The sequence below is a fragment of the Limanda limanda genome, chromosome 2 (genome assembly GCF_963576545.1).
Source record: "Limanda limanda chromosome 2, fLimLim1.1, whole genome shotgun sequence".
In the NCBI taxonomy this organism is placed as follows: domain Eukaryota; kingdom Metazoa; phylum Chordata; class Actinopteri; order Pleuronectiformes; family Pleuronectidae; genus Limanda; species Limanda limanda.
In genome coordinates this window covers 18,807,184-18,951,362 of record NC_083637.1, presented here as the reverse complement: position 1 = coordinate 18,951,362, position 144,179 = coordinate 18,807,184, and the positions used below count along the sequence as shown (strand labels likewise).

The following is a 144,179-nucleotide window of genomic DNA, read 5'->3' as shown; positions in this document are numbered from 1 at the left end:
TTGACTTGCCTTCCCACTAATCATTAACGTTCTGCACAAAGGGAGAAGTCTGAAGGAGAAAATACACAGAACAGCACTGTTGTTGAGGAGAGAGGAGGAGAGTGGGAGCACCAGAGAAGAGCTGGAGAGAGGCATCGATTCCCCCGAGGTCAGTTCCACTCAAGTATAACAGAGTTTTAAGACTCAACACACATTAATCAGCCTGTTCAGACCAGTGTTTCAACCTGTTCATGATCACTTCTGATGGGATTGTTCTCCCTGGTGCAGTGAAATGCCAACGAGGTGACAATGGAGTTCACAGCACTACACATACTTTGGCTGTTGCCAGTATTCACTTTGACAACTCAAGGTATGTGACACCATTTCAAACTATTTCAAACTGAATGGGGGTGTAAGATAAGAATAATAGGGTGGAATATTTTTATAGATGTAACAGTGTCATTACTAATATGTCTGACATAAATCAAAATGAATGCAGAACTAAAAGCTCTTAATTTAATAGATTTAAACAGTTATTTGTCGGCCTTTAGTGCCCATTTTTTCAAGTGTATTTAGTTTGACTTCTTTGTCGCATTGTTTTGTTAATCAAAGTTTTCTTTTTATATATATCTTTAAAAACAAGGAATAATGATGAGAAAGATCAAATATGAAAACAATAATCTTTTAAACACTCAATAAAATGATTTAAAGCTATTATTACCACTTCTTTTAGTGTCTCACATATAAAAAATGTTATGAGCATATTAAATCCCTGCAAGATAACAAAGGCCAAAGTCCATGGTGAAAGTAGTCCTTATGTTTACAGCAGATAAATGACAGTGAGAACAAACAGAGACAATGGTAATTTTTATATTCAAATAATATCATAAATAAATTCAAGGTACGCAACTTTTTGTTAAACAACAAGGGTCATATTTTACGCAAGATTTTTGTTTTTGTATTGAATTGATATTTGTCTCTTTCTCTACAGAGCTGGTGGGACTAAGTGTGAGTCCCCAGGTTACTACAGACTGTGACCAACAGGTTACTCTAGAGTGCAAAGTGTCCCCGTCTCCTGCTGGACTGTCAATCAAATATATGGAGTGGTCCCACAGCAAGACATCCTTATGTTCCGTGAACAGTGAAGGAAACGTTTTATACAACAGTAGCACAGAAAGGGACTTCTACTGCGAGTTTGAAGAAGGACAGCTGTCCCTCATCTTTTACAAAGTGCAGCCACAGCCAGAGAGCGGGAACCTGCAGCGCTACAGGTGCAAACTTCACTCCAACAAGGGAGCTCTGCACAAATACACAACTGTGGAGCTAGAGGGTGAGAGTCCACATTTATTCTTATTTAATCACACAGTGTTGTATCTTAACAACATCTATAAAACAGCTGGAGTCAATGTATAATAAGACTGGTTTCCTCAATTGCTGTGGAATTATTCAGTTTCTTTGAAGGTGCCCTGTGGAGTTTACTTTAAACAAAAATTAGGTTTACAACAAGTGTTTCTTAAATCACGGAGTGCCTCTAAGTAAAATGTAATAAAAATAGCTCAGTAGTGTCGCTCTGATAGTAAAAAAAATCCCATTATATTCCAGAATAGAGATTTATATTATCAGCCATAATATTTTAGCCATCCAAGGCAGACTCGCCTCATGCTACGTGATTGTGTGACGGTGTTATGTGCTCCTGTAGAAGCCAGAAGTCTGTATGAGTTCAACTGTGTTTTCAGAAAAACACATTTCATTTGGGATGTCAATAATTACGGCACTACCCACGATCCTCAGGTGTAGCGGCAATGCCTCTGATTGGTTGAGCTTGGTGTTACCATGGAAATGTTTAGCACATCCATGAAAATCATGTTGGCTACAATGGGATCATTCAGCATTGCTACAGGTTATGACACCAAATGAAACACTATACAAGACACAAACTACATTTATTGCAACACAATATTAACAACAATTTTAAATTCAACATGAACTGTGCTGGAAGTCGTTGGAAAGGATAATTTGTGATGGACTATGGGATGCATAGTTCCTTCCCTGTTAAAACATTTATATACACTTGTACCCTGGCCTTTTTTCTGTTTTCCAATATTTCTTTGCCCCGAATTAAAGTGTAAATGTTCACAATACATCCTAAAGCTGGTCAGTCTCTTGCCAGACTTAAAACTCGTTTTAAAAGGATGTTCTGAAACATGAATTGAGAAAAATATTGGGAAATGTTCTTCCAGAACAAGAGCTGTTCTAAAGTTGTATTAAAAATAATCAATCAGAAGACAAATTTCTCTTTGCATTTAAAGCTTGGCTCATGTAAAAAGATACCTATTTTCATAAAGCAAAATGTGCCTAAATATGTAAAGTAAAATCTGCCACATTTTGTATTAGATTAATATTACTGATGCACTGTAGCTGAGAACCATTTGTCACCACTCTCTATAAGTACAGAAGTGTAAGGTGTATATAATATATAATTTACATAGTATGTTAATGACATTAGTTTTGTATTTAGCTAGTTATATCATCAGAAAGACAACTTCTTCAACTGCACACACATTCATTATTTATAACTGAACACTAATGGCTTATTAGAAAAATGACACAAGATGAGCATTAAGGAAAATTAATTTGTCATGGCTAATGTATAAAGCATCAATACAATTTATTGTCCATTGATGAAGCCATTTGTTACAACTAGCAAATCATTATAAATGGCTAGATTTACTTATTAAAATGTAGTTTAATGTAACAGCTGATTGAGTAGGTATGAACTTTAAATAAGGTTGGCGAGTGTAATGTATTTAAGCCTGCTTCATATTTTAAACAAAGCTCATCGTGCACTCAGTGTGTAAAATCTTAAAATATAAATTAACCATAATGGTCTAATAATGGAAGTAGAGTGAACAGCAGAATATTTATCTGAAATAAAGTGCAGACTAAGTGTAAAGCAGTAAAAGATGGATGTACAGTTAAGCACAGTAAAGGAATGAATGCACTTTCCATTACTGCTCCCCTGGGATTTGTTAAGGTTTGATAAATCTGTGCGATGTGGTGTAATTAATGGTTTCCCATGCCTAAATAAAAATATCAAGTTTCCCTAACCTTCTGTATATCAAATGCATTTTAAAAACTCTTCTCTGGTTCTCCCCTCAGATTGTGCTCGGATGGTGCAGGGAGCTGTAACAAGCGACAGCCCCTCTTGCACCTTCGACAGCGTCCACCCAGACGGAGACGTGCACTGGTTTCAGGGCTCCCACAATCTCTCAGCCGGCTCCATAAAGCAGAACACGACTAAACGTGTAGAGAAAGGGGGTTGGCTGACTATCCACAGTGACCTGGAGAGGAATGGTTCAGATGAGCCCTACAACTGCTCCTTGATGAGCAGCAAATCTGGGAGATACATGGCCAGTGCTTTAATAGAACAGAAGAGCACCCGAATCCTGAGGATGGATACCACAAGAGCACATTCACTATCACCCCTCAATGGAGTCGGATCACTGGGACAAGTGAGGATACCTCTGTGGATTTCACTCTTACTCGCTGTAGCTCTGAAATAACGGAACTAAATCCATATCATGGACGGTGATGAAATATCAGGGTGAGGTGGTGATTAAGATTTGTTAAAGCAACACTATGTAACATTTACTGAGAAACAGCGCCACCTGTGGTGATAAATTCGGTTGGCTTCCATTTCCAAACAGTTAAGTGCTTACAGTCCAAAGATATAAAGATTGGAGTTAGTTAGAGACTCTAAACTGTCTGATTGGTTGTTTGTCTCTGTATGTTGGCCCTGTGATAGGCTGGCGACCTGTTCAGGGCAGACCCCGCCTCTCAACCAATGTCTTCTGAGATTGGCTGCAGCTCCCTCCGCCACCCTCAATAAGATAAGCGGTATAGATAATTGATTTATCGATATCTTAAAAGTTTCCTCACAAACTATAAACAGAGACAAACACAGTTTTTTCATTAATTTCAAGTCTTTTAAACGTATCTACAGTCACGTATTACTTCTGAACTTCCTGGTCCTTATACGGACTATTTAGATTGCCACCATCAGTCAGTTACTTCTCCCAGGAAAATCAAGTAACGCAAGTTAGACAGAGCAAGAATTAACATTCAAGGTGAGGAGCGGGAACAAGGTTTGAACCATTGTCTCTATTCAATATCAGTGAACCATCAAACTAATTTTGAAGCTTCTGTTTTTAGGTTAAAAGTTCCATGGTGTTGCTTTAAAGACAACAAGTAACAATGAGGTACTTTTTCTTTCAATACCCTTGGCGAAGCAGTAACGTGAGTCATCTCACAAGGTCCAAAGGTGAATTATTCTTCCAGTAAACTCTTGGCTGAAGTGACCGTGGAGATTAGTGTTGAGAGGCGATAACAAGGGAGCTGATAATACTTACACTGTATAAAACACACACACACAAACAAACACACACACACACACACACATTGATCTGCAAACAGGAGGAGGTATTTTTGGCTACTCTTTCAGTTTAGTCCAGCGCTATTAATCATCTTGCCACAGGTTTTACAGGAGGTATACTTATTTCTGAAAGGCTGACATGAACACGTCAGACGACAGGCGTGTCCACAGACGTCTGTGTGTGACTATGAAAAATCAAATCTGTCAAACAGAATGCAGACGTCAAAAGTTGGGCTCTGCTGTAAATTCCCTTTAACACCACTACACAATTGTGTGTGAAATATCAAACAGCTGAACTCTAAGGTTCGTGGGTGGATGCTGCCCCCTGGTGAACATAGTTGTGATCAGTGATCTGTGGCTGCTGCTGTACAACTAAATGGAATGAAGTGAAGAAATGACACTAAAAATACGTAGTAGTAGTTCCGATAAAACCTGTTTTTATGTGATGTGAAATCTGATCAGCAGCCAGTACACTGGTTACAGCAGAAATGGTTAAGAGGACAAACACATGTCATGTCTCCCGTGTCCTCTGTCTCTCACTGCCTTGCAGTGGTGTAGCTTGAAGCTGTAGAGGACAAACTTACAACAGAGACTAAAACTCTGCCAGTTTAACGGCTCAGTGGTCCCTCTTCAGACGGGACGACTGGGAGCTTTTTCAAGTCAGAACAACTCTCAGCTAATGGTGCCACTAAATGGCTCCTACACAGAGGCAGGTGGAGCTTTTAGCAAGACATGGCTGAGACCGAAAGCCCACTGGGTAAATCAACACGAGGTCACCTTGACTGCAGTGCACACAGATGCATCCAGGCATGGGCCTAACACACACACACACACACACACACACACACACAGACACACATACACACAAAAAAACTCTATTATGTAATATCTTGTGAGATTTTAATATAATCAAAGCAATTTTGATAAATGGTCACACAAAGCAATGCTTCACACACTGAGTGATCGACAGAATTATTTTAAATGGCTGTATATATATATTTTTTTTAAATTATCTTATCAATGTAGCCTCAAAAGAATCTCTTTGCTTTATAGGCAGCTGTTTGTTTATCTCCTACATTTTGACATGTTAAGATAGTTTGATCTTTTATTTCATTAAAGCATGATAGTTTTTGTGGCTTTACTTAATATTACTAATCTTTGTAAGGTTCAACAGTTTTTTATTTGAGATTTAATTTGATCTGAAAGGGATGTTTACAAAAGAAATGCTTTGCCATAATTGCTGGAAGTTTAAAGACTTTAAAGAGGAATAAATAACTTGTGTCAATAAAATTATTTTTAGGTATATTGTGGTTTTCTCTCTTAAATCATTATGTGATGAGGCTTCCACTGTGGATTGGACCGCGACTGATGTCAATTTAGATAACAGCTTCTGACAAATGAATAAATGTTAATTACAGTGTATTAAGTGAGTACTAAAACTTCCACATTTAAAATTTCAAAATAAAAGACAAAAATTGGAGTAATGTTTGTGCAATATTCCCTAATTTCTATAATGTCTGAGTCAAAAAAGCAAAGAGCTTCATCAACAACATTATCGAAAGATTCATCTTAGAAGGAAAAGTAAAATGCGAAATCACAGACCAAATGTGGATCTGGGATGGGTTTAAGCTTTTTAGATTGGGCAGAAACAGAAATGTATTGATTTATCCAAATCCAAAATGATTAATCCATATAGACTTGCTTGAAGATTGATGCAACATGTAATTTAAGAGATTTTAACTTTTACTGAAAAGTTAAAAAAAAACTGCACTTATGTTGAGCTCGATTTCAAAGAACAGTTCAGTTGAGTTCAGTTTGGTAGCCATTGTTTAGATTTTGACATTTTTTCCCCAATTTAAAGATAATTGAAGCTGTTTTTCTGAGGACTTGATCCATGTCGGATTCCCATTTAAGACACAATGGAGAGCAAGTGTCATAAATTCTCAAAAGCAATTTGGAATATTCAGATCTGCAACTCCATGACAACAGCTCAACCTTCGTCTGCTGATAGATCATATATGATCACAAGCTACATGAAGGGATGAGACTGGTCAGCTTCCTCATTGTGCCGCTACAGACCTGTAGCATCCACCTCCAACCACAAGAGGGACCAAGTTCCACACTTAACACTCTCAGAAAAAGTGATTCCTGACTTTCTTGTTACAGTTGCAGGGTTCAAACAGGCCAAAGCATTCAGGCCTGAAAAGAAAAGCAAAAATCACATTGTTATTTATACGTTTGTCTTTGTCATGTTAAGACTTTAAATTGTGTTGTTAGTTTCAGAGGAAATATAGTTGTTAGCTGATCAAAACAGACCAGCAGGATTCTCTCCGTTTCCTCAGGAGACTTGTTTCTGTAAGTGGTCCTGCTGCTCTGTTACATCATCTCTCCATGTTTGAAGTTTGCTTCTCATACAATCTGGCCAAAGTACACTGTTGGGGGGGTCTCGCTCTATTCACTGTTTACCTGTGTGTGTGTGTCTGTGTGTGTTTGTGTGTGTGTGTGTGTTTGTGTGTGTGTGTGTGTATAGCGGCCTTGGGTCAAGTTCCCATGGTAACTGAGAGGTGTCTTACTGTGGCACCCCTGGCTTCATCTGTGTGTGCGCGTGTGTGTGTGTGTGTGCGTGTGTGTCTGGCCAATTATTCCAGAGGGCTGTTATCTCCTCTTTACATTGTCACCCTAACAGTCTCGTGGTCAATGGTCAGGTGAGCAGCCCCATCTGGTTATATCATACACAAGAGCGAGAGGTTGTGGGGTGAGCGGGTGAGGGGGCAAAGGGGTGTACGGATCAACAGAGGCAAGATAACAAACTGACTGACCGACAAACAGAGATACGGGACGGATGGATGGGTTAGAGAGGGACAGAGAGGACAGGGGGGATGGAGGGATGAATGGAGGAGATAAAAGCCAGATTCTGTCAACAAACCGCAGAGATTTATGTAAAGCACTGAGAGGCTGTTACCTAATGTTACGGTAAATGGAAGTAGGCTCGGGATTAATTGTCCCATGCTAAAGCTTGTGTGCACAGTGATCAGTGTTGTTGGTGACAGATGTTGCACAAGGTCCGACAAGGTTTTTAATTTTGTTTAATTCTCTAATCAAATAACATTATTCAAATATACATTTTAATTTAATACAAATATATATGTTACGAGATCAAATTCTCTTTGAGAATCTCAAGTAAGCACTTATATTCCTGGATGGATCATGTTTGTTCTACCTGCGTTTTTACTGTCTAAAGGATCGTGATGTATGAATATGTATCTCCATGAATTACAATATGAAAAGGATGTGATCCCGAGGAAGGGGGTCACTCACAGGCATCTTTTCTCTAGCTCCCTTCAGGTTCACAGAACTATGCATCCTTTCGGCCACACATCGTTAGGGGTGGGTAGAGACCGGATCCAGAGCGAAAAGAATCTGAATATTGGACGCGTTCATCAGGTTGCCAGGGGACACAACTTACAATGAAGGGCAATGTTACTGCTGGATGAGTAAATAAGGCCATTTTTAATTGATGCATCAACATGTGGGCAAAACTTTAATAGTGACATTGAGTAGGAACTTATTTATTCTTTATGTACATTTTAACTCTTTAGCAATGTATCATACTTTAAACAGCCTGGAACTAAATGTACAGCAATAAATAGAATATATACATGAAATGTGCAGCAGAGTAAATATAGCATTCAAGTAAAAAGTACATTTTTAGGAGAGAGTTATTCTCAGTTGATGGCAGCAGGCTTTCCTAAACCGACTTCAATAAACTGCTCCAGCTTACATAGTACGTGTTAGTAGGTCACAGTAGCACCTACAGCAACGGTAGCTCAAACACTAAATGTTCTATATGTTTGTGTATATTTGGTAAACATGTCTCCTGCGACACCCGCAGGCGGCTTAATTAAACACTTCATCCCTCCCACATGCCATGAACACCATCCAACAGATCAGAGAGCAGCACTGACTCAAGCACTTCCAAGGTTGTCAGAGGACAAACTAATCCATTTTGATCCAGACTCCTGAAAGGCTGTTTTATATAACAAGATATCTAGAGAGCAATACATGAAGAATCCACCGGGAACATGGAGCTGTGGCCCAGCTGAGTTCAAACACTGAGAGGACGCAGTGTCGTGAAATGTAAGAAGCTACAGCAGGAGAAGGCGTTTGAAAACGGATGAATAAAAAAATATCAACGTAACATCAAGCTGTGTGAAAATCCTTGTTGTTGTACGTGTGTGAAAGATGGAGCTACTCCTCAGAAGACACCAAAAAGAGACGTCAATTCTTGAAGACACAGTGTTTAAGTCTTTCTCCCAGGTGTGACAGCTTAGATGAAAAATGCGTTGTCACGTTTCCCACTTTTCCGACAGTCAGTATCTTTACTCCAGCGTAGATACAACACATGTCAGTGCACCATATGGCACCCCAGTCATTTCACACCTAAGGTAGAGGTAGCTCTACAGTGTGACAGTGAAAACCTGCAAATGACTGAAAGCTCAAATAAAAGGGTCTGCTGTTCAGACCGATTCCATGATGCTACAGGTAAGTGACTGCTGAGGTCTGTGTGTTTATGTAACCTTGAGGCTTTGTTCTCACGAGAGCATTTCACACATTCATACAGAACACAGACAGCAGCCAGGCGATGTATGTTATGTTACCTCCGTTGTCCTGGGAGACGACACAGTATAATCCTCACATGCCAAATCAAAGTCTCATTAACATAAAGCTTTTACATGAAATCCAGGTTTAGTTGTATGAAACTGAATACTTCAGACATCTAGAATAAATATTGTTACATAGCAGAAGTAGCTTGAAGTGCATATCTTAGGCTGTGTGTGGCTCCTGGGGTGGAGATCTGATTGCTAACTATTGGGAAAGTATGTAGCTCGATACCTGGCTCCTGCAGATCCAATATTAACAGCTGTATGAAAAAATAGGTGCTGAAATTAAATGCTAGAGTGTATGACTGCTGTTTACCATATGTTCACAAGATTTAATACATTCAAGTTATAGGCTATAACTCTAAAATTAGAAATTAGCCCAAGGGCATTATTGATCATTGTGGTGAAATGTAATTCCAATTAGAAGACAGGCTTTAATGTATATGGTGGCGGAGGGGCAAAGTTGCAAGCAGTTTACGCTGATATACCTGCAGAGAGAGAAACGAATGTAAGTTGTTTTTAAAGACACATTTGATGCATTTTCTGAACATTAGAGCGTGTGAATATTTTCAGGCAATAACCCAAATTAATATGTTGGATATATGTCTTCTTTAATTTCAGCCTCAGCTAAGATAATGATTGGATGATATAATCTGACGAAATCATTGGATAACAGTGGAGAGGTGGAGGAGCAGAGTGATGAGGACAGAAAGCTGACAGTGTTCCTGCTTGAATTTGTGTACATGAGTCGTATGTCACGTATGAATCAAATGGGGACATCGATGTCACTGATGGTTCCCTACATACTGTTCTGGGTTCTCTCTGGTTCATGCGGTGCACTCTCCTTTAGTGTGGAAACAAATTCCCAACACATTTATACCCACGACGAATTATGTTTTTGCTTCCTCTGATGAAACAGACAAACCTTCAATGTGCGAAACAGTAAAACCGAAGATCTATGCATTAATAATTATACGATTAATCAATCTGAATTATACGACTTAATGGCTTTCGCTTTCAAAATCTGCGACAAGTTCATATTACATTTTGTCATAATGCTACACACTTGGCCACAAATCCCCATTTTCATATCCAACACAGTGGATCAAATAAGCCTGAGGCACAAAAACCATTGAGTTAGATACAAGGAAAACACTTTTTTAAAAATTATAATTAAAACAAGTGAGCATATGTAATGAACCATTAGATCTCACGGGTAATATTAAACTAATGTTGTTTTTCGTAACAGTGCTAGAGTCAAAGTGAGTGTTCTGTTCAATTAAGGCCTATAGTCAGAAACACTAACCAGTGTACCTCTAATCTGAGGGTACGATTGACATTTTGTTCAGGAGGTATCGATTGTTGCTAAATATACAGCAACTGTCTCCTGAAAGAAAAGCTGGAGAATATAAGGGTAGCCATTTTCCGAGCAGGGAGTGTGAGGACTGGGGATAAGGGGTAAAGAAAATAATAAGATAAAAAAAATCCCTTTTCATTTCTGGGCTTTACCTATTGTTGCTTAAAATCTCCAGGTTCACAATATACAACTGACTCTGGAGCTGTGTATATATCCTCTGTAAAGCAAGGGAATAAAGGGTATAGAAAAAAAACAACTTCTTATTTCCAGCCTTTATCTGTTGTTTCTTAAAAGCTCCAGGTTCACAGCGTCAAATTGAGCTGTAGCAGTGAGTTCTGCTTTCATCCGTTTGCATGAGCTCAGTTATTGTCGCTCTCACTCACATCATCAAAAGAAAACCAGTCAATTTTTCAGATCAAAGCTTTGATTGTGTGTCCTGAGCTCTACCCTCACATGGAGCGGCTCGCTGTAGATCCAGGATATGAATCCTGAACAATTATTGATCCTTTCTGAGTAATACGCAATCAATACTCCGACGTCTGTTTGTGTAATTGCTTATAAATGTATGAAACCAAACTAATAAATGGCCCAGTGGTGCGAGGATGTAAAGTGTGAGAGAGCAGACGGAGTCAGACTTAAATCAGAACTGTGTATAGATCGATAAAGCCTCTACTGCCGTACGTGTTACATAACACAGCCTCTCTGGACGACTGTAATCCTCCACCAAGTGTCACATCGATGGGTCGTTTGTTATCTCTCTTCAAAAAGTAATTTCCTGGTCTATGTCCTTCATCCCACTCCCCAGGTCGGAGGAGAAAGGGAAGAATTTCTGGTAATTTGGGTTTTTCATGTCAATCTTTAGCTCTCGCCGCCTTCCCTCCATTCTCTAGCATGACTGGTGATGGTCAATGCATCAACCTGGCGGCTGATAGACGTGGTTCATTGTGCTTGGAAAATTACGCCCAGATGGTCCTCATTACTCGAACACCCCGACAGCTTTGCTTTATGTTCGGCTGCCACTGTCAGGAGGAGTTATGTAACCTGGGTGTTTTGTAACTCCTGGCAACTCCCTGACAACCAAACTGGAAAACCCCACTCTGCATCCTCACTTATCCTTGTAATTACCTGAAAGCCAGAGGAGCCTGCCCCTGGTTTTTCTGTTTAAATAGGGAGTTCGAGGTATCCATTAGATCTGAGTGCACACGCCAACTTGTGTTTTCCAAGTGCAGCAGGGGACTTTGAAGCGACAGAGGCAGCGGGAGGACAGAAAGGTGGAGATGTTTGGTGGCTGGGGCTAAAGTGGTTTCTAATCATTGGAAAAAGGCACGCCTGGTGGGTCCCCCTTTGAAGAGTAGGAAACCCTAAATGGAGCTGTCTTACTCTTCAAAGTGGATCATCCAGCTTAGATGTCAGAGGCAGTTCAAAAGCCATTTTGAAATGCTGGCATATTTTACAATATATTCAATAAAGAAATCCTTGAGACTCACTGAGATCAAACTTTGCTTTTACTTCCTATCTGCTGCTAGATGACTCCTCCTTTGTCTTCAGATGGGAAAGGTAATCACAAAAGAAGAAGAAGCAGAGAGAGTGACTTTTTCCATCTCATCTTTGTTTGCATTTTTCAATATTAGTTATTAATTATTTATAATCTTTCAAAACATAGAAGGAGTTGATTTAAGAATAATTTTCATTTCATTTCAACAATGCATCTCAGAAGTCACACTACAGAACGAGCACACACACACACAAACAGACACACACACACACACACACACACACACACACACACACACACACACACACACACACACACACACACACACACACACACACCTGGTGTTCTGGACATGTCAACATGTCAGTGGGGAGAGAGAGACGACCGTGCAGCACAGAAAACGTTCTTAGCAAGCGCTTACACAAGACAACCACGTGCAGCTCTTTTGCACAGCACGTGAGAGGATACAAAATTGATACACATTGAAGTATATGTGCAAACAAGGAAAAAAAACAACACACACACACCTTCAGTAGACATCAGGTTTCTGTTGTCACTGATTTAGCAGGAGAAACGTCAAATAAGCAAAGAGTCTGATTTCCTAATGATTTCTGATCGTTGCACACAAACAAAAGACCTCGTAGTGGTTTCATTTACCCGTAGATACGACACACAGACACAGAATGCAAATGCATCTCCATAAGCATTGATTTGTGGCAATCAGCTGTTTTATGGACAAATGTGCCGCAGCAGAACTGTGCACAACATCATCCGGACAGCAAAGTGCTCAGATGAGACCGGACGTGACTCAAAAATAAATCCACTAAATCTCCACATGTAAGTAAAAATAGGTCATTGAGCAGAATAATCACATTGAGTGGTTCAGCTTCACATCCTGTGACAGCTCGTGAGTCACAGCCTGAAGAGACACATTTATCTTCACACTGAAGCAGAAACTACGTATTTCTCTGTTTTCTTGAGATTTTTGGCCGTAGCATATATTTTTCAGCAATGTTTGGAAATGTGAGTCTGACACAGAAACGGGATCGAATGGAAAGGTTTCACACAAGTGAACAGCAGCCTCCTGTGTGAAACTCCTGCTTTTTTATTTGTCTACCCCATCCCTGCTCCGGATATGGACTCTTACATTCTATTCCATGTTATTCAACAATTCCTCCTTTCAGCCTTGTCACAGTTACGGTTGCTGCTAAAGGTCAAGAAACACAAATATGGGTCATGAATAAGAGGCTGCAAAGATTTTACATGAAGACAGTCAGTCTCAACGCATCAGTAAAATGTTGAAATTCTGCTGAAAGTTCTGGTTCAATAGAGAAAAAATCTCATTGACTGTAGCCATATAGCCATATTTAATGAATCTAGATGCAAAGTCCAGCCCCTGGTGTGTCAGTCATGTGATTTATATCCCAAACTCGACCCCTACCACCTTTTGATGACTCTGCTGTTGTTAATATTTGCTTCATTCAGTAAAAAAACAATGCAATGTTTTTGCAGAAACTGTTTAGTAAAACATGAACAGAATTTCTAGGACACAGGTTGATGTTACTCAGTGTGAAGTTAGTGAACCTGAAGAAAAACAGCATAGTGTTTCAACAGCTAAACTCACATTTTGACATTTGCAGGTACGCATCTTAAACTGAGACAGCTGAGCAGCTAACTAGTCTGATAACTAATGTCAACACATGCACTTTTTTCCCAATTAACCATTTATTGACAGCTCACTGATCAAATACTAGTCAAGAAACTGTCAATATTACCACAGAGCCAATGTTTGCTGCAGTTCAGACTCTTCAGTCAGTGTCACATCAATGAGAGACAATTACTGGGTTCTACAAATACAGTTCAAAGTAGGAACACATTTATTATTTACAGAATATAACCTTTATTGCACAGACAGGGGGTCAGGTGTTCTGTGTTTTCTGGTGCACACAAAAGAATAGGCAGATATGAAGTGTGGAATTTAACTAACCGAAAAACTGACGTACGGTTCAGTGGGCAGGTGGAAGGGAAGTCGAGAATCCAAACTCGACAACTCAACAAACAAAAGGCCAAACAGGAAGCAGAACTGAAACCCAAAGGAAGTCAAAAAGGGAATCGAACCAACCAGCTAAAAGTCAGCACGAGGGAAATGCAGGGACATTTACAGATGAACTGATAAAAGAGAGTGAGGGGCACAGACTGGAGACACTAGGGTTGCAGTGACACTCTAACTTAGGTGGGACACATTCTGGCAGGTGAGGGCAAACCAGACAAAGACAGACAGTAAAGTATGAGATAGACACACAAGGAAAAAGGCTTTGAAATAAAACCAGAACTTAAAAAGAAATCTAAAATTTAAATCCAAGAATAAATGACCAAAGTATAAACTGAAGAAGATATGAGACCAAACCGAATATCAAAATCCCACCAATGCAAAGTTTCAAACAACATGAAGTTTTCCCAATTAAATGACACAGCAATGAGACCCCTAACCTCTATGAGATGAGACAGTGCATGTAAATTTCAGATGTGATCCATGCATAAAATATGTCTTAAAGGTCAGTCTTTAAATATGTCTTTAAAAGACAGTGGGAGAGCTGGGTGTTTGTCAGCTTGTTTTGTTCGTCTGCCGCCCAGAGGCCATGAATCCTTTACTGTAGCTTTAAGTTAAGGTGAAAGGTGGTTACGACTGATCTCATGTCATCTCATACAGAACATGGTTGCTTGTAGTATTCGCCTTCTACGATATTGTGTTTGAACAATGAAATTAATTTAATCTTTGTTAAACAAAATGACTTCCTCTTGCTGAATTTACAACACGGCGATGTTGTACACATACCCGTCGACAAACCAATCAATGTCATTGTCACACCGCGGTGAGATCATGTCTTGTTTTGTGTTTTTTGTCACGTCATTTCCGGTTTTATTTTGAAAAGTAACTCTCCTCTCGTTTCAGGTCACTTGCCCTTCCTCATGTGTCACCGGTCTGATCGTCTCCCCTGATTCCTGATTGTGTCCACCTGTTCCCTTTTCCCCCATGTGTTCATATAGTCTGCGTCTCCCTTTGTCTTGTGCCAGTGTGTCGTCGTTAGTCGTCATTCCAGCCCGTGCCAGAGTCATAGTCGTCGTTTTTGCTTAGCCTCGTGCTTATAGATTTACCTCATTGAGTGATTATTCTTTGTAGCTTTTTTTTCAGTGTTTAGTCTTAGTTAGGTTATAGAATGAAGCTTTGATTTTCCTCCTTTTGGAGCGCTTTTGTTTCATTGCTATTTTTGTATTTTCAGTATTAAGAAAGCGTTTTCCTCTTTTTGGAGCGACTTTATTTTTGTACTTTAGTTTCCTCTGTGTGGAGGTGTGAATAAAACATTCTCCGAACACATCCGCTCTGCGTCTGAGTCCTGCCTTTCGCCCGGCCTGACAGTACACACTGGCCAGTATGGACTCAGCAGAGGAACACCCGGTGGCGGCGATCCTGCAAGCCCAGGAATCACGGATTTCTCGTCAGGAAGAGTTCCAGGCAGCCATGGCAGCAAGCCTTAACTTCCTATCGGACCAAGTGCAGCGTCTCGTCGATCTTTCCGTTCCACCGCCAGATCCACCCACCGTGCCTGTGGTCCCAGCAGCCCCCACTCCAGCTCCGGCGGTGCCCGGCTTCGGACCAGTAATGAGACTGGCATCCCCAGAACGTTTTTCAGGAGAACCGGGTCAGTGTAAACCGTTTTTGATTGACTGCTCAATCCATTATGAACACACGCCACATGCCTTTCCCACAGACAGATCTAAGATTGCCTTCATGATCTCCCACCTGACGGGGAGAGCTCGGGCATGGGCCACAGCCGAGTGGGCGCGTGATTCTCCCCTCTGCAGCTCACTGGCAGAGTTTAAGGCAGCTCTCCAGAGAACTTTTGACCCGGTCTCATCCGCCCGTGAAAAAGCCCGGGAGCTGAGTGGAGTGAAGCAAGGCAACAACACGGTATGTGACTATGCCATCCATTTTCGCACCCTGGCGGCGGAGAGCGGATGGAACTCCACCGCACTTTTTGACATTTTTTTGAAAGGATTAGCTGTTCCCATCCGAGAGCTGTTGGTTCCCCTGGATCTTCCCTCCGACCTGGATTCGCTGATCGCGCTCGCCATCACAACCGGCTACGTGAGCTTCACCCTTCGGCACGGAGCAGACCGGGGGGCACGGGGAGGTTTCCCACAGCCTCCGCCTCGGAGATCCCGTTACCACCGGGATTACGTTCACACTCCCCCACGCCCAGAGGAGAGGAGCCCATGCAACTGGGGCGCGCACGACTCTCAGGGGAGGAACGAAAGCGGCGACAGCAGGAAGGTCGCTGTTTTTACTGTGGGGAGACGGGACATCTTGTTGTTGTCTGCCCAGCCAGACGGTCTACCAGGGTGAGTAACTCCAAGACCTCACGTCCCGCTCCCCGGAGCCTCACGAACGTTAAAATAATACACCACGCTGTCACTACAGAAATTAGAGTGCTCATAGACTCTGGGGCTGACGAGAGCTTTATGGACTGGGGGTTAGCCAAGAGACTCGGGCTGAAAACTGAACTTTTAGAGAGACCCATCAAAGCCAAGGATCTTAATGAAAATGACTTGTTTACCATCACTCATGCCACAGAGCCAGTAGAACTTCACCTTCACAACCATCAGGAATCCATGACATTTTTTTTGTTTAATTCATCTAGTCATGCTTTAATTTTGGGATTTCCATGGCTGCTTCGCCACAATCCTCACATTGATTGGAGATCTGGGGAAATTATGGGCTGGGGAAAAGACTGTGAGAGCCGATGTATTGATGCCAGGGAGGTAACCATGCTTAACATTGTCTCTGCTGATTCCCCTGCAGACCCTGAATATCCCGATTTAAGCTCCGTCCCTTCATGCTATCTTCACCTTAAAGAGGTATTCAACAAGTCCAAGGCGCAGTCACTCCCTCCACACCGTTCCTACGACTGCGTCATTGACCTCATTCCCGGCTCCACCATCCCCAGGGGACGCATATATTCAATCTCAGGACCAGAAAAAGAGGCCATGAGAGATTACATAGACTCGTCACTGAAGGCAGGGCTAATACGTCCTTCCTCGTCTCCAGCAGGTGCCGGTTTCTTTTTTGTGGGAAAGAAAGATGGTTCATTACGGCCATGCATAGACTACAGCCCATTAAATGACATTACAATTAAAAACCGTTACCCTCTACCCCTCATGTCATCTGTTTTTGATCAAATACAGCAGGCCAAGATTTTCACAAAGCTTGATTTACGCAATGCTTATTATTTAGTCAGAATAAAGGAGGGAGATGAATGGAAAACAGGGTTTAATACACCCAGCGGACACTACGAGTATTTGGTTATGCCCTTCGGACTCACTAACGCACCCGCGGTTTTTCAGGCCATGATCAATGACGTCCTTCGGGACTTTTTAGACCAGTTCGTTTACGTCTACATAGATGATATATTGATTTACTCCTCTGATTTGGAATCTCACCAGGCTCACGTGACCCAGGTTCTCCAAAGGCTCCTAGAGCATAAGCTTTTTGTCAAGGCTGAAAAAAGCGAATTTCACGCCGGCACCATCTCGTTCCTGGGCTTTATTGTGGCCCCTGGGAAAGTACAGATGGACCCGGCTAAGATAAGTGCTGTCGCTGATTGGCCCACACCCGATGGCCGCAAGAAGCTTCAGCAATTCCTCGGATTTGCTAACTTCTATAGGCGGTTCATCAGGGGCTTCAGCGCTATAGCTGCTCCGCTACATGCATTAACCTCTTCCAAGGTGCGTTTTCTGTGGTCTCCAGAGGCGCAGGCGGCTTTTCAGGAGCTTAAACGCCGCTTCACCACCGCTCCGATCCTCACCATGCCGGACCCGCAGCGGCAGTTTGTGGTGGAGGTAGACGCCTCCAACGAGGGGATCGGGGCCATCCTCTCTCAAAGATCGCAGCAGGACGGTAAGATGCACCCATGTGCTTATTTGTCCCGGCGGCTGTCAAAGGCGGAACGAAACTATGATGTCGGAAACAGGGAACTGCTCGCAGTCAAGGTGGCGTTAGAAGAGTGGCGTCATTGGTTAGAGGGGGCCAGCCAGCCGTTTCTAGTGTGGACGGATCACAAGAACTTGGAGTACATACGTCAAGCTAAGCGACTTAATTCTCGCCAGGCCAGGTGGGCGCTGTTTTTTAACCGCTTTTCTTTTTCCCTCTCTTACAGGCCGGGGTCCCGGAACGTCAAGCCGGATATTCTGTCTCGACTCTTTGACCTCGAGCCTGTTGCCAAGGTGCCTGAACCCCTCCTCCCACTGTCCTGTGTGGTTGGAGCTGTAACTTGGCAAATAGAAAAGGTGGTGAAGCTGGCCAACGGTGTAGCCCTGCCACCTAGTGGGTGCCCTGAAAATAAGTTGTATGTTCCGGCCGATCTGCGCTCACAGGTGATCCACTGGGCTCACACCTCGCCGCTTTTCTGTCATCCGGGAGTCAGGCGGACTATGTTCGCCATCTCCCGGAGGTTCTGGTGGCCATCTATGGAGCCGGAGGTCCGGGAGTACGTCGAGGCTTGCTCGGTCTGCGCCCGCAATAAATCCTCCACCGGATCTCGTATGGGACTGCTCCATCCACTTCCCATCCCCTCTCGGCCTTGGTCAGACATCTCCCTGGATTTCGTCACGGGGCTCCCAACCTCTCAAGGTAACACCACGGTCCTGACCGTGGTGGACCGTTTTTCCAAGATGGTTAGATTTATTGCCTTACCTAAACTCCCATCAGCCAGTGAAACAGCAGAAATCATGCTCAACCACATATTTAAAATCCATGGTTTTCCAAGAGACATTGTTTCCGACCGAGGGCCCCAGTTTGCCTCCAGATTCTGGAAGGAGTTCTGTAAGCTCATCGGAGCCAAAGTAAGCCTGACGTCGGGATACCATCCGGAGGCTAACGGCCAGACCGAGCGGCTCAACCAGCAGCTGGAGACCGGCCTCCGGTGTCTTGTGTCACAGAACCCCGCTACATGGAGCAAACACCTGGTCTGGGTGGAGTATGCACACAACACACTCCCCACATCTGCCACAGGATTCACCCCTTTTAAATGTGTGTTTGGCTACGAGCCCCCTCTCTTCGCAGACAATGAGCCGGAGGTTTCAGTTCCCTCTGCCCATGCCTTATTCCGCCGCTGCCGCCGCATCTGGGCAGCCGCAAGGCAGGTGCTCATCAGACAAGGAGATCGGATGAAAAGAGCGGCCGACCGCAGAAGGAGACCGGCGCCGGACTACCAGCCCGGCCAGAGAGTGTGGCTCTCTGCCAAAGACCTGAACCTCAAAGTGCCATCGAAGAAGCTAGCACCTCGGTTTGTGGGCCCTTTCCCCATCTCACAAATCATCAGTCCTGCTGCTGTACGCCTTCGCCTGCCCCGATCCCTGCGCGTCCACCCCACCTTCCACGTCAGCCAGGTCAAGCCCGTGAAAGACAGCCCCCTCGTTCCAGCAGTCAAACCCCCTCCGCCTCCTGAAATGGTGGACGGTGGTCCGGTCTATAAAGTCAAGCAGCTGCTGGCTGTACGGAGCCGGGGCCGGGGAAAGCAGTTTTTGGTAGACTGGGAGGGTTATGGTCCTGAAGAGAGACTGTGGGTTCCATCCCGACACATAGTGGACCAAACCCTCATTGAGGACTTCTACCGCGATCACCCGGAGCAACCTGGACCGTCAGGATGTCGGTCCTAGAGGGGGGGGCTCTGTCACACCGCGGTGAGATCATGTCTTGTTTTGTGTTTTTTGTCACGTCATTTCCGGTTTTATTTTGAAAAGTAACTCTCCTCTCGTTTCAGGTCACTTGCCCTTCCTCATGTGTCACCGGTCTGATCGTCTCCACTGATTCCTGATTGTGTCCACCTGTTCCCTTTTCCCCCATGTGTTCATATAGTCTGCGTCTCCCTTTGTCTTGTGCCAGTGTGTCGTCGTTAGTCGTCATTCCAGCCCGTGCCAGAGTCATAGTCGTCGTTTTTGCTTAGCCTCGTGCTTATAGATTTACCTCATTGAGTGATTATTCTTTGTAGCTTTTTTTTCAGTGTTTAGTCTTAGTTAGGTTATAGAATGAAGCTTTGATTTTCCTCCTTTTGGAGCGCTTTTGTTTCATTGCTATTTTTGTATTTTCAGTATTAAGAAAGCGTTTTCCTCTTTTTGGAGCGACTTTATTTTTGTACTTTAGTTTCCTCTGTGTGGAGGTGTGAATAAAACATTCTCCGAACACATCCGCTCTGCGTCTGAGTCCTGCCTTTCGCCCGGCCTGACAGTCATGTTTTAGTAGACACAACCCGTATGGTAGTGAGACTAAATTCTTCAGTGCACTCCCTATATTACAACGAGAAACCAAAACTAACTGGATCACATGTTTTCAATGTAACAAAGACGTAGATGTAAAGCAACATTTCCCACTGTAACAGTAGTATAAGACCCACATATTTCCTAATTCTTCAAGTGTCAAGTAAACAAATATTATCGTTTGTGCTTTCGGTTCAGATGCAGATTCTTTGTTCTGTGAATTCTCGATTAGGTCAAGGCTAAATGTCATGGCTGCATAAACATGGCAGCAGGAAAAAAGCCCAATGTCAGGATGATCCTTCTGAACAACACAAACACAACAAACCTGAGAATAAAGCCCAGCTGGAGACTGTGTGACTGCAGACTGAAGAGGACTAAAGAGGACTGAAGAGGACTGAAGAGGACTGAAGAGGACTGAAGAGGACTGAGGAGGACTGAAGAGGACTTAAGAGGACTGAAGAGGACTAAAGAGGATAATTGCATGATCTTTCATGACACTGGATGGAGCGAGAACAGGCGTGTGAACAGTGTGTGTTGTACTTTCTCTCCCTCTGAAGGAGATAAAACACGCAGCTCAGTTGGACGCCTGTCAGAGAAAAGCCCCCTGCTTCGTTCGCTCCGACATAACTCGGAATCCATCGATGTCCCTTTCATGTCAAACTCACAAGTGCCACGACCGATACGTCGGCAACAAATTGTGGAAGCGACTTGTCACGAGTGGTAACATCACACATTGTACGCAGCGAGTTATTGTCACTGACAGGCCAGTTTTTCTATAAAGCAAAACAAGGAGCGTGGACGGTCATTGCTAACACTTTTGTACTGGTGGCAACATATAATCGCCTCAAGGGCCCCATGGGAACCAAATACTCGAGAAGACACAGAAAGCAAGAGGTTTCAGGTATATGGAGTTATTGTATCATTATGCTTATTCATCAGTGAAATCATGTTTTGTTTATAATGGTTATTCTTTATCTAGATCTCCATTAGCTGCCACTAACGCAGCAGTGACTCCTCCTGGGGTCCACACATAACAGAACATCACATTCAAAACAAGACATATCTCATGACACATATAACATCTGCAAAAAAAATACCTCAATAAAACATTTTCAAACTAGTAAAAACTAAACTTAAGAACATATACATTTCATCCCTTCATGATAGTTAATGCATTTTTTTGTTTAAAACCTGCTTTGCTTGAGCATGAATACGCCTTTAATGATTTAAGTTGTTTAACAATTGATTAACACTTGAACATTGCTGTTAATCCTACACAGACCACATGATGTTATGAGATGTACAATTTGCCAAAATTCAAGCTTCTAGTTTTGTTTGATAAATTCATGAAGAAAGCGTATGAACTCAGGAATCAGCATCCAGAGGGAAAATAATCAAAATGAGGCCGCGACAACACAGAAGCTGAACTGAGCAACTGATCAATAAGTGAAATTGCTGCAATAACCCGAGCACACTGCTGTCAGCTCTGTCTCTGGGCAGCTGGGCCGTTTTCCTTCTCTATCCCGTTTGTCAATTAAAAAGACTGGCACAGTGTTTCCATGGTGACAGAGGACTAGCACAGGTATCATCCAAAGTGGTGGAGACTGAGAGAGAGGAGAAACAAAGAAGCAGGGTAGCACTGATTGCTGCCCAGAGCTTAAATATGCAGAACAAACACATTTCTGCACACGTCATTAACACACAAATGTGACTGAAATACACACAACTCGGCTCTTATGCTTTTCCCAAAAGTCTCCAGCCAGTGATAGATCAATGTTTCTTTAAATATTTAGCTGCAGTTCACTTTTTTTCTCATTAGAAAAGCGTGTTCACTGTCAACAGCAGACAGCTTCATGGTGATGGTGTGAACATTTTGTTTTTCCTCCAGAGTATCTGTCTCCCTTTGCAGCAGCAGGTGGAGCACTCACAAATGTCAGGGCTTACAGACAGTTTCATCACACTCTAAAGACATCGCTGGGGAAACCTGCGTGATCGGATTGTCTTCTCCGTGAGCTGCAGAAAATATTAACAGGATTTGAATATACTCGCCCGGGGCTTGTTATTTACCTCAAGTCTTCTTATTAGGGGACAGCAGATTTTTGCAGTAGTGATGGAGTTTTTTCCCCTTCTCTCTTTATTGGAGAGTGTGGTCTTTTAGTTTGAGAGCAATACTTATTTCATGTTCAGATGTTGTAGTGCTCTCGCCCAAAACCCTGGGCTTGCTCTCAGATATCTTCTATTTGTGCTGAGGTTTGCTCTGCTTGTGCACAAACTGTCTGGTCGCATTCAGATATTTTCTTACACATTTCCTGTGCTCCAGCTTCTTTTCCTTTCCTCGCGATCATGCTGCTTCTGTGCACACACGAAAAATCTGCTCTTGGATTTGTCCTTTGTGCTTGGATTTTTTGGCACAAAACGTCCCTCAAAATTCCCCAAACCAATAGCATATAGAGACAGGAAAAACGCAACCAATCCACAGAGTTTAATATAAAAAGCTGTGAACTACATGTATGGTATTTGATTATAAGTAGTGTGTATGCAGATGCAGACTGTAAACACGCTGTAAAGCGTCAATTCTACATGATCATGCAAATAATTGTTCCAGCCTGTGATGAGCTGCTTGTCCAAGGATTTCCCCTTTTGTAGGAAATCAGTGGTTCCCATCTTGGAGGAGAATATGGTTAAAAGGGACATTAGCATTATAATAGGGTCGTGCCGTACTCATCTCGTGTTCTTTGCGACACACGTCTGCCCCTCTCATAATATCCCTGCTGCATGTTGATTTGAATCACTAGGTAAAGAAAACTACCTATTTCTTGACAGTTTCTTGGGATAGACCTGAATGTAATTTGTCTGCAGCCCCTGTGGGAGGCACAAATGAAAATGCTGTTCGGGTATGTTTACGCAGCAGCGAGATACTGATCTACATGCATTTGCATTCTGAGCTCAGTGGGTGAGTTTGAAAGCAGCCTCCAATTTCTGTTTCACTGTTATTTACAATGAGGCTCAGATATATTAACCCCTGTGTCTGTCGCAATGACTCCAGCTAAATCAGAAGAGTGTACCTAGAGTGAGCGTTTAGACTTATTGTTTCAGTTACTCAAAAAAAAACGTAGCTGTGTAGCAGTAAAATTGTAATGTAATGTACTTCAATAATAAATGATACGGCACCAGTGACTTCAGACCAGGTTTTTGTTGGTGAGTTGCACAATCACTCTCTGCTTCCTCAAGATAGCAACACACCAACAATGCACCTGACCACACTTCATTTTAAGTCCAACACGTGCACATAGATGTGTGTGTTTCCTATTTAAGACAGCGTGGTCTGAAACTAGCAAAGACACTCAGGCTCTAAGTATCCAGCCATTACTAGTTTATTCCGCATACTGTGCACGAAGCAGGGAAATACTGTGGCATTTTTGGAGGGTTGCAGAGAGGGCTGCAGCCAGTCACAGCTCTAATGGATAGATAGATTGATGGAGAGATGGATGGATAGATGGATGGAGAGATGGATGGATTAGACATTGAAAGATTTCGTATTAAATTCAGACATTTGATGCTTTAATAATTAATTTTAAACTTTTAGTGTAAAATCAGACCGAACTCCAAACATAGTTGCACAACAATATTTTTTAAATCATATTACTATTCTTCCATGTAAAGTAAGTTTTGGCATTGTTATAAAGTTGAATTGACAACACACATAACTAATGGTAATTTATTAATTGAGAATATTACTTTGTAATTCTCACGCATAGAATGCTCTACATGGAAGAATATTCAAGTGCATGCGAAATGATGTCTGCGTGTGAATGAGTGACAAAGCCTGAGGAAATGCCATGGAAACCGACGGCGGCTCAGCGGGGCTCATTATCTCTCCTCTAAGTGAGGAGACGGAGAAGCAGGTGGGGGGTTGGTGGGAATAATAGGTAGGAGACAAGACGAAGAGGAGCCACAGATGAGTGAATGAGAAAAGGGCTAGGGAAGAATGGGAAGAGATGTAAAAGTTAAGACTAAGAGAAGTGAGAGGGAGCAAGGGAATGTATGTAATCGATATTCCCTCGGCGTTGTTCATCTTAAGGATCCAAGAAATGATCGGACACTGTGCACTATCACCTTTTGTGGCTTTAACGGGTTTCTACCAGTAGACTACCTGTGTATAGAATCGAGGGGTTGAGCAGTGACAAGAGAAACAGCCTTATCATTTATGAGGAGAGATTTATCCATGGGGAAGCTGCTAAAGTATTGATTTAGGAAACTACAGTGTACAGTGTACTCTGGGCTGTACTTTGAACTAACATAGCCATATATTGTAATGATACTCAATCTTTTCCCACTATAAATCTGCTTTCCATTTCACCAGAGTTCTTTCAGAGATACATCCACTAGCATGGACCACGCCACAACGATGTATTGTTCAATCTTTTGATGAAAATTCAGGCTGTATTGGATATTGCGGACGGATGACTGGATGTGAGGGGCGAGGATGAAGATGGATGAAGAATGTCTCTGTTGGGCTGGTTTGGGAGGATATGCTGTGGACTGAGTGGATGGAGACTGTCAGATCCGGACCTCTGGCTTAAGAAACAACCTCAACCAGAGGGGGAGGAACGAGCCAAAGGTTTAAAGAGAAAGAACAGCTTCCTGTCTGTGTGCATATTATACAAACCAACCTTTGTCTTTGGTACCATGCTCTGAGCAAGAGTGACAATATTGTAAGAGATGTGTGTCTCGTTCCTCATGGTCAGAGTGGGATTGCAAAGAAATGTTGACGACTTTATTATATATAACATATTTATGGAAATTAAAATGTTAATAATATGATATATATGAATATTATTGTTTAAATCACTCATATATTTAATTACACAAAATAACTATATAACATGAGTATAATGTCATGTTGGATACATGTAGATAGTTAACTGTTGTCTTTAGACCCCTTTCAAATGAATGGTGGTGTCCCAGACTAAAAATGACTATTATGAGAGAAATGTGGGAATCTTTGAGTGTCAATCAAAAGTTGTGCTCTTAGATTGGACTGTGAGAGTAGTTTAGTAGAGTTTTGGACATCGAGTAACATGTGATGCGTGAAAATATTGACACAGTCACATATCGAGAGCCATAAGTGTGACAGCTGCAATGACAAAATCTGAAATGCCCTAAAAACTAGGAAACAGTATGATTTGTAACCGAAACCTCTATTAGACCCATCTTACGTGGTGTGACTTGCAATGAGCTTGAAATACGATGGTTACATAGGCTCCTTTTGATGGCAGCTAAACACCAATTTCACACATCCAAGTCTGTGTCAGGTTTTGACATTTGAGAAAAGTTATACAAAGGTGGTGACTCTGGAGGAAGCTGCGTGGAGTCTGATAAAACTGCCTCAGGGGAAGTCACTAGGGTCAGTCTGAAAACGTGTGAAAATGAATATCAGCAGGGGCTGTAGAAAGGACTGAGCTGAACCTGACCTGTAAAGTTGGTGTAATACCCCTTTAAAAGATAGGGAGGAAGTAGAAGACATGATGGATCAATTATTTCTAGCTGCCAGTATCCTAGATAATAAAATAAGATAAGATAAGATAGGACTTTAATAAAACAGAAGGATATTCGTTTGCAGCATTAGAGTATCACAATAAATAATAGAATACAGTGAATAAAACAATGGAGTATTAAGTCTAACACATAAAAGAAATAATATATATATGTAAGTATATATATATAAATATGAGTAATGCAATACCAGTGCCTCATAGAAATAACAATAGAGAATAAAATAAGTAAGTTACTTGGTACATTAAACTGGCAGTAAACAGCAGTGATAATAGGAGTTAGTAATATGGAATATTTCACATGATATTGAGGATATCGAAGAAAAAATACATACATAGTATATAAAATCCGTTAAAAATATGAGTTCCTGACAGTATAACCACATACTAAATTAGTTAGATTTCCATTATTTAGCCTGAATTAAAATTTCTCATTTCCAGATGAGATCTCTGGAAACCTACATACATTTAATTAACATTGCAGGTTTAGTTAGTTCCTATACCCTCACAAGCATGACCTCAATTCCCAACAGGAGACCCCTATTTCCATTCGACACAGGTGGAACGTCGTCCACATCCTATCAATAGTCTCTTGATTGCTTTTTTTTGCCTTTGGGGCCAATTGAGGGACTTGTAATCTGCTGTGGCTTTTTACCAAAATCTCGAGGACGCTTTTCATCACACCCTGAGTTCAAGTGACAGAGGCGAGAGAGCCTGGTGTGATTCAGCTCTGTGTGTCGACACCAACCTGTGTTTTGTTTTGTGTGGGAGCCCTCGTAGCCAACCCCCCCCCCCCCCCCCCTCTCGTCGCCCCCGTCAGCGACTGAGTACTCGCAGAGTGCGCTTGATAATTTCGGAGATGGAGCACATGAGGACAGGATGGAGCTGTCAACTGGTTAGCTCAGCTACCTTCCACCCCATCTTTGGGAAGTGTTCAGGATATTACACATTAGACATGGATCAAGCCTCAATGTGCACAAGGAGGGAGAAGACAGAGAGAAAGTGTTAACAGAGGAAGGAATGAGAGGACGAGGAGAGGGCAGAGTGAAGGAGAGAGCAGTAAACAGGATTAAGGTCGACGACTATGTTTGTGTGTGTTTATGTGTGTATTTGTGTGTGTGTGTGTGTGTGTGTGTGTGTGTGTGTGTGTGTGTGTGTGTGTGTGTGTGTGTGTGTGTCTGTGTGTGTGTGTGTGTGTGTGTGTGTGTGTGTGTGTGTGTGTGTGTGTGTGTGTGTGTGTGTGTGTGTGTGTGTGTGTGTGTGTGTGTGAGCACATATCAAGACTCCCCCCAGATATTTTCCGTCTCGTGTGCAGAAAACCTGCTGTTCGGTTAATGAGGGTTTTCAGAATATCAGTAAGAATCCACGATCTCTAAGATAAGTGAAGAGTAAAGAGGCCCTGCGTGGCAGCTTGTTGTCAGGGACAACAACAAGCTCTGCCATCAAACCTGATGAGGAGCTTAGTGAGGTAAAGCGTTTGAAACTGCACAAAGCAACTTTGGGGATTTATGTCCCATCTGATGTGATTCAATGCAACATCTTGTTATATGCGTCTCCTGCTGCATTTTAAGTGCAGCTCTGCATGCAAACACGTATGGTGGAATTTAACATTTCACTTTGATCTTCACAGGTTTCACTGCATCTAAAATCCAGAGGCTGGATAGGAGGAGTTTAGGAAACATTTTGTAATCATCTGTCTTATTCATAGATCGCTGAGATAACTGTCGCAATTGTTACCGTTTTTCTAAGAGGACAATTAATATAAATATCAAATAATTTATATCATATTACATCAGAACTATAAGATAAGATACAATATAAGAGCTCACAGATACAAATCTTAATTAAAAACAATAAACAACAATAATAGGCAACATAAACATATCAACACACAAAATTCAAGTATATTGCAGCAGAATGCTCAACCCTCATTTGTTGGATGAAGAAATTTACTTAGTTTACAAGTTAGTTGAGATGATTGTGGGACTACAGGACGTTCATTAAATATCTTTTTAATATCATAAACACAAACAGACAATACAACACAACAGCTCAGCCTGGTTTGCTCCAACAAACAGGGGAAACAGGAACATAGAGGTAGAGCCCAAAGCATCTACCCTCACCCACAAAAGGATGTGCACAAGAAATGGTAATAATGCTAAGACAAAACACTTATAACAGTAAAACGGATTTGTTTTTTTTGTGGAAGCAGGAAACAGAAAAGACTGATACAATTCCATTTCACTGCAAAAACAGAAAAGATTATATCTTGTTTTGATTTAGTCCCAAAGCAATGTCAGTCATTTGTGGAAGCGCTCAAAAGTGCGTGTCAGCACCGAGGTTCTCATTAGCATTCATCACTGAGATTAGGCTCCTTAGCCGCTGCACTTCCAAAAGGTCCCATCTGGCTCACTTTGAATCTTCTCAAATCTGTGTGCACCAGCTGCTCATGCATAAACTGATAAGGCTGGAGTCACTGGCACACTTCTCCACGGTGTGTGACATCCATCTTATCTGTCTGCTGGGTCGACACGACGGTGAGAAACTACATCTGATTAGTATGGGCTGACTCCTTTCAAAAAAAGAAAACACCCGATTTGTCCCTGTTGAATACGGTGTTATCATGAGACATTTACGCACACCTTTGCACCAGGGGCGTTGCAATAACACTACACAACTGGTTGTCTTGTAATTGCAGTCGTTGTGATTTCACACTACATGACTTAAAGGCGATGGGTGGTTAGGGAAATACACGCACTGAATCCTGGTGATCGACCTGGGCCGACCCAACCTGCTCCAGGTAACACATCCCGCTGGATGAGCGGTGAAACGATGTTCTAAAGATCAGAGAATTTCTCAGGCCACAATTTTCTGTCCGAATGGGACGAGAGCTCGAGAGGGAACTATGCCAGCCTGTTGAAGTTAATATAAGTTCCTCTGAGTTTTGATACCCTGCACAATTATTGCTTGATTTCTCTGATTTCCTTGATTACAGACATTTGCAGTGTAAAAAACAAATCAAGGGCACACCTCACCACATGTACACCACGTGTACCTTCACCACCTTCACTGTCTCATGCACATATTTGCTGAAACTGGCTGGAGATGTCATCAACTCAGACTAGACTTGACTCAGAAGGTTGGAAATCAGATCTGAGTCAAGGACGAGTTGGTGACATGGTGAGATTCTCTAATCGCGTCATTGAAGAGATCCCACATAGCAAATGGAAACTACCTACAATGGCTTTGATATGTTCAGGAGACAAAAACAAATAATGAGGACATATTCAACGCTTTAAAATTGTTTAGGTTTAGTTGAGGACAAGATCAGGTATCATACTGTATGTTTATGGGGATGGGGGGTGTTAGGGACCCCTGCTCCCTGTTGATCTGGTCTCCTAAGTGACAATCGAGTTTGGGCAGACTTTTATTGCCCGATAGTCGAGATCATCCAACATGTTTTCTGGACCTTAAACATCTATAAGAAGTATCACTGCTTGTTTTTTGTTTGGAGAAAGTTTGACTCGTGTGATAAAAGAAAAACTTGTCGGATTGTAAACTGTTTCCAGTGAAGGGAAGACAGAGTCTTAGTCAAGATTGCCACAGTCTACACGTCCCGCAATATTAGCTGTTGCCTCAAGCGGCTAATTCAATTTAGATTATTGTCAGTGAAATGTAAAACAGTTAATCATCGGATGTGATATTATTCAGTTCATTTGAAACATTACGAAAATCAAGAATATTTTTGCCGTCGTGCTCGGCCTGTGATCGTCCTCCGGCTGCATGCAGCTGTAAGACAGATGTGGAGAGAGACTTCATCTTAAACTTTAAATATCTGTGTTACACAACCACATGTGACTTGTTACCAGATGAATGCCCAGCAGGCTGTTTCCCTCTGCTGCCTCCGACAGCCTACCTGTCAGTAACACTGTGCTATGTAAAGGGACTAATACAAGCTGAAGAAAGAGAAGCCGCGCTCATATAAAGTCTGTGAACAAACAGATACACACACACACACACAGCATTGCCAGGTTTGTCCTTTGAGATGGAGAAGGAGGCAGTCAGATTTTGATGAGTTTGATGAGTGTTGACAGGACAAAGCGCCGCTCCTGTCGTCGGCCCAGTGACCCAGTTCTGCCGCTGCGTGGGAACACCTGAGCAGCTGAAGACGAGCCGGAGAGGCACCAGTTTAACCATAACAGAGCCGCTTAGCGACAGGTTTTTTTTTTCTTCCACGACAGTTTTGCACAGAAGAAAAAAACTCTGCTCCCCCAAATTTTCCCTCAAGAAATTTATATTTTAGAATCAAGGAACAACCATTCGCTTTAAGTGACTATGCAGTGTATTACAAAGTTTATTTTTACAGCCTTAAAGTGCCACGATGTTAAGATTGATTTTTGCTACAAAATCAAACAATAAATCAAATCATCAATCTCTTGATTCACCCTGGATTCACTGAAGGGCGTCACTCGGTGGAGCACATACCTCCGCCAAGGCCCAACTGTCCCCTTATGAAACTAGATTTAAATTCCCTAGGTCCAGATGTATTTGGATCTGCACCAAATTGCACACAGTCATAAATATCAGTCCCCTGATAAGAGTGTAAAAAAATAAAACAAAGAAAAAGCACCCTCACAATGTTAAAGAAAGATACAAAAAAAATCCTGGATCCACTGACTGATCTGGATCCACATCCGAATTTACTGGCTTCTTTTTAACCCATACATACCACACCCTTTCACCAAGTTTCGTGGAAATACACCAAGTTCTTTCTGCTCTTATGGTAAAATTATTGTTAGATTGTTGTAAATGTAGGATTTAAGATGGTGAAACCTCTACAAAATACACAGCACATAAAATGTAAGAGATTGTTTCCACTGCAGAGTAAAATCCACCTGGGATGTAGACGCACCAGCATCATAAAGATTTACTACATCTTCCAGTAAACAAAACCATCTCCCCTCTAACTGGAAACTGCCTTTTGATTTGTCATTGTGTAATTAGGGTCAACAGTCTGTGTAGTTAGATACATTCATTTGTTTTTATATATGTTCATAATGATATTGTTGTTTTTGTGGCTATTTTATTGTCCTCCATATATGCAGGTTATAACAAACACTCAACAGTCCATTACGACTGATGTTGCTTTCCAACAGAGGCCTTTCGATTGAATACAACTGGAGATAAAGGTGAATTACGATTTGTGGAAAGTGTTCTTCCAGAAAGGCCGACACAATATGGCATTGTGACCATTTAGAGGAATACACAGTGTACCTGGTTAGTGATTACTTCTCTCACCTCATTGCTCCACACAGCCATTAGTGTTCAGTGGATCAGTGGTTTACGGCTCTGACCGGGTCAACATATGCTCTCACTACACAGATCTGTGTTCAAACACCTGCAGACCGGCACAGACACAAGTGTGTGAACCGGAGCACAGCTTTATATTGATCACATGATGGGATGAGAGGAAGCATGAGGAGAGAAGTTGGGGAAGCTCCATCTTAATGTTGATTAAACGGACCTATACGTATTAATAATAACAATGATAATAACTATAATGATTTGGTATTATTTTCAACATATAATGAGTATCTCAGACAAGCATGCTGATGAATCTCCTTCATTGTAGAGCTTTGCTGCGTCTGGGTCACGAGCACATGGGGGGTTACAGGGCTAAATGAAGGACAGTGAGACAAACAGAGGAAAAGAAAACCCTCCGAATCGTGCAGTGAGCATGAAACACAAGCCTGCGAGCAACAAGACGATGTGCTTTTGGAGGTAGTTGTCATCTGCAGTGTTCTGACTTCCACTGAGGTGGATGAGAGGAGCTGACGTCTCACACACAAATAACAAGAGGAGCTCTTGTTAAAGTCCTGTAGTTTCAGAGTCATTCATCAACAATAACCCAGTTCCTTCTAGACTATATGATGAAATGCAGTATTACTTGTGATCAAAATAACAAAGAAAGAATATTTAAAACCAGACAATGTGATGGAAATAACTTTTTTCCAAAAGATTGAAACAGGAGAATTTTGTGAAAATATATAAATGTTTGATCATGCATGTTTCACCTTCATAACGACCATTCATATATATTAAATATCTTGTTTTCAGTTCTCTGGGGACCATGAATGTCTGTACACAACTATTAGGCAGGTTATGGGGGCATTCCAGTCTAGACCATATAGATGTATCATGTATATAAAGATGGACGACATAACTGCTCCCCAAAACTGAAGCCAAAGCTTCTTAATTGCCCACTGGATTCATGGCGGGCTGCAGTTAGGTCCTACACACTGCCTCCTCCATGTTGGTGAATGGAACATGGACCAAAGGTTGTTTCACTTTAGTTTGTTCAAGTATTCATTTTTCCTGTAACTTTGGTTTTAATTGAAACATCATGATTGACAGCTGAGACTGACTGTATCCACAGGACCTCACTTCTGTCTCCATCTCTGAGCGTTACTGAGTAAACTCTTGCTCAAAATGTCTCAAATGGTAGCGTTCATACAGAGGATATTTTAGTGTCATTTCCAGATAGTGGGAGGAAGTGAAGACGTAGCATCCATTTTTTTAGAGACAGCCTGTGGTCTAAAACAGCACAGGGTTATATACGTTGAATTAGTTTGATTATTAACTTTTTTTTCTGCATGAATAAAATGACAGCATCTCAGAAGAAAAGTCATTGCATCATATAGAAAAACGTAGATTATAATTGGCTACATCAGCTGTCGTGATTCATTACAGATTCAGTTATGAATCATTACGTGGGCTCACTGCTCTTTCATTGCTGAACTTATTATTAAACTAGACGTCTGTGCTGCAATTAGCTAAAACATAACTGACAGTATGTGGTTACACAGGATAAGCTGTGACTCATCTCATCTGTTGCACATACAATTCTACACAATGTTTCAGTCAATTTCTGTACCTTTTATTACACAGGAAAACTAGAATTTTGCTACATAGTTTTTGCTTCATCCTGCCAACAAACAAACAAGCAAATGCAGAAAGGAAACATAGGTAAAGGTTGATAGGTTAAAAAAAGTCAGGTTTTCTTTAAAGGATTTAACTTCTAAACTACCCCTAGTCGACACTTAAATCACGTGAATCATAAAATAAATAACTAGGACTCCAGCAAAGCTCTATAAGCAACAGCTGGCCGGTGCCTCTTGCAGAAGATATGTTGAATAACAGTTAATATACCAGTAATATGAATTAGAAAGACACCCATACTCATACAATCACAACATGGAGTCTATTGTTGTGTTAGACAGGCGTTTAACACAGGCAGTCACCGGGGTCATGTCGAGTGGATGTGAGTCAGCCAACAAGTGGATCAATGCTCATCCACTGCAAATCCTGCTTTGGAGTCATCGGTTGAATGAGGGTTTGAAAAGAGTGTAAACAACAAGTTCACACATTGGGAAAAAAAATAGTAGGCTACACAGAAATAGGACAAATGGTCGCACTTGGCACGAGGCGATACCGAGTTGAGTCACTGTGTGTCGGCCTTGATAAACAGCAGAACGCTATGACTAACAGGGATGGAGTGAAACACAGAGAGAGAGAAAGACTCTGATGTTGATCCGGGGAGGATTCAGACTGATGGACAGGAGATATGTGAGCAGATGAGAGTTTAGTCTAAACTGCTGTGTACAGGTGTGTGTGTGTGTGTGTGTGTGTGTGTGTGTGTGTGTGTGTGTGTGTGTGTGTGTGTGTGTGTGTGTGTGTGTGTGTGTGTGTGTGTGTGTGTGTGTGTGTGTGTGTGTGTGTGTGTGTGTGTGTGTGTGTGTGTGTGTGTGTGTGTGTGTGTGTGTGTGTGTCTGGACAATCAAACCTCCATAATAGGCTCTGACAAATGAAACTGTAATATAAGGGGAGAAAATTGAGCTTGATAAGGGCTCTGCATGACATCTGCATTCATAACTCTCTAGGTCACAGCGACAAATTGACTTATCATCCAGGCCTACGTCAGACAAGTAATGTGGGTCACTGTTAAGTGTTTGCACACGCATCTTCATTCTAATATAATCTGAAAACCAAATTAAGAGGTGGGTGGAGAGCCCTACACAGAAAATGTGTTCACAATGACTTTTCAAAAAATAATGAAGTATATTCGTATGTCTTGGACATGGTACAATATATCACAAAACTCTCTACTGTAGCTGCTCTTCAAATGATGGTTAGCATGCCCATAAATACATTTACATAGAGATGTAAAGTAGAATAACTTCTCTGTGCAGCTACACCCTGAGACAAACCAAGACTGGGGGCCCATTTCTCTATTTAAAAGATCATCTAGATTCTGTTTTGTGCGGCTCATTAGCTGAACGCCGGTGGCCAATGAGTGGCCCACGATAATGAATAAAAAACCTGTATTGAGGAGCAGCCACTGTGCTGATTAAACGATCAGTGCTACAATAGACAAAAGAGTGTGATAGGAGTCATGTAATTATGACTATTTCAAGGATCCACACAGTTTTAGGCTCAAATCTGAAAAGAGGGAAGATGGGTATCCAAGTGTAAGAGGAATAAAATGTATGGCAACAATCTGAGGCAGGTTACACAACAAATTCTGCTCAGTGGCAGTGGATCAGTATCCCCGGTAACGTGGACGATTCAAAAAGCCAAACAGGAAAAACACTGTTGACATGAAGACCTCCACACACACACATACACACAACTGTACAGCAAATAGGCAGCAGGTGGAGAAAGGCTCTCTGTGACTGGAAGAGACCAACTGACTCTGACATGTCTGAGGCATGAAACTCACAGTGAAGTCAGATTTTGTTGGTTTGATCAGAAACACTGTTGCTGCGCCTCTTGACCTTCAAGTCTTAGTCAAACAATAGTTCTTACCTCATGCATTTATTTAGCTGCTTCCCTCGGTTATGCCCTAAGTTTTAAGATCCTAAAGCTTACAGTAATGTGCTTCAAGAGTTCTTGAAATAGAGTTATAATAAAAAGTAATCATTTTAGGCTTTGCATCATTTTACAAGGGGAACATATCTGTCTTTTGTCTGTGTTAAAATGAGGAATGTGGAGCATCTTGTCCAGTTTTTATATTTATTATAGGTCAAATATCAAAATACTCACCAGCACAACATCCTCATAATTAATAGGACTATTATTCCACTGAGCTGCTCCATCCACAGTCAGACACTCAGACAGTCAGACAGTCAGACAAACAGACAAACAGTCATAATGGCCAAGAGGAAGGATTTTTTTTGTGTCCTTTTTGGGATTTCATGTCCTTTGACAAACATGTCAGCCACAATCTAATCTGAATTTGACTTGACTGTTGTCTTTCCTGTTGAACTCTGAGCCCGGAGCCAATTGTGCACACACCTGAAAAATCTGTATCCACCTAAAGGTAAAGATAAGATTGTTCTCGTCTGTCTACATCTCAGCTCCATGTGACTCTGCCTTGTCTTCCTGTATGTGTCACATAAGCCTGATGGGTGGATTTGGCACAGGCTGCCTTCCCTCCGTCAAACCACAAATGCGTGACATCCTCTCAGATTAAAAGACACATTTAATCAGCATTAAAGGAGCTGAAACTAAGTATGCACCTATATATGGGGGAAACAAAAAAATGCAGGACAGCAAATGCATATAGATATATATGCAAATGTAGGAATCTTTCAAAATGCGTCTTTCTTTTTCCATATTTTCTTTCCCAGCTTGTGGAGCCGAGCATCTTGGAAGCTGCCTCTGTGATGAACCCAACAGGATGTGGCATGACTGATCATCCAACTGTCACAGTGCTGAGCCCAATGCACACTGACAAGCCATCTGACTGCTGCTGACTCACACGTGCAGACAAGCGCCTAGACCGTCACACGGAAAGTGATAAAACACTACAATCTACTGCACTGCAGGAAATCTTCAGCCATTTCTTTTTGAGACGCAACAGGAAATTATTTAGGTCAGAGATTTTAAACCTGTAGATTTGATAGTGAAATGAATACTCCTTTGTCAGAGGTAAAAAAGTTTGGGTTAAAAAAATCTAGTCACGACATGGTGACAGTGACTCTGTGCTGATATGTTTCCTAAAACAAAACAAGCAGACACCCTCAGGATTTACCCTTGTGTGTGTGTGTGATCCAGGTATTACTCATGTTGTGTTGACTTGAATCTGTTTACACAGTCACATTGTGAAGACTTTTCTTCCTCATGGGGAAAAACAGCAAGTCCTCACAACAGAAATCATGACATTTTAAGTTGAAGAAACGTTTTTAGGTTTTCAGGTTATAGGGTTATAGGGTTAGGCAAGTAACTACGGTTACGGTTAGAATAAATCTCCGGAAATCGATGTATGTCAAAATAGTGTGTGAGTGTGTGAGTGTGTGTGTGTGTCGGTGTGTGTGTGTGTTTGACTAACAGACTGATTATAGTTAAGGAAACATTAGCCCAAACGTTTAGAAGTGAGTCACAGGGTTGAACTGGTTTCTCTTAACTTCCTGATGACTCTCCATCCACTGTGTCCACACTATGAATGAACACTGAGAGATAACGTGAGCTTCAACGTTTTGATTGCAGTCCACTATTTGAGCTATTTTTTGATTTGAACCAAGACATGCCATGTGGTTCCAAGGATAATGTGTGTGTCATATCACTGAGGTTCAGACCAGCTTCACAGGAGGCTCATGGGAATAATATGAATGTAATGATAAAGGTGAAAAAATAATTGATATATTAAATCGAGCTGCACCAAATTGCAAACCGATAAAAATCTGCTCTCTAAATATACCAGATTTTCTTTCCCTTCAAAACCCATGAATAATTTGCTGAGGAATTATTCTAGATACGCATCAAAATGGAACAAGCTCTTCCTTCGGTCATTCGCCACCCCTCCATAAAATGTCATGGAAATTGGTCAAGTAGTTTTTGTGTGATGCTACTAAAAAACAAACAAACACAGATGAAAATATAACAACAAGTTCAGAAAGGTTGTCAGAAGGAATTTAAATTGTGTATGAAGGTGGTGATATTGTTTTAATTCATCTTCTCTACTTTTCTGGGAAAATAAGCCAAAAAAATCATTACATTTTTATTTGAACTTTTTCAATTTATCAGTGAGAATATGATTAGAGGAGTACTTCATCAGAGAAGCACTATAATCCTATTTCAGCCTTGCGTGGGGTGTAAAGTGCTCAGTCAAACATTTATTCAGACGCCCCCCTTTTGATTTCTGTAATTTGCCCTGTTTAGTCTCAAAATGATTCCTTCAATAAGGAAAGTGTTTCTCATCAGTTACTCCTTAATCAGCAGTTTCCCACTCGTCTAATGAGTCGTTTTTTTAATTCACTTATTATTATATTAACACCCAGCGACCCGGATAGTGTCACTCAAAACTCATTTCAAGGGCTTTGAATCAACACTTCTCAGATTAGCAAGATTATTGAACAGAAATATAATATTTCCACCACTGTTTCCGACAATCCCTGCAGTGCTTCTCTTTTCCTACATTGATTTATCACCCGAGCACGTTTCACTGAATCAGTATTCGACCGTTGTAGCTGTAGAAAACCAAATATTACCATAATGCATATGAGTCGTACTTCCAGGCATGGCGGCTCACATACCAGAACCCCACATCCACACAATACGAGTATGAATAATTCAGGCCATTCATTTTTGAATTTTCTCATAGATTGAAAGGATGCTGTTAAAGCACTATGGATTCTAGCGTGGTTATTATACCCAAGAGATGCATGTAATACGCTCAGGCAGCTTATTGCACTGTACTGGCCGGGCAGAGGGATGTTTGTTCAATAAAACTCCCTGGTGATCTTCTGTCAGCCTCTTTAATCTTTCTGCTGAGGTGCTGATCAAGAATGGGCCAGATAATTACTCTGCGAGACTCGTGCAGGTTTGTGAGGGAGATGCACCATCAGAGTTTTTAAAACGCACCGAGAGGAACTGCTTTTGGAGCTTTTGGTTTGGGATTTCATGATACATATTTTAAACTGTTTTGGTTTTCACCTTCACCTTTAATAAGCATTTAAACACTGCTAACCATGTTTTTATCCACAAAAAACCTAATTGTCTGTCACACTTTCATTTCCTCTCGGAAAATAGCAATTCTGTCTTCACCTGCCTGAGACAACGTAAATTACAGCTCGTCCAAAGCACAGTAGCCAGACTCCTCAGCATATCTGTTAAAAGAGAGAATATGATTTGTTTTCTTTTCACTGGCTTCCAGCAGATTAAATTGATTTTAAAATGTGCTTGTTGACTTTAAAGGATGTTCTGGACTTGTCACAGTCTGCTCATCTCCTGTCTGCTGGTATTTTTCCACTCCTCTGTCTCTGCTCCACTCTACCTGTTAGCCACGCCCCCTCATCAGGCCAACTCTCCACACCTGTGACAGCCCTGGCTGCATATAAGCCTGCTCCTGTCTCTGCTTCAGTGCCAGATTGTCTTGCGTAAATGCCTGACCTCCAGCATTTCTCTCTCCGGCCTGCTACCTGTTATCTGCCTGCTACCTGCCTGCTACCTGCTCCGGCCTGCTACCTGTTATCTGCCTGCTACCTGCCTGCTACCTGCTCCGGCCTGCTACCTGCTATCTGCCTGCTATCTGCCTGCTACCTGCTTGCTACCTGCTTGCTACCTGCTCCGGCCTGCTACACAGCTCACCACTGAACCTGTCTGCATCTAGGTAATCCTCCTGCTGTGGACCTTGCCTCCACTCAGCAACACCAGACTCACTCCTTGCCAGATCTCGCTGAAGATCACTGGGAACAAAGACTTTTCACCCTGCCACTGTTAAGAACTGTTTAAGACTGCAGTGAAAAATAAAGTTCATTACCAATTAAGATCTCGTCTGCCTGTGCTGCATTTGGGTCCTCACCATACCCGTGACAGTACAATCTGGCCAGACATGGACCCAGCGCACACGCCGATGGATCGCCTGGAGAAGGTAGAGGCGATGCTCCAGCACCACGAGGCGCTGCTGCTTTCGAACTCAGCAGATGTTCAACTGGCGGTGACTAAGCAGGAGCAGGCGGTTACCTTGCTAGCCTCGCAGGTCCAACAACTCGCCGCAGCTTTTGCTCAAGCTGTCCCTCTGCCTCCAGAACCAGTCCAGCCTCTACCAGTCCCGGCTGCCTCTGCTTCCGCCTCGGAGCCTCGTGTGGGGGTTCCTGAACGCTACGCCGGGGACGCGGAGGGCTGCCGCCCGTTCCTCACAAACTGTTCCATCCTGTTTGCCCTCCAGCCCCACACCTTCGCTTCGGAAGACGCCAGGGTGGCGTTCACCGTGAATCATCTGACGGGGCGCGCTCGGCTGTGGGGAACAGCCGAGTGGGAGTGTCGCACTCCAGCGTGCTCCACTTTCCAAGCCTTCGCCGCTGAGCTCCGCAAAGTGTTCGGAGAAGCTTCCCGAGGTCCGGACGCTTCTGGAGGGCTTCTAGGTCTGAAGCAAGGGTCTCGTTCAGTGGCCGATTACTCCATCCACTTCCGCACCCAGGCTAGCTCCAGTGAGTGGAACCAGGCTGCCCAGTGCGACGCATTCCTGATGGGGCTCGCTGACTACATTAAAGACGAACTGATTTCGTACGACCTTCCCACCACTGTCGACGGCATCATCGAGCTGGCGTCCCGCATTGACCGTCGCATTCAAGCGAGACAGCGGGAGAAACATCAGGGGCTCGCAGGACGACGCCAGCCCTCCCCTTCACCAGCGGCTTCCGACGTATCGATGCTTTCTGGCTGCCGGTATTCAGGGGAGCCTGAACCCATGCAGGTGGGTCGGGCCAGTCTAACTCCAGAAGAGAGGAGGAGACGCCGCGAGGGGAGCCTCTGCCTGTATTGTGGCCAAGCGGGACACTTTATTTCCAGGTGCCCGCTAAAAGGTCGGGCTCATCAGGAAGAAAGGAGTTCCTGGTGAGTCATACATCTAGCTCCTCCTCCAGCCCACGATCCCTGTGCCAGGTCCGCCTGCTACTGCCTGAGGGATCCCAGACCCTCGCCACCCTCATTGACTCTGGCTCTGATGCCAACATTATGGACTCTAACCTAGCTCTGCAGCTGGGTGTCGGTCAGATTCCCCTGCCAGCTCCAGTTTCCACCAACGCTCTGGATGGCCGACTTCTGGGAACTGTGACCCACCTGACAGTGCCTATACGGATGTTAATTTCCGGGAACCACCATGAAACACTCCAGTTTCACATCCTGCACTCTCCTCGTCATCCTCTCCTTCTGGGGTTCCCATGGCTCCGACGTCACAATCCACACCTTGATTGGACCACAGGGGCGATCCTGGGGTGGAGTTCATCGTGTCATCAGGTCTGCCTCAAGCAAGCCGCCACACCACGACCTTCTGCCACGACCAGTTCTTCTACCGATGTGCTGGGGGTCCCGGCTGAGTATCTGGACTTCAGGGAGGTCTTCAGTAAGGCCAAGGCAACCTCCCTGCCCCCACATCGGCCCTATGACTGCGCCATCAACCTCCAGCCCGGTGCCACGCCCCCCAGAGGACGCCTGTATTCCCTGTCCGTTCCTGAGAGGGGGGCGATGGAGACATATATCAATGACGGTCTAGCGGCAGGCATCATCCGCCCTTCCTCGTCTCCGGCTGGAGCAGGTTTCTTCTTCGTGGAGAAGAAAGACAAGACACTCCGCCCCTGCATTGATTATCGTGGATTGAATGACATTACCATCAAGAACCGGTACCCCCTGCCTCTCATCTCCTCAGCTTTCGAGCTCCTAGAGGGGGCCACCATATTCACCAAGCTTGACCTGCGCAACGCCTACCACCTGGTCCGGATCCGCGAGGGGGACGAGTGGAAGACGGCGTTCAATACCCCCACTGGTCACTACGAGTACCTGGTGATGCCCTTCGGCCTCACCAACGCTCCTGCTGTCTTCCAGGCTCTGGTCAACGACGTGCTCAGGGACATGCTCAACAGGGTCGTCTTCGTGTACCTTGATGACATTCTGATCTTCTCCCGCTCCAGAGAGGAACATGTACATCACGTCCAGAAGGTCCTCCAACGTCTGCTGGAAAACTCCCTGTTCATCAAGGCCGAGAAGTGTGAGTTTCACGTCTCGTCTGTCTCCTTCCTGGGGTACGTCGTAGGGAGAGGGACCGTGGAGATGGACTCAGCCAAGGTTTCTGCCGTCACCACTTGGCCCTCCCCTGATTCCCGCAAGCAGCTGCAACGTTTCCTGGGCTTCGCCAACTTCTACCGGAAGTTCATCAGGGGCTACAGTTCGGTGGCGGCCCCCCTCACAGCTCTTACCTCCTCCAAGGTTCCGTTTCTCTGGTCCACGGCCGCCAATGACTCTTTTCTGGCCCTGAAGACACGATTCACCTCGGCCCCCATCCTCCAAATACCGGACCCTGAACGGCAGTTCGTGGTCGAGGTGGACGCTTCCGACTCGGGAGTGGGGGCTGTCTTGTCCCAGAGAGCAGCCTCCGACCAGAGGTTGCACCCCTGCGCATTCTATTCCCGACGTTTGACCCCGGCAGAGAGGAATTATGACATTGGAAACCGAGAGCTCCTCGCCGTCAAGTTGGCTTTAGAAGAGTGGCGACACTGGCTCGAGGGGACTAAACTGCCGTTTCTGGTATGGACTGACCATAAAAACCTTGAGTACCTCCAGTCCGCCAAAAGACTGAACTCCCGCCAGGCTCGATGGGCACTCTTCCTGACCCGCTTCAACTTTTCCCTCTCCTATCGACCGGGGTCCCGCAACGTCAAGCCCGATGCCCTGTCCCGTCAGTTCTCGGAAAAGGAGGGGGACAGGACCGACCCAGACACTATCCTGCCTTCTTCCCGTCTGGTGGCCACACTCACCTGGGAGATAGAGGAGAAGGTCAGGGTCGCCGCCCAAGACCAGCCCGGACCTAGTGCTTGCCCTCCCAACTGTCTGTTCGTCCCACCTGACCTCCGGTCTGAGGTTCTACAATGGGCCCACAGCACTCAACTTACCTGTCATCCAGGGATCCAACGGACCAAGGACGTGGTGCGGCGCCGGTTCTGGTGGACGTCACTGGATGAGGACATTCGGGGGTTCGTCAATGCCTGTCCCACCTGCAACCAGCACAAGCTGGCTCATCATGCCCCTGCCGGTCTTCTACATCCTCTGCCTGTGCCTCATCGTCCCTGGTCGCACATTTCTTTGGACTTTGTAACCGGTCTACCACCATCCAGCGGCAACACTACTATCCTGACGGTGGTAGATAGGTTCAGCAAGATGGCACATTTCGTGCCCCTGCCCAAACTCCCATCTGCCAAAGAGACGGCTAAACTACTCCTCCTCCACGTCGTCCGTCTCCATGGCATCCCAGTGGACGTGGTCTCTGATCGGGGTCCCCAGTTCGCCTCAGTATTCTGGAGGGAGTTCTGCTCGCTCCTGGGAGCCACCGTCAGCCTGTCCTCGGGGTACCACCCCCAGTCCAACGGCCAGACCGAACGCAAGAATCAGGAGATGGAAACGGCACTACGTTGCATGACGTCTCAAGACCCTACTTCTTGGTCCGAACAGCTCCTATGGGTAGAATACGCCCACAACACCTTGACCAGCTCCGCCACCGGTCTCTCCCCCTTTGAGTGCACCTATGGGTTCCAACCACCGCTTTTTCCGGCACTTGAGAAAGAAACATCCTGCCCCTCTGTCCAGGACTTCATCCGCCGTTGTCGCAGGACTTGGACCCGAGCCAGGGCGGCTCTACTCCGGGCCGCTGACCGCTACACCGCGGCCGCCAATCGCCACCGCTCCAAGGCCCCAGACTACCAGCCGGGTCAGAAAGTTTGGCTTTCCACCCGTGATCTTCCCCTCCGGGTGGAATCCAAGAAACTGGCTCCTCGCTTCATCGGCCCGTTCGAGATCCAGGAGATCGTCAACCCAGTGGCAGTGAGGCTCAAACTCCCTAGATCCATGCGGGTTCATCCCACGTTTCATGTCTCCAAGGTTAAACCGGTCCAAGAGAGCGCCCTGGTTCCTGCCACACCACCTCCACCGCCTCCTCGCCTCATCGATGGAGGTCCCGCCTACACTGTCCGTCGTATCCTGCAGTCTCGCCGGCGTGGGAGGGGATTCCAGTACTTGGTGGACTGGGAGGGTTACGGCCCTGAAGAAAGGTTCTGGGTTCCTGGGAGGAACATCTTGGACCGCACCATCATCAGGGATTTCCATCGACGCAACCCCACCCAGACGTCCAGAACCAGGCCACCTCCCAGACCACATCCTCCGTCGGAGTCCCCAAACGACAGCGACGACAGTCTCCCCGGGACCAGGGTCTTGGAGATGGACGCTGGGCTCTCGGACGAGTATTAGCCCTCCTCCAGGCCCCCGCCTCCCACCCGGTTTGGTCCATTCGTCTTGGGACGTCGAGAGCCGTCCCTTGAGGGGGGGGTTCTGTCACAGTCTGCTCATCTCCTGTCTGCTGGTATTTTTCCACTCCTCTGTCTCTGCTCCACTCTACCTGTTAGCCACGCCCCCTCATCAGGCCAACTCTCCACACCTGTGACAGCCCTGGCTGCATATAAGCCTGCTCCTGTCTCTGCTTCAGTGCCAGATTGTCTTGCGTAAATGCCTGACCTCCAGCATTTCTCTCTCCGGCCTGCTACCTGTTATCTGCCTGCTACCTGCCTGCTACCTGCTCCGGCCTGCTACCTGTTATCTACCTGCTACCTGCCTGCTACCTGCTCCGGCCTGCTACCTGCTATCTGCCTGCTACCTGCCTGCTACCTGCTCCGGCCTGCTACCTGTTATCTACCTGCTACCTGCCTGCTACCTGCTCCGGCCTGCTACCTGCTATCTGCCTGCTACCTGCTCCGGCCTGCTACCTGTTATCTGCCTGCTACCTGCATGCTACCTGCTCCGGCCTGCCCTGCTATCTGCCTGCTATCTGCCTGCTACCTGCTTGCTACCTGCTTGCTACCTGCTCCGGCCTGCTACACAGCTCACCACTGAACCTGTCTGCATCTAGGTAATCCTCCTGCTGTGGACCTTGCCTCCACTCAGCAACACCAGACTCACTCCTTGGCAGATCTCGCTGAAGATCACTGGGAACAAAGACTTTTCACCCTGCCACTGTTAAGAACTGTTTAAGACTGCAGTGAAAAATAAAGTTCATTACCAATTAAGATCTCGTCTGCCTGTGCTGCATTTGGGTCCTCACCATACCCGTGACAGGACTTGCACATTTAGGATCTTTGACCAGGCTCCCATTCTGTGGACAGTCAACAAACTCTTTTAGGAGATCTGTTAGGCAGACTCCCTCTCCTCTTTTAAATCTCTCTTAGAGACACATTTGTTTGTCCTAGTTCTGATCATACCATCCATTTTATTTTATGATGTTTTATTATATCTTGATTTTACTCTTTTCTCATCTGTATCATTTTTTATGCTATATTTATTTTTTATTTTCACTTCAAATGACTATAACGATTTTAATGGTTTCTCATTGTTTGCTTTTGAACTGTTAACTCCTATTATTTGCACCTTGCGGTCCTTGTAACAGTGTTTTAAAAGGTGTAAATAACGTTTATTATTACAATTATCATCATCAGAGGTACAAACATAACTTAGATATTGAACGTGTAATTTATCAAAGTAGGGACTGTTGAGGTTCAGTGCCACAAACTATTCCGACAAAAGTACGCTGGAGAGAAAAGCAATTTCACTACTTTCAATGCTTGAACCTCTAAAACATATAACAGAGCATCTGAGGCTGAAGGAGTGTGCTCAGCCTCAGGAAACAGCCCTTATCTCTTCAAATAAGAATGACTTGGGAGGGAAAAAGGGAGAGCAATGGTCAGAGAGCACTGAGAATCACTTCAGAGGTGATATCAAGCTTCAGCGCCCTGAATCCCTAAGCAGTTAATACTCAGGACAAATGGAGCCCTATAAATAGAAAGATAGCCTCAGTGTGACCTGTAGGACACATGAGGAACGAGAATGGGAGAAGGCTTTTTTTCGCTTTGAATTATCTCCATATGTTTCAGTGTCACGTGAAGGGAAGCACAGAGGGCAAACATGTGCCACACTGAAAATGCTTCATATATGAACTAGCATAACTATTACACCAACGTGAATCCATAAATCACCATAAAGTTTGACATTGGTTGACGTTGGCTAACAAGAACTGCGAACATAATCAAATGTTAATATAATTTCAATAATTGAATAAATTGAAAGACACAGTAAAAAAAATGTAGTAATGTTAGAGATGTTAACCAGGGAAACTTTCTGTTAAAGACCAGCAACAATCCATAATTTATATATATAATAATTTATACTAAACTCATTTTAACTCTTTTACCTGAATTTTAGACTTTTTGGGGGGACTTTCCATTCACATGTAAATAAAGGAATTTCATGATCGCTAAACAACCTACAACAAAACCTCTGGAGTCCTCCTTCGCCCCAGCAGACGTACGCAGAGGACAGTACAGTCACACTGAAGGTTGATTCACATACTGGGCAACATCTATGTTTGGCATCTGTCAAATTTCCACACCATCATCTTGTGGCACCATCTTGACAGGATGACAGTGCAGAACATTATTTCCCACAGGAGTGTAGACACAGACCTTTCGGGCCGAGGGGCTAAGACACAGGCCACTTTCTATCTTTAGAGCCATAGCACACAAGGGGCTCACAGCCGACAGCACATCGCCTATCAAATAAACACACAACAAACTAATAATAATCAACTTTATCTGTTCAAAAGACAGATCTCAGGCTTGTACATACAAAGGCTAAAGCATCAGCAAAAAAAACACAGTCACAGTGGTATTTTACCAGTGAAGATGCAGATAAAATAGTTTTTGCGTAAGTGTGGTAAGGGACACACACACACACGGAAAACTGCACAGTGCAACACAGCATATAGGAACTGAACAGTTGGACTAACTTATTAAAGTTATAACCAGAAATAAACACAACCTGTAAAATAAAGATATATCTACCTAGAGGGTGTGCATTTGAATTTAAGGCCAATGAGGTGCAGCAGTGTTTCTTCTTAACACAACGCAGAGCTTAACATTTATTTTCAGTCCAACAGGCGAAGCCATCTGGTCATTATTATCGCCACAGGGGCATCATGACCTTAAATAGAAATACAACAGACTGCTGTGGGGATATGAGACATAAAAGGAACGGTCTGGATTAGGGTATTTTGGGTGTGCGAGTTCAGGTTTTTTACTCTATTATATTTTTTTTTTTCGAGTTCTCACCCTTACAAGAGATGCACTTGCAAAACAACAGACCTTTTTCACAGCTAACCTGTCACAGTAGGAAATACAGAGAATCACAAGTGTGACAGTGAGCCTGAAACGGAGGCAGCCCAAGGGAAGTGAGCCAACAAGTGTCATATTATTGTTGCCTGTAAACCTCTCCTGTCTGTTCAACTACATCAGTTGGTCATCTCCTACAGTCAAAACAATCTCGTGGAGAATCACTGTTTTACGTTCCACAGAGACAGAGACTGGAATATGGGAAGCCCACATCTAACATTCCTACAGTCATTCTCTCTGTTCTACTGCCCATCAAGTACAGCCGGCCCCTAGGGACACAGTGTGTGAGTGAATATTAAAAGTGTGCGTTGGTCAGACAGCGGGGTCGGGGGGGGAGACACAGTGTTCCCTGGGGCTTATCATAGTTCCACGCTGTTGCCTAACCTAACAAGGCAGGGAGAGTCACGGTCTGCAAGGTGTTGTCAGTCTCAGGAGAAATTTAGGAGGATCACGAGTCAGGCTCAGAATAAACTCTGGGGGGGGGGGGGAATAACTGGAAGATGGCAGGAGTCGATCCCAGACGCCTACAGGCAAAGCATCATATCTAATTGGACACCAAGGACGGCTGAAGGTGATTCACACAAGTCATGCCTTGCCATCTGAGACTGAACCGATCTATGAGCAGCTCTCGAAGTGTGATTTTTCTCTCAACACAGAACTAACCCCACAGGAAGATGATCACAGTTTGAAATCAGGCTTTTTGAATGTGCGTGACTTTCCTCTCCCTAATCGAGCATTCATACAACTAGAGGAGATTGTTGAGAGCCACTGGTGAAACTGCCCTGGGTTTGCCCCCCCCCCCCCTGTCAATGTCACTTTCTGTGGTCTAAAACCTATGCAAACAAATCTTAACCGTAAACCCAAATTAACAAACGTTAGTCCTAAAGCTTCGTACAATATGCACAGTAAATACAGTAATATAAACGGAACTAGAGGGGCGCTCACACTCATTTATCTGGATTGGCTCCAACATGTAATGAATCTTTCTTGGGTCGTACCCCACCCCCACTAACAATTTCATGGAAAATCCGTACAATCGTTTTTTCGAGAAACATAACCTCCTTGGAGAAGATCATTACAGAAATGTATGGTGTTTTCAAGAATGATAAACCACTGTGTTCATGCGACAATTATGTAAATGTTAAATATCCGTACTTTTATATATATGTAGTTATACACATTCAATATGAGAAACATCCAGTAAGTAAATAATGAATCACTTACCTGTTGTGCTACTTTACATTCCTGTCAGCATCAGGTATGTGTTGATATGAACATGTGTCAAAGCTGAAGTCATCAGGATTCATGACACATCCTTTAGTTTGATAACGGTTTGTTTATTATGATGGTCCAATAGAGGAGGTGAATCTAACATTAAAAGCACAGTGGAAGTACTGAACTCTTTATTGCAATGACAGAAAAAAACTGATAAAATGTTTTTTCTGATTCTCCATGTCTGCATGTTTCATTGCACGGTCACAAAAGAGGCATACAGACATTGGGCAGATGGGGCTTATGCTTTCAGAATATTTTCCACACTCTGTCTTCTTTTTATTCTCCTTAGATATCACAACCTCTCTCCCACTGAATTGTACCCTGTGTACTGATTTACATGCACGGCCATGATTGGCCGCCACTTCCAACAGGCTGCCCTCTGCTGATTGGCTGCAGCTGCAGGAGGGCATGGAGGCTCTCTCACCAAAACAAGCATAAAAGGCTGCTCGTGAGCTCGGAGACACAGAGGAGGAACCAATAAAGCATCTTCGAGGAGCTTTGACATTGAGCTGCCGCCAGATCGAAGAAGACAAACTGACAGGTGACAAAAAGGAAAGTAAAGATGCTCAAAAAGAGGACACAGGAGAAAGTGCTGAAGGGGACAGTTTAAAGGAGAACTGCTTAGAGAGGAAGAAGTCAGTGACAGATTGTTGACATTTGTCATTTGTTGTAAGCACTCCGAGGAAGTGAGTAAACAGCCTGTTTTGGGGACATTTCTTGATTTTGGCCCAAAAAAAACAAAGCCAGCATGTCCTTGGAGGTGAAGGAGAAGACCCAGGTGCGTATCGTGTTTCTGGGGGCAGCAGGAGTGGGTAAGACAGCCCTGATCCAACGCTTCCTCCAAGACACGTTCGAGCCCAAACACCGGCGCACCGTGGAGGAGATGCACAGCAAGGAGTACGACATCGGCGGGGTCAAGATCAAAGTGGAGATCCTGGACACCAGTGGCAGCTACTCATTCCCTGCCATGCGCAAGCTCTCCATCCAAAACAGCGACGCCTTTGCACTGGTGTACGCCGTGGATGACCCCGAGTCACTGGAGGCTGTCAAGAGCCTTCGAGACGAGATCCTGGAGATCAAGGAGGACAAGCACACGCCCATCGTGGTGGTGGGGAACAAGGCGGACCGGGGAAAGGAGCGCCAGGTGTCCAGCGATGACGTGCTGTCGACCGTGGAGATGGACTGGAACAACAGTTACCTGGAGGCTTCGGCAAAGGAGAACTCCAACGTGGTGGAAGTGTTCAAGGAGCTCCTGCAGCAGGCGAACCTCCCCAGCCGCCTCAGCCCGGCGTTGCGAAGACGCAGGGAGACCTTCCCCAAGGACACCAACTTCCGGCCACCGATGAACAAGACCAACAGTTGCATTCTGTCATAATGGGAGGCAGAGAAGGAGATGTGGGTTGTTTCTTAATGAGGGGATGAAGACAAGATGAAGAGATGGACGGTGCGCTGTGAGACAGACAGCTGCTGGACGTCTCTCAGTGTTGGCGTGAAGTGACGAGATCCTGATTGCGATAAGCGATCTGGACACACTTCCTCTGAGAGCTGAGAGGAGAAGAAGCTGAGGAGCAGAACGGTGTTAAGACTGAGCTGGAACCGAAGGGAGACACGTTCATTTCCCAGTTGTTTACTTGATGTAACGTTGTTGCTGCTTATTGGGTGACATGCTGCTGGTGTTTAGATCAATGTAGAGCTTTTGAATTGATGAAACTCAACTCTGAGGATCTTGGACTGTTGCTGACCAAACTGTTTACTGAGACAAAGAGATCTCTGTTGTGGTTCGTGCCAAATTTGTGTTTCTCTTGTTAACTGTTTTTAACTTACCAATTCACCTGCAGCATAACATACTGTTTACAACCGTTTGTATTCAATCTCAATTTGCCATTTAAAGCATGTCATTACTCTTATGTTTAACCAAATGTGTGAAATGCAAACGTGTAGCAACCAATGCACTTTTTCAAGTTTGTTTTTTTTATAAATTAAAATATTTTGTATCATTTCATATTATCACAAATATTATTTGGCTGTTTATATGACAAATATAAGTGGAATGTGAATCTAAATGTGGAATAAAAGACAAAAAATGACATTTGTTGTGTAAAATGTGTAACTTTATGTATAAAGAGCTGAGAAACAGGTTCAACATTTTATACATAATTATCTGAAGGTGAGTTCATCTAAATAATAAATTGATAATTATTCACTGTCAGTGACGCAGGGTAATATATATACAACTGAATGAAAGAACACGACATGGGACATCTTGCAAAAATCCTGCTGTCATTTGATTTAAAAAATGTATTATGAAGCTCCAATTGTACATATCCTTGTGATATGACCTAAATCAGAATTGTCAATATTTCTAAAACATTCAACAGCTGCCTTCTTAAAAAAGACAAAAGGAGAACACTAAAATCTGTCCCTTTTAAAGTCAGACGAGAAAGACGTATCCAGGTTCATTCAGGTAGAAATCATGATCTAACTATAAGAGTTGTAGATATTACTATCTAATTACTATTAGAAGTGAAAGCTCTGACTGTGAAATATGTCAGTAAGAGTATTGTTAGTAGGCATGATTAGCAGAAGCATGAAAACTTATAATTATATTATGATCCCACCAATGTTCACTGTGTCCATCAGATAACACATCTTGTTTTGGCTGGTATCTATTTCACTGCAATAAGTGAGTCAAACAATAAGTAAACATTTAAAGTGGACAGAAAATGAAAAAGTGCGAAAAAAGGCAAGAGGTTGAGCTCCGTTTTTCTTCTCCATCTGCATCCAATAGTTTTAAGACCTCTGTCGCCATCTGTTGGTGCAAAACGCACACAGCTCAGTGTGTAGCCCTCAAGTCCACTGAGGCGCCTCCGAGGACGTTTCAACCTTAGACTTCATTCTCAGTGAGAGATGCAGAATGTTTGACTCATGTTCACATTTGAGGTTTTTAGTAAAGTGCTTTTGTGTACATTTTAAATTCAGATAAGCCGACAGCCCTAATTTTATTTGGTTCCTATTCTCAGGTTTCATTGAGTTCTAAAGCCAAAGTGTGATGTTATTGCTCATCAGATCAGTCAGGAGCCGCTGGACTTACTTAATGTGTCTGATGTATTTAAGATGCCTCTTCTGAACCGTTTTTCAACCAGAATGACTCAGCAGAGTTCACACGAGGCCCAACAGCCCCTTGCATTCGATCAAGCAGCACCAAAGGACACACTCATAGATATTAATTCCATAAAGGAGTTTTTATCCATCAAGATCCATGAATTATTCCCTGGGAAAATCATTAAACATTTCCAAAAATGCAAAGAGAGTGATTTCCTGGATCTGCCCTCTGCCCTGACCATACCCTTCCACCAAGTTGTGGAAATATGTTCAGTTGTTTTTGTGACATCTTGCTTTCAAACAAACATACAAACATACAAAGAGAGAAACAAGTGGGAAAACATAACCTCTGTGCCAGAGGTAAAAGAAACTAATAAATTTCACTCTGGAAAATGATTCCAACTTAATAGACAAGCAGGTGAGACATAGACATTAAAGAGGCAGTGTAAACACTACAAACAGACTCCAAGCCTGAGGGGGAAAGTGTCAAAGTAAAGCACAAAAAAACCTAATTTCAATATTACGACATTTTACTTGGTCGCTCAAACACGACTCCTGTCAAACAGGTTGACTAAACGGATCTTTGTGAAGTTCCTGAAATCGCTGTGCACGCTTCCTCTAAACTCTACAAGCCGAGCGGCGACCACTGTGGAGCTCAGGTAGAGCTACCCCCCCCCCCCCCCCAACCTCCCCCAATCCATCAGATTAGACTGAAGTTTCCTGTTTTAATTTGAGGAAGTGGCAGAGTAAACGTTTGCGGGCAGTTCCTCTTTCAGGCCACATTTAAACATTCTTCCGCACTTGGCTCTCGTTCATCTGCACGAAGACGGAGGCGTAGCAGTTTCACAGTCATGCAGGTGTGTGTGTATTTGACGTCTCGTTACACTGAGCTCTACTTTACATGAGTTGTGAGGGGGATGGAGGAGGACTTCACAGCAGCTATTTAACACAGACTAGCTTCACTGCAGCAGCATGTTGATGAAGGACTCGGATTTTGTTTTTGACTCTAGTTTCTCAGATGTCGTCGTCCCTGGACTTGGTCAAAGCTCCTCAGCAGATTTAAGCAACTCTGAGGCGTTTAGAACAAGTTCAGGGTCCTGGACAGAAAACAGCAGAATTATTACGTTAAAGCAACGGTTAGCAGTCTGTGTGTTGCCTGCATGTAAGTTGAATTGTATTCAAGTCTCCGCTATGCTGTTTTTTTCTGCCTATGTAGAAGTAGCAAAGTAAAAATAACTGTATTATGTGTCACTTGTCTAAATGTACACTTTATAGGGCATGTGTCAATGTGTGAGACAGTTAGTCACCTTTAAAATCATGAATCAAAAATAGGGAGTTAATGCTTTTACACTTTTTCACCTAATTTTAATTCAGTCTTGTTACATTAGAAAGCCTCAGATCTGCAGTGCATAGGAAAATCACTACTTACAACTGTTGGTCCAACAAACGTATCGACAGGTTATCTAACTTAATATTTGTGTCAAATAAATCATTAACACACAGCAGGATGGAATAAAAAAACACTGTTGCCAAAATGAAATCCCTGCATCCTGCTGACATTAAATCTTTAACCGTGCTGTGTTTCCTGATAGATGATATAATATATTGCAACTATTTAGTGACAAAACACATCATGCTATGCAGAGTTCTTTGACACAGGCTGCCACAGCTTAATGAGCATTTTCTTCTAGCTGCAGCTAAATAATGTGAAAAGAGTTTTCTTGCTCTGACATGCTTCATGAAGCAGGCGGCCTCGGCTGTGACTGAAACTGCTACTGAAAGTTTTGGCTCCAGTGTAAAACCGTTAAATATCTGACTTACTTCCATTGCTCGTTCATGAGAACACCAGCTGTGCTGCTGTTACCCACTCAACTCTAACCGAGAGTTTGCCATTTAAAACCAACAGGGTGAAAACAAACGAGAGAAGCTTTCTCACCCAAGAAGAGTTTTATTTGCCATGATACATTATGTGCCTGCAGATGGTTGGAAGCATATACTAGTGAAGTGAAACAGTGTGTTTTGTTGGTACAATTCCACTATGTGACACAGAGGAAACAGTGTTTCAGTTGCTTCATATGTAACATGCAGTAAATACAGACAAATCCTGTCTGCATGTTTATCACCAAAACAAGCACAACAGTTTAAAACAGAGCGGGAATACTTGGTCCTTGTGTGTGCGCGTGTGTGTGCTTGGTAATGTGTTTTTTTTTGTGAGTACAGGAATGTAAATGTGTGTGTGTTGCCTCAGTCGTCCACAGCGATGTTGCGGAACAGATAAGCCATGGACTCTCCGTTGTGGATGCGGCGGATGGCCTCGGCCAGGATCATACTGACATCCACGGTTTTGATTTTTGGACACTGCAGCTTCTGAACCTCATGAGGAACAGTGTTGGTCACCACCACCTGGAGGCGCAACACAACAGTGCTAGATTCAGTTTCAGGTCTCAAGATGAAATAGGCAGATTTTTTAAACCAGCTAAGGATCTTCGTTTGTACTCCAGGTTCGGAAAATGTATATATCTTTAACTCATGAGCATTTGATTGGTGGAGCTGTGTGAGCTGAAACACAGGAACATGAGAATAGGTGCAGCATGCACTCTGTATAAAATGTTATCAAATAAATAAATATATACCTCAAACTAAGAACCGTAAAGATATAACAGTTTTCATACTGCATCTTACCACTTACATGGAATGACAGAAAATGTGTTATTCTTGCTATTCATAATAAAAGATTGACAAAGGCCAATGCATATGTAAACAGGATGTCACACAGTTCAGGTGTCATCAGGAGAAAAAACACTTGATTGTGTCATGTGCAGTGTTTTTTTAGGTCATGGATCCAAGCTCTCTCAAGCTCTGTACCTCCCTGAAGCATAGATCTATGCTTGAAGATAATCTATAAAACAAGTGCTTGTTTAAAATAAATTCAGAAGTATACATCACAAAACGACTGGCACTATTCTATGTTTCAGAAATGATAGAAATACAAACCAAGTCGAAGGTGTAAGGTAAAATGCTTTCATGTGCTGTGTTGAGAAGAAATTGCATTATAGTTTCTTCTACTGTTGTTTTCAGCCTCTTATTTTCAGGTATATATTTTTTTAATTAACCGATAAGATTAGTTTAGTAGTTCCTTGTCAGCTTTATTGAGATTAAACATCTTAAACCTACAATTTGACATGTACCGTTGAATGTTTACGTCAGTAACAGAAGACGAGATGACACACAATCCACTATTGATTATTTTACCTCATCAATTGCAGACTCCTCTATGAGTCGTGGTGCATCCGCAGACAGGAGGCCGTGTGTGGCCATGATGTAGATCTTGTAGGCTCCCCTCTCCTTCAGGATCTCTGCTGCTGCAACAAAGTCCTCCACATCATCGATAATGTCATCCTGAGAGAGGGAGTGCAGGATTTTGGATTAAACAGTGGCAACATTTACTTGGATTGTTTTGAAAACTCTTTAAGAACAAACTACGTTCAACGTTGAATATTTCAGACACTTTTTTCTGTGACCTTGCCATGCGCTGAGATCTGGTGACAACCGTATTTAGCAACAATGAACTCTCTGAACCTCTGATGTAACTAATAAACAGCTGCATGAGGAACAAGCGGTCATAAATCCACAAGAGAAAACTCTTAAGCTTGAGACTCCCTGTGAAGATTTCTTGTGAACAAAATGATATTTGTACATTTAGTCCATATAGACATGATTTGGTATATTTTTAATGCAACATCTCAGCAACCTTGTGACAGCTTCACTCTTATGACATGTGCTACTTTCACATTCAACTGAAATTATCCCCAGGGGCTGGATGTGAGAATGCAAATGTCTTACGAAAGTTGGTGGGGACATTGTCCAAAATTTTTCTGCCAGGCCCCAAGTAAGAACATCCGAGTGAACCCATGTTAGCAGGAACGGGCCTGACCTGGACAATCTCCTGCTGCATTCTTCATGTGTGAAAGGTTAAGACTGGTGAATGTCTGGACTTAATTGTCCAAACACCTTCCTGAGTTTGTGTCCAAAAAAGGCTGTAGATAACTCAATAATCAAAGCTAGTCTTCACCCTGTCTCTTTCCATCACAACGTTTTTTTGAGGTCCTGCATTTAGTAGAGTCAACAGATTTATCACTTGATTAAAAGAAACATAAAAGCTTGAGGTCTTACAACGATGATGGCGATCCTTCCTCCTACATCTCCAACGACAGTGATTGGCGGCTTCTCTTTAGCCATCATCACTGAAAGACACAGACGAAGGAACAATCATTTCAGGACAGCAAGTGAGGTCTGTCCTGCAGCCCTCAAAGAAGGAGCCCATTCTTGAGGGGAGGTAATGTTTGGGGGATTGGTGAGAAGATCATTGATTTAAAAACATCATGCAAGACAGGTCGGACACCAACACGTTTCCAGCTACCACAGCACCAATCCAATGAGCGGAAACCGTTGAACTCAGTGCAACTTCAAAAACATAAGTTTGAGTTTCAACTGTGCAGTTGCATGTCTCAGTGAAGTGCTAGATGAACGAGTGGGTGTAGAACTGAGCCTTTTCAAAACCACAGACCAGGATCGACCATTGTTTAAAATCTAAGAAATGCAGTTTTTAAGAAATTAAAACACGCGTAGGAGCTGTTTACAGAACCTTGGAGCTAATCTAGTTTGCCGCATTTAAACAAATTTTCATTTTAAAAAGTAAAATGATCTTTAAGGATTTCAAAGAATAGTCAATCCATGTCTAGAACCCACCACATCTGACTTGTAGGGTCCCCATGTCGAAAAACTCCTGCCAAACAAGGCTCATTCAAAAGATCAGTCTCCAAATTCATCAAAAGATCATTTCTATTCAATTATATCTTTCATGTATCTACTGGGTAAAAAGGCACAAGGGCGGAAGTCATAATGTCCATTTCTCACTCCAGGAATAAAAATTCATTTCACAAGAACCAAAATCATTTCAACTGAGCGGATAAGACACTGAGGGCTTTCAAAAACTATCAGGGACAATTTAAATTCACTCATTAACACTCACCACTATGCCAATTGAGGGGTGAGTAGATGAATGAACTTCCATTTTTGACCAACTATCCGTTTAAGGGTTAGTTCATCTTCCAAGTGACAACCGTTCAAAACAGAAATCCCCAGAAGGTTTACTCAAAATGTTTGGCCACTATAGGCCACTATAACGTTGACCTTTGACCACCCAAATCGAATCAGTTCATCCTGGAGTCAAACTGAACACGCGTACCATATTTGAAGAAATTCCCCAAGGCATTCTTGGGATAATGTGTTCACAAGAATCGGATGGATGGATGGACAACACAAAAACATAATGCCCACTGCACGTAGACAGTGAAGAGGCATTAAAAAGAGCAAACCCAGTAAGACACTGTGGGTCTTCGAAAGAGAAACTGTGGTGGACAGACCCGGAACAGATAAGGCTCCACGTGTTTCATTTCCTTTTCTGTTAGAACAAAGGTTCCCAGTTTGATTCTTGCGCTTGCATCTCTGCTGCTGAACAGATAAAGTTCTGGCTGAGAGAACATCTGGAAATATATGCATTTCCTAGACGATTTAAAAGCCTCAGCAGTAAGCTAGGGCCAGTGTGTGAAGTTAATCATCAATATCAAAACACAGCTTTTATTCAGCTCTAGCAAGAATCCACAACTTGGTTTGCTGCTTTCGGACTCTGTGCAATTGTGGACTCTGTGTAGACTCTGCTTTGCTGAACTACAGACACGACTGAACCTCTGAGTATATTGTGCTGTGGCCATTTTCAATGCAACACTTATAGGTAGCAATTGTAAAAGGAAAATTATCCCACAGGAAAATAAATATCATTCAGAGTCAGACAGAAGTTATAAGAAATGCCTCGACTGGTCACTGCTGACACTGGTTGAAGGGCAACAGTCACCCCCGATAGGTCCCCCATCTTTTTGCAAATTGGAAAATTCATTAAATCCCTTTGTTTTTTGAGTTTGTTGGGGTTCCCTCTAGGTGACATAGAAGTTGACACCTCTTATAGGTCCATTGACACTGTACTTCCTGTGTTTCCAGAAACCCTCAGTGACTCATTTTGTCATTCCATGCAGAGAGGAGTAAACAATCAACAGTAAAGAAGGAATGGATTCAAGCATCATCCTCATCATCATACTTGGGAGCTCTATCCCAGGAAATAGGACCTGCTGTTTGCTGCTTGCTGTGGTCAAAAAGATAGGATGGTACAAAACATTAAAAGGTTAATTTAGACATATGACAAACAGACAAAAAAATGACAAAGCCCTGATTGGTGAACAAAGAAAACTTGTCATCACTTTCTGAAGAGGAGGTTCTAAATCCCAAGGGAGGAGTGGATGGTAAGTTCAGCTAAAGAGAGCAGACAAGATGAGATGAGGAAGGAAATACATCTTTAAAGGTTACAGAAACGCAAAGACACAACAAGAGGAGACAGATATGGTCGAGCAGACACATTGTTTTGTTGTGTGTCTTACATGGTAGCTCTAGGCCAGTGTGTCCAGTAGTGGTGCGGGACAAGGGGGGAGAGTGTCGCCCGTCGGCCATGTCCGACTCGGAGTGATTGGCCTCTCCGTGCATCACAGCCAGGCCAAGGCGCAGCCTCTCGGCGTAGGACTGAGCTCTGAGGAAAACAAACACATGGACACCCAACTGTTAGATGACACTTGCAAACAGCTACGTAGGCAAGAGGGAGCAGATAGAAGTCTGCAAAGAAGCTTAAATATACCCACAAAGCAGAAAAAGACAAGTGCAGTAAGGGCGAGACATGAATGAAACAATCCATTGTAACTTCAGTGATCTTCTCTTCTTACCTCTTGGCAGCTGAAGGGGATTTTGCAACAATTATGGCATTTCTGTAGTCTGGGATCTGAGGAAATCAAACATTATTTGAATTATTAAAACATTTGATCATTATAGAAATAGAGTTAGTTCAAACTTTAATCAAACATTTGCACTTCTGTGACGAAAGGCACATCATGTGTACAGTCAGTGTAATGTATCCTCACCTCTTCCTGGATGTACTGGATGAGGAAAGGTGAAGCTCTTAGGTTGTCAACAGGGAAACTGAAGAAGCCTTGGATTTCTTTCTGGTGGAGGTCCATGGTGATGATGTGAGTTAGCCCTGCAGTCACACAGACATATGCAACATGAGCTGGTGCGGTTTCAGAACGGTCATGAAATCCCCACTGTTATGCATACTTGACACGTGTATGGAAATTGACGCCTTCTGTCCGTAATCTGCATTAATTTCCTCTGAATGAGAGCTAGATAACGAGCAGTAGAGATGAGGAACATTTTGAGGAGAATTTCAAACTGCAGGCGTCTAAAAATAGACACTTTTGCCTCTTTCATTATATTTACATTATCATGACCGGCTCCACCACTGTCCCCATGTTTGTTGTTGTCAGAAATTCTTAACTCTGTGCTCTAGTGGATGTATTGCTCAACAACCATGCCCCTGCAAAGGACCCATGGAAAGATGCGGCAGACTTTGACAGTTACATTGTTTGATACGGACGTGTCTCTTTTTGTACATGAAGGCAACAACAATGATCCTCAATAAGGTAAATTCCAACAAGGCATCAATATCTATAAATAAATCAAATTACATAAAATATAGACGATTCTTCAGTATTAGCACCACTACTCTCATTACTTTCAAACAGCAAAATGGTATCTTTCTCTTTAGTTTTTAACATTTTAAGATCAACAGCCATATTTAGATACCTGGATTAGAGAAGCAGTCAATCTATTGTCATTTTGTCTCTCTCACAATATCCCATATGCTGATCTAAACTAGCTATTGTACAATCCATCTTTGATTGTTAACAAACAAGTCAAAACTCAGAATGTACCACCTGACCTGAAGCTGTTTTAATTTATGCATTAATAAACATGACGTGTTTTATAAATAAGTGTTTATTTGTACAATGGTATGTGTAGTAAGCGGGAGTGTGTTTTTAACATGCAGTCCATACCAGCTTTAGCCAACATGGATGTGAGCAGCTTGCAGACGATGGATCCTCTCTTCCTCATTTTGCACTGCTTGCTGTAAGGAAAGTAAGGGAGGACCCCGATGATGTTCTTGGCACAGTTCGTCTTCAGGGCGTAAGCCATGACCAGCAGCTCCATGATGGCCGTGTTGACATCTCTGAAAAACAACACGTTCAAGTCAAGACTGAATTAGAAATCATAACCCACAAAACCACAGCATTCATTTTCAAGACTATCTTTGCATAAACCACTGCAAGTAAAGTCAATAGGTTTTTTTTCTACTTTTGTTTACTCTGGTTTATCGGCACCGTTTTTTCCTTCGAGCACCAAACCAAGAGGAATCTTGTTATTTTGAAGAAGGCACAGTTTCAATACTTCAGAAAGGTGCAGTGCTGTTGTGAGTGTAACTAGACACTGTGTGTAGCCATTTTGGCTCTAACAGCTTGTTGAAATCAGAGATGGTACCACACAGGCAGGTGAGTGACCTGCTGGATCGGCTCACACTCAGTAGAGGAAACTCAGAAATGTGATGTGACCTCTGGCATCTTTCAGAGCATGCTTCTCTCGGCCGTCGCAAATAATTGATGAACAAGGCTGACGGCCAGAGTTAGTGTTGCCTTCCCGGTTCTAGTTAAATACATTTGGACTCTACGCTTACAGTTAAGTGAATGCACAAAGATTTTATACAGTGAAATAAAAAATACTCCCAGCACTTAAAGGAGAGATGTTTTGACTTGTCTCAGTAAACAGCGCAGTAATGACACATTGGCACAACTACAGAGAACTTAGAGTGAGCTAGCTCTGTTGTGTCACAGGCTCTTAAGTCATGTGAACACAAGCTTGAGTGGATATTGAAAAACTGGTCAAAAACCGCATTCTGGTTCAGTTAATTTTCAAGAAAGACACCGACACTTTAGTTGTGTAAAACTAAGATAGGAAGCCGAAAAATAATAAAAACCTTACAACTTAGGTCTAATATTCAGGATATCTTATCTTCTTTACTCTCTATCAACTCTTGAGGTAAATACCAGTCTCTGTTTTCTTAGAGTTCTCACTGTCCTTGCTATCAGGCTGCAAACGTTTTGTGCCCGGCAGGTTTATAGTGAGTTAATATTTTTCTGCTAAAAAACAGCTGCATGCTCCTGTTTGAAACCAGGCTGATGATGATAAAACAAACATTATAATTCAACATGTGCTTTAATGTGAGGGCATTCTTTGGTCATAGGTAAATGTTAAAAGGCATCACAAGCATCCTTTAGCCTCACCTGGGAATGGTCTGAATGATAAAGATGTCTTGTCCACGTACAGACTCTTTCACATCAACTCTTGTCTCTGAAAAAAACAAACACAAAATCATTGTATGTTTAAGAGCAAAGTCAAGTGAGAGGACACTTAAACATCAGCTTGTCTAAGGTATCAACATTTGTCTCGACTCTTGAGAGATCTGATCACAAGTAGACAGCTCCAAGTTGACACCTGGCTTTAGAATGCGTCTTAGTGTGTGTGTCTCTGGTGACCACTGGTGATCAGATCTAACTTCATCACTTTATATTTAAATAAACTTGTATGGTATGTTCTTCACAAGTACCAGATTATGCTGTTTTTAGCTAGTCCCACTATACAGATGGGTTGTCAATGTGTGTGTGTCAGTGAGAGAGAGAGAGGGGCGGAGAAAATCCATGTGCAGGACTAGGGATGTCAGGATTAACTGATTCCATGAAACCACGGTTTCATAACGCCACGGTTTCATACCAGTAACAATTGTAAAAAAACTACGATATCTAAATATGGTGTCCTGCCTCTCGCGGATAACGTTGTGTGTGTCTGCGGTGCGCTTGTTTGTGTGTGCGAGCCACTTTACTGAAATATTAGCTGAGAAGAGGGGACTAACGTAACAATCCTTAATTCCACCAATGCTGGCCAAAAAATCCATCGGAGGAGTTCACAGCGAGAGAAGAAATATTTGTTTACTTTCGGTTTCTGATAAAAAAATTAAGCAATGCATGGCAAACACTGAGAAGTATAAAAAATACTTTGGTTCAAATGAAACTGTAGAGGGTCAGATGACGTCAACTGAGTAGGCGGTTCTTCAACGTAGTTTAAGATGCATTTCTGAACGTGTCTTCACTGTGTCTTGGGTTTGTGTTCACTTGTTTTCTAAAGGCTCTTATATACTACTACGTGTCCGTTTCTCGGAGAGTTCTCAGCAGGGGGCAAAAACTCTTTTTGATTTTTACTTCTCCGTCAGTCTTCGTCCGGAAAAAATTCACCGCCAAACCCATAGGTGGCGCAACGGAAGACGAGCTCAGAGAAGCCTACCCCATTTGGGAAGAAGAAGTCCACGTGTCTCTGTTGACATGTTAGCTTGCGTCCCACACACTGAACCATGGCAACTAACAGAACTAAATAAAGTGACACCCAGCGTGTCAAGATGCTGATGTTATAGTTTCTTAGCGCAGCGGTTCCCCGGTCTTGTTTCCGAACTGTGTTGCTGATTCCACAGCTTGAATCTGCTTGAGGCTACATGTAGCTAGAAGCTACACGGACCTAGCTCCCCCCAGCTTCCACACACAGTCAGCAGGGACTCCCGAAACACACACTACTACTATCCAGTGTTTGCTTCTAACCTGATGGTATTATAGAAACAGTGTCATGATAGAAGTGGAATTAAAGTCGTGACGGCGGGTTCTTGCACTGTTACCACCGCAGTTAGCATGGTGGCTAGCCTAGCCCGCTAGCCTAGCCTGCTAGCGCCGTTTTGAAAGCTCGTTATAACCGTATGTGACCGTGCACACATGCCCTCAGTGCTCGAACGAGCCACCGTCAGCCGGACAACTCCGCTGGCTTAACACACACGTCACATTAATCGTAGAATCATAGTTGTGTTTGGGTTTGATGCTACATGGAAGTAAACAGGAAGTAAACAGGAAGTTTGAGGTCCGGAAATACGGAAACGACGTCATACGGAAATGATGTCGTTCGCGGACCAATCACAGCCAAGAGCGGTCCGTCGGGTCTCAAACATGAAGACGGATAGTTAGAAAAATCAGACGTGTACGAAAAGCTGTACGAAGCATTCGGAGAGGGCGTTTCACGACGGATAGGGCGGTCTTATCTGTCCGTAATAGAAGAAACGGAGAGGCATAAATTGGCCTTAAGAGCTGTCCGGTTGTGATCAGATCATTCAGGACAGACGACAGAGCCAGGTCTGCACAGGACATTTGACGTTCACAGTTGAAATCAGGGACTGAGGACATTTTACAGTCTTACCTGTATTTGACTCTTGATAAACCACCGACTTGCCCAATTCCACACCCAAGCGTCTGGAATCAAAAATAAAAACAACAGTACAGTGTTAGGTGTTAAAAACAGCTCATCAATTGACATCAGTTGCTTTTCCCTGTTGTATACTATTGGAAACAGTTTGTCTGAGAAAAAAAATAATTTGAAGATATTGCCTTGGGTTCTGGGGTATGCAACCAACAAATTATGCAATTATTATAAAAAATATATATGTTTACTCAATATCAACATAGTCATCATACAACTTTTCAAACTGTGACCAAAAAAAAACAAGATTCATGTATCAGGCAGGGGGGGGGGCAATACATTTTCAGGACTCACTTTGAGAACTTTAGGATGCTGAAGACATTCCTCTGACTATAAGCAGCACAATAAAAGTGACTGGCAAGGTGACTTATTATCAGAAGCTATTATGCAAAAGAAAGAAACCAAAACACGGCAGCCTTAAGAGAAGCCCACAATGTTATGCTCTGTTACGTTCAGTGTTGTGACTGCACGATTATTAATCAGTTACCAGCTACAAAGAAGGAAATCCAATAAAATTGCACTTGGCACAAACACACGCTAACCTGAAATTAATTTACTGTTATGCGTCATATAAAACTTTTGAACAAGCCCAGGCCTAATAAATGCCAAAGAGCTTTGGGCCGAAAATTAAGCTATTGATTTTGAAAACCAGTTCCACAACAGAGTCAGTTATAAGGAAGGAACTTGGTGGCTCTTTAAGCAGCACTGCAGATAAGAGAGGACTTAGTGTGGTGACACAGAGAGGCTCCGCCAGTCAGTTCAGTCTGCACTGATCCCACTGGGTCACTGGAGCCTCACCCTAGTGTTTACTGCACTCAGCCCCAGCCTTGTTCCAATATTTGACATTCTGCCATCAGCTATTATGACTGTGGAAGTAGAAAAAACAAATACGAGACCTGACCTGCACATAAAGCATTAATTCTCCTCTTGGAGTCATTTATCTAACACGGAAAATCTGCTCGAATGTTGCAAAGGCGATCTGTTGGCAGCCTTGTAAACGTATTCATCACATTTAGCGAATAATTACATCCTTGTAAAAACGTGACAGCTGTATTTACACACAGCCCATGCAATATAATGCGTAAATACTCAGCACAGTTTTCATTTGCATGTTCTGTGTGCTCATGTCAACCTTTGCTCCAGAAGAAAACGCCACTGTGCTCCAGACCAACAACATACTCTCTCCTTTATGAAGTTTTTCAATTTTGCCAAACAATGAAAACTGAGGAACTTAAGCTCCTTGTCATTGGGTGGGCAAGGCAACTTGTGCATCATACTCGGTGAAACTTGTTTTTTAACCAAACTGAATCAACGCCCTTCTTTACACCACGTGAATCACTGCTAATTAAAAAAATAACAACATACATAGTAACACTCCAGTGTACAGTATCTCTGCTCTGATTGGTTCATAGACAGAGCGATGCCTGTGCGGTATGCTCCTCTCATCAGAATGATTCTCACTGGCAGCTCCTTTGAATCTCCCTCACGAACACCCGGAAGAAAAAAAAGGGGGGTTTTGTCATAATCAAATAAAACTAATCTTTCATCCTCGCTGTATAATGCTGAGCAGTCTGTTGGTAATCTACAGTGACAGTTTTAAAGGTAATGATGATCCCTTAATTTAAAGCAAGGGATCCTTGCAATGCCTCAACACGTGGCTCACTCAATTCTCTTTTTAACTTAAGTGTCAAACAGAGAAAATAAATTACAGAAATAACAGAATAAATTCAAATTATTAACAGGTTGTGAAAGTAAATGAAAACAGCAGCTACACCATCAAACGATAGACTGACTCCAAAAAAGGGACAAACTGCAGCCATTTGGTTTAAAGCTATGATTTATGAGTCAATACAAACAATAGACTATCCTCAATAGTTACATTTAGAATGAGTAGGTGAAGAAACTGATTATTTGTAGATGTGACACAATCCAAGAAGAATGTGAAAGACTGCACGGACAACTGAGAGTAGCAGGTATTTAGCTCCGCCCTAAACAACACACAATCAGACCAGCCCATGGAAACTGTGCCAGTTTTTACAAACACCTGTGAGGTAATGAGAACAGGTCTTGTCTGTGTTAATCTTAGTTGTAGCTGCAAGTGAAGAGAGAGAAGTGCAGTGTCCATGTAGTCAAATACCACAAATAAACAAACTGTTTTGCAATTCGACCACATGAACTCTTAGAGGAAAAGGTTTTTCTTGTATTGCTGAGGCATATTCTGTCATTTAAACAGACGCTACCTGTTATTGTTAAACCTGTTGAAGAGCGACACTGTTAACAATGCTCAAAGACACTTTGCTGAGAAAACAGCTCTGAAGAGGATTTTAAGTGATGTTTTTTGAGGGTGGAGAGAATTGTCTTTTGACTGCACAAGTTTCTCGAGTGTGAATCTTCTTCGTCTACACTGATGGGGGGGTTCATGTTTTTTGTGCCATTTCACCATTGTCATGCGGAAAGGGTGATGGTGTCAGTGCCATGACTCAATTCACCGTGATTTCTAAACCATGAACTGTGTATGTCTGCTCGTTCTGGTTACCCCTTTAGGACCTGTTCCAGTGGAAACACTGACCTCGTCATTAAGCGTATACCCATTCAATTTGAAGGTGAAGGCATGTTTTAAGGTCAGGTTAAGGTATTAGTCTATGTTATGGTTTAGGGCAAGGTTATGGATAAGGGTTTAGTTGCGTTTGAATGGAAGTCAATGCAAAGTCCTAAATAGGATAGATGCACAAACCTCTGTGTGTGCGTGTACTCGTTTATTGAACTTTTTTTTAGGATCTTATCCAGCATAAACACTGAACTTGTCAGGACCAGTAGACCTCATGGGGACCGCATTTCTGAGGTCTTCTGAGTGGTAAGAGGTGAACTGTGGTTTTGTTTAGGGAAAGGCATGAATAGTTCATGGTTGAGGGATAAGGCTCTGTTTAAAGGCTGTCGACTACTAAAAGGAAAGTCAAAACAAAGTCCTAGTAAGGATTGACTGTGTTTGAATAGTATGGCTGCACAGCATTAAAGTGATAGTTCACACAAAAAGTTAAATTCACTTATCTTCTCACAACTACACCGTGGGAGGAGTGGGTGAAGTGTTTGAGGTACACAAAACACGTTTTGGAGCCTCAGGGGTAAACAGCGTTGCAGACAAATCCAAAACAATTTAAGTAAATGGCGACCGATTTCTCAAACAGAAAATAACAGAGAAAAAAACATAGAATGCCTCCAGACTCTTCCTGTGTCTGTAATCCCCGACTTTCAAATTCGACTCAATGATAAATGAATTTGTTTCGAGTTGCTTTTGAACGTCAGGGCTTACATATACTGGGAGGACAGCACAGGAGCAGTCTGGACGCATTCTATGTTTTAAAGTGTTTGAATAAGTGGTCACGTTTACTTCAATTGAATTGGATTTGGCTGCAACGCTGTTTACCTCTGAAACTCAGCAGGTGTTTTGTTGACTCACACACTTCAGCCACCCCTCCATTTGCATAGTGCTGAGTAGATAAATTAATTTCTATTTTTGGGTGAACTATCCTATTTAAACACACTACACAACCTCTGCAGCTCTGAGCCCAGATGTGCAGTCAGGTATAGTCTCTCTATCCTCAGATCCCAGGTCTGTTTAAAGGAGATGCTTTAAATCCACACTCACTCTGTGATCTTCTTGGCCAGCTCTGTGCAGGCGGGGCTGGAGTTAGCGGAGAACACACGGTATCCACTTCTTGACACGTTCATCTTGAAACCGTACGACAGTTTAGGGGTGAGAGAGACGAGCGACCTGTGACCCCCGACCCGCCTAATGGGCATGTTCCTCCAACTCGATGCTGGTGTGTTTGTCTGGGTGCGACCCCACTACACCGACAGTAAAGATGGCCTGTTACCACCCGAGAGGAGGAACCACTGTTTTCAAACGACAAAGGAAGCTCACGCTGCTCCGCCTGGCAACGAGGGAGCAGCTCCGGTTGTTAGCGGGTCAGCGAGCAGCTTCCCACTTGCCGGCCGCGACGACACAAGCCGCCGAAACGTGCTCCAGCTCCGGGGAACTCAGTCTGTAACACCGCGGCGTGGTTCCTGTCGCTGGAGGTCGAGTGAGGCCGCTGCGAAGATTCAAACTGTGGCCGCTGCAGAACTTTACCGAGGCGAGGAGAAAACACGCCACCAGCCACACGGTCATTGGGGATGAGAGAGTGACGTGTAGAGCAGCCAATCAGAGAGCACGTCAAGGCAAGAGGGGCGTGAGAGATAGCCCTCTGACCAATCAGTGCGCGGGAGTCGTATGACGTGATCTTTAAGCGCAGTGACCAAAAAAACGTGGCGAATCTCGTTTGTTTTGTCTGCCCCACAGCAGGGGCGTCTCGAGGGACTTTGGGGACCCGCGGAGAAAGGGACAGGGGGGGTGCGACATATATCATTGTATTCTTCAAAAGATTATTTTAGAATTGAAGGGGGTTCCCAAAAAATTGTCATTGCCCATCAGTGTGTGGGATTTGTTTGTCATAATCTTAAACCAAATTAACGTGGCAATTCACTTTCCTGAGTTTCACAACACAAGGTCTTAAGCTTCAGGCAGTTAGACATGACATGAGAATTTGCAAATAAAAAATAATGCACTACACCGAGGAAATACTATTTTTACATATATATTTTTTTAGAATATAGGACAAGATGGTGATTAAATTGTGTACTCTTGAAGGTCTTCTGCACGATTTAGATTGCCAACTACCAGTAGATGTTAGCAGGTGTTAGCGGCCACCAGCGGATGTTAAGGACATAACTTCAGCTGTGCAACTTAGCGTCATTAAGTGTTTTGTCCTTGAAATCACACAACAGGCCGAACTTGAGGGCACGCTGAGGCTAAAGGTAAATCTGACTGGCTGCTGGCTTGTATGGCAGCACTATGAAAGTCATGTGGCTGCTCAGTAGATCAGAAATCATTACCTCGCTCTATGCCTTTTTAAACTAAACACTGTCCCACTTCAGAACATAGGACAAAATAAGAATGTCCCTTGTATGTTCTACTGCACTAAATAATGCCTGCCATCAGTTGATGTTAGTGGCCGACAGCGGATGTTAGGGACGTGTTTTCAGTTGTGTCCCTTTACAGTTTTTTAAATCATAATCTGTAATAAAATAGTCACCGTTTCATAAAGCAACTGGCTTTATTAGGTTAACGAGTTTTTATAGCATTCTTTCATTTTTGTTATTGATCTTATAGCTATTTGTTATATATAATAATTTGGGAGGCTCAAATTAAACATTTATATTTAAAACATTTAAATAGAACAAAATACTGAAGATCACAGCAGGGAATGTTGTCTGATAAAAAAAAACATTTATGTTTAAGAACCAGAAAAAATATCATGTGGATCAATGGAACATGTAAATAAAAGTGCTCTCATCATTGAGAACGTAATAGGCCCTACTGCAACATTAGTCAATGTCAGTTAACTGTATTCATATATGGCAAATTAAACAAGATGCTGACTTCAAATCTTGTAGCAAAATAAATTGACACACGTAAGATGTGACATTAGAGCTATAAATCTACTTTCATTAAAAAAGAGTATACAGCGTCTGTATATCAATATAATATGGGCACACATGTCACGGCCCGTTTTAGTGTGAGCTTCAGCAGTACAAAAGTGCATATTACTCCATGTGCATTGTATTTACAGTCAGTAAAATCAAGTTTACTTCTAATAAAAGGAGTGGCTCAACAAAGCATGTGTACAGTCATTGATATGGTAAATGCTACAAGTTTGCAGAAGCTTGTGCTGCAAAACGACTCTATAGTATTAATTGTTAATTATACAGCTTTTCTACTGTAATTTAAATTTCTTTCCATCATGTCAACACAAATAATGATGTTCCTTACACTGTCAATGGGACTCATGAAAACACATTGCTGTTGGTCACACAGGAAAAGCTGCGAATCCACTTTTTCTGCAAGAAGCCATCCTGGTATGTGATAATCCTCCAGTCTGGTTCACCACAGCCAAGACACCACAACCTTTACAGCTTTCAACTTCTCAGGTGACACATACTCATGCAGACCTGAGGAGTAAGACTGGGAGATTCTATTGGGATCTACTGTATATGAATCAGCTTCTGTGCAGCTGAAATATTGATTCAAAACGCTGTGAGCAATTCTGTCTTTTTTGGTTCTCTGAGCACCATACACACACACACCGTATGTACCTCCACACACTCACATCACTCTCTTGCTTGGCAGTAAAGACCAACAAAGGTGATGGCACATCCCACATCACTGTCCTTCATTTGAAATCTAAATGCACTTCTGTTTCTATTTTCACTTTTATCAATTTCCTGCTTCCTTGACCAGTAAAAGTCAGTATTTTTCAAAGAGGGCAATCAACGTGCAGGTGATGCAGGTTCACTCCTCTCTGTCAGCGTTTCAGCACCTTCTCTTTTAACAGGTCCAGGATGACCTGCCTCTCTTGGCTCTCCAGCTCAAATCTCCGTTCCCTCTCTTTTCTCTCGGCTCCCAGACGTTCCCTCTCCAGAGCGATCTTACCTGAGGATTAAAAACAGGGAAATTACATTTTGGAATTCCCCCTTGAAACATTACACGTCCAGGAATGTTTTATCAATTTCTTTAACATTGCGAGATTAGAAATTCCAAACATTTTCACCATTTTCATTGAATAATTCATGGAGGTTCAAATAGGGCACATTAAGGATCTTATTTCTATTATTGTGTGAAGTTGGTGGATCTTGATGGAATATAAGGGGACTGTTGGGCCTTGGCAGATGTATGTGCTCTACTCTAACGAAAATCTTAAAAATTGTATTAAAGAAAGTACTTCTCTGAATCTCTAGTTCCTCCCGACGAAGGGCGACCTCCTCCTCACGCAGGCGTTGCTCCGCCTCTGAGCGTTTCTCAAGGAAGCTGAGGATCTCGGAGTAGGTCTGGCAGCAGCACTGGCACGCGCGCTTGGCCGTGGGCGCCGCTGACAGATCACGGATTTCTTCTCGATAATTATCTGGTTCAGAGGTGACAGCATACATACTCATTTCTCTCATTAATTTCATACGATGAGTGGAAATCACCCACTTCTTCAATTACAGTTTCTGCAGAAAGATGATAAGATGTGAATTCAAATTCAGTGTAAACAGCCTCCTGCCAATCCCTACAGTGCAGACCCTGGCTCCAAATGCGCAAGATGACAACATTAATATCCTGAATGTTTTGGCCTCATTGCTTGACAGTGGAAGGAAGTGGACACACATCGTCCATCTTTAGATACAGTTTATGATTGAGAAGGAATGACACTGGAGGCGATAAAGAACACATTCTTCTTTAGACGGGTATGGAGAGACAGTCTTTACTTCTCTAGTGTTTCCAGTGACTCCTCTTACCAGCAGCGGGGGAGTGTGCGATGTGGATGTTGGGTTTGTCCTGCTCGGGGAGAGTTAATTCCTCGATGGCTTGCTTCCTCAGCTCATCATCCTGGGAGAGATAAGGACAGAAGCACTGCTATGATAATGAAACGAGGATAATGAAAGGCAGCAGCAACAGTTTTACAGCAAGAGGAAGGGATAAGCAGCAGGTACATTTTTAATCTCAGTTTACTGACACAAAGACGAAGAAAGGAAGTGGAAGAAAAGGTTTTGTTTTTCAATTTCTTTCAATATTCTCATTTCCACTGAAGTATTAGAATAGATACACCGTCATTCTCCAGAGATAAAAAAAAGAAGTCTTGTGATGACTCTTTTAAGAGTTTAACAGGTGAGATCACGTACTATACATACATTATTATCATATTATGTTTTGTGCCATTCCTCTAAAAATTATTTTCTTCTTGTGAAAATATGGATAATTTAGCTTCTTCAGGCCTCTAGCAAATATTTTGATGAAACACCATCACAACGGAGCTGCTTTAAACTCAGACAATCGACTGAAAATGGACACTTGTTCATTTTAAAGCTCACAAGCTCAAAAGGTTGGAAACATCTGGATGATACAACAGTCAGTGATTCCTCCTCTGTGATGACACAACACCACTGACACCCACCTGGTACTTTGTTTCGTGGCCACTGGTGTGCAGCCCCTTCTCAGCCTCCAGCTCCAAAACCTCATGGAGCAGATCCTCCTTCTGGGCATAAAGCCTCTCTGTTCCAAACCTGAGTGAACCGAACACACACACACACACACACACATACACACACACACACACACACAAACACACGCACACACACACAAACACACACACACACACACACACGTCTGTTCAAGGCCATTGTTACCTCAGGAAGGATGGATGGATGGATATATGGATCGATTTATAAATAGATGGATGGAGTAATATATGTATGTATGGATATATGGATGGATGGATAAATGGATGGATGTATGTATGAATAGATAAAATATGGCTCCTGTTGCCTGTATCAACCTGCGCAGGCTGGGAAAGTCTTGCTTCTTGTAGTAGTCTAACAATAGCATGGTCCTCTCCCGACACCTCCTGGCGTCCACCTCAAAGTTTTCATCTTGAAGGACACCGGTGATAATTTCCCCCACACGGGCCCAGATCCTTCCTGAAAAAGATGAACCACTTCATCAGATCTGAATGCACAGCACATGTAGGCCATCAATATTTCATCCAAGGAGCTCATGAATAAAAAGACCTGTCTGTGTTTTCCATTTGACTCTCTGTCTCTGAACTTCTAAACTGTTTGATTTCCAGTGTCTTTAAAAAACAGCAGTTTAAAAAAAGAATCTGTACAGTTTAATTTGTGGTAAAAGTAGGGGCCGTTGTAGGTAGATAGCAATGGCTCTTCTAGAAATATTCAAATGTTACCTCATTTTGTCTACGTGAACGGATGGATATTGTCCAAAAGACTAACCTGGTTCTTTGGAGGCAAAGGGGTTCTGGGCGATGACCTCCCGAAGGAGGAGGATGTCGTGCCGTGCTGAAAAACGCACCTGGCGCTTTCGTGGGGTTGTGGAAGGGCCGGCGAGGGAAAATCCTAAAGTTGGTATTAGAACAGAATAGTAAAGATTATGAAACAATACAATAGATACAACGGGGACATAAACCTTTAGGAGACAGCTGGGTCCTATAATGAATTTAAAAAACATGTTTCACACAGAGAGCCTGGCTCGGATTTGCCCTGACCTCTGACCTACATGACATGAAAAGATTCCATCAGATGTATTTATAATTATTCTTATTCTTTGAAAATTGTTATTATTATATTCTATATATTATTTGTAAACATTGATAAAAAGTCTTGGGGGTATCAGGGGTGTGAAGTAGGGATCTGGTGTTATCATTGGACCGAAATATTTTCACTGACATAAGAAAAACATGTTCAACTTGACCCGTGTTACAAATAAATAGAAATTCACAGGAAATTTTAAAGAAAGAAAAAAAACGTAATTTACTTTTCAAATATAAAATAACCATATTGTAGAACAGTGGATTATTCTACTCTCACTCTTCTCATTGCATGTTTTGACTGTGTGTCTGGGGCATACATCTTTGTTTTGGTGCAGAAGTGTGAGTGGGGTCAGCAGTGTGTGAGCTCAGCTGCAGAACTGGTGACACATACCAGCAGCTCTCTCTCTCTCTCTCTCTCTCTCTCTATCTCTCTCTCTCTCTCTCTCTGCTGTGCTGCATGTGAACAAGTGCAGGGAGCTACAAGCATTCAAACACGCAAACTGAACGAATAACCCTGCGATCGCCCCACACGGGCTGCAGCTCGTCACCAAACCACATGCGTCAGATGAGGGGGGGGGGAGGAGGAGGAAGAGGAGGTCAGTGCACGGATGGACAGAAGCACCACATGTCTGTCAGGAGATGTTAATAAAAAGTGGCAGAGCAGCGTGGAGGTGGTAATAATGTATCTCACCGTTGTCGATCGGCACCTCCACCACCACCCGCTCCATGTTTCTGTTTGGTGCATCCGGGAACCGCCTGACGCGCACTGCACACGTCCACGCACCAGTACAGGTTCACCACTGACGTGTAACTCAACTTGCCGGGGAAGCACGAGCAGCTCTTTTTCTTTTTGACTTGCACTTACTCTGTTTGACCACCAGAGGGAGGTAGAGGTCTTTCACAATTATAATGTGTGAGAAGTTCATAGAAGTCTCCACAGAGATGAGACACAGTGCCACGTGTGGTAAACATATCCGGTGTGTGTTTGTGTCTGTGCGTGTGTGTGTGTGTGTTCTTGTACAGCTCTTTGTGAGGACCACTATGAGTCTACAACCATGCATTATGCTAATGAGTGTCCTCACTGAGATAGCTGTACAGATGTATGGAGACCACATTAGGTGGTCTCTAAATTCAGGGATCTGGTAAAATTCTTGAAAAATATCGTCCTTAGTGAAACATGTGAAGTATACTTGGGCCTCTTGAAAGACTATTCATAAATTCAAGTTATTGTTATCCTTATAATTATTATTGCAAAAATATAGATGGAATCAATGTTAACATGTGAGATCACTTGACCTTTACAACCCTCTTCATGCTATATATGACCTTTACAAATATGAACCTTACAAACCATGTTGTGTGTGTGGACTTCAACCTGTGACCTCTAGAGGTGCAAGGAATACACAATTTTATATGTCACAGTCAAGACATACACACGTCATGATATTATGCAAATATTTGGGGTATGAAGCAGGAGTTTTGTTGGAAAACTGAAAATCAAGCTTTTAGAATTCAATGTTTTGTACATTAAATGAAAACTATATGTCTGATAGACTCAACTAACTTTAGGTTACTCTATGACTGTCAATGCAGTGAGTTAGCTGCCATTGGCTCCAATGCCAATACATTATTATATTTCTCATCAAGAGGTTAACTTTGTCTTAAAAACCTTCACTGAGACAAACGTGGATGTTGAATAGATGTTTGAATACATGCGCGTGATCTTGGACTCATCCTTGTTATGTCTTTTCTGCTATTTCTCTCTTTTAAAGAAATCACGTGCCGTCCTTGGACTCAGGGAACCCTCGTTGTTGCTGGTGTCAAATCTATTCGCTCGAAGGCTTTGGCCCACGCTGTCATTACAGGCGACACTGATGTTCAGTGTGGCTGTCATTTAGAAACCGCTGCACTGAGGAGACATGACACCTGACAAAAAGTCAGAAATAGACCAAAACGTGACAGAGACTGACAGAGCGGTAGTGTTATATCACATCATTCACTTTATAAATCCTGAGACTGAGCAGTGTAAATCATTGCTATGGTCATGCACATGAAAGAAGAGCTGGATAAAAGGCTGCATCTGCCTATACACCAGCAGCTGGCCCTGTCAGTGCTGACATGTCAGTGGACTTTTAATTATTCAGGACACACACCGTCCTGGTTCTGCCATGGGATCAAAAAACTTTTCTAATGAGAGCATTGGAACCGGCTGCCCTTCAAGGAATAAAAACTCTTCGCAGCTCTCTGACGCTCCTCCAGAAGACATCCTCCACACCCGTTTGCTGTAGTTTAAAGCAGGGCCGGCCCTGGCAATGTTGGCACCCTAGGCGAGATTTCAAATTGGCGCCCCCCAACATACACACGCAAACTGTCATGCATCCACAATAACTTTTGGACTGTATACAGATGCACACACAGGCAGACAAAATTGCAAGCTATAAAAAACAATAAAAATATATAATAAAAAATATAAAGAGTCTGTAATCAGCTGTACTGATAGCATATCATGTCATGTCGACAAAAATAAACATTAATGATGTCCAGTAATTTATTACATGTTGACTGACAAATCAGAGGTGAACACATAACATAACCTCCTTAGCAGAGGTAATAAAACCTCTACACATTTAACAAGGAAATGTCACCAACAATATTAATAATCATAAACACAACAGGAAATCAAAAGTAGAATGAAATGTTTCTAGAACGTCTAAATAGTTGACGGGTGATTTTCTGTTGGTCGACTTATTAATTTATTTATTAAAAGCTCATTTTCCCCTGCTACTTAGTCTATAGGGTTTTTATATTGTGTTTTATTTACATTGTATATATTGGTTTATTTTTGTCGTGCACTTTTTGCTGGTTGTACATCAAATTGCCCTTGAAGGATAACAAAGATTTTCTTTTATGGACAGCTTTAGTTAATCACAAGCTGCACAAACCAAGCAAGAGCAGCAAAGGAACCCAGCAGCCAGCAGGGGGCAGCCTCAGGAAATCACAAGGAAACCAGCAGCACCAGACTGTGATTCTTGTAAGGCTTTTAGTGGTGCTTAGTTCCTCACAGAAGTCAGCAGGCTGTTTGGCCTAGTGGTTGGCGTGGTTTATCTTCAACACGAAGGTCACGGGTTTGCTCCCCAATCTTTCTTATCTTCGTGCCGGCAATATACTGAACTCTTAAAATTGGCAGGATTTCAATCACCTATTAATTGCAAAATATATTACACTATGTAGATTTAAATTAATTAAATATAAAAAAAGAAAAAAAGAAAAATTAAACGAAATGAAATGAATAAAAAATTAAAAATAAAAACCTGCGCGGGCATTCCTGCGCAGTAGGTTTCTGTAAGCAGGATGTGTGCGCACAGTTTAATTTAATTTTTTTATTTAATTTAATTAAAACATTTTTTTATATATATTTAATTTGAAATGGTTATGGTTCATTTTTGTTTTTAAATTTAAATATTATTAGATATTGTGCAATGAATAGGTGGTTGAAGTCCTGCCAACACGACAGCCTGCCAAACTTGCCCATGAGTTCGGACCCAGCTCCTGTGTCCACTGGTGTCCTGGCTCCACCCATGGCAGCGTAGTGGCGTGGGGCTGGCTCATCCCTGCGGCCCAGGGAGCTCATTTCTCCGAGCTGGTTCAGGGGTAAATGATGCTGGTCTTTACAGGTGACTGACTTACGCAAGCCTGTAGCCGCCCCCCACCCCCCATCCCCCACATGAGATTATGTGCTTGTGTGTGTGTGTGTGGCCGCGGTGCTTCCCGGTTCTTCCCGGCATTACGCTGCCGGTGCGAACATGGGCGAGAAAATGAGGCGGACCGCTTTTCGCGGCGCTTCTACCTCCGTTGCGTCCCGGGAATAGAGGATGATGGTGTGACGTTAATATATTGTTTTACATTGCATGTGTCAGGTCATGATAATTCAGTCTCTTGTGCCGCCCTCTCGGCATTTTTCACCCTAGGCAACCGCCTATGTCGCCTGTACCAAGAGCCACCCCTGGTTTAAAGGCATGTCTCTGCCTCTGGACACATTTCTGTATCTCTGTTCTCCCGTTGTGCAGCATCATCATTTTTCATATAATATACACTGTGTTACGTTTTATTTATTTGAGTCACTTCCAACACTTTACTGTAACAAACCAGATTATAGGTTGCAAATGTTGTAAATCCCGCACTTTTGATTGAGGATATATGGTGAAGTCAAGAGAAATAATCAGTGGCTATTGCAGGATCACATTTATTCAGATTAAAAGCTGATTTGTAAAAGTACAGAAACAGAATGATTAATAATCACAAATGGAGTCCAATATAGTCTCTTTCTTAAAATGACCTTTGAAGAAAATAAGGAATTGTACTGTTTACTTTAGCACATAAATACATTCACTATAGATACATTTCTTAATACAATTGACACATGACACCCATTTTCTAACCCGCTTTTTTTAATTAGAGGAAGGGAGAGAGGGACCAAAACCCAAAATATATTAAATATGTATTGTTGATAAATGTGTTGAGACAATTCTTTGCACTTTCTAAGCTATTCCTTCCAGAGAGGTTTTAGGACCCTCAGTAAAAGTTACAGCCTGTTACCTGAACGCCTTGACACATGCAATATATTTTAAATGAAAGTATATCATCATGAAATCCAGGTTCCTTCAAGTATTTTCCTGTTTTTTCCTTGCACCTCGGCTATAAATAAGCTAATGATCAGCAGCGTGGACAAAGTGGATCAAAGAGACAACATGACGCAAAATTTCAACAATAGGATAAATGTCCCTTTTGCTCTACTGTTGAAAACGAGAGTTAGAAGTAGTTATGAAACAGTAAAAGTGGATGAAATACAAAAAAAACATGTCCCCCTTGTGAGTGGGGAATATATGTATAACAACAGTAGTTATGCATTATTGAATTTTTGTTTCAGTGCATTCTGTACTTTCAGTATCCATGGCAATGAAATATTTTCCTTGTGCCCTTTTAGTCGCACTTTTCTGTTTCCTTCCAGAGTCACACATAAAAAACCCGAGCATTTCAATGAATATCAGATTAAATAGAAATACAGTTTGGGAGGTCAGAGTTAAATCTGGATTCAGCAAGCGTCTTCTTCAGGGACCATTCAGCAGACTGAGCAGATGTTTTCCGGTATGCAACTTTAACCAAAGGATTCTTTTTCACTCACATCCCGATGCCCAACACTGACAGTGGAATGTCAAATCAATTCAACATCACACATAAAATGAAACCCCCCCAGAACATTGACATCTACTGAGCCTCCAATTCAGCTCTAAAAAGACATAAAAAATATATTCTGTCTTTTTCTCTTAGGGTTAGGGTTACACATCTGAGAACGTTTTGAGATACGTTCAGAAAAGTATTTTTGTGTGGTTGATATGTTTGACTGAATTTGGACGATATGTAGTATAATTTTAATTTAAATGGAAATAGTTATCCTATTTGTTTCCACGCCAAATGAATACTAATAATTATGTGTTCCATTGACTTTTGTTAGTAAAATTTGTTTCCATTTCAAAAAGTAAAATGTGCTACATGTTGATCAGTATAAAAACATGTCCCTAATTTAGCCTCTTTTCTACATCACCACCAGCCGCGAGAGTGTAACATCAAATCACTGTAACCATAGTAACAAAGCAGTGACAGGTCCTGTGGTTATCACCCTCACGTTCCACTGCATGCACAGGTAAACATGTGCACGCACACACATTCTTTTTTATTCTCATTTATTTGTCACACACATGCACGAATGCATTTACACCCCCACCCCTCGGTACTCACAGATCTGTGCAGGTGTGCAGGATTATGGAGTTTGAATGACAGCCCTAGCCTTTTCACGTGGTGATCACTGAGAGCTGCCCTTGTGGAAACTCAGTGTTTCCACTATGGATGACTCACACTGAAGATTACACCCTGCCCCCCCCCCCTCTTCTCCCCTGCTTTTGGCCACTTCAACCTCTCTTCTTCTATCCTTTTTTTCTCCCCTGACTCCCTCTCCTGCGGCACGGTCTCTCTCCTCAGTCTCTTTCACATCTCTGAGCATTTGTTCACAGAAAAGCCTTGAGTCCTGACTCACACATCGCAGTGAGGGGGTGTAACACGGCCTCCAGCTGCCGTGAACAGCTGGTTTTAAGTGAAAACTGAAGAACAGAAATAAGTCACACGCTCAAAGTCTCGAAACAAGAAAGAATTAGTGATCAGATGAGGATTGTTTTTAGGGCAAAGAGCTGCATTTATTCATTGTGCAGCTCAATGGTACTGGAACATTTGGGAAATGAAAAATGTATTTCAGTTTGAACTGAATATTTTGCCTGAAGGGATGGAATTTGTGAAGTTATAGCTAAACACTAGTGTCTCTATCAGAACTTAATACAAATGGTTTCCACTGTCATAACCGAGAACATTTTGAAAAAAATTTCCTCATTAAAGAGTCAATCTTATTTTAAATATACATATATATATATTGTGTTAAATATACACACAAATGAACAAGAAACAACATTCTCCTGATACAGCAACAGTTTGTTCATAAGTTACAGACATCTTGGTTGCTGGGCGATATGTGACCCAGAGCCTCTGTGACAATGTTGAGACTGAATATCAAAATATGTGAAGATTGGGAGAGACAGCTGAATCCATGTATCTATGCAAAGGACGAGTTTGGAGTAAATCATGAAAAGAAAGCTGTCAAACAAGCATGGGTACGAAAACAATAATGGTGAAAAGATCTCTCCATCTCTCCATCATTCATAAATCTATCGCCTTGTGTTAACTTCATCTCCAAGCTGTTGTAAGTGTCACCTAAATGCGTGAGAAAGGCATTCAGAGGCTCAATAACAGATACATTTTATAAATCCTGAGAGCACAACATTCTCCTGCTGGTGAATCAAAAATCACCTAAAGGACAACAGTAATATTACTCTGTCCCTATATGTGCTTTAAATTAGGTAACCACGACAGGACTCAAGTGTTCATTTATGTCACACCTATAGAGTCCCATCGGTCTCCGATCCATCAAACCGCCCTCATTGTCTCATTGTAAATATGGGGTACATATGGTTGCTATGGAGACTGTTCTTCTTGGCAACACAGAGATGTGCTCTGTAGTGTGATTGGCCACAACATCCCTTTGCCCCATGTCTTGGGTGTATGAGCCACTGGCTTAGAGATACTCTACTACAGACGTCTGAAGGTATACACCCATGTCCTTAAACACAGAATTTGGCCTCTAAAAAAATGTATAATGTGGATGTGTATGTGTAGTGAACGTTTTGCCCGTAGCCAGGAGGTTTATAATATGCAACACGAAGCACCAAATCAAAACACTGTCAACTGTGACTATGTGATGCATATGACACCTTTTATATACATATAGATGTATGCATGTATTTTATGAATGTAAAATAAAGATCAACATAAGCATCAAATTCTCTGGAGATTTAAACTGATCAAGGGATTTGAGGTGGTCACAACTTATATGTTTTTAGGTTTTGTAAGGTATTATTATAGATCAGAATGAGTCACTCCAATAATTCTGGAGTTGAAATTCAAATTCAGTTTCTTTTTTTGGAACAAATGTGCCTGTTACCTTCACTCCTTTGTAAACACCATTACTGGATTATGGTGATCGTCTCTTTATGAATGCACCTGACCAGTGCCTGCAAAAAGCTGATACTGTGTACACCTTGTATGTTTTATACTGTATGTGTCCCCAAAAAACACAGCATCACTATTCCCCCCCTGCTGTCAATATTGCTTGCCCCCTCAGCCTCAGTTCTCATTCTGAAACAGGAAGGGTTGGTGTTGTAAAAAAGTGGCTGTGACGGTTAGTGAGAAAATACGTTTTTGAAAGGTCAAACCCATTCAGATGGAGTCAAGTAAGAGGTAAATTCATTTTAACAGAGCTTCAGATTAATGTCAGTTTCATTAGTGTTATCTCCGTCATGCTAATTATAATGTTCCGGCCGTGTGTAGACTGCCCTGTTGACTCATGCAAAACAGTTACTTTTTAATGAGAGATGACAGTAATTGCTCCGTTACGTCTTTAAATATAGTATTTGTGGGTGTGTTGTGAATCCAAGTGTTAAGTACGGTATATATATATATAGTAAACATGTTGAACTTAATTATACATTATGGTGCAGTAGGTTGCTCCTTTTGGAAACAATCAATCAGGAATAGTTGGCTAAGCAGTGATAATTAACAAGAGTAAGACCGTAAAACTGGAATGGGAAGGAGTGCAGCGAGAAAGAATGAAAACAACATTGTGAATTTGATAAAATCTAGTAAAAGAAATACACAGAAAAGCACATGAAAAACTTGGGTCCTGGGATTAAAACCACGTCAACTTCGCATCACCCTATTCTCTCCCTCTGGGAAACTGTTGCACCGCTCCGTCCATGTCTCCAAGTCTTTTGGACTGAAAAGCTGAAACTGGAAATATTGACTCTTGTGCATTAGGCATTTTGGGGGTTCTCCATTTTGGCTCTGCAGTCTACATGATGGAGCAGGTGAAGCCACAGCACTCCTTCAGCAGGGTAAGGCCGGTCTTGGTGAAGGGGGAGGAGCTCTGCTGAGCCCTGGACGGCACCCGTCTGGTTGGTACACCTGCAGAAATCACACCGAACATAAAAAAGATGTGGTATCAAGAGACAATTTAATTCACGAACACACTCGAACAAATTAAGGCGCCGAGGAGGAGATACATTTGCCACTGAATAATTCTTCCTCAGTTTCTAAAACCTGCTTTTACAAAGTTGCAAGTCGCTCTATACTTAAATACCTTTCTTCATTAAATTTCTTGGGAATTTGGAATTCAGAAAATCTGCCATTTCTTTATCTTCTTCTTTCTCCCTGTAGAAATAGAAAAGAGAAATAAAGTGAATGAAAATACATGAATAGAAAAGATCTGAGATTTTACAGTTCAAAGTCTTCTGTTGCAAAAATACAACGTGATGGGCGTTGGGAGAATGTCTGAATGAGCCCATGTGAGAACACAGCAGGAGATCCTCTGCGGGATTCACCATGAGCAACTGGGCCGTCACTGGTGTCGATTTGCTGTAAACAAAATCACGTGATCTCTGCAGCAGAATGAATATTTACATCCTGCCTCTGCCTGCTGCTCCTCCACTCACCTGAACACTCTGGAGGTTTCTGTGTTGTTGTGAACGCGTCTGAGCGGAGTATGTGTGAAAGGCAAACTCCGGGACCTCTTATGAGTCTGAATATACAAATGTAAAAGTCAAAGTTGATCTCTGTACTTCAAACTCTCCAGACCCGCCCTTTGTTCCACAAGTATGTCTGAACATTTCAAAGATCTCTCCAAAGGCGTCTGAGGTACTTTAATTCACACTTTCTCTCTGTATACGAGAAGCTGGATTTTTTTGTAGAGAGATGAAACACCCTCTCAGATACAGTTAAAAAAAGATCTGCCTTACTCAGAGAGATTTTGTATTCATTACACACTCACAGTCCCTTTTTGCCTCTGCAGAGAACAGGTGTATAATAGAACTGTGTGGTGCTTCGAGCAGGGCTATACCGAGACACACTCTATATCCATATCTGTTATGCTATTTATTCTTTAACAGCATGCTTGTTGTATATAGACTGACGTGTTTTGAAAACTGTGACATAGAACCTGCAGAGAGTTGAATGTTGTGAAGGACGGACCGTTTTAAAATAAAAGAGGTAAATAACAAAAGAGTGATGTCTATATTCGAACACGGATAACATGGCTGTGAGCGCCGTCACATCCTCTTCCCCCAGCGATCCATTACCACGCTGTTGATCTCCTGCTTCCTGCCTCTCACCTTCCCAGCACCCCCTCCAGCGCTTTCACAGCAGGTTGTCAGCTGCCAGTCGTTCACACAGTCTAACCATGTATGATACTGCCTGAGAACTGGAGTGGAGAGAAGATTAAACCACATAAACCTTACCTCAGGAACCATGTGGTTCGTCCGCCATCACATTAGATTAAGCAAGTGACAAGTGTTCAGCCAAAGGACCTGTGAGGATGTGTACGCTGCATCTGGATCCACACCAACAACAATTGGTAAGTCGATAACAGAGACTTGAATTCTATTTGAGTGTCCTCCATAAGACAAGATCAACCTATAGCAAGCCCACCTTAAAGTAAAAAACATCTTACATATATTAATAGAAATCTGTAGATTAAAAAACAGAAAAATAAACAGATAAAACTAGAATGGCACTCCCCTTATGAAACCATTTAAATTCACTAGTTCTAGATTTTTATTAAGATCTACACCAAATTACACACACTTGTAGCTCCATAGATTTACCTGATTTTTTTCCCCCCCCATCAAAATCCATGAATTATTTTCTGAGAAATCAAGAAAATTGTTTAAATAAATGCAGTTTCCCACAATGTGAAAGAAAATGAAAAACATTCCTGGATCTGCCCCCTGGTTTGGAGTAAAATGTAAATTTCAATAATAATCACCAACAGCCTTTTACTTAACCAATGGCAGCACCCCCCCCAGTGCTCACTGACACATATGTAATTGAAATGGCTCTCCGCTGTGCGCTCTGTATTTCAGCCTCTGTCAGCGCTCGGGCCTCAGGAAACGTTCCCTTGTTTTAATGGGGCTCAGTGGAGCGGCTTTGTGCAAATGTGCATATAGATGATAGTGAACTGAGTTACAACTTTGTCACTATTAGTATCACAAGTTATAAGAGTGTTAATGAAGGAGGATCGGATTTCACGATATATAAAAGAGAAAACAAAGGAGTATTCAAAATTAAAAATTAAAAACAAGTGTAGATGCCCTAACACTGCAAAAATACTCTGTGTGCACTGCATCTCTGGTCACCAGTGGTTTTGTGTGAGCAATAGTATTATAATTTTTTTTTCATTTTGAATTATTCATCGACACCTATAGCGACATTCAGTCGAGTTGTTAGCTGTAAAAAACAAACGCAGAAGCCGAAGCACACCTGAGTCGTTCGAACTCCACGTCGTCCACCAGGTAATCTCTCGTCTCCACCAGCTTGTGTAACTGCTGCAGGAGCTCGTCCTCCTTCTGCCGGTCCTCCTTGGACTTGTCATTATCTATAGCGCAAAGGAAGAAGACATCTGAGTGTCTTTATTGTTTGTCCAAATTTACCTGCTCGAGTGCCAATTCAATGGGAAATCAAACAAACAATATGGCAATGAACAAATGGGTTATTATATGGAAATGTATCCATCAATATAGTGATTCTTGGAAGGACAATCATGTGCCTTGTTGATGAGAGCTGGATGAGAAGATATACGGGATTTGTGCATGTCCTCAAATTATTTTACCATGAGCTAAGGTTTGACAAGCAAGGTGTCCAATTTCCCAAAAAAAAATTAAAAACATGAAAAAGGCAGTGCTGCTCAAACCTGGGCATGATGGCTGCTGTTAATAAGAAACAGTTAACGGGTAAGTACATCTTTTCCTATAAAATACCAAACTTTGCCTTATTTATTTATTAGTTTGTTTATTCTTTTGTTAATTTATTTCTTCAGTCCAGTCTCAACAACCATCAACATCCATGGAGATGTACAGTCTTACCTGGTACAGAGACTAATTTGTGCAGCTCCTTCTTCAGTCGAGTGATCTCCTTGCACAGCTGAATGTCGTCCATCCTGCACAAGTATGACCGTACAACACACACACACACACACATACACACACACACACACACAAACACACACAAGTAAGTGGTGCACATGCTAACTCACTTTCTACTTTAAAGGGCAACCGAGAGTGTTATCTCGACTCTAATCGGCAGGAAAATGAAATTCAGAAGATATTGATCTAGTGTTTCTCAGTGGAGAATGTACGATCTTTGCCGAGCACAAGTCCCGGCGGGGGACTCAGAATCAGATAGCTTTCACTCAGAATCAGACGCTTTCTCTTTCAATGACCCTTCAAGTCAGAGGATCATTACCGGCCCTGAGGTGGTGTGGAAGACCCTCAGTGCCTTCCTCGCCTAACGGGACCTGCCAAAAGTCTTTTTTTGCAGACACATGGGGACAGGGTCACACTGAGTTGTGCACATTACAGACATTGATCATTGTCAGCGGAGTGAATACCATGCCACCGCTTCTCGTCTACCTGTCATGTAGGACGCTCTCTGCAGGCATGTAGGTGGAGAAACGGCCACAAGGTCTGGAATACTAATGACATTCTTAACTTAGACTTACCAGCAGAAAACACTCTTGATCTTTGTCTCCACCTCCGACAATCTCCCAGCCTACCACTTTATCTGCATGACTCGTGCTTGCTACTCCACGCACGCCACTCCTCACATAGAGGATAAGTCAAAAATGATTTGAGCTGGTGTTGGTATGGAGAGTCTGAAGGATGCTGTTCTGTGTGTTGTTAAAGTGTCAGTCTTCAAAGATTGTTTATCTTTGAACACTTGAACTAACAACTAGGTTGCTTAGACATACGCCTAGTCACACTATAGAGTGGAAACCAGATATAGTGATCACATACACAGTGATCAACCGTTTATATGGATCAAAAAGCTTGGGACAGAATCGTTCCTTTACAAATGCTGTTTAAGTAATTGGGTTATAGTGATCACTCTGGGTCTTTTCATTTATGTTTGGATAGTAAAAAGGTTATGTTTTACAGATTTTAACGGCTCTATCAGTATTTTACTCCTCCTCTCTGTGTCTCTATCATTCACTGTGTCTCTATCATTTTGGTAACACAATCATTATACGCGGATCCACTGTTGTACTATTATTGGCAACAACTCCATTATTGCAAATGTAATTACCACCCCCTTCATCTCTGTCAGCGGTTTTTCTCTGTATAAATACTTGTGATCCCTCATTTATGTTAGGCACTGTCTCTTCTCATGAATGTTGTAAATATTGTTGTTTTGTTGACACCCATCATTTTTTCCACTTCTGTCTTTCTCAGGGTTCCTATGAGACAAATTGTGATTTATAAAATAATCACGCGTGTTTCGTGTTCCGTGTTTCCTATATTTGGTGAATAAAGCTGTGATTAGTATTGTGGGAATTGTTTATAGTTGGGAATATTTGATGGTTAAGGTATAAAAACACAATCTACATAAACTCTCCTCTCTCATCCGACATATCAAGGAGTTGCCTTAAACAGACTCGATCGATTAAATCTATTCAACGCAACAACAGTTCTCTTTTCAGCTTTTGCTCTGCCGCACAGGAAGTAAGGATCTGAAGTGCCTGGCTGTGTGTCCTCCTCTTGTCTACTCATTGTTATTATTTTATGCAGGTCTTATCTCATCGTCGAAGTGTATTCTACTGCAAAGGAATAGGGGTTGCTTTCACCCAACAATTTATTTATTTGCTTCCTCACTTCAACTTCTACACCAATGACACACAAGTGAAAGCGGTGCTGTTGAGTCACTCACATGTATCTGAGCTCTGACTCCCTCCTGACCAGGACGTCTCTGATCCTGTCGATCTTAAAGAGCTCCCCCTCAATGTCATCCACGGTGATGGTAGAGTCCGCCATGGACACTACATCGTCCTCTGAAGGAGAGAGAGGGAGAGAGGGAGGAGAGAGAGAGAGAGAGAGAGAGAGAGAGAGAGAGAGAGAGAGAGAGAGAGAGAGAGAGAGAGAGAGAGTTTGTTACAAAGAAAAACTTGAATTACCTCCCTGCGTTGTATGCCTCCACAAACCAGTGCAGTTTCAGTCTATATATGAGGCCACGGTGACCTTTGACATTTGAACAATGAATTCTAACCAGTAAGTCTTTGAGTCAAAGTGACAACAGGTAAAAAATATGAGGCAAGTCCCTAAATGCAGAGTTGAGATCTCATGTTAAAAATACCAAAAACATGTTTTAAGGCCACTATATTCTTGGCCTCTGACCTTTGTCCACTAAATTGTAATAACTTCCTCTGTGGGGCCAAATGACCAGATTGTGTGTGTGTGTGTGTGTGTGGACAACAAATTTGAAAGGAATCCTTATGGGTGCTACTGACATATTGTATTCACAAGGCAAACAATGAAGTTTGTGGGGTCACAGCAACCTTGACCTGTGACCTTTGGCCACCAAAATCTAATCAATACATGCTTGAGTCCAACTGAGCGTTTCTATCAAATTTGAAGAAATTCTCTCAAGGGGTTCTTAAAATATCAGGTTCACAATAAGGGGGCAGACGGCCACTTGCTAACGCCGTTATGGAGCCATAAGAAATGGTGTACAAATACAACATGGCTCACACAAACGTTGAAGTATATGTAGACTCTTTTCTCTATTAAAGGGCGTTTAACCCTCTGCAACACTAACCCTAACCCTCTTCGACTAGAAAACACCATAACAAACTCATAGATAATCCAATGACTGAATCTGCATTTTAAACAGGATCAACAGCTGCAGAAGGTGTTCTCTGAAATTGCTGCTAGATGAGGAGCAAAGCAGAGCATCACAGCTAAATTACCAGGTGTCATGGTTTGGCACGACTCTCCCTCTCTCTCCCTGCCTCTCTCACACATACACACAAACACACACACACACACATACTCACACGCACGCACTCACTCACTCACACAGAAAAAGAGATTATTTTCCTAAACCCCTGGGATAGTCCAGGAAATAGCCATCACCCCTCCAGTATGGCTGACAGACACACACGGCAGTCCTTTTTACTTTGCCTTATTTTGTCTTATTTTGAAGTCCACAGTTCAGTAATTAGTTGACACAGAACAGGATCTAAATGTCTTTCAAAACTCGAGTTAAGACGAGTGGTCAAATAATTTGTCAACTGAAAAAAGAAAGATTAAGCAACAATGTCTATATTATGTTGTTACGATGTGTTGTGGTAAATTGAGTCTTTTAGGGTTTTGGACTGTAGTTTAATCGATAGAGAAAACAAGAAATAAAAAAGTCATTGTTAGTTGTAGCGGACTCCTAAAAACACACTTTGAGTCAATGGGCATTTTGATTTTACCTCAGGAGTCACTTCATCTATAACCTGACTCAGGCAATTTTATTTCCAGCATTGCATGAAAATGGTGGAACAACTGATTTACATTTAACAAAAACAACACTTAGCAAAAAAACAACAACTATCAAAGCGTCACTTTTTTTTAGTACAAAGTGAACTTGCCTTCACAACATCTCAGCATACAGGGCTACATGTTCATAGAAAGGGTCCTAATTATTTCCACAGAATAATGAGATGGGGGTCTGAGTCCCTGGAGGAATATTCCCTTTCACACACAACGGCTCTGCAATTAAAAAATCATACCGTACACAGAGGGCGGCTTGGTGAACGGTAACAGTAAACGTGACACTGTGTGGGAATCTGTCACACTACAAACCACTCTCTGCTTTAACCCCATCATTCAAATCTTCTTCCTCTACCATGAAAACAAATAATATATAACAGTAATGTACATGGAATTGTACTTTGTTTTACAAGGACTCACTCTAAACTTCTCTTTAATGAGCCCGTTTCAAGATATGAAAGGACATCAAAGCAGAAGCAGAAGCACGCAGCTAAATCAGACATCGATTTTTATATAAATGCAGTTGTTTTAGAGGTGAACATCAAATTTCATATTTGTTTTACCCCGATAGTCGTAATAAAAAAGCAACTCTGCCTGCTCTTGAATTATTATGTTGTTTTCATCTACAATTGTTTGTTATTGGCAGGGTTACGCGAAAACTACTGGATGGATTTCCATGAAATTTGAAGGAGGAAAGTGGTATGGGCCAGTAAAGAACCCATTACATTATCACATCCAGGATTTTTTCACATTATGAGATAGGGGTTCTTTTATTCACCTTTTTGTCGTGATTTCCCAGAGAATAATTCATGGATCTTGATGATCTGACATATTTAGGGGGATCGATATCTTTGACGTTGGCCTTAGCTGAGTTATCTTCTCTACTGTCATTCTGGTTACATTTATCACTGTAGTTGTTCTGTGTTACTGTCACTTCCTGGACGAGAGCTGGGAAGATACCAGTAGGGTACCAGTAAAGCACATACACACATGCCAAGTAGAGGTCTAGTTAAGAGTATTAAAGTGGGACAAAAATGTGAAGAAAATACAAATTTGAAAAAAGTAAAATCCCACACTGTCTTCACTAATTTACTCAAATCGCAGGGTGACCATTTACTAGCAATAACATTCATTCATATGTGAATCAGGATCTGCTGCTGACACAACTCCACAGCCACTACCAGCAGCCACACACACACACAAACACACACACACATTATAATTGCTCATTCACCACATGTATCTCAGACGAGCTTCACCGACCGTGACCGTGCACCTTTTCTTTTGTTATCCTAAGCTGAATGTTCAATGTTTGGTGCAGCCTCTCATTGTTGGAGACACGGCTGCAGAGGCTCTTCAGGACAGGTTATTCTGCGGCTGAGCAGTTATGACTCATCAGCAGACCTCTATGAAACGTCCCCTCCTTTCCACTTCGTCCCCATCTCCACTCTCTAGCAGTTCACAATTTTCATCTCCTCACTTCACCCCACATTTCTCCAACATCTCTCCTCCGTCTCTTTTTTTTAAATCCAAGGTTTCAGGCTCAGCTCCGACTCTCTCTCTCTCTCTCTCTTTTTCTTCTTACAATGGCTCAATGTGCTTTACACCTAATGAGGTAGAGCAGCATACTGACAGACACATCAGCCAGATTAGAGACCAGGAGGCAGAAGTGAAGAAGAGAGGAGGAGGAGAGAACAAAAAGAGAAAGGGTCTCAGTGAAACTGGTCATAGACGGTGTTTCAGCCCCTGCTTCACAAAAAGGGCACAAAAATGAGCATTAGTCAGAAAACAATGAGTAACAGCAGGGCATTATTTTTTTTCATAAATAAATGATAATTTATAAATGAATGATTAACAGAGAAAATTTACAAATTTGCAAAAACAGTACAGCTGTGAGGAGCAAAGAATTTGTCAATTACTCATGCTGAGTTGATGTCAAGTCACACATGAGGTTCATTAGACATCATGTTAGGTGCAGCTAATATGTACACACACACACACACACACACACACACACACACACACACACACATACACACACACACACACACACACACACACACACACACACACACACTTGGAGATGACACCTGTGGATCCTTGACATTTTCAGAGCAGCTGTCTGTGATGAAACTAGAAAAAACACATTGATTGGTTCTATTACCCAGAATACTAAAAATAACCTGAAAGGAGCTAACGTCATGTTAAACATTTCTGTGAGAAATTATACAAAGCAGAACTATGAAGTGGAAAACTGTGCATACATCACAAAATAACACATTGAGGTCCCTATAATTCACTATTCACTTTCCCAAAGACAGTAACTGCCTGTACCAATCATTGTGTGGTAAATCCAGGCACAGACACACAATAGGAACATTAACTGTAATATAGAGAGAATGTCACTTTTAACTGAGTGAATAGATGCTGCAGTGTTGGTTTGCTGCTTCACCTGGTTTGCTGGCGTCTCTGCTCCATTCAGTGCGCTCCAGTGAACCGTACTGATGAGGAGATGCTGGCTTCTTCTCCATCAGGTCCAGCGGCACAGTGCAGCTCCTCTCTTCTATTCTCTTCTTCTCTTCCAGTTGCAGAGGCTGAGGATCAGCAGTGAAAACTACAGGGGGGGAGTCGGCCAGCTTCACTTTGCTGTTGTGCTTCACTGAGTCATCGCCACTCACACACCAAACCTGCAGAGGCAGAGGAGGCAGAGAGATTCCAGCTGTGCCCAGCTGCTGCTCAGGCAGGTGTGGTGTGTGTGTGTGTGTGTGTGTGTACTCGGTGTGAACAGCGCCCTGGTAACACACTGTGCCCGGAAAGTGACTACCTACTGCCACCTAGTGTCCACTGAGCGCAGTTACAGCGGAGGAGAGCTCTCACTCTGCGGTGCGTCAGGGCAGGGGCATTTCAAGAAATTTAAGGGGACACAGGCAAACGGGGCCCCTTATTGGGACCCCCCCCCCCCCCGTATAAACAAACAACACATTATTCCAATATTCCAATAATATCTATCCAAATTGAAAACTGCGCAACAACATAGATACTGGTACAGTATTAAAGTTAAAGTGCAACCCCTCCACCACCATCCCGCACATGTTATACACATCAATAATGTTCTGGATGTGCCTGCAAAGAAAGTTGATGGGCCAACTTTTCTCATACATAAAAAGGGTCTATTCAGGCCAGCAGAGCAACTGCACCTTGGTAACACAGTGAAAGACACTGTTCATACTGTAGATTAGTAATTATACATCAATGTTTTTTTCTACATAGTGACAACTTCACATAAACCCATAGCCACATAAAGCCATAGCAACCAGTTGAGTTCCAACAGCTTCCTTCAGCTTGTTTCTATGGTTCTGTTTGAATCGGAATTTTATATTAATTACTTCACATACAATATGTATTTTTGATCAAAGGTGGCTGTGTGGGCCAGTTTGTAATGGTGGTGGGCATCAAGGTCTAAAATTACAATGATTTGGGCGGAAAGCTTGTGGTATAAGGACTTGTGGGGGGGAAGGGGGTTTCCAACCATGGTGTTGTGGCAGTCTCCTGTAGAAAGCATATTGTAGAATTTGGTGGGTGGATCAACGTCTCCTTTCTCAACGCCCCTGCATCAGGGCAACACCGCCTCCTTCTCTCTGAGGTCAGTGATTCAAGCAGAATTTATCATAAAGCACCAGGACATCAATGTCTTCCAAACAAAATCATTTATTTACACAATCACATTTATCCTCTCCATACATATATAAGATGTGAAAATATCAGAAATTCATATATATTATATATGAAACTAATGTGCAAAATTGTTAATGAATTCACAACTCGTGATTTTAACCCTTCCAGGCTAGAGGAGACACAGACACACAGGCTCACATGATTACATTTTGTGATGTCATGCACCAATAACACATCACTTCCAGTCTTTACAATCTCTGAGATAATACCTGATCTCAGAGGATGCTTTAAACAAAGGCTCCTGAGTAAATTGTTTTGGCTGATAAAGTCACACACAAAACACAGAAGACCGTTTTCCATCAATAACTCAAAACTTAACAAATAGTTGTGGCAGATCCTCTAAAGTCAGAGGGTTATCTTATCATAACTATGTTTTTGGGAAGTTTTCATAATCCTGACATATATATATATAGAACAACACGTTAATCATAAGTCGTATTACTTTACTCACAGCTGTTCCTCTTTCACAAGGAAACGATAAAAAAATACGAATTTAGTGCAAATAGATCAAGATTAGCAAACTTGTGAAATAAACCACATGGAGTGAATGAGGGATTAACATGAAGTCTATCATCCCCCCTCTTTGGCTTGATCTGTGTAATATCCACACGTCTCTGATACTGTCAAACAATAAAGTTGCTCCTTTTCTCTGAATGCCGGACATTGCACATGGTTCTAGCTTCTGCTCTCGGTATTGTGTGGTGCTGGAAAGTTTCTGGAACTTTTCCAAACACTCAACCCAAGAATGGCGTCGGTCAGCTGGCAGTATGTGACAAGCTGTGGGAATAACAAGCAATCTGAACGATAATGCAAAAACAACTCTGACAGTGATGTGCCAGCTGTCATCGTACCAGTCCATCAACAATCCGGATGGATCAATATCTGACAGCAGGCGTGTCTGTATTTCCACATTCTTCTGTGTAAGTGTACGCATGTAAGTGCATGTACAGTAGGTGTGTGTGTGTGTGTGTCTGTGTGTGCATGTGCTAAGGAGACAGTAAAAGGTAGTGTGTCTATGTAAGTTAAACAACTGTTACACTCAACCTCAATCTTTCCAGACTGTCAACAGAGTTTAAAGGATCATGTCACATGATTATATCAACCAATCATCACCAGCCCCGAAATCATCACTGGATGCAAAGCATGTCTTTGCCATAGACTGTGTAGTCCATGGTCTTTGCTTGTGTTTTTCTCTCTGCAGTGTAACTTGCAATATTGCTCTGATTGCATGATTCCAATCTGCATATACTGACTTTCTGTCTTAAAGTACGCACAGTGGTTTCCTCACAAAGGGTAAAAACACTGTTTGAGTGACTGTTGAGTTCAGTCGTAGCCTTCAGCGTGATCACACAGCTGCCACTGACTCCAGTGCAGTAGGTCTTCTGTCTGTCTGTGTGTCAGTAAGTCTTCATACAGCTTGGATGACCACGATTCTCAAGTTTCTGCGCGACCGTCGTGTCAGTTGATGATTCCAGCAAACGTGTTGATTGGTAGATGGAGTCCTTTGCTCATGTATTTGCTCAGTCCGGCGTTTTTGTCCTCTCCCAGCCTGAACTTGGACCTGATGGTTTTCTGGACACAGTATCCGGGATCCAGACACGGGGAGATCGCGATGCTACAAGACAAGCAGGGTCAGAGCAGAGCCATCAGTTTGGGTCAAACAGAAATTTCCAGATTCATGTGTGTTGAAAGGGCCAACTTTCAGATTCGAACGGTATCATAAGCTGCTTGCTTCCAACTTTGTTCTAAGTAATAAAAGAAAGCAATTAAGAAAGAAATGCAAATCAAGCTGAGGCACAAACAAGAGCCCAGAAGTAACCATTTCAAACACAAGCTGCAGGGTTCCACTTTAAAAACCCACCATGGCTGATACCCTTGGTCCTGGAGAGGGCTTCATTAATAGCAGCTCTCTTTGATCTGCTGCTGCTTTGATGGCAATCGTGACTATCAATGATTATTTTTCCAACTAATGAAACACCAACGCTTGAATATGACCTTTATTCAGTGGTGTAATAATAAAGGAAGTGAGCAACAGGACAGCAGAGGGTCGACTCTCTCTTACCTCTGCACGTCTTTGTACGTCCGTTGAGAGTCTCTGTCCAGTGTGATGGTGAAAGATCGACTCTCCAACGAGTGAATCTTGATGTTACTGGCCCGAATCTTTGACTGTGAATTTTTTAGATAATAGTATTAAAGGAGTTATCATCATATGAACTGTTTTCAATCCAACACTAGTCTATCGCCTGGCTTACCACACTGCTGTTTTTAGTTTTGGTTGTAGATTCATTCATCGTCAGAGTCAAACAGTTCAGATCTGTGAGAGAGAGGAAGAGAAAAAAGTGAGCACAGTGGTAGAATATTAAATATTAAAACCTGTGTGTGTTGGGACATGACTGAAATACTGAGTGTGATAAAGATGATGCTGCACCTTCTGCTTCACTAGAGGGAATAGCACTGATCTGAGCTCCTGACGTCCTAACAGAGATTCCTTTGTCAACGTCTCTGCCGCTTAATGTCACCTGGAAACATCCACACACACACAAACACAACATTCCAGTGTCAGTGATTATGCACTCACATGCAGGCGTCCCACACAGAAACAACATTATCTGGAAATGGAAACTTCCCCTTATTGCACAACTATACTGGAAACCCCAGGTTAGGAGGAAATTGTGCACATAAAAAACAAGGCAACACACCTTTTTGTATTTCATGGAGACAACAGCTCCCAAGAACTCCCCCGAGCCCCTCCTCGGTTTATCTGCTGGAGAGACATGCATGTTGTTCAGCTTCATTGTGCACAGAGAGAGGCAGGTGAACATAAGGGTCACTAGTGCACGTAAAAAAACAAATATAAATGGAAATGTTGGAAAAACTAGAATGGCACTCAGTAGAGCTCATACCTCCACCAAGGTCCAATAACCTTTAAATTGACTAGATCCCGATTTTTATTTGGCTCTGCCTCCCATTGCAGAAACAAATATATATATATATATATATATATATATATATATATATCAGTCCCCTAAACATGGCCTTTTCATCAAGATCCATGAACTAGTTTCAGAGAAATCAGTGAAAATATAAAAACAAAGCCCTAATTATCATTTTAAAAGAAAGTAGAAAAAAAAAATCCTGTATTCTCCCCCTGATCTGGATCTGCACCAAATTGAGGGAATGGATCCCGTCCTGACCCAAAAGGTTTTTCACTCCTTTCAGTAGTGTCTGTGTTTTCCTGCAAACTAACAGACAGACTAAACATAACTTCCTTGGTGGAGGTAATAATGTACATGTGCACCCAATTCACCTCGGATTGAGGCCGAGACCTGTCTGAACTCAGGAAACTCCACCTGCAGGTGGGTGAGGAACACGTCTTCAACCGGCTCCCTGGTCATGCCCGTGAACGTGAGCTAAAGGAAATCAAGCAACATGGTAAAAAAACCCGGATATATCTATTTTGACAATTGTGAATAAGGATGAGAGGATACAGAAGTTACCCTCATGTCTAAGAAACAAACATTCTCACATACATTATATCATATTACCTTAACAAAATAGATGTTGAAGTAGACAGGCTGCTGGCCGGAGCGCACGTAGTAGGAAATGACATCAGAGATGAAGGGCTCTTTTGGCCTCCCTGGGTTCGCCTGTTGCTATGGGCGACAGAAGTTGTGTAAAATCAACCTGACCACTCGATGTTTTACCAAGAAAACCTAGGCCACACATGGTTCATATGGACTGAATATAAGAAGTCACTAAAAGGTCACACAGCCTCAGCTCATGCTACAGAGTTTGTAATTTGCCTACATTCAAAAAATAGTCCCATGTGAGTTAAGGATTTAAATTGGAACCTGATGAATAGGTGCAATATGAACTCTCAAATTATAACTATTTGGTTTTGGATTATTTAACCACATTTACTAGTTGAGTATTCAGAGGGAATAAAAGAAGTGAAGTGCTCATCATTCTTGAGAGTAAAACAGCTTTTTTCCCTGAATTTTCATGTGGTGAACTCAACTTCAGCATGAAGCAAATCATTTTTAACCAGTTTTATAGAACTTTTATATCCTGCTTAAGCATACGGACTCTGTGCAGTCGAGTTGTCAGCTCCCTGAAGCTGTGGTGTCATCGACTTTAACAAGACGTCCCGACAGAACAAGATTTCACTTCCTGTGTTTCATTTTACTGGGGCCTAAATGGGGCCTAGTAGATTTGAGCAACATGCCTGTACGACCACAACAAAGCCCACACGCCTGTAGTCATTCTTCTCCCTCAGACACAGAGAAAACAGAGACAGAACATCTGTTTTGACTTGTATCCTACCATTTTAGCCAGTTTGGGGATCATGGAGCCTAAACTCTTGATGTTACAGTTGTACCATGGGTCCACCGTGCTCAGGTAAGAACCGAGAGAGCAGGGATTCCCCAGGAAGGGACCGATGGAGTGGTTTTCCTACAAAAAGGAACATGAAAGTGGGACAGAGACAACACCAAATGTGAAAAAAATACATCAGTGAAGGGAGAAGTTGGAAGGTTTTCTACTTTAGTTGTATTGTAATACATTTATTAAACCTACTGAAAATACCCTGATATTTTTAGACTCTGAGGTGACTTTTATTTTTTGCATCATCTGTTATTTCCATCCCATTTCCATTTTTGGAATGTAATGACTTTATAACTGTACATTTCTCTGCAGCATTACGACACGATGCAGATTTTTTCTGTTTAAATCCTCTTTCTCTCTCAACGTCGGTCCCGCAGACACTTTCACACAATGCTGGTGGCCGGCGGTGTGTTGACAAGAGGAAGTTGTCGTACCTTGACAGAGGAGATGTGAGTCGGAGTCTTGCAAACAGGGATGTAGTAAAACTGGAGGTTGACTTTCATTGTGAGAAAAAGCCGGCGCGCTTCCCTTTTCCTGCAAACGCAAACCAGTGATTTGTGAGAAGCGTCACGTGCGTACACGCTTCACAGAGCAATTTGATGTCCCAGCAAAAGGGTTTTTCCAACATATGACATTTGATTTAGAAGAAGTACTGTTTAGGATCCCAGTCCAGACACAGAGAAAAAGTAGTGATTACATAGTTTTCCACTTACAATAGAATATATAAGGAAACACAAGTTTAATTTAACATTTGATGTGAACATGCCCTGTTTAGCCTCTGATTGCTATGACAACATAACGGGTTATTGGTTAAGTTTTCCCCCTCCCTCCTTTAATTGAAAACTGTTTGGCAGTTTTTGTAATACAGTACAGTGTAAAAGAGGATAATTATTAGTTTGGGGTAAAAAAAGAATGGAGTTCTTATACAGCTCTGTCAGGTCCATCTCAAGTCCCTAAGCAACGCCTCAGCCTCCAGCTGCTGCCAAAGAGGTTCAAACGTTCTGTTTTAACATCTGATGAAATGACGAGTCCCTCACCTGAAGACATAGTAGGCCTTGGCCAGTCGGCCCAGTACTCTGTCATCTCCCATGGCGACTAGTCTGGCAGTTAAGTGTCTCTGCTGCTTGGTGGAGGGGCTCTGCATCGCCGAGCTCCCCGCCCGCCTCTGTAGAGTCACCCCTGTTCTTCCTCCCCTCCCTCCTCCATCTATACTGGCGAGCTCCTCCAGCGTGTCCTGCATCAGCACCATACTGTCCTTGATTGTAGGTTTCATCTTGAAGGCCTTGCGGCGTGACAGCCGTCCTGACTCTTGCTCACTGGGAGAAGGAAGAAGGTTTGTTGTCAAGTCCTGATCATTTTTAAAATGATGTAAACCACAGACACCAAATGATTAGTTTCACTAAGTTGTGCAAATGACTTGTAAAGGAAAAAATATATTTGTGAAGATTACATACTTAAATTCAAGATGTATTCAAGATAAATTAAAGGGCACTTTCACATCTAGCTCGTTGGTGCAGACATTCTGACTTTTCCTTGTTTTGTCTGAACCAAAATAATAATGGTAAACGGTGCCTCGGGTCACAGTCCGACCTACTCTGGATTAAACTGAATCACTGTCATACAAACTTTTTTGAATGGTTTGGACCAATTGCAGGAGGTTGAGAAAGCATTAAACAATAGAGGAGGACGTTCATCTGGTTTATTCAACTAAATGTTACCGGAGTACTGCACCTGGAGTTAATGAGGCTGGTAGTAAAACCATAATGATATTACTGGGACAATGGAGTCAACAAAAAAATATATAGGTGTTACCTTTTGCATTGTTCCCCTGATGCACTCAGGCTGGCAGTGTCCATAGATGATGTCGGCGAGGGGTCCGAGCCGGGGGGCAGGTCTCTCTCGATGCCGCTGTCATTGGACAGGATGGAGAAACGAGTCACGTCCGATGTCATCAGGTCGCTTAGCGCCTCCCCCAGGTCAAAGTCCTCCTGCTCCTGGCTGAGGGAGAACTGCTCCAAGGAGGAGCTGGATCGAAACCACTTGCCCAGCTCTCGCCCTGTCGACATATTTAACATCCATCATTCACATGTAAGTCAGAGATTTACACCAGCTTTGTTCAAACAAAGCTGTCATATCTCATCTACCAATGCTGACTTCCTGTGCAGATGTAAAGCTCATCATAAACAGACCACAGCCGTGAGTATTCTGCTGTGTGCACGTATTCTGTTGTGTAGCTGCATGGTTTTCACATAAGCTGCTTTCAGACATACACTGAAATCCAGAGAACCTCCAGACATAGGAGGGGCTGTGTGTGAGAACGCAAATGTCCGAGTGGGAGCCTCCTGACTTTCTCTGACCTAGTAAAAAGGTCTGCAAAAAGTCGAAAGGAATGGATGTGAGAACACAGCAGGAGAAACCCCGGAGGATTCGCCAGGAACGAGTGGATGTGTTGATGACGCTTCGAACACGCGACAGGCGCAAAAATTAAAAACACAAAAAGAAAACAAATATCTAAGATCGAAGATGTCTAGAGAGCTTTTAGTGAAAAGAGACGGTTTTGATCTGGAGATTTCTGTGTTGTGAAAACATCTGAGTTGAGAATCTCAGGCTGCGCTATTCACGTGTGAAAGTCAAACTCTGGAGAGGCCATTCTGCAGACATCCTCAGGGGTTGGTGTCTGACATCCACGCTCTTCCTCTGGGAAAACTGTTCGTTAACAGAGAGGGAAACTGTCTGTGTCGGGGAGAAGACTTCATCACGGCCTCCATCTGAGGAACCACAGTCCTGCCTTGTGATCCCCGAAAAGTTAATGCAGCACTTTAAAGAATCCAAAGGCATATATCGCTGTCCTGTATTTACTGTAAACAAAGTGTGCTATTATGACCACGGCAAAGACATAATTCAGGACTGGACGTGTAGTCCTTCATTCAGAGAAATAGCTGTCGGTGCTTTCCCATTAACAGCTCTACCGCACATCTTATGCTGTGAAAACAAACAACGTATTGTCATGGCCACAGTCAGTGTCACGGCGATTCAACCGAAATCTCTCAGTTCTGCTTTGAGGAAGCTCCGAAAGTTTCACACTGTATCCAACTGCTTGTCACTTCATTTGGTTCGTTTTAAAGATATTATTTCAGTTGCTGAGTCTGTTTGGCTGACTTGCAGTTACAACTTCCTCTAGACCCCCCCCCCCGGCCACTCACAGATATCCAGTTCCTCCGTCCACAGGTGGAAGCTCATCTCTGGGTTAGGAAGAGGGCAGTCACACAGCGAATCTCCGGGCAATGGTTCTGCACACACACACACACAAACAGAGAGAGAGGAAGAGACCCAAACTGTCACAATGATACTCAAAACAAAACAACCCCCCCCCCCCTCACAACTTCCTCCATGTCAACACTCCTGTCCATCCCTCGGTGGTCTCCCTGCTGAGATGAGGGGCTGGGGGGGATCAGGTTCACCGGATGGGATGCCGACATGATGACAGTGAGGAAAAGAGTGGATGTCATGAAAATAGATATCCGGAAAATTTATAAAAAGAAACTACAGACGAGTGACTTGATTGTGTCATGAGGAGGAAATCAGCCGACAGAAGCAGAATCACACCTCCGACCTCAGCAGCAGCTGCGTGTGAAGCTCTTGTAAACAGAAAGAATGAGTGTTTGGACTTTGCTGACATTGGGGACTGTCAGTTGGCGATTTGTTCATTTTTACCAGGGGGGGATGTTCACCCATATTTAATACTGTATGCATCAGACTGTGTTCATGAAGGCAGGCTCTTATCGTGTCTTATCACCTCTTGGAAGTTTTACCACACAAACATCACATGGATGGTTTTTCACCAAACACGATGTGAATATTACGTGTACGTTTATTAAGATTATAAACTTACTTAAACTTAACCTAAGGGCCACAGTCATATGTAAGGGAACGATGATCCCCCGCCAAGGCAGATAACACATCATCTCTTGCTGAATGTGGGCAGTGTCAGCTGTGACGCACATGGAGATCTGTTGTGTGGTCTGTGGTCGGTTTGGGGTTGTGGTCTCTGGACGGGCGGTCTCCCGGCGCACTGACAGCCACGCAGCCTCGAACTAGGGCAGTTTATTAAGTTCATGTCCCACGCAGCTAATATCAGGGGCTCACTATTAAAACTACAGCCAATGCCAACCAAGCGGGCTCAACCACACAAAGGATGCTATTGGTTGAGTCTGTGCCGTTGATCGACAAAGTTCGACAAAGTCACTCGCAGTTTTTCTTCGCCAAAGGAAGCAAAGGTTGGATTCGCCCCTTCGCTCGTAAAGAATGGAGGTGAATGGGAGGCCTTGGTTTTGCCACTTCAATAATGGCACGTGTGGCCGTGCCCATCTGTCGAGGACGGGAGAGAGAGAGAGCGCTGTCTTCCTGTTCTATTGGACTCCATTATGTGTGTGCCCTTTGTTCTGACCTCCTCCTGTTTATTTAAAGGGGACATATTATGCCCATTTTACCACAGTTGATATGGTTCCTTGGAGTCTTAATGAAATGTCTTTAACATATTTTGGTCAAAATACCCCATCCGTTACCTTTGTAGAAATATGGAGACGAAGATACAATCTTGCAACCATATCGTTTTGACCAAAGTCGAAGCCTGCCTGGGAGGCTGGAGAAGCTGGTTTCCAAAGGGTCACAACAGCTTCCCCAGCCTCGCTCGCTGTGATGAGGGAGGCGTCAGTGTGCCTCCCTCGTCACAGGCCATGTATGCGACTCCCATTTGGCCTGTGACGAGGGAGGCACACGGAAGCTCATTCGCAGTCACTCAAGCATGACGTTGCTGACATGGAGAAACCATAACAAATCGAAGGAGTTGTTTTTTTCCAGAGTTTTTGGGATGGTAGACATGCCAGATACCCAAATAAACGTGTAGAAGCACTACAAAAGTGGAATTTTCATAATTTGTCCACTTGAATGTAAAAATAAACTGTGAGAAACATTAACTAGGACTTTAACCTGCACAGACAACGCAGTTCACTCTCATAGGTGATGAGGGTGGATGGCAGAATTCATTACCGGGTTCTTAAGGGGGATTGGTTTATTGTCTTTTTGGTTTAAAGGGGACGGCATCCCCCCTCATCCTACTAATTACAGTCAGTGTTGGGAAGGATACTTTGAAAACGTATTCCGTTACAGAATACAGAATACATGCACAAAAATGTAATCTGTAACGTATTCCATTACATTAACTTATCTGAGTAACGTATTCTGAATACTTGGAATACTTCCGGTTTGTATTGCATTTTTTAAGTGTATGATTGCGGCGTTTTTATAGTCAGGGGAGCAGCAGCAGTTTAAACTCTCTCTCCACCGATGCTGCGGGCCGCTGGATGTCCGGCTCCCATCCACTCCCACCTTTGTGCCGGTCCCACCAGAGGCTGAAGGACCCCCCCCTGTGCCAAGGCTGCCTCGCGCCGTGCTACGATCGTTTCGGCGTCGAGTCTATTTTAGTTTGAGCTTGACGCGAGCGTATCGCTCCAGGAAACACACTGAAAAATGATTTTAAACGATATTGATGACATATTTTATATGATTTATAAGCATGCATCCCATAGTTTGTATTCCCCTTCTGTTGTCCTGGAGTTTTAAATTTACCAATTTGACCGATCACATTATTAAATGCCCCCCTCTGCCCCTCCATACAGACACACAAGCAGTCATAAAGATAAAAAGAGAGGGGGGGGGGCGTAGAATACGTAATTTACCCTCCACACCCGACATTGAATGGAGCAAACAGCGGAGAAGTTCTTGAAGATGGATGACATTAAATTGGGACGCTGTTGCAGTTAATGTTGGAGCAAGAAGTGACTATATGCTTTTATACTACTGGGTCAACGGGTGATATTATTTTAGCGTCGCTTCAGCGTCCGGTGTGAACCCGGCGTGCCTCGCTGGCCTCCTGCAGAGCCATGACAGCAGAGCTCTGGGAGCGCAGGTCGGTCTTCTCTCATCAGGCGCAGGAAGGGCAGCTTGCGGATCAGCAGCTCCGTAGATTTCTGGTAGCGACGGAACTCTCTCAGAGCCTCGGTCCCGAGCCGGTCGCGGTGAGGCTTCTTCACGCCGCCGGGGTCCCGGGCGCTCATACGGCAGCCCTGGTCTCCAGCTGCTTCCTGGGGGCTTTGCCTCCGGTGGATTTACGAGACAGTGATTAAACTCGTGAAACAGAGAAGTACCGTCATGTAATCCACTGATTTCAACAATGTAACTGTATTCTGAATACCATCTATTTAATTTGTAACTGTAACGGAATACAGTTACTCATAATTTGTATTCTAAATACGTAACGCCGTTACATGTATTCCGTTACTCCCCAACACTGATTACAGTATAGAAGCAGCTAAGGTGAATTGACTAAGAGCCCTAGAAAATGTTCAGACACAGTACTCAGGAGATGTGCGGAGGTCTTAGTTAACAAAATTAGAGTGACAAGGTAATTTGCCATCTATGATCATTTCACCCCTATTAATTTGGACAAATTTCACCAACCCAAATGACTTCCGAACTTAAACTACACAGGCAATCAAGAGGCCTGTAAGAAAGTCACTGCACGGTGACATCCTCAGCTTGTCTGCTGTCGTTTCTCATTTTCTACTTGACCCCGGTCTGTCCCATAACCTGCAGTGACTGTGGTTCTTTTGGTCCCCCCCACTCCCCCTCCCCCTTCCCTTCATTGATGCCTAGCTGGTGTCTTGACAGTGCAGCTCTCTGCCCCAAAGAAACTTGTGCCGTTCGTGTCTTTTTCCTCTCCGGAGAGCTGGTACCTGAGGCTGTGTGGGTGAGGATCTCGTTGTACAGCTCCAGGAGACGGCCTCTCAGCGCTCCCTTCTCCCCTTTGCCACCATCCTCCGCGCTCTGCTCTAGAGTCGCCAGCGTTTCCTGAAAGTACGGCTCAATGTCTTGGCCCATGTCCTGTCCGAAAAACACACAAACACACGCGGGTTGAAAACACACACACACACACACACACACACACACACAGGAAGCAAACTACATGCAGAGCAAGTATTAATAGCAAGGAGGTGAAGGGCCACTTGCATGTGCGTACGTCTGCTCTTTGTGTGTGTGTCCTGCTGAGGTGTTACTTTAGGGCGCGTGCCAAGAGACAAGTTCAGCAGACAACAGACCTGCGCTCAGGATGTTTCATGTACCAAGTAACTGCGGGGAAAACTATTTTTAATCCGAAACATGCTCCATATGTGGGGAGGTTTGTGCACATGATTTCTCTACACAGACGTCATTCACTTCCAAACTGAATTGCAACAGTCAGCATCGGTACTTGGGAATTCACATGGGAAAAGATAGAAAGAAAATAAAAAATCGATTCGATCAGAAATCAGTGAAAGGGCCGAAGAGAATCAGCATGAAGTGATACTTTGTGAAACACTAAATCAAGCGGATTTCCTATGAAGCTCTTCGGATCCTGATGACTCTGCTTTTCTTGATGATGATTAGAATTCCTTACTCTTGATATTTAACAAGTACACAGCACAACAAATCCCCACCGACAAAAAGAGAAAGAAAATAAATCCTTTGATAAGTAGACAAAAACAAAATTCTTCACAATTAAACCAATAATGAATAAAGCTCATGCCACCTTAATTAAACCGACAATCCTAATATAGACAGAGTAAACTGGACTAATCGCTGCTTCAGGATTACTCATCCCAGTCCTTATCCTTAAAGTCAAAACACTTTAAGAAAAGTCTCCAGCGCTCGTAGAGTTTTACCAACCTTACATGGAAGAGAAAAACTTTCAGCCATGTGATGAGGAGGTGGAGAGCCTTGACATTACATTGCGTATGTTAGGGGACCATTTTGCATTCGTGACATGTTGGAAATGTTAAAGACAAGGCTATTGAAATATCACAACTCGCTACATGTTAAGGTTTTCGAAAAAAAATGGTCAGGAAACCTTATTTGAGCAAACAACTCACGTTTGAAACGATTCAGCAGCAGCAGAACACAGTTGAGAGTTTGACAAGGCCGTCCCTATGTGCAGCACTTTCACTAGCACATCACTCACACACTTGCAGCACAGCCTTTAGGGGAAATCTGAGGTTCAGCGTCTTGCCCGGGGACAACTAGACGCTCAGTATAGAGGAGTCGAATGAACCACAGACCTTCTGGTAAGTGGATGACCTGCTCGCCCTCCTTAACCACAGCTGCAGGTGGATGCTGGCGTGGAGCAGGGTCTGCGATACGGATGCAGAGCAGCAGAGGCATTGACAAGGTAGAGATGGGAAATCTTTGCAGCTTAAATAGACGGCCAACTTAGAGAGTGAGCATGTCACCTGATTAAAGCCGTGCAATGCATCCACAGACCAATGAGAGTCTGGTACTTCACCCAGAGTCGATCTGATGGCAGTTACTTTTAGGATATTGAGTTCTTCCTCCACTTGTATCTACATTCACAATCCACAAACCCTGAACTTCTCAGAGAAAACCTGCTGTCAAATGATCTGAACCAGACTGACAAACACCACACACTGCCGTGACCATGAAGATAAGAGGAATGAGAAGAGAAGGCGATAACTGAGCACCGTTGACAAAAGCAAATTCTTGTAGAGGTTTACTGACCTTCAGGGCCTGAGCCAGTTTCGGCCCGTGGCACCCTTCGGGGCCCAAAGCAGCCTGGAGGGAGTGTTGGACCACGCCGCGCATGAGATCTACAGGACTGATAAATCCACCTGAGGCGGACGCAGACGCCTCAATGTCCTCCAGCAGGACTTGTCCCAGGGAACCAGAGAAGACGTCTGGGTCGGCCAAAACAAAAACTCTGCAGGGATTTACACGACAGACTTTAGGGTTTGGCAGAGAAGGCAGTTACACTACAAGCAGGAGAATCCATCTGTTGTTGCCGCACCCACAGATATACATTATTCATCAGCGACTCACCTCTCCTGAATGGGATGGTGCTCGTTTTTAAGCCCCTGCTCGGCTGTGACCATCCTCTGGTACATCAGACCTGTGGATTAAACCCGTATTTAATAACAACATGTGTGCAAATCATCAAACAGATTAGCCATCACATTTAAGCAGCTATGTTGGCATTTCTAATTTTGCCTCTTGGTGCAGGACCCTGGAGGGCAGATTTAGGAGCTGCTCACCTGCTGTAACTATGTTGATAATAATGGCAAAACATGTTGGTTATTCTCTGTATAGTATGATGATCAGTACCTGGAGTGGAGCGTTCAGTTTTTATTTGCCTCGTGTAGCTGAGGCCTACGGAGCAGTAAGGGTGAGGGTACGTCATGAGTCTCTTGCAAAAGTCGTAAACCCGTTTGTAGAGCTCATCAGGAATGTAGGCTGTCTGAAATATGAAACACACACACACACACAAAGTTGATTAAATATGAAGAAAAACAATGCAGAGTTTTAAATGCCATAATTAATCTGCGCACTTCCTTGTTCACATCTGTTCCTGGAAAAAAGAGGCTGAGCATAAGAAAAACATGAGAAGAGGAAGAATTTTCTTTTCCATCTCCTCCATTTTGCATTTTATGAATAAAGTTGAAAGGTCAGAGCACATTCTAGAAACATTTCAGTCTGGTATGTTTCCAGATTCACGTAACAAGGCAGCGTGGCTCTGTCAGTCACGTTAACCACCGATATTCAGTCCAATAGTCAGTGAGGTACTCAGAATGAATCAAAGAAGTGGGGCCAGTAACATAACAGAGCGAGATCAGTTCAGTGTGGCTTGTAGAACCGTGTTTAGTAAAAATCCTTTAGTGTGAATTCAATTTATTGTGTTACAAAAGTATGAACGAGCTTGGGAAGCTTCAACAACGAATACTGTACCTGGACGATGGCATACATGAGAGTGTGGAGCAGAGGGATGATGCATTTGCGAGAATCCCATCGTTCGGCCTGCAGAGAAACACACACACACTGTGTGAGGGCTCGACTCGACAGAAGACAGAACGGAAACTCTGCGATCATTGTAAAATAAATAACAAATAAAAAATGATTCCGGTACATTCCAATAAAACTCACAAATTCCAGATTTTTCAGTGTGAATTAAAAAAGTTAAAAGAACAAGCAAAATACGATCTGAGACATCTTTTAAGCCTATAGGGGATTCATCAAAAACAGAATACCTTTTCCAATTCCTTAATGAGCACCCACACCAGAGACAAGCTGTTGGCAGGATTGTTTTGAACCTTCTTATGAAGCGTCCACCTCAGCATGCCTGTACACACACAGTTAATCACACAACTCCATTAACACACGTCAGAGTTCCACGGCAATAAACATCACCTCGTTAAATGTGTCACATTTTCCTCCGTGACACTGCTCATCCACAATATGTCTGATGACTCACAACTGGACAGCCCTCAGACTGCTGACACACATACATATTTCAGCAGGCAAGTTTCACATGTAAAACCATAAAATAAAAGATCATGAAGATGCTGTTAACACGTTGTTAAATCTATTTACCGTATATATATCTAGATCTAGATATAGATATATAAGACCCAGTGATGTAACCACACAACTTTTTTTTCTAGGATTTCTTATAATCATAAGTGGGAAGCAAAGTCTTTGTCAAGGAGGTAATTTGTTATTGATCCAGGATTTTGGGGATTTTGTATTTCACATTTTTAGATTGTTTTTCAACATTTTACTTAATTTCTCAAAAAACAATTGTTCTTGATGAATACAAAATCTGGCATATTTAACTGACTAATATTTTGTGTGTGTGCAATTTGTGTTTTACCGATTCGAATAAAGATCTGGATCTAGTGATTTTTAAATTAGGTTTCATACGGGACTCTTGGGGGCGTCAGCAGATGTATAAACTCTACTGAGAACCATATAGTATCTAAACAGTGTGGGATACAAGAAGAGATGATAATGTACCTTTGTTGAAACAGTCTATTGGCGGCTGATTGTCTGTCTCCCTGGGCAGCAAAGCCTGGATGCTGCGGTACAACTCCGCCTCTGAAACTGTCGGGGAGCAGCCGGCTGGAAATAGAGTTTTTGAGAAGTGAGAAGGCTGCGATCCAAGTTCACACAGAATCAAGTCTTATTTTCTGAAAGGAACACAGACCAGCCCCGAAAAAGTATGGTGCATTTTACTTGTGTGACAGTAGAAATATATTCTATGCGATGAGATGTCACCACATGCCTGTAAGTGTGGGTGGTGCATGTACCTGTTGGCTCCATGCTGCTCGTTGACCTATCCCACTGGGCCTTGTTGGCCATGTCTCACATGCATAGTGGGTCAACCAGCTGTCATCAGGAAGAAGACACAGAGAGAGGAAGTGCATAAGGTCACAGGTTGAGTTGCTTTACAGCCCCTGTGTGTTGCTGTCTTATGATGGTAGACAGCAAACGGGGGGGAATGCAATGAGGGTTAATTCTCTCACCGCTGTGTCTCAGTGGAATGTCAAACAGAAAGAAGCTATTTACAAAAGCGCAACGACCACAACAGTGTTCGCATTTGTTTCTGTGGGTTTCGCTTTTGTAATAGACAGCTCTATGTATCCTTCATGTCTGAGTAGTTACAGCTGGATGATTAAAGTACAAGATAATGGTCTTTACACACAAATGTGTCAGGAATATTAATGCAGCACATATAAAAACAACCAAAGTTGACCAAAGTGCTGTAGAATAACAGGAATTAAGGACACTCAAAAGTCTATAGGACACGTAAGAGTCTTCAGTCTGGTCTCAAACATGGCAACAGAAGGGTAGCACTTGATGGTAAACAGTTTTTAAGCTTTGGTGCAGCTACAGCGATTGCACGGTCATCCTTATGCCTCACCCTTGATCGGAAGTGGAAAGAGTTTAGAGATTTGTATTAAGTGCATTGCACATATATACAAATATAAGAACATTAAACCCAATCCTACACTTAACCGGAAACAAATGCAGGGATGCAAGTGCAGGTGAGATGCTGTCTCCTTCTTGGTACCAGTTATCAGTCTAGTGGCTGCATATATATAGATGTATATACAGTATACACCTGCTCACACATCCTGGTGGTTAACATTTGACACAGGGTGAAGTGTTAACTGACCCTCCTCAACAGTGTTAAAGAACTGTTCCTAAGAATAACAACTCCTTTGACGCTCAAGCCACTTCCTTTAACCCCGGGTGAGTCACCTGTCACACCTCCACGACACAGACCAACAGGAAATTCAGCCAAATTAGATTCCTCTTAGACGCTTTGTGTTGAAGTCAAACATATAGATAATGTGAGATTATCAAAATCTCAACACATTCTTATCTCTATACCTCAACATCCGTTTCTCGTAAATACAGAGAGAGGTCGACTTATTTTCAATCTTCCTTCTTTTTTGTAAAAAAACTCTCAAAGAACTGGAACATAAATCTCACTTATTTGAATGCTTCTGCACAAATAAAGAACCACTGAGTCACGGAAAGAAGCCACAAACTAATGTTGTCACTATAAAACAAGTTTGTTAACTTCTTAGCCACCACACAAAATGACTAAGAATAGCACTCAGGGCAGCGTATACCTCCGCCAAGGCTCCTTAAATTCAATCAAACTCACACACTCATAGATATTAGTTCCCATAATGTATCAAGATGCATGAATTATCAACCAGGGATCCAACCCGAGCCAGACCCGCACCAACATTGTCTGGGTTCTTCCCTGACCCATACAGCATCCTTCCACCAAGTTAGGTAGAAATACAACAAATGGACAAACAAACAGACCGGGGTGAAAACATAACCTCCTTGGTAATAAAACTACTAAACCCATCCTGATCAATTTCCGACTGGTTTCACTAGTCAAAGTGTCAGAGGTGTCAAGTAGAGATAGTGGCAAATAAACTCACCCTGTTCCATGCAGACACCGAGCAAACAGTGCTGCAGCTCTCTGTGCTGGAATTAACAAGTGTGTTACAGAGAGAGGGGGTGGGAGGCGAGAGGGCGAGAGAGAGAGAGAGAGAGAGAGAGAGAGAGAGAGAGAGAGAGAGAGAGAGAGAGAGAGAGAGAGAGAGAGAGAGAGAGAGAGAGTGAGAGAGACAGAGAGAGAGAGTGTCAGAGCCGCAGGCAAGTGAGGACAGCGGTGCATTGCTGACTGTATGAGTGTGTACGAGTGGAGTAGTGACGGGGATAAGCATTTCATGTGTGTGTGTGTGTGTGTGTCAGCAGCGTTGAAGGGGGAGGTGCTGAGAAGAGAGAGGGAGTTCTTGTGTAGAGGTGTTGGAGTTTGGGTCATAATCTGTGTGAGTTATGTTTAATTGGTTGGAGGCTGTATGTGTTTGATATTGTTTTCTATTTTTGGTTTTCTGACTCACTTCTCTTTCCTCAACCTTTCCTCATGTTATTTTGCTCTATTTCGGGTCAGTTTCTCCCTCTAATGTTTTCTCTCACACACACACACACACACAGATACACACGGACACACACACACACGGATACACACGGACACACGGACACAAACACACACACACACACACACACACACACACACACTGCATTGGAGGTCATTCCACAGGTCGTGCGTGTACAATGAAAGGATCTAGTGTGATGGATTTAGTCCTGATCCCTCTAAGAAAAGCAGCACTTTCAAACACAGCGAGTTGACAGCGCTGCCTCAGCAGCTGAACGTGGCCTTTCTATCAACAGACGTTTCCGGTTGTCTCTGGCGCCGTCACCACGTCTAAGACTGCTACTTTTTTTCTCGTCCATTGTGTTTCTCTTCCAAACAAACAGAAAGAGACACACAAGTAAACTAGTCTGTGTAGATATAAAAAACCACTGGCACACGCATGCAAAACACATTCATGTAAAAGGGAAGCACTGACTCACAGATGAGATGCACTGAGCTGCACTGGGTTTACTCTCCTTCCATAAACTATAATGTAGAGCTGGAGCTGACAAATACAAACCACTTCCCTTCTGTCTGAATGAGTGGGTAGATGACACTATATTTAGACAGAGAGAGAGAGAGAGAGAGAGAGAGAGAGAGAGAGAGAGAGAGAGAGAGAGAGAGAGAGAGAGAGAGAGAGAGAGAGAAATGCTGAAACAGTGAGTGAAGAACGGAGGGACAAAGTTTTTTTTTAAAAGAGTCGAAATGAATACAAGTGATTCACAACCTCTCTAAATAAACTTTGAAAAAAAACATAGTCTGCACAAAAATGATCCAACAAAAGAAACAAAAACCTCAGTAGAGCACTTCTCTCCACCAAGGCCCAACAGCTCACTTATGAAAACACACTTTTGCTATTAGATCCAGAATAGAAGATTATTAGAAATCCATGAGTTATCCTCTGAGTAATCACGGAAAATGTTGAAAAGTTAAAAGTTGATCATCTAGAAGGTGAAAAAAAACTCCAAGATCTGCACCAAATTTGAATGGGTTCTTTCATGACCCGTTCCACATCCTTCCTCTTTTTTTTCGCGATAATACATCCTGTAGTTTTTGCATGATCTTGCTTACAAACCAGAAAATATGGAGAGTTAAAAACAGGTCAAAAAATCATCATCACAGCTTTCTTGTTGTATGTCAAACGTAAATCAAATGAAATGTTAAAATATGATGTCTTATTATGGTAGGACCATGGCTCTAACTGGAGCATTAGATGTTATTTATTTGTTATCTTTCACTATCACTATCTGAACTTGGCCCTAGCAAAGACCATTTTCTCTATGCTTTTCCTTGTTTGTGATATTCTATGCAACCAACTGCAAAGACAATCTGCTTTCTGTTAACACCAGCATGCACATGAGTATAAACAGTATATAGATCTTATATATTTATATTTATCTTGATCTAGGTGCCATGTTGTTTGTACATCCGGCTTAAAACAAAGACCTGTTTGAATGGACGTATCCCTCGACTGTCACATGGCCGTTCATTTGGATATGAAAAGTTTGATACAGACCAGGAACGCATTATTTGCAAACCGGTCCGAACAACAGAATTATAACACAACTAACCTCTGTTACCACTGTCCTAAAATAAAATGACACTGGATGAGAGCCAACAAAGTACAATCAAGAGCTCAAAACAAACCTCAGACTCAGGCTACATCAGCACTCCTTTTCCTTTTCCTTTGAAAACACAGCAGCTCTGCTATGGATACACCTGCTGACCACACTACTCTGGAGTTTTGGAGCCACTAAAACAGGTTTGTGGACACTGCTTGCCATTTTTTTGTATGAAAACTCCAGGGCTGAGTTTAAATCTGGACGGGCAGATTTGAAATGTTTGGAAATGATGATGTTGCCACTCGCAGGTCGCAACCAAACTTTTTTTTTAGTTGGCCCAGCATTTGGCAAAGAGTCCCGAAGATGACTTCACTGTTGCAACTTTCATCTGCAAAGACAAAGCCTCAATTTTGGTCAATAAAAAATGTACTAACACGGTGTTGCAAACGCTGGACTACATTGACAAACGCTGCTCTGCATGTGACCAATTGTAATCTAATTCGTGACCTCGGTTATGTGCAAGACATTCCTTGATCTGTGCCCAATGTTTCTTCTGCTGAAACCACCAGCAGAACCAATCACATGGGTCAGAAAAGTGCTTTTAAGTAGGTGCCAGAGCCACATGCCAGTAAAAGAAGAAAAAAAACCCCCTCTATGACGGTAAAGATTCCAATTACTGTGATTCAGTTACTCGTTCGGACTATGTGCACCTTCCACATGCTGATCGCCGTAGTCAGCCCACGCAGCACACAATGCAGCCGCACAAAAAAACAACAGGAGTGCTCGTTTCCGCTCCGGCACACTGCAGACATCTCCGAAAACAGGAAGAGATGTGTGGAAGTGTGTTTATAGAGACGCAGAGAGGTGGTGCTTTGGTGCTGAGGCGGAGGTGGGCTTCTATGTATATTTGCTTTGCAAGTGGAAATCCCCAACCTATGATAGCACAGGATCGCTTGACACGAATGGGTGTCAAAAAGTCACATGATCTCACTTATGAACCTGGACAATGTGGATGAGGAAGGAAAACACCTGCATAGTTGGTTGTCTGTGGCGAGCAAGTAATACCTGAAAAACGAGTGGAGATGATGACACTTTAATTACCTGATGAGTGCAGTGTGTTTATAAGACTGATTGAAAATTGAAAACCATATGGAGAGAGAGTGAAAAATGAACAGCTGCTACCGCCGCCTCTCCCCGGAGCCCTGCAGGAAGAACCAGGATTCACATTTGAGCTATAAAACTGTCCGACAGCACGTCAACATTCAAAAGGGCCGGGTTGTTGCATCCTGAAACAACACAACAATGGTAAGACAACTAGATGCTGCGAGGAACACACACGTAGACGTTGTAGAGAAACCCCCGAAACAGAAAGACAACATCTAATTTAGCGGGAGACATTAATCAAAGTGAGTTCCTGAATCAACAAGTTGGACAATATGAGGAAGTCCTCTTGGACCGGTGAATGAAGTGTGTGTGTGATCTTGTACAGCTATCTTTGTGAGGACCAGTTTGAGGGGTTAAGACTTGGTTTAAGGTTTAGAATTAGGTTTTGGTTAGGTTAAGGATTAGTCATTTAATTTGGATGGTTAGGGTAAGGGTAAGGGACTAGTCCTCACTAAGATAGAAGTACAAGCATGTGTCATTTAAGGTCATTAGGACTTGTCTTCCTTATGGGGACTGAAAAAAGTCCCCATAACGTATCATTCAATTATCAGGTGAAGAAATGTTTTAAGGTAAGTCAAGGTTAAACTGATGTTAAGTTTAAGTGTAGGTGAAGTTGAGGGACAGGGCTCAGCAAGTAGTGATAATAAGTAAAGTTGGTGTAAGTCTGCAGGAAATCAATGTAATGTCCCCTTAAGCCATGGAGACCTGACAGTGCGTGTGTGTGTGTGTAAGTCCACATAAATGTCCAAATCGGCAACACACAGGTGAATAGGTAACAAAAACAAAACATAAAGAATGTTTTCCAATGGGGAAGCTGGTGTAAATACAACTTTTTTCGCACAGCTCTGAATAGACAAGGTGAAGATTTACGCCTGCAGGGTTAATGTGCAGGTCAGAGGAAAACAGATAGGAAGAGCTCTAAAGGGGGTTTACACACCGTCCTTCACAGGAAGGTGTGTGAGCGTGTGTGTGAGCGTGGTACGGTCACTCCTGTGGTCTATGATGCTGACAACTGGGTCAACTGGTCTGTTGGGGACCGGATATTTAGGTGAAATTTGGCAATATGTGTCTCTCAGGGACTTTTGTACTAATAATTTGTCAAACCACAAATTTAAATGTTAATACTCACTAGGGTTGCTGACATTGCCAAAGGAGTTACGCTGTGTGTTTTCATACAACATAACTTGCTCACCATCAAGTTATGTTGCAACCTTCCATTTGTTGTATTGTCATCGTATTTATTGGTAATATTTGCCACGTTCTTTAAATAAAAACGGCAGTTTATAAAATACTAGTTAGTAATACTTGCGCTTAATATATAAACTGAAAGTGTCTACTCCATAAAGTGTATATAAAGATGGACAGCGCCCCAAAAGTGAAGCCAAAATCGTCTCTGGTGGCTGGCTTCAGTATAAGGTCATAAAACTGACTACTCCGAGTTAGCTGCTGGGACATGGATCAAACTAAAAAAGTCAAAGTATGTCACAAAAACATTTTCTCAAATGTTGTGTCTGTCATGTTAGGTAGTTGTTATCACACTGATATCTGTTCAAGTGTTCTTTTTCATGGTGAGCTTGGTTCTAGTTATTTATTTGAAGCTATGAAGATGGGGTTAAAAGTCATGACTGGCCTGCTGAGATTGACTTGCAATTGGCTGAGCGTGTGTATACGGGTTAGGGAGATTTCCGTTGGTGAAAAAAAAAGCGATAAGATTCATATTTTATGCATGAAATACTTTTAAATCCATTCTTTTCCGAGGATAAAAAAAAAACTGAACAAAGACAGCACTGTAACCATAGGCACAGCTGTGGTCTGAGGCAGAAGGCCTGTGGATAAGAGCTGTAGGGTTTATGAATGATTTAGGTTCTCAAACGAATTAATGAATAACAAGCTTTTTCTGTCATATTGAAGGTACATTAACAGCTGTTTAATGGTCCACTGCAGTTGTGACTTCCGCATTCAACTCGTGAAGAAAACTCAAGACAGAAGCTGTGGATTTTTCTTTGCTTCACACACCTTGTTTACTAAACTGTAATCTCCAGATTCATTCCTTATATTAGTCATGAAATCATCAAGGTACAGCTGGCTCCTGGTTTTATCCTTAAAATATCCATTCCTTAAAATAGATGGGATGAGCTTCTGCTTTGGAGGCATCCCTGATATTTGTGTACTAGCTAAATCAAGTGCAATGCGTCTCAGGCTTTCTTAATATTGAATCCACCTACTGACAAACACAAACTTTAACTGACCCTCTGTGTCTGGGAACACACACTGAAGCACATGATGTAGTATATGTATGAGACGTTTTCCAACCAAATATTTTGGATATTCTGCAAATGACGTGTGTTGGGGAAAAAAAACATTGATTCCAGAGACGACTTTGCGCAAGCACATGCACACACACACAAAAAGCGTTTCCATTTGTTTTCATATTCCTCACAGGACAAACAAACGGGCGGCGTCTCACACTGAAGAGCGTCTGCGGCTGTCTGCACTTTGGAGCTGTGGTGTGTGGACATCTAATGGGTGTTTTGCAAAACTTTTGGAAAGGGTTGTCATTTAAAAAGTTGGATCATGTTTTCCAGGAACATGAAAAAGTTGCGTGGGCTGAAACAAAGCAGAACTTCAGCCTGAATGTACCTCTGAACCTTTTGAATGACAAATATATCTTTATATATATATATATATATCAAAATGACTCACCTTCTTAAAGGCCAGGGTGGCAGCTTAAATTGGATGCTTGAGCTGTATAACAGTAAATGTTCTGTACTTATATTGCGCTTTTCTAGTGTTGATGACCACTCAAAGTGCTTTACAGCACAGTTTTGCCATTCATCTATTCGCACACAAACACAAACACATTCATACATTGAATATACAAGCAGTAATTTCTCAATTATTCATACACTGCTTTCATGGCCATCAAGGGCAATTGGGGGTTCAGTATCTTGCCCAAGGATGTTTTTTCTCATGTGAGATGGAAGAGCCAGGGATCAAACTACTGACCTTCTGGTTAGTGAAGGACCCGCTTTACCTCCTGAGCCACTGTAAAACCTAAAGATATAACACATTTAACACATAAGACTGAGAAACATTTCTCTGCTATTTGGCTTAAATGATTAATTGATGACTGGAATGGCTGCAGATCAGTTCTGTGGCGTGACTTTAATAACTTCCAGCTTTTTATGAAATTGTGTGGAAAGGTGGAGCATGATCCAAGGAGGAAACCATAAAAATTGGGACTGGAGACAGGATTTTATTTCACTTTTCTTCAATGATAAGCCAATAATAGCCATTTTCAGACATGAACTACAGACATGAAGAAATGTCTTCAACACGCCTCCTCCTTAGCTGTGAATTTTCGGGAAATGTTCCTGCTGTGTTCTCACATGGGCTTGTTCAGTCCGGACAAGAAATGTTCCAGAAAACGTCCAGAGCAACCAACTTGGAAACTCGCATCGTCACATACAGCCTCCTCCTGACTTCAGTGCATGTCTGAAAGCAGTCAATGCGTTGTTTCCAAAGGCACTGAGTGATAAGGAGTGCATTGTGAAAGTTGTCTGCGGTTTGTGCCCGACAGTAAACATTGGTAAAGGCTTCATGTCAACTGAATGAACCAGGTCATCTGACTGGGCTGAAATTAGTCTTGAGTGAACGCAGCCTGTACAGACATTGTGGCGTCTGTTTGATGTGACTGCAAACGGATGTCAAACTACCCTACATTATCTCTAACAGCCCAAAGGGAAGACGAAGACTACAGACAGGTTCATTGATGTGTCTTCCCTGCAGCAGAGGGGGACCTCAATGACGTCTCCTTATGTTGGGAGTACAACCAAGAGCATGTCACAGGTCAGCCCCGTGTGCTTTCAAGTCGTATAAACCTCGATAGAGGTTGCTGTTCAAGCTGGTAAGCCAGACCAGCTTCTGAATAGTAACTACACACACTACACAGAATGCCTCTGCTGACCTTTAGCCAAAGGGCTTCTCCACATGCATTCCAGCCAGAGCCAGAACACTTCCTGGTCGCACACAAGTGTCGGTGTCACTGCCCCTTGGACTGATTAGGAATAGACCAGAGATTATTTTTGTGTAAGATGCCTCAGAGGAAAAAAGACTGGCTCCAAACGTTGTTCTCAAGTGTCTGACATCTTACAGAGAGGTCAAAGTGATGACACATGAAGTTGACCCTCGGGGGAGAGGAATGCCCAGTCCATCCATCAGCTCATTGACCTAATGGCCCACTAAGATGTGTCCACAGTGTTTGCTGCTGCTGCAGGACTGCTACTGCCAGTTTGACTTTGATAATGGCCATCGATAACAACAATAATCATCATCATCATCATCATCATCATCATCATCATCATCATCATCATCATCATCATCATCATCATCATCATCATCATCATCATCATCATCACTACGTTGACATGGACACAATAATCTGATATTTACCTGTATATGCCAATCATCTGAATAGACACTGCCATGTAAACATGTCTTACCTTAGTAAGAATAAGGTCATACTCAGAATAAGCAATAATGGGCCTGAGACAAGTGGAGTATTGTGACCTTTGTCACATTATGTAGACATGTATATATCTTGTTCTCATGACAACATCCTATAATTGGAGGCCACACTGACATGTGGCAGTTACCAGCTGCTTGACCACACAGGCCCTTGGGTGTAAAAGACATGAAAAAGAAAAAAAAGAAAAGAGTTGTGGCTTTTGCAAGATTAGAAATAAAACACCCCAAAGTATACTGCACAATACCAACTTAGATTGGTATCGTGCAGTATTTCAGGTTGGGATTTAAAAAAAAGTGTAATACTGAATAAGGTGAATAGTTATAACAGTATTCACCGATGAGTTGTTCCACTTCACTGTCCCCTAGTGTTTGAGCAAACAATACTATTTCACGGTCTTAACCTTACTATGTTAAGTGCTTTGGGATAACGTGTGTTGAGATTTGGTGCTATACCATTAAAGTAGAATTGAAATTGAATTGTAAAATGCAGTCACTCAAAGAATTCATATTTACAATTGAAGATAACGTTTGTTGGTCAGTCACAAATGTTTGTATTTTGTAATCTGGATAATTGGACAAATTTATAACTAGTCTTGTGTCAGTTATTTTATCTAGGCCTCAAATATTGTTTCAGTCTGTCCCCGTAATCTGTGGTCATTCAATCCTTTGGTACGACAATCACAGTGTCTCTCTGGCAAGGCTCAACCGTGTTCAATGCATGGAAGCTGAATTGAAATGCACACACTCCAGTCCCCTAAACAAGCCCATTTCTTTAATTAAGATACATTTATTATTCTTTGGGAAATTGGTGAAAATGTATCTCTACAATGTTACATAAAGTTAATGGGTTAAATTGAATGGGTTCTTTCTTGGCTCATGTCTCATCCTTCTGCCAAATTTTGTAGAAATGTGTTTAGTAGTTGTGGTAAAATCCTGCTGACAATCAAACTAATCCGAATGACACTCAGTGGAGCACATACTGCCACCAGGGCCCAACAGGCTCCTTAAACTCTATACAAGCTGTAGCAAATTTCGCACACTCATTGATACCACTTCCTTAAATACGGTTGTTTTTTAATCAAGATCCATGAATAATTCTCTCTGAAAATGTTGCTTATGTAAAGCAATAAACTGGATCCACCCAGGAGGTGGAGCTGTACCAAAACTCAACATGTTCCTCTCTTATACCCTTACCACATCCTTCCACCAATATCTGATGTAATCTGATCTTTTTGCCCATTTTTTGGAATCGTGCTAACAAACACACAAACACGCAAAACACAATTTGCTGAGGTAAAAAACAAATGGACAGAGATGACCACATATCCCCCTTTACCCCCGTGCCATGTGTGACTCATTTTCCTCACCATGTGTTGAATCATGATCGAGCCATTTCGACTCTCTCATATTTTTTTTCATTTATTTTCCTCCAGGAGCACGTTCAAGACTCAAAATTGTATTTAAACCACTATGTCACTCTTTCTCATGTCTGCCTGCAGAGCCTCACCCAGGGTTTGACATCACTGGCCTAATTTTGATCAAGACTGGAGTTTTTAACTGGGAGCTGTGGGCAGCAGTGATGGGTGTTGCTATGTTCTAACTTGGTCAGACTTTGAGATTAACAAGACCTGGAAAGAAATGTTAACGCCAAGGACGGTATTGTCATGCTTCATGCTATTAGTGATTACTTTCACAGGGGCCAGCATAGACGTGTACAGTATCATTCACTGGAGCCACCCTGCACACCCCCTTAACCCAGGAAGCTGGGATGTAAAACAAGGAAGCAGGAGGAAATGCAGCTGTGCTTTGAGACTCCCAGCAGACACAACAGAGAGCCAAGGCTTCAATCACACCAGCCACTGTTATCAAACCCATGCTATTATCTCAGGAGGGGGGGGGGGGGAACACAGGCCTCCGTCCCTCCTGTCTTCTAGTGTCATAGGGCATGAAGGGTGTTTTTTTTTATAGAGCCTGACTCATGTGAAACCAAAACAGAGGAGGAGGAGGAGGAGGAGGAGGGAGGTTTAGATCATCTACTGTATGTTAGTCAGATCACAACAACAGCTCAGCAGTGCAAGACTTTAAAAAATAATCAGGATGTATTTATAACTCAATTATAAACTGTACTTAGAATTAAATCTACACCATGAGCAGGTTGAAACACACTTCACCTTCTGCATTGTCAGCCCGCTGCGATCAGAAAGAAGTAAACTTCACCGGCTCCGCGTGTCGAGCACACAACTCACCACAAGTTCAAGGTTTGAAAAGGATGAAGGAGTTGAGTTGGAACTTACCTGAATCCACATGTTCACACAGCTGCCTCCGGCGGATCCACTTGTTGCTTTTCTCTGCTCCGCTCCGCTGGCGGACGGCTTCCAGGACACGCCCACTGCGGCTGCCAGCCAATGAGGTGTCACACAGCGCTGGAAACCAATCAGCGCGCCTAACCATACATTCTGTGTAGAACACCAGTTTCAGGATAGAGAGAGATGGAGAGGTGGAGAAGTGGAGGGATGGAGGGATAGACAGATAGAGAGGTAAAGAGGTAAAGGGATAGAGAGACAGACAGATAGAGAGGTAGAGAGGTAGAGAGATAGAGAGGTAGAGAGATAGAGAGGTAGAGAGATAAAGAGATAGAGAAATAGAGAGGTAGAGAGATAGAGAGAGGTAGAGAGATAGATAGAGAAGTAGAGAGATAGAGAGATAGAGAGGTAGAGAGATAAAGAGATAGAGAAGTAGAGAGGTAGAGAGATAGAGAGGTAGAGAGATAGATAGAAAGATAGAGAAGTAGAGAGATAGAGAGGTAGATAGAGAGAAGTAGCAAGATAGAGAGATAGAGAGATATAGAGAGAGAGATAGATGATAGATAGATAGATAAATAAATAGAAGAAAATCTATAATTAATAGTTAATATGCAATAGGAGACATAGATTACAAATATAGAAATATATTCATATATTTTAATAATCACTTACATAGAATTACATTAGTGACATACATATATTCATAAAAAACAATATTGCATTTGGAGTATTCCGTCAGAGAAGGCGTGTAAGGAGAGTAGAGAACAGCATTAAAGTACCTAATTCATTTCATCTAATGTTCAAGTGCTTTGATTCCATAAAAGAAACGTCGATCCAGTGCAACTATTTCACGTTGAGTCAGGTGATCCAGTTATTATCCCTTTACAGCAACAAAACTGTCTCAAGACATGTCATGACAAGAAAAAGTATTTTCTTAAAAAATTAAAACGTGCATTTTGGTTTGGAAATATATATTTTCCATCCGTATCCCCTCATGAGGTGAACACTATTTATAAAACATGGTTTAGACACTAACTTTACAAAGTTAAACTTTATTTAAAGTCACCAACTCTGGATTCATGTGTACAACATGTGAAATCGAAGGGAATGTCAACAGAGCCCCCTGCTGGTTGTATTTATAACTCCAGTTAAGACAGTCATATCGATGTTACTCCTTAGGAGAAATGTTAAGTACAGCTACAACAAACATTAAAAAAAATATGCTGTGTAATTCAATATTTTACAAAACTTGATCATTGTTTAGATTCATAGTGTCCATTCTCATATATAGTCACACAGACTGATAGTTACATGGTACAGTCTTCTCTGCAGGTGTAAAAGTTTTCCCATGATCCTCCCTGTCCATGCAGGTAGATCTAGAGAAAAGTTATTTTGCTTTGACTCAAAGATGATCTCTTCATTTTCACAGTCCATCTCTCAGTAGAACATGTTTGTCCTCTCACCCAAGACTTTGTTCATTCACCCTGTTTGACCAAACTCAATTCTCATGTTACTGGGTAAAGCCACTTCTCTTAAAAAAGGAAAAGAGGAACTGAAACCCAAAGACGGAAGCTTGAACAGTTTCCTGAACAATAGTCAATGATTGATCGGCACATACAAATTTGAACTCATCATCATTTGAACTGCTGTATCCGGAGTAGCCCATATGAGTTTGTATGAACACATCGGCCTGGTCTGCAGGTTTCAAGCTATACCCCTTCTGCTCACGTCCATGTGTTTCTACCAGGCAGAAAAGATAAAGTCATGACCTTCTGTGCACTGCTCCTCTGCACTCTGTGTCCATATCCCACCAAAACCAGAGGTCCCCAGCCTCAGGGAAGGGCCCCGCTGAACGTGACAATGGGCAGGCAGAGGAGGGAGCAGAAGGTCGGGTGCAGGGGCTGGATTTGGGCGGAAGTCCTGGATTTTCTTAGTCTCCAGTCGGTGAAACTGTCGGGTTTATAGCACACTGATATATCACACCTTCGGAGAGCGAGAGAGAGAGGGATAGAAATGAGAGAGAGAGAGAGAGGGAGAGAAATGAGAGTTAGTCAGATAGGAACTCTTGTAAAGGCTGTGGTTGACGCTGGAGCATTGCATTAGGGTTTGATGGTGGGCGTGCCCGAAACTTGGTGCCGGCGCACAGTTTCATGCTTGGTACTCAAAACATAACCAGCTTTCATGTTAAAAAAAACATAAATCATTACAGTACTAAAGGAGAAGTACACAGGAAATAAAATCCACAACCAGATGAACACGCCAAGTTCAGCAGCTGCCTCAGCCTCCTCATTCACATTTTGGTTGATTGATTAGCTTTTGGTTGAAGTCCTGTGCATATAAATATAATGTTATATAATATATATAATATAATTTATGTAATCAAGTATGATTTAATTCTATTCAGCTATATTTCTGAGAGTAAACTGGTTTATGGCTGAAAAGGATGCAGGTCAGTGGAGAGAGCGTGGAGACATAAATGGGTTGACATTTAGTTGTGTTCTGTATGTGTGCGTCTGTACTTATACTGTATCTTTGTTGGACCACTTTTAGCATTTTGAACATTTTGGCCGGTCTTCAATAGTTCAAAGGGCTGTTAAAAGGGTAAGACTTGGTTTTAGGGTTAGAAATAGGGTCAGGCTAAGTTGGTGTAAAAACTCAGCACTCAGAATGAGTGCAAAGAAAGGCAGGGGCACTTGGGGGCCGTGAGTATTATCCTGATCTACAGGGCCTCTTACCCGGCTGTTGAATTAAAACAGATGAGGCATGCTAATCTGACAATTTATAATAAATGATTGCAATAATAATTGATAACATAAAATTCATAAAAAGGGAATTATATTAAAGATAGGTATTAATTGAACCAAGTAAGAACATCTGATACAGTTATATATACGTATATGCACACCATGTGTGAGTGTAAAGCACGAGGGTAAGATGATGGGGAATGCGTCAAACCAATGAGTGTCCTCACCAAGAAATTACAAGGTTGTGTGAGTGTGTGTGTGTCTATACAACTCCTCACCTGGTGACAGTCTGTAGTATCTTCTTCTCATCCTGGTCCAGACACACAGCAAAGGTTGTGTTTCCAGCTCCGCTCACCTGCACCTTATCCACCTTCACCTCTGTCAAATTCAGCTGCTACAGACAGAAAGTACATCGCCATTAGGCCTCAGCAGTCATATTTCAGTTCACGTCCAACAATCCTCTGTATATCTGCTCAATGTGCAATCCCAAAATATACATATAATACAGACTACATTTGTTCCTTTGGTTTTAATCTTGTATATTATAATATATATAGTATATAGTATATATATATATATATATATATATATATATATAAATAGTATTGCATAACATTTTTATATTGAGCTCTTTGACCTAATTTAAATGTTAACTTTATTAAAAAAAATATGATCTTATTGTACTCCTGAGCTGACCTGTAAAGCTCATCCACCATTTTTTAGTCATGCTGCTAAATATGACAAAGAAAACTTGAAACCCGAACTTTTATTTTATCTTTGTTCTATAAAAATCTATGGATATTACATACAATTTGATATAATATCCACTGCTTTTGACAATCATTGAAATATACTATTCTGAGGTGTGTGCTGTCGACTAGAAATCTAGAGTCTAAGCTACAAACAATGAAAACAACGTTAGTGCCAGACATGAGTGTTTCCTGTGTGTAGTGGCTTCTTGTACCATCGAGACATCTGCGAGAAAATCATTGTTCTCAACGTACGAGAGATAAGGTGTTAGTCTGATACGAGTTGGAGATGATTTCCAGGAAGCGCTGAGGTCTTGAAATAGGGAGCGTGTTTCAGAGTTGTTTATGAAAGCAAGCTGCCACAGGTGCTTTTTTTTGTTTAAACCACAAACCGCCGACACAGAGCTCACGTTTAGCTCACCTGGTTGTAGCCCTTCTTGCTTTTGCAGTTCTGCCTCTTCACAACCTCAGTCATCATGAGCTGCAGGCACTCCATCTTTGAATCTGTTTAATTACACACAAAATGACAGCAAATGTTTCATCGCCGTCTCCAGACCTTTTCCTGATAGAATATGAGAATGGGCTACTTCCGGCAATGATGCAGCACTTCTGGTCTTCGAAATAAAAATGGATGTGAGGCTCAAGAGGCCCATTTGTAAAATAGAAAATATCCGGGCCTGTTTTGGCAAACCCGCGGTGCTCTAGGCAAGGTGTCATGTAGGTGTGAACCTAAAGTGAGTTAAATGGTGAATATGGCCCAAAAGTGTATCAGTGTGGCACAGATCTGGGCCAAAAGAATTGTGCTATAATGTATAAAATATAATTGAAACTATAGCTTTTCAGATCTCATCATGAACAATAAACATCAGGGTGAGGCATGACTCCAGTGTACATGTTCTCAGCCAACGACTACTTTAAACAGTTCACTAACAGTGAAGCAGCAGCAGCAGCAGCAGCGTACCTAGTTCCTCAGGGTTCTTGCACGCTTTGGTCAAGTTCACTGAAGTACAGACTTTTGATTCTCTTTTCCACTGGCTTCTCCCACTGATAACCACCTGAGGAGGAGAAAGGGAGGGAGGGTGATTAAAAAAAGTACCGGCAGGTCTAATCTCTTCATGCAAACTGGTACAGAGACTCGAGGCCCTGATGGTAAAAGCCTGTTCATATTTAGTTACCATCTTTGACACAATTGTTAATAGTGAATTAATAGCACATAATCTTACCCTGTTGTAAACCAACTCCAACATCAGAGGCACTGCCTCTCGGTCACCGTCAATACCAAACCGTTTACTGGCAGCACCTTTATCCAGAGAGGAAACACACACACACATAATTAATCCATGTTGGAGTCATGGAAATGTTAGACATTTTGGATTGAATCAATAAAATGTTAAATAATAATGCAACATTTTAACTCAACTAAGATTAGGAACCATGAATTATTCCCAAAGAAATCTCGCACTGTTAAAGAAAGTGAAAAATAATTCCTGGATCCGCCCCCTGATCCCGATCCACTACAAAATTTGATAAGTTCTTTCTTGACCCACACAAAGAAAGTTTGTTCTGTTGCTTTTGTGTGATCTTGCTTACAAACAAACAAACAACAGACATGGGTGAAAACTGTCTATGGTGAAAACACATCTTCCCTGGTGGAGGTAAGTAAAAAAAAAAATAGCGAGTAGTTTAGTGAGTAATGAATCAAAGCACACTCAGGCAGCGCCACAGAAACAATCAACTAACGTGAGGCCTGATTATCTCACTACATCTTTACTTCACAAAGGAAATGAAAAATCAGAAGTGCGAGCGGCGGTGACGAGCGAAACTAGAAAAAGTAGAAGTATGAATCATGTTATGGAAATAACAGATGTTCCTCCTTCCATAAATTCTGTCCAGTCTCGACCTCATAATAACTGATGAAGCGTTCCACTGCATGGAAAAACGTGGAGGGTCTGGTTAACTGTGGTAACGTTGCTAGGGTGTGTGTGTGTGTGTGTGTGTGTGTGTGTGTGTGTGTGTGTGTGTGTGTGTGTGTGTGTGTGTGTGTGTGTGTGTGACACTTACCCATGGCTTTTATGGCTCGTGTTCCTGCAGTGTGACCCAACTCTAGGGAGTGGATGAACACTTCCGTCCTCCTCTCACCACTGGCTAACGTCAACTGCAACATCAAAGATCCTCTATAGATTACTGAATATTTCTGAATATAACAGTCTTATTATTCAGAAGTGTAAGATTTTGTGTGTGTGTGTGTGTGTGTGTGTGTGTGTGTGTGTGTGTGTGTGTGTGTGTGTGTGTGTGTGTGTGTGTGTGTGTGTCTGTGTGTGTGTGTGTGTGTGTGTGTGTGTGTGTGTGTGTGTGTGTGTGTGTGTGTGTGTGTGTGTGTGTGTGTGTGTGTGTGTTTCTTGTGTAAAAGTGTGTCTAACCTCAGCCTGATAGAGTTGGATCAGTGCTGGCCGGGTAGCGTAGCGGCAGTAGTACAGCAGCAGGTCGGCCATGATGGGAAGACGCTGCTCATACGAACCATCGTAGGACTCGGACTCTGTCTTTGAGGTTTGCTGCAGAAAACAACAGCAACATTTAAAAATGTCAACACTTATTACAATTACACAGCAGAATATAACATGAACAAAGTGGTTGACAATATGGAAAGGTCTGAATGATGCAACGCAGTATAAGGGACATAAATACAAGAGATTTTGAGAATAGTACTGTAAAATTACGAGACAAAAATTCCTAATTTAATGAGGAAAAGAAATGACAATAATTAGTAAAGATTTAAAAAATGTTGGTTTGAATATAACCAGCAAGGAAAACCGATGCACGTCATAGTTCCACTCCTGGATCCATAATCTCAAAGCAATCACATTATTATACTTCAGAAAGTACGAGAGAGGGGCACAATCTTTTAAAAGTCCTGACACTTATGATATTGTTCTATGTAAAACCTATACTAAAGTATATTTTAACAAGATGCTACACATTCCTCATTTGCAGGCGACAGACTGATCTTCTGATAATTCCCCCGTAAAATGACACATAGCCTAAAATTGACTTTATTTGAGGTAATATTACAACTTCATTGACTAAATATCTGTTTTATTTTCCTTTATGGGGCCCTAATGCTGTTTTAGATAATAACTAAGGTGAAGCAGAATAGGAATCAGATTCTAATTGTACCTGGCAGACAACGTTGGTCGGCAGGTTGAGCAGGCTGAGGGTGTTTCGTTCGTACCAAGGGTCCAACATACCAAGGAGATGGGCAATGTCATTGGTACTGTCCCCTGTGCTCGAGAGGTGAAGACCCTGCTATAAACAAAAAGCAGAAATTATAAAAATTATTTATCTTTTTCGCTGTCGCCATATCGAAATCTGTCTTTCTTTACTCCAGAAAATTATAAACCCGAACTCAAGAATGGATTTATGAACCAATCTTTGTGTTCGGTGTTTCGTTTGGTTAGGTTGGGGTTTTATTATTCTTCTTACATTAGAAAGGGCCGCTCCTTTTGGCGTTCCACTTTGAGGCACAGGTATAGGTGACCCCAGGTGACCTCCAGCCGAGTCCCTCTTCACCGGCACAAAGTAGAACTGAAGATTGAAGACCCTGCTGAGACGTGGACACGCGCTCTCCTTCCTCCTCAGGCTATCATAGGCCCGGGCCACCTTCCCGGCCACATGATCGGCACCAAACACAACCACCCTCAGCGTGATATTCTTACTCTCCTCGTCACTGCTCAGAATAGGCCTCCGTCTGAAGCACACATGTCTGAGAGTTTGACTCTGGGGCTGGAGCAGCGGTTCAAGGCAGCTTAACTTGACTTGCTGCGGCAAAGAGTTGGAGCGTTTCTCTCGCACCACCAGAAGTTCTTTAGATTCTCGGTTTCCCAAGCTTTTCGCACGGCACAGTGAGCGAGGGCTCTTGGAGAAGAACCGGTGCAGGTGCTGGCTGAGCCGAGGCAAGGTTTTACTCGACTTTGGCGAACATTTCTCCACGACAGGGTACGAGCAGATATAGTCCTCAAAATCGTCGACGTAGTCACTGTCCGCTCCGGAGGCGACGGAGAAGAGCGACTGAGCGTAGGACTCCGAGGTCACAGACAAGGTGGAGAACATGGAGTCTTTGGAAGCGGTGGACAGGGACGAGATGGTGGAGAAGGTGGAGGCACGGTGGTTAATATTGTAGCAGTTAGGGATGATAGTCATGGAAGGCAAATCTACTTCCTCCTCTTCTTTGTCTTCTTCATCCTCATCCTCCTCCCCCTCGTCTTCCTCATCCAACTCTGTCCCATCCCTCTCATCATCATCATCAATGTCTAACTCCTCTTCTTCTTCCTCAGCCTGCCTGTTAGCGCTGAGATCGTCAGGGCCGTGCTCCAAGAGCGTGTTCAGATCATCTGCAGGAATCAAAACAGACAGACATGAGTTACATTGAGCAGAACAGCAGCGATCTTAAGAGCATCAAAGTTGGGTTTGAATGAGCAAAAGACAAATAAAATGGAAAATGTGTTGCATTGGAAATATAGTTATTATGTCATATTCAAATTGAAGATAGATTTCTTGGCACTGAAAGGAGAAATGAAAACTGCTCATCATCATGGATCAATTATGAGACAAACAGGCCTCACACTGAATACTTTACCAAAGTTGTCTTTCTCCCAGTGAATCATGTAACACTTGGCTGTGGGCAGTGGAAGCGTCTGTAGCATCCCTGTAAGGTTGAGACAGGAAACAAAGCAAAATAACAGCCAATCAGAGCGCTGTAAACCAGAAACTGAAATATAAAAATCATGAGATGTACTGGGTGTACCATAAAGTCCATCCTCTTACCGTCACACTTCCTCCCGCTGGATGCTGGGACTCTGATTCTCTCCCTCAGTTCTTCCAGTCCCTGGATCACATGGTCGCGTCCCTTCAGAAGGTCGGCCATGGCAGCGGCCGTCTCCAAGATGTCGCTTACCACAGAAAAGATCTCACCCAATTCATCCACAGGTTTTTCCTGCAAAGATGAAACATAATATACTAATCATTCATCTATAATCAACCCCGTTGTAAAATCTAAAATAACGGTCTTATTAGAGTTTATAGAAATCGTTCTAATAATTCATATACTTTTTTTTTTTATCCAAAATATGGATTTAAAGTGTAGTAGACATATAAAGCTACATATTTCCTTGATATTGATTACATGGTCATATAAAGTAAAATCTCTATGCAATTACCTTGAAATATTATAATCTACCATTATTAATTTGAAATGCATGCAAACAAGGCCTAAAGTGAAATGTAGTTTAAATTGATAGGTCAGATTTAATTTTAAAAGGAAACATAAACGTATGTGTTTATGTGAATAACCATTCAAGACATTAATATCTTGAAATACTTTCTCTGAGAACTGCTTTGATCCATGGACTCTAAATTAATTGGATGACTCATCACTTCCTCCCACTATCCAGAAATAAAAACTATTCTCCGGATACCAGTTGCAGCACCTGAATATTGGAATCAGAGTCTATCCCCAAAATGTTGGAATGCACTTGTACTGTTTAATCGGGCTCATCTCTAATCCAGTAACAAAGGGAGGCAGAGTATTCTTTACTTCTGCCAGCCACCAGATGGCGACCAACACACATTGTGGAGCTGTGAAACCGTCTATCTTTAGAGTCTTTGTTTTGACTACGTACCTGCAGGGCTCTGTGGATACTTTGTTGAGGGTACTTGGTTCCGAGTGTGGACTGGAAGGCGTGTTTGATCAGTGTGATGTACGTTTCTTGCTGCGAGTGCTTTATTTGACTGAGCTGCTCGGCCACGGAGAGAAAGTCGGCGGGCACCTCACCCGGGTTCATCAGTAGCACAGTCCTGCAGGGAACAGACTCATGATGTCACCGGTGTGTGGATGTGGAGGATGCAAACAGAGTGCTATGATCCTGGTGGGGTTTTAATGGGGAAGAAAAGGGACTTACCAGGTTAAACACCTACAGTAGGTGTTGACCAAAAATGTTGGTTTACTTTAGTGAGTTAACTGTAGGAAAGTGCTGCATCATTATTTCAAGTGTGACGTAAGATCAGATAAACTCTCTATGAACTACAGAGATAAAGGGGAAAACATCTCAACCAGAGAGCAGGAGGTACAAGAGCGCAAAGATACGACACAATCTGAGCTGGACTGATGACAAATGTCAAAAGGGTGTACAAAGTTGTTTCATCCGCCCACGCAGCCTCCGCTCCTCTGATGCTAATCTCTCCTCCATTCCACATACAGGACCAAGCATCAGACCATGCCCCCCCAACACATCAGAGACTGGAGCGACCCGTCCGCTTTTAAATATCCTTTCAAAGCTCAGCTCTTCAGAACTGCTTTCAATGTATAACGATGTTATGTTTTTCTCTTTAATTTGTCTCTTTTATTTTCGTTACGAATAAAATTTTGTAATTTTAAGATTGCTATCATTATTATTAGGTGTGAATATCACCAATAGTCATGGAAACATCACCTTAGTTGCAATTGAACTGTGACAAACTGTACACACACAGTACATGTACGTCATTCTATCGTTTTTTTAGTCTGTAGAAAATACAGACTTTATAGATGTATATATAACACAACCACATAGATGATTCAGTGAGCCTAACACTCTGTGGACTTACATGATCTTGGAGCTGTGGCTGGAGGTGCTGAGGCCTTGCTCCTCTCTCACCAGTCTCTGAAAGGAAATCCCTGAGAGGAAACAAACAACAGAAAAACCATTAGATTTGATGTTTTTTAAGAAACAACTGGAGAGGAACACAGTCAGTGTAACAGTGGCAGATGATACATATTTCATGTCTTCATAGATATATATATATTTGAAACACTTAAATATTTTAAATGCAAAATTCAATTTATAAAAGATTGAAAAAAACAATGCAAAAATATATACTCTGTCCTGTCAGAGATTATGATGAATCATAGCGAAGTTTTTATTTGTTGTGTTCCTTCTGTTGACCATTCCTGTAAATTTCAGCCTAGGTGTTCACGTGTGGCTTCTGCTTTTCTTTGTTTTGTAAAACGATATCACATCCCTAAGAAGAAGTGTCCAGTTCAATGTGAAACCTTTATCATGTTCCTCTCTGTGATGCTGCTGTTCGTGGTATGAGCAAGCCCCATCCTAAATGCATTCCTTTGATCTACCACTAGGGGGAGGGGTTAAGAGGGTTGGAAAAAACGCTTGTGAACACATGAGCTGAAAATCGTTAGAGACGGAACAAGTCGGTCGGAAATAGACACATAGAGAAAAAGATAATGCACTTAACACGAACAATGTCCCCCATCCTTACCTGGCGCTTTGAGCTCCTGCTGTAGTGTGGACAGCAGGTTTTTACACACACTGCAGTACGGCTCCGGCCAGGTGAGGAAGCAGCGGAACACCTCGATGGCCTCCTGCAGCAGCTCAGTGTCTGGAGGACAGAAAGGTGTCTGCAACACAAGACATGCATTCAATCGGGGTTGTGTTGAGACGCAGTGAGACTGGAGAGAGAGGACATGTCTTATGATTGAACTGTGTGAGGTGACCCCCTAAGCCTGCATTTCAGATCATCAAATAACTATCTCCATTATTCATGACTCTAAAATAGTTTTTTTTGGTCGGGGGGGGGGGGGGGGTGTTACTTTCTTGATCTTTAATAGATACAAAAATATATCTATTTCTTTAATAGATAAAACTATATCTATTTTTATCTATTAAGATAACTTTATCAAGAAAACAACATATCTAGTGTCATCAAAAATGTATTACGATTGAAAATGAGGGTGAATAAGTGTGGACAGAGGGTTTGCTTCAGAGCAAGTGATGCTATAATTACTGTAAAATATAGTTTGATAAATTTCACCCATCATTAACCTGAAGTCATGGCTCCATAAGGATTGCAACAGAATTTGAACAGATAACATAAATGTTCAAATTGATCCTGCTCTAAGTCTTATTTATTATAATCACGCTCAGTATCATTATAGTGAGGGTTTAACTCCTAGTCTCAACAATAAACTTACTTTAAACTCGTTTAATGTTTAAATCTAACAACGTGGGACACTCATCACTCAAAGTACATGCAAGCACTGTGCGCCACATTATATAGTTCCAGAATCAAATATGTCCACTGGGTAGCATATGTATACAATTACCAAACAGGAATCTGAGAATAATTAGGTAATAATCTACTAAATAAATCACCCAAAAATAAATCTAATTTTACATTATAAAAAAAAAAAAGGGGGTTTCTTTATGTTATAAGATAAATAACAACAGAACAGTAATGCTGAAATGTATTTTCCATTGTTGGCAAACAACCAAAGGTATATTTTTCATTAAATAAATAAACAAACTAAAAAACTGTAACATAATCACTTACTATGATGCTGTTTCACTAAAGAAACATATTTACTGACACTATCGGTCTGAAATCTGGAAATAAAGCTCCTGAAAACAACAACAACAGTGTGACAGCACAGCAAACACTTTCTGCCTCATAGTGTGAACGCCGGACTGCAAAACAGAAGCGTATTTATGTGCTAAAGGTTGTTTTTTGTCAAGCCAGCAAACGCTGTGATTTACGAAGATCGTTTGGGAACTGTGCTAGAGGCTTTTGACTCAGTTGTACGTTTATGAACCATCACAGTGGTTTTGAATTGCAGAACTAGTTCATCTTTTGTATGTGAAACACTAGGATGTGTGTGTGAAACACTAAGAAGGTCACTGAGAGGTGACCAATGGTTTAACGTTTGGATGGAGACAATTTGTACCTGGAGCAGAGTGGAGGAGAACATGATCGCGAGGGGAGCCACCAGCTCATACTGACACTGCTCCTGAACCTAATTCAATACACAATAACAGTAAGAGAGAGAGAGATTTGTTAGAATAACTATGCTTGCACTGGACAATATGCTTTTCTTGACCTCGACCTTTGCACTCTGTTCTCTCACCTCTTTGGTCTTTGTGATGATTTGCTGTAAGAGGATGAGGAAATTCTCGGGGTCTCTTTTCACCAACTCTTCAAGGCTCCAGCGGTTCATGGACTGACCCGCTGAGCACATCAGCACTGAAACACAGCACGTGTAAATGCACATGTTCATACCTTACATGTAGAAGAAGATCAAGAAAAAGTCACATGTGTTACATATTAATCTCAGGATCATTTAGAAAGATACATGTATTTTGTGGGATATAAGCAAAGCTGTGGCACACACCATGAAATCCTAAGCTCCTTGATGGAGGACTTTAAACATGGAGGACTTTAAACAAACACTTAAACGTTATTTGATATAAGGCATTTAAATTCAACTGTAAAACTGAAAAATAGCCTGGCCTACTAAAATGAAAGCGAATGTAACACCATAAATTAGAGTAGTGTTGTGGTATGTGTTGATGAACTGCCATGAACCAAACGCAGGGCCGCAGCAATCCACAAAAGTTCTTTAAAGCCTCTAACTGCCAGACACAAACAACTTTCCATTGATTGATTGATTGATTAATTATTTTTTACTGATCCCTTTATCTCAAACTCAGTTTCCAAGGAGGTAACACATCAGCAGTTGTTCAGGTCACACAAATGTTTTCCAACATCCTGTCGGTAGCTTCATTTCTCCGCTGCTCTTTTTGCACAGGAGCGTTATCATACAATCTCTAACACATAGTGTGTGGCGTCTATTTAAAGCTCAGAGGTGTATTTGCATCCTGAGCTCCGGTGGTTAATTTTTGATAAGGTGACAGCACGGAAAATGAACCTCAGAGTTTCATGATGGTTCTGTTGAGATGTCAATTTTTGTAAACAAGTGGATGTTGACATTAATGTTACATATTCCAGGAAATCTTCTCTACAGGTTATGGATCAAACAGTTTCCGGTTTCTCTGGAAGCCCTCGTAGAATTTCTGGTGGTCAATTATATATATTATATTGATGATAATCGTATCATTTGAATTAAAAAAGAACTACTGAAAACTTAAAATACTGTGATTATATTGAAACATGATAATTGTGGCCACTGTAATCTTGATACCAACTTTTCACACCGTTTAGCGCCACTGGAGCGATGAAGAGGCAGTGAGGAGGAGAAGAACATGAAAAACTACAGTAGAGGTGCAGCTTTAGCATTTTTTATGTCAGGGCACAAAACAAGGCACATGTCTGATTCTCTTTATCTGGCACTGGTTGACGTGTGGGAGTCTGATGTCGATTCCATCAAGCCTGTTTTCACCCAGCGCCGCAGTAACTTCTGCCTCACTCACGCCCTGCGGTTCCGAGGCACCACTTCCTCTCACCTGTCTATTCACCCAACTTCCTCCAGCAGCCAATAACACATTTCCCTGATGAGAGCACAGCAGCAGCGTCACCGACAACAAGCTCAGGCGCCCGTGAACTCGAATGCCCCGTGTTTGCTGGCGGAGCGCCTGTCACACGGCGGGCGGCCTTGTGTCCACAAAGTGAGGACAAACAACGGCCTTCTGTTCGAGTTAGCACAGCAATCAGCAAATATCACGTCCAAATGTGTTGGCTGGGACTGAAATTTCTGAGAAAATGTGTTTCATTTAATTTCAAAGAAAGGGAAGCCTGTTGGAAGAGTGTTGGGGCAAAGCTGCTAAATCATTCGATGTGGCTTTTGGTTTTACACTTGGTTTTTATATTAATTCTGCTTTCAATAAAAGTGTCATAGTAAATCTTTCCAGTGAGCTTTTATATCCCTTATCCTTCTGAGGGTCGCCGGGAGAGCGTGGAGCCCATCCCAGCTGACAGTGGGCGAGAGGTGGGGTTCGCCCTGGTGCAGGTTCATCACATGACCGACACACAGAGACAAACAACCGCTCACTCAAACTCACACCTCGACACAATTTAGAGTCACAAATCAACAGAACCTGCACGACTGTGGGAGGAAACCCGAACACCTGGGGAAAACATGCAAACTTGCAAGGCCTTGGTCGGCCAGAAGATTCCAACCCAGAACCTTCTGGCTTAAAGGCAAGAGTATTAACCTCTGCACCTCCATGCCACCCTGGCAAAACTACAAAATCAGACACTGAACGGCAAAGGTTCCCATGTTCACTGGGAACTACACTGTAACCAAGTATGTTTTTCAGTTCTCTTTGTGTTTTCAGTTCAGTTTCTCTTTGTGCTTTAAAAAACAGGAGATACAAAGTCAAACATGTTCTCCGATGATGTTAAAAACACAACTGTCTTTACAGCAAGTTCTCATTTATAAGATGTAAAAAATATGCATCCACAATCAGTACTCATAAATGCATGATTGAAGATTTCCGCAGTAGTACATTTACAAAAATGTCGAAAAACAACCCCGTCTCGGAATAAATATAATTAATGGATCCGCCCCCAGATCTGGATCCACACCACGGGTTCTTCCCCAACTCATGCAGCATCATTCCACCAAGTTTAGGGTTAATCCATACAGTAGTTTTTGTGTGATGCTGCTAACCAACAGACAGATGAAAACCTTACTTCCTTGGCAGAGTTAATTTTTGTCTTTGCTGCTACACGCCCTGAAAAACTGAACTCCTCTCAGCGTGTGTCCCAGTGTCAGCCTGTGGAATCTTACCGTTCCAGTGGTGTGCCGCTGTGGGACTCCGTCTCAGCCCGTCCAGACACCGGTCAAGGGCGTGCTGGATTCTGTCCTCTGTACACGAGGTGTGCTGCATCTTCACTGCTCAGGCTCTGTGGAGGGGCGGCAGAGAGACCTGACATTAACTATCAACATAGGACACTCAACTTCCATCCGTGTATTATCTGGAAATCCTTTAGTGGGGGTGCATAATGTTTGCACACTCACTCCTCTCTTTTCATGCACAGTATCGCAACAGCTATCACATCTGCTTTGCATCAAGGCAGATCACCTGGTAAGTATGAAAATGATCTTTAGTCAAAGAGGATACTCAAACCGTAAAGGCAAATGCATGATGTTGACACGCGAGTTGCTTGCTGCTGTTTTGTTGCAATACAATTCCTGAAATATCCCAAACAGCACAACACATGCCTGCTTGTTTCATATTATATATATGTTCTTGGGTCTCTGTTATAAAAAATAAGTTCCTCATTTGACAAGTGGTTGGCCAGTCTGTGGACGCTGCCCTGCCTCAGATCAGCAGGTTTTATTTGAAGTCCCGAAAACTGTTACGTGGCCTGTGATGAATTCAAAACATTAAATCCAACGAGAACAAAACACCTTAAGCTTTTGCTCAATGTCAGTCATGTCCATCAACATGTGAGCACAAACCAAGAAGAAGTAAAGCAGGAGAATGATTGACAGTTTATCTAGTTTTACACACAGGAGCCCTATTGACAAGCATGAAAAAGAAGAAATGCTTATATCCACTATTAATAAGACTGATATTAAGAGGAACATCTACATACTAATACAAACTCTCAACTGTAAACTTTAGCCAACCAGCTTTGACATCAGCAACATTTAAGCAAACAAAAACAAAAAAAGTTCACAATAGACATTTTATCAATGGTTTAGAACAGAAACACAGGCCTCAGTGCTTTTCTTTCATCAAATCCATGCACAATTCCCTACATGGGAAATAATTTCCAAATATAAAAAAAAGATTTTTGGGGGTTTTCCACTCCCCATCCATCCACGAAGAACAAGCAATGAAAACACTAGAATGACCCCCCAATAGAGCAAATACCTCCACCAAGGCCCAACAGTCACCTTGAATACAATCAAAGCTGCACCAAATATAACACATTCATTTTTTTTTCCTTAAATAAAACAAAATTTGTCATCGCGATTTATACTTCATAGAAAAAATGCTCTGTCCCTCTCATTCCTGGAACTTGTTACCTTGGCCCATGCCCCCCCTCCCCCTGTCTAAGTTTCCCTTTAACAATTTCAGCGGCGGGGGTTTTGTTTTCCTGCCAACAGTCAATATAAACAACAGTGAAAACATCACCTCTTCGCCTGTGGTCAAGATGTGAAACTGCTGTCGATAGGGGAGATTGTGAAAATAGTCTAGCACTCTATTCCAGTGTTACCACATTAACATAGTAGACACATCACATCTTCAGCACTGAAGACACGAGGATGTGCTGAACTTCACCTTTTTTCTTAAAATTTCAGTTCATACGTGCGTTGGGTTGTTTTTCATGCAGCAACTCAGGGCAGCCCAGGTGTGGTAAGTGGTTTCAGTTCTGTTTTGAAAACAGAAGTCACCAGAGTTTATACACAGTCTCTATAACAACATACCAGGGATGTCCCATCAGTGACTTCATCACACAAATGTTATGTTTATGTAGGTAAGGTGACTGAAGAAATGTGGTTAAATCCCCTTTTTTCCATTTCTACATTTAAACTAAGGCTCTTCTGACGGCTGAGGATCAAATTGTTCTGTTGTAATAACCTTATCTTCAGTAATTTACCCTTGTATTTCATTTCAAAATATACAACATTTCTGCATCTGCCTAACACATTGTCCATTTCACACAAACTTGGATGACTAGACTGACTAATTGGGATATATGAACATTGTTTTAATCTTATTTGATGTGAAAGATGATTGATGTTGATTTCATTCATTTATTGAAATCAAATTAAGTTTGATGTATTTTTAAAGCATCTCTACATTTCATGTATGCCAATACTGGGAAACCTCAGATTTTGACAAGCAGAACAAACACTTCCCTAAAGCAAAAGGGGCCAAAGCTTTTTTAGGATTTGGTATTTTTGATCTTTTCTGGTAACATGTAGCCACATGCTGGAAACACAAACCACAATTATTTTAGACCACATTGATTGGCTGGCCATAGATATAACTGAATATGTTACAGCTTTAGTTATTATAAGTATTCCTAATGTGGACCACATTAGGAAAACAACTTTATACAGGTAATTGATCGTTCCTTTACATCTAGAAAACAAACCCAAAATGCTCTGCTGCATCCGAAAGAGAGAGTTTACATTTATCTAAACTAATCTGCCTCGGGGTTGTTTTCAGAGTGAAGTCGGAGCTGAGACAGGAATCAGCAGTGACATCAAAGCTGTTTTGGTCTGATTACATTTTCTCTAAATTTCCCCAGTGACTGTGAGGAATTCCCCAACTCATATAAAGCCGTGAATGAAAGCTGTCAAATTAATAGTGTCGATAAATGACTCACTCTCACACGCTCACTCACCTCATTACCCCAAAGAGATGGTCCACCCACAGGCCACTTAAAGGACTTTGCACACAAGACACGGTTTTTGATTTTGTTTTCGTGTGAAAAACGTTCACGATATTAAAATTATTCTAACCCTATATACAATCACATCAAATTTTGACTAAGCGATATTGAGGCTCTTATATTTTTGGACCAATACAACATGTACACGTCAAGCAAATCAAAACGCATGTTGTCAAATCTTGTAGCAGTAGAAAGCAAACAACTTCGTCCTTGGTCTGATATTAACTGGAATATATAAACTGTAAAAGTGACCTGTAGTCATTGAGCCACAACCAACTGCAGGACACTGGCTAAGTCTTTATTAAAAATTTGTTGAGATTGAAAGTGTCCAGATCACATCAAAATCAAAACTACACTGCACTTCCTTGTGCCCTTGATTCACAAGTGTGAAGCCTGAAAAGATGAACGGTTCTCGATATGTGAGCGAACAACAGACAGACAGAGATTTCTGGAATGATTTGATCGATATTATTCTGTAGCAATTGCTCAAAGTTTAGAACAACATGATGTAATCAACTTGAAGCCAGGATAAAGCAACAGGCAGCCCAACTCCTGTATAAGAACATGATTAAACCAAATGCGCAGAACCAGGACTGTTTACAAACAAACAGGACAAATAAACTCAATAAATACGTCCTGAAGCAGCCGCGGTACAATTCAAACTCCCTTCATCCATATTGAGTGTTCCCAAGTCTTAATCTTTTCTTATTCTGCGGTTTGAATCTTAGTAGATTGAACCCTAAATGGCATCACGCTTAATGTGATTGGTCAGAGGTGCCGAAATTCACCACAGAATCATTCACTACTTCAGACAACTGTTTCTTTTAACGTGTGAAACAAACAGGATACAACGTGCAGCTCAGTGTGTGTACTGTTAGTTTGATTCTAACACCCTGAGGCAAGTTTCTCATTAAAACCTTACAATGGTCTTTCCAAGGTAATCAAAAGAGGAACACAAGCTACACAACACACAACCACTGAGGAATTGTAGACTGCACGAGTTACACAGACAACTGCCTGTATGTTCTTAAGAGATATACCTAATGAGATATACAGTAGAAACACACATTCACTGTACAAACGACCTCACCATTGACACCAGTTGGAGGAGTGGGGCAGGAAACTGCAGGTTTAAGCAGCCAAATTATCCCCCAGCACTTTGCTCTTTTTCCTGCAGTTACCTCTAAACAACAATACCACCAGCTCCAGAGTAAACAATACATCCATGCAGCTGACCCCTCCTCCCTCGAGAGGTATTGTGTTGGAAGAGGTGTCCCGAGTAGGCACTGAGGTGCTGTATGGAGGTGGGCCTATCGGACACTTGTGCTGAGCGCTCCGGTCATTGTCCAGTGTGGACAGAGCTGGACGAGAGCCCGGTGAGAGTGGAAGGAACTAATAAGTCAGACGCCATGAGGACGGGGTTCAATGGAGACATGCAAATGTAGAGGAAGAGGGGAAGACCTTATGTGAGGGGGCATGATGCAGGGAAAGTTTATTAGTTACAGTAATAGTCCTGTTGAAGATATCAGGTCATTTGTCTGGTATATACAACCCCTGTATAGGAGCATTCTTAAGAGCTCACACCACACCTTTACAATAGTGGTGGGGGAAAAAAAATTGATTCTGTTCTGATACAGTATCGATTTTTGCAATATTTAATTATGTACGAAACAGCCCCTGGCAGCCAAAGCATGATGAGGAGAGTTTCAGAGTTTAAAAGATACCTGAGCATTTCAGGCACTAGTGTGTCTGCTGAAAGGATGTTCTCCAGAGGAGATACAGTAACGGCCCAGAGAAGCGCTTTAAAATCTGAGCATGTTGACCAACTCCAAATGAATTTAACATTTTGGGTCATGACCTTGCAGCCAACTGGACTGGACTCTAGCAGTACACATTTTTGTTTATTTTTCTCAATTTGATTGAAGCTCTATAAGTTACTCTTATTTATATGATTATTCTCAGGTTTATGTTACTCTATTATGTCTGCTTTATGTTACTGTATTGTATTTAAATAATTTTAAGTTATGTGCTGGGAGCTCAGCGTTCATGTGAGAGGTCTCCGATTCAGAAAATAATTACAAAGGTCCTGTGTCCTGAATGTTCAAGAACAAAGTTTTTGCACTACCCTTTCTTAGTTTTTGCACTTAAATGTGACATTTGAAGTGAGTTGAGCAGTCTTATTCTCCTCATTTTTTGTAATGCCTTTGAATAATATGGGGGACATGAATCGCAATATATCGCAGAATCAAATCGCAATACTTGCTGTATCGCAATATGTTAAGAATCGCAATAATATTGAATCGTGGCACAAATATCGCAAAACTATTGAATCCTCACATTTTCACCAATTCCCACCCCTACTTTACAATATGTAATTTGAAGGGTTTATTGGGAGTGAATGAATTGGATGTAGAGGAAAGCTGAATGGCTGTTGAGGGAATTGGTTGAGGTGAACATGTTGTCTTATAGGCTGAAGGCACTGAACACCATCAAGCTGTGCCTCAATTCAGGGGCTGCATAGGCTGCACTTCACAGCATATGGTGTCAAACCTAATGACTAGAGCAATTTCAAAGGCTCCTCCAAATGCTCCTGACAAATACATCCTTCCATCCCAGAGAGAGATCCTTTTTTAGGGCGAACCTATCCCAGGGTTCATAAAACCGTTTTATAAAGAGTGTCATCATAGTTGTTTACGTAGAGTTGAGAGTCGTGTTGCAAATGCGTGATTCTGTGAGGTTTCATAAGAGGATGTATGCAGCACATCTCTGAGAGTCAACAAGGTCACTTCCACTTTTTCATGGTTTGAAAACCTGCAGCAGTCAGACAATAACAAGCAGAGTTTGCTTTGCGTGCAACAATCAGAATCTCTGAATTTACCATGCAGAAATTACAACTAGCCGAGCACTGACGTTCAGTAATGAAGAGCTGTGAGAAACCACTGAAACAACTTGAAAACCATTTAGTCATCACACTGATCATATTTCCAGGAAGAGCACCAAACTAGAACGGCACTCAGTGGAGCGCAGACCGCTGCCGAGGCCCAACAGTTCCCTTAAGTTCAATCAAGCTGGACCAAAAATTGCACACACTCATAAATATCAGTCTTTAGAATATGCCAACATCTTTTCATGGAGATCCATCAAATAACCCTCGGTAATTTGGTGAAAAAGTTCAAGAAGGTTCACTGGGTTCACCGGGTTCTTTCTTGACCAATGTCTCATCTTGCACCAAGTTTGGCGGAAATATGCGTAATTGTGTAATCCTGCTGACAAGCCAACAGGACAGGGGGGGGGAACATAACAGTTTTTACATTAACTTTTAAACTCCTCTTAACTGCAATAACTCCACCAAACCAGCACCGTGGCATATTTGCACTATTGCACACAATTTAACTAGTTCTATTCTGTTCTATTTTTCTCTTGAGCTGTATATATATAAATAAATAAATAAATTTTTAATATTCTATTTTATTCTATTTTATACTATTTTTATTTTTATTTGTTTTGGTTGTAATTACTTGCATGACTAGAAGAGAGCCTGTGACTCAAGCATTTCATTGCCAGCGAATGCTTAATGTTATTGTTGTGCATTTGATAATAAAAATCTTGAATCGTGAATTTTGACACCCAACCCAGAGCATATTGGTCCCAGCTGCTCAAACAGGCAGCCCATCAATCTTGTCATGGGTTTTCAGTGTTGAGTCAGGTCATCGTACACAGGAAAAGAAACCTTTAAAATAGGTTATATTATAACACATAGCTGCAAATGGAAGCGATGAACCGCATTGTCAGCTTAAATTGTGTCACAATGACGAAGGTATATATTACATCACTTTTGTATCGGCTCCACATCAAAATGGTTTCTGAGAAAGCCCAGTACATCATTTAGCTGCTTCTATCTGTGTTTTCCTCCTGCTATCTTCTGTCCTCCTGTAGCATTACGAGTATCAACATCTCCCAGACAAAACCTTCACCTGTGTGTGTGTGTGTCTCTCTCTTTTTCTTTCTCATGCTGTCCTCTTTTTCCTCTCCTTCCATCCTCACGGGCTGCTTCCCATCTCCCCCACTGATCCCATAACCAACTGCTTCCTAACAGGAAGATAGCTCCCCTGCTCGGCTGAGGAAGCAGGTGCCTCCCCATTGTTGTGGTGTGATCAGACTCTTAGATGCACTCCCACAGACCAGTAAGGAGAGTGTGTGTGTTTTTGCGTGCATGCATGGGTGTGTGTGCGTGTGTGTGCGTGTGCGTGTGCGTGTGCATGTGTGTGTGTGTGTGTATCTACAGTATATGGATGATTGTCATTTTCACAGACCCCCCCTGATTGATAGAGTCTGATATTCACATCCAGTTTTCCTCTGCTGGCCCAACAGAGCTGTGATTCCCCCTCTCCCTTTCTCTCTCTGCTGACCCTGTGGATGTGAACCGGTCTCTTATGGCTTTAGGAAACAACATTGGTCCAACTCCAAAGCCCTTGTGTAACTAAGTGCTTCCTTTTAGTTCAAACAGTTGCTACCGGTGAGAACACAGTAGTCCGATGGAGGGGATCTCTTGTTACAAACTAAGGTGAAGCCTAAGGTTGTGTGTGTGTGTGTGTGTGTGTGTGTGTGTGTGTGTGTGTGTGTGTGTGTGTGTGTGTGTGTGTGTGTGTGTGTGTGTGTGTGTGTGTGTGTGTGTGTGTGTGTGTGTGTGTGTGTGTGTGTGTGTGTGTGTGTGTGTTTGTGTGCGTGATAAAATCCCTCAGGTTGTTTGGTGACTGTGCAAAAGAGTGAAGTTGATTTCACATCTGAGCTTCCAGAGCTTCATTCTTCACCTGATCCAGATCTGCGCCAACATTTATCGGGTCCTTTTCTGAAACTTTACTAAGCTTCATGAAAATCTGTTCTGTAGTTTTTGCAGAATCGTGCTAACTAACAAACAAGCCAACAATCGGACAAAAGGACGGGGGTGTAAACATAACCTCCTAGGCGTAGATACAAAAATAAATCTCATTTTTAAAAGGTATTTGCAAATAATTATATTCTCATAATCAATCTAGACTATTTTTGTTTTACCGCAACTTATTATTATCATACTCAAGTAGATATATATTAAGTGCAACTAAAAACCCAAACAGGAAGTATCAGCTTCAAAAATACACTGAGATGCAACCATTTGCTCAGCATTTTACTTCAGCACCTAAACACACAGGTTGTTTTGTCACTTAAAATCCTTACTGAGCCTCTGGTCTTCACTTCCTCAATAAACACTCATAAAAACTAGATTAGATGCAAATATCATGAGTTGTTAAATCAGGCTATTGGCCAGAGGCGACTAAAGATACACAAACAGGACTGGGAGTCTTTGTCTGCTCAAGTTCAACAACAACATGAAAAATTCTTCTGTTCTCTTTGTGGAAAAACTGAATCTCTTTGCATTTTCCAAGTGTGATGTGAGAAAAACGGTGTGGGTGCTTAGAAAGCTGACATTACCGAATATGTATTTTATTAACAACAGGTGTGTACACGTGAGCACAACACACACACACACACACACACACACACACACACACACACACACACACACACACACACACACACACACACACACACACACACACACACACACACACACACACACACACACACACACACACACACACACACACACACACACACACACGGGGGGTGTGTAGGCGTCAAACCATGTGTCATAAAGGTGAAGATGAAGATTTGACTGATAGGACAGCTTTAAAGAGACAAACAGGATGTGATGCTGTGAATAACACACACTTCTGAGCTGGGAGACTTCAATCACTTCAGCTAGATGCCATCTACACATTGTGACAGTGTGTAGCTGTACGCCTCGTGTCCAACATCTGTGGTATATATGCGCAATCCAGGTTTTTTTTTTCTAGTGCAAGCTCGACACATCTCCAGCAGTTTATATTTCTCAACAACAGGAGATGACTGTACTCCAACTGATTGTGTAATTGATCAATTTGTAAAAAAAATTGGTAAACCAGCCCAGGAGGAGACAATTAGGTTTAACCCTGATATTTTTCCTATGTTATGGTCTTAAACAACCACTGAGAGAGTGATTATATACTTAACTTAACACATAAACACTACCGCAGGGCTGGAGGGATAAATAAATACTATATTTACCCTGCTACTCATCCTCACATGAATCCAAACACATTCATCCCCTGCATGTTGTGTCGGACCTGACTTAGAGGGGACACACAAAACAGACACACTGTAAAGGTTTTAGACATGAGACTAAGATTCGATTCAGACTGCTGTGAGACCTAGAAGTCAGGTCTTAAGCCTGATTGTTCGGCAATAGACTTGAGATTTGCTCATTAACACTTGTGACTTGACTTGGTCTTATCTCAACATGAGGTTTGATTTGGATTTCAATCAATCAATCAAGTTTTATTTGTTAGCCTATGTTCACAAATCACAATCTGTCTCACAGGGCTAAACAAGGTGCCACATCCTCTGCCCTTAAAAGGGATAGTTCAACCAGAAATGAAAATTCACTCATTATCTTCTCACCACTCTGCCAATGGAGGGGTGGGTGAAGTGTTGGAGTCCACAAAACACTTTGGGAGAATCAGGGGTAAACAGTGTTATCGTAGAATACCATACAACTAAAGTTACTGGTGACCAAATCTCCAGACGTAATAAAAATAATATGAATGTCGGGGCTTGCAGACACTTGGATGACACCACAGGAGCAGTAATGGAAGCATGCTATGGTTTTTATTTTGTTTATGTTGAAGATATGGCCACCAGTTACATCAATTGTATTGATTTTATATTGGTGGCTGTTTGTCTCACAAATGTCACAGGACGTCGTGATTTAGTTTCTTTATTTTACTTTTACGTCACTACTCTGAAAAATGATCTGCCAGCTTTTCTTTTTCTTCTTTCACGTACAGTGACTTTTAATTAATGCTGTTCCTGAAAATCCACATTTGGCAGAAATGTGGTTGCTTCATGTGGTAAAAGGATGTTGAGTACAGGCGTTGGCTCAACAGTGTTTCTATTGGGTGGAGTCCTCAAAGACGACTGTGTCTAACTGACGGTGTTTTTCTGGGTCAGATTTCTCTGCCTGCATTCCTTGTCTCATTTCAGTGCCGGCTCTGTATCTATTAAAAAATAAATCATGAATTTAATAATGGTATTTTTATTGCACTAAATTGAATTATGACATCATAGATATAATTGATGGATTGTTTGTCCTCACGTGCTCAGTAACACAAACCACACAGACTGCAATCAGCACGGGAAGAGGAACTCTTATAACCTCATGGAGCCGTTTAAGGTACTGACACAAACGTCTGAGATCAACACATAACAATCAATGTTCACATTTATAAACACAAACATGCTCACAGTTAAAGCCAGCAAACAACCAGGCGCCTGCCTGACATGTGCTTCTTCTTCTCTACTTCCTCAGAGTTTACTAAAGGCATGAATCATACAGGGCTTCTGAAAAAGCAGAAGTTCCCAAAATGGTACAAGGGGGGGGATCTGCTAGCAATATGACAGCCCAGCTTTTACATGTGACGCTGAAATGATCCATCACCTTAACAACAAGACTCCTGAAGTTTTCACATAAAAGGGAAATTAACTTGTATAACTATTATAAAGTGCAAGTTCAGTGGGAAGATGTAACACATAATTGATGTGCTTCAGATTCGCTAAATGTTTTGCTGTTTATCAAGTGTTTGTCATTTTCGGCCCACAGAGCCGGATCCCCCAAAATCTAATTGGCCCCTGAAGTGCCCCTGTCCTGTCAGAAGTCTTTTATTTTTAAATAAACTAGTCACTCACTCGGATATATGATTTATATTCTTCTTTTTATTTTCTAAGCCTTATTGAAGAACACAATGTACTTAAACGAGGAGCAATTCTCAGAAAACATTTAATGAAGTGGGACTTTGCTTAAAGCTACAGGGCGAACAGTAAACAAGGAATGACTTAAATTTGAACCTATACTGAATCAGGAAATGTCCTCGGATGTTTGACAAAAAATTGTCAGCTTCTAATTGACAAATATCCTAGATTTTCCACGGTCTGTCCATAAAGAAGAGATTCAAACAACCTTCACTTCGGAGCAATCAGGAGCAAACATCAGTTTAAATGTAACAGAAATAATAATGTGACACTTTAAATCTTAGTATGTTGTTTGGCCATATCACCCAGCTCTTACTGTGATGCTGACTGATGGCAGAAGCTTTCACATGGCAGAGAAATTAACTTGGATATTATAAAGGACATTAAAAGACAACATGAGTCGGAGAGAGGACTGACTAAAGAAGCTATGAAGACCAAAGTGCCCAATACAGACATGAGCCACTCTATCAGATAGACAGATGAAGCTGGAGGACATTGACAGTATCCTTATATCCTCTCTGACATTTCATATGAAAGCAACATTAGACACATATCACGGCTCCAAACTGGATATCTGTTTAAACACACATCCAGGTGATGCCTGTGCACCTGGTCTGTCTCTTATAAACTTTACAGGACAGGATTCTTCTTTTTTTAGGCTGTTTAAGTGTGAGTTTGTTTTCTATTTTCAACATTTAACTCTGTTTTTAATTTATGAAAAGCACTTTGTAGTAGTCTTTTCTGTGAATAGTGTTGCATGGATAAACTGTACTTACTGATAGACATTTATGAAACAGAATCAAATAAAGCAAACTCTCCGCTCTCTTTCTCTGACACACACAAACACACTTACCCTTCAAAATAAAATGCACCTGTTAACTGTCTTCCTCCTCTTACCTGCAGTTCACTGGCCAACATCCATGCTCTCCCTGTGCGCGTCTCCAAAGTCTAAAGAGTCCCAGGCCAAAAACGCGTCTCCGGCTCGGTGCTTGTGCCATTCATCCAATTATCTGTTCATCCATTCATCCATTCATTCAGTCAGCGTGTGCACATCACGGTTTAACAGACGAAGCCACATCCTGGGCGCAGCGGGGTTGACATCAGCCTCGGTCTCTGCTCGCTGAAGCTTCTGTTGCGCACAAACACGTCTGCGCTGCGCACATCACAGCCGCTCACAAACAGGAAGTGGAGGAGAGAAGTGCACGCGAACACAAAGAGGGAGGCTGCTGGTGTGCGTGGGTGCGTGCGTGCGTGTGCATGTAGGTGGGAAGTGTTTCTACGTGCGTGTGTGGAGAGGCTGCCTGTGGATTTTGAAGGGATGTTGGTCCCTGAAAGGAAGTCATCTGTTTGACATGTTTATTTTCACATGCGTGAGTAAAGTGTCTTTGTTTAGGATTAGAAGCTGTGGCTTTGTTGATTATCGTTGGTGCCACTTATATAATCAAAAATGCTATTGATCAATTTATATTGTGATAATTATTGATAGGCCTGCTGGTTTATTCCCCAGCCTCAGGTCCACTGCATTCTCTTTTGTTTCATCTTAACTGTGACTCATTTTTATTTCTAAATCAGTGATGCA

General features: G+C 42.3%; 7 protein-coding genes and 1 long non-coding RNA gene across 8 annotated transcripts; 3 read left to right on the top strand and 5 right to left on the bottom strand.

The window, feature by feature from the left end:
- The first annotated feature begins 57 nt into the window (after positions 1–57).
- On the top strand, positions 58–1,038 carry LOC133016803 (uncharacterized). Its single transcript, XR_009682161.1, has 3 exons — positions 58–148; positions 268–349; positions 971–1,038. It is a non-coding gene; the product is annotated as an uncharacterized LOC133016803 (long non-coding RNA).
- A 39-nt stretch (positions 1,039–1,077) lies between these two features.
- Positions 1,078–3,690, top strand: LOC133018564 (uncharacterized). Its single transcript, XM_061084962.1, has 2 exons — positions 1,078–1,309; positions 3,139–3,690. The coding sequence occupies exons 1-2, from the start codon at positions 1,078–1,080 to the stop codon at positions 3,540–3,542; spliced, it is 636 nt and encodes a 211-aa protein (XP_060940945.1). The 3' UTR covers positions 3,543–3,690.
- A 44,386-nt stretch (positions 3,691–48,076) lies between these two features.
- Positions 48,077–48,703, top strand: LOC132996521 (GTP-binding protein Rhes-like). The gene has a single exon (XM_061066817.1). It carries the CDS (start codon positions 48,077–48,079, stop codon positions 48,701–48,703), a length of 627 nt encoding a protein of 208 aa, XP_060922800.1.
- Positions 48,704–52,358: 3,655 nt separating this feature from the next.
- LOC133025238 (phosphoribosyl pyrophosphate synthase-associated protein 1-like) lies at positions 52,359–65,933 on the bottom strand. Its single transcript, XM_061092160.1, has 10 exons — positions 65,417–65,933; positions 61,711–61,763; positions 59,706–59,772; positions 58,425–58,597; positions 57,453–57,568; positions 57,258–57,313; positions 56,922–57,067; positions 54,604–54,674; positions 53,683–53,829; positions 52,359–52,833 (listed from the first exon to the last, which is right to left on the bottom strand). Exons 1-10 carry the CDS (start codon positions 65,569–65,571, stop codon positions 52,675–52,677), a joined length of 1,143 nt encoding a protein of 380 aa, XP_060948143.1. The 5' UTR covers positions 65,572–65,933; the 3' UTR covers positions 52,359–52,674.
- Positions 65,934–67,118: 1,185 nt separating this feature from the next.
- si:dkey-45d16.4 (trichohyalin) lies at positions 67,119–71,721 on the bottom strand. The gene is made up of 7 exons (XM_061093199.1): positions 71,641–71,721; positions 70,633–70,755; positions 70,182–70,323; positions 69,801–69,909; positions 69,145–69,235; positions 68,589–68,768; positions 67,119–68,299 (listed from the first exon to the last, which is right to left on the bottom strand). The coding sequence occupies exons 1-7, from the start codon at positions 71,675–71,677 to the stop codon at positions 68,172–68,174; spliced, it is 810 nt and encodes a 269-aa protein (XP_060949182.1). The 5' UTR covers positions 71,678–71,721; the 3' UTR covers positions 67,119–68,171.
- Positions 71,722–79,458: 7,737 nt separating this feature from the next.
- Positions 79,459–88,500, bottom strand: LOC132996596 (bMERB domain-containing protein 1-like). Its single transcript, XM_061066909.1, has 6 exons — positions 88,422–88,500; positions 84,363–84,483; positions 82,523–82,596; positions 81,921–82,035; positions 79,747–79,817; positions 79,459–79,571 (listed from the first exon to the last, which is right to left on the bottom strand). The coding sequence occupies exons 1-6, from the start codon at positions 88,498–88,500 to the stop codon at positions 79,459–79,461; spliced, it is 573 nt and encodes a 190-aa protein (XP_060922892.1).
- A 1,197-nt stretch (positions 88,501–89,697) lies between these two features.
- LOC133023781 (phosphoinositide 3-kinase regulatory subunit 6) lies at positions 89,698–117,062 on the bottom strand. Its single transcript, XM_061090856.1, has 21 exons — positions 117,019–117,062; positions 105,277–105,355; positions 104,984–105,088; positions 104,218–104,309; positions 103,919–103,987; positions 103,298–103,430; positions 103,016–103,085; positions 102,698–102,896; positions 100,882–101,029; positions 97,291–97,377; positions 95,900–96,143; positions 95,125–95,403; positions 94,522–94,621; positions 94,028–94,156; positions 93,250–93,357; positions 93,012–93,114; positions 92,404–92,465; positions 92,133–92,223; positions 91,957–92,018; positions 91,767–91,870; positions 89,698–91,319 (listed from the first exon to the last, which is right to left on the bottom strand). The coding sequence occupies exons 2-21, from the start codon at positions 105,326–105,328 to the stop codon at positions 91,163–91,165; spliced, it is 2,394 nt and encodes a 797-aa protein (XP_060946839.1). The 5' UTR covers positions 105,329–105,355; positions 117,019–117,062; the 3' UTR covers positions 89,698–91,162.
- A 661-nt stretch (positions 117,063–117,723) lies between these two features.
- On the bottom strand, positions 117,724–143,714 carry pik3r5 (phosphoinositide-3-kinase, regulatory subunit 5). Its single transcript, XM_061090908.1, has 18 exons — positions 143,498–143,714; positions 132,093–132,208; positions 129,471–129,586; positions 129,291–129,359; positions 127,829–127,967; positions 127,160–127,229; positions 126,196–126,370; positions 125,342–125,510; positions 125,154–125,222; positions 124,001–124,908; positions 123,695–123,823; positions 122,941–123,072; positions 122,582–122,675; positions 121,744–121,820; positions 121,482–121,575; positions 120,942–121,024; positions 120,050–120,165; positions 117,724–119,010 (listed from the first exon to the last, which is right to left on the bottom strand). Exons 2-18 carry the CDS (start codon positions 132,190–132,192, stop codon positions 118,860–118,862), a joined length of 2,691 nt encoding a protein of 896 aa, XP_060946891.1. The 5' UTR covers positions 132,193–132,208; positions 143,498–143,714; the 3' UTR covers positions 117,724–118,859.
- Between the last annotated feature and the right edge of the window lie 465 nt (positions 143,715–144,179).

Excerpts from the sequence above, each read along its gene's own strand:
- LOC133025238 (XM_061092160.1), bottom strand. The coding sequence starts at position 65,571 with ATGCCCATTAGGCGGGTCGGGGGTCACAGGTCGCTCGTCTCTCTCACC. Across the intron at positions 58,598-59,705 it reads ATCATTCAGACCATTCCCAG|AGATGTCAACACGGCCATCA; the intron begins GTGAGGCTAAAG and ends GTTGTTTTTCAG. Across the intron at positions 52,834-53,682 it reads AGGAGTCTGCAATTGATGAG|GTGGTGGTGACCAACACTGT; the intron begins GTAAAATAATCA and ends TTGCGCCTCCAG.
- LOC132996521 (XM_061066817.1), top strand. The coding sequence starts at position 48,077 with ATGTCCTTGGAGGTGAAGGAGAAGACCCAGGTGCGTATCGTGTTTCTG.
- LOC133023781 (XM_061090856.1), bottom strand. The coding sequence starts at position 105,328 with ATGGCCAACAAGGCCCAGTGGGATAGGTCAACGAGCAGCATGGAGCCA. Across the intron at positions 104,310-104,983 it reads AATAGACTGTTTCAACAAAG|GCATGCTGAGGTGGACGCTT; the intron begins GTACATTATCAT and ends GTGTGTGTACAG. Across the intron at positions 94,157-94,521 it reads CTCACATCTCCTCTGTCAAG|GAAAACCACTCCATCGGTCC; the intron begins GTACGACAACTT and ends TCCTTTTTGTAG.
- si:dkey-45d16.4 (XM_061093199.1), bottom strand. The coding sequence starts at position 71,677 with ATGGAGCGGGTGGTGGTGGAGGTGCCGATCGACAACG. Across the intron at positions 70,756-71,640 it reads GGAGGTGCCGATCGACAACG|GATTTTCCCTCGCCGGCCCT; the intron begins GTGAGATACATT and ends TACCAACTTTAG. Across the intron at positions 69,910-70,181 it reads GACTTTCCCAGCCTGCGCAG|GTTTGGAACAGAGAGGCTTT; the intron begins GTTGATACAGGC and ends CGGTTCACTCAG.
- pik3r5 (XM_061090908.1), bottom strand. The coding sequence starts at position 132,192 with ATGCAGCACACCTCGTGTACAGAGGACAGAATCCAGCACGCCCTTGAC. Across the intron at positions 121,821-122,581 it reads ACGAGCCATAAAAGCCATGG|GTGCTGCCAGTAAACGGTTT; the intron begins GTAAGTGTCACA and ends CTCTGGATAAAG. Across the intron at positions 121,576-121,743 it reads TGGAGTTGGTTTACAACAGG|GTGGTTATCAGTGGGAGAAG; the intron begins GTAAGATTATGT and ends TCTCCTCCTCAG.
- LOC133018564 (XM_061084962.1), top strand. The coding sequence starts at position 1,078 with ATGGAGTGGTCCCACAGCAAGACATCCTTATGTTCCGTGAACAGTGAA. Across the intron at positions 1,310-3,138 it reads CACAACTGTGGAGCTAGAGG|ATTGTGCTCGGATGGTGCAG; the intron begins GTGAGAGTCCAC and ends TTCTCCCCTCAG.
- LOC132996596 (XM_061066909.1), bottom strand. The coding sequence starts at position 88,500 with ATGGAGAAGAAGCCAGCATCTCCTCATCAGTACGGTTCACTGGAGCGC. Across the intron at positions 82,597-84,362 it reads GAGTCAGAGCTCAGATACAT|GATGGACGACATTCAGCTGT; the intron begins GTGAGTGACTCA and ends ATACTTGTGCAG. Across the intron at positions 82,036-82,522 it reads CAAATTAGTCTCTGTACCAG|ATAATGACAAGTCCAAGGAG; the intron begins GTAAGACTGTAC and ends TTTGCGCTATAG.